The sequence below is a fragment of the Pongo pygmaeus genome, chromosome 2, assembly GCF_028885625.2.
Source record: "Pongo pygmaeus isolate AG05252 chromosome 2, NHGRI_mPonPyg2-v2.0_pri, whole genome shotgun sequence".
Taxonomy (NCBI): Eukaryota; Metazoa; Chordata; class Mammalia; order Primates; family Hominidae; genus Pongo; species Pongo pygmaeus.
This window is the reverse complement of record NC_085930.1, coordinates 156,732,341-156,876,519: the sequence shown is the minus strand read 5'-3', so window position 1 is coordinate 156,876,519 and position 144,179 is coordinate 156,732,341. Positions and strand designations below refer to the sequence as shown.

The following is a 144,179-nucleotide window of genomic DNA, read 5'->3' as shown; positions in this document are numbered from 1 at the left end:
AAACAAATAAAACGGTTTAATGCGTGAAGCCTGGGTAAGCATGTAGTTCTTTCATTATTATCATCGTAGTATCTGAACAATAGATTTTCAACCTATGAAAAGAATAAAAATTTATTAGCTGTCTTTTTATAAGCTTGAAGTTTCAATACTATTCATTTTTGTGACAAAATTGCAGTACACGCTATAAAAGGACAGCTTGTTTCTCTCTTAATACCAATACTTATGTTTTTGAATGTTTTAAGGATTTTATATCTTTGCAGATACAATTTTTAGTATAGCTTTGGCTAAAGTGAAATATTCATAGATATTTTTCAGTTCATTTTTAAGGTTTATTCTGTCAGTTCTGATGAAAAAAAGCAGATTAAAAAATACTTTCTGACACCTAATAATAAAATGATTATTTGATTATTGGAATAAAATGAATTCCACCATTGGAAGTTCAACAGAAAAAAATAACATGGAGTTAGTAATATCGGAGATATTCAATAAGCAAAACATAGTTCCCATAATATAATTATTCTATTGCTTTCAAATACTGGCAGTCATTAGGTGAAAAATTGTTAATTCTGGTATTAAGTTATCTTAAATAAAAATGTTATTGCTGATGCAACTCAGTATTAGAGTAGAATAAAATACCCAAGGAATGTGGTAACAGCAAAAGAAGAAATATCTGTTTTCACAAAATATGTGACTATCGTTCATCTGTATATGAACTTATATGTAATTTATAAAAGAACATGTTAATCTGAAATGGCAACATGTTCATTGGGTAGTAGCCATTTTGGAAACTCGAAAGGCATATCTTTACTTATTTGCCATTACCAGACTGAGTTTCTTTTTCTTTGATTTCCCTTTTTCTTCCTCCCCATCCATATGTAGTTTATGATATTTAGTACTCCTTTCTTCATTGCATTTTATCACTTAGTTCCCTCTTTTACCAAAATCTTGACAATTTGTTAAGAATTTTACTTCTTTAATAATAACCTTTAGTAACATTATCAATCATTTCACATTTTAGTCTCTCATTATTTAGATTTGATATTTAATGGTACTTTAAATAGCTTAGAAAAGTTAGTTTTAAAACAAATACTATTTTTTATTTAAATAATATTTTGCTTCCTGTAAATGCTTCCTGAAACAGGACTCAAGTCTCTTTATTAAAATGACTGAAGTCATATTATAATTTGGCTTCCTCTTCTTCAAAGCGTTTCTTAAAGTTAGAAAATACTTGCCTTTGCAGTTACAGAGTGCAGCGTGAGGGGAAGCCATTTTTTAGTGACATTCAAAAGCAGCAAAGGGGATAAAAGAATTTAAAAGAACTTTATAGTATTTAAACATAGGTAAGAATTGAAATCAAAATAAAAGTAGGCTCCCAAGCCTGATGCTAATATTAGAAAATTTATGTGTGGGTGTTATTTCTCCACCTACTTTTTTTTTATTTTAAATCACCCTTTGAAAGTTATTTGTGTGAATAGTATGAGTAGAGTTTTGGCTTCAGCCTCAGAGAGGTCTGAGTTCAAATCCTGACTCTGGAAAAAGAAAGTAAATTCTTAACGACATATTTCATTTGTATGTAAAATGAGGATAAAAGTTACAGTTATTCTGTGACAAGATAAGGTACCTTAAGTATTTATCAGAGAACCTGACACTCAGGAATAGCTCAATAAAGTTGACCTTTGTGATGTTGTTGGTATTTCTAGCCAAAAAAGCATCACAGAAAAAAATATTGGCATAGAGTCAGGGGAACATGTTGGTTGTAACCGTTATGAGATAAGTAGCATAGGACAATTCAATTAATTTCTCTGAGCTTAAATTTCCACTTCTATAAAATATTCTATATCTTTGAGTGGACTGTGAGATCTATGTTATGCCAGTAAATGCCTACAACTCTCTGATTTGTAGTATTTTCTGACATTTGTGGTAAATCCTCTCACCATGGCCAATTTCAAGCTGCCAACACCAGCTGGGCAGAGATGCATGGTTGCACATCTTTATATTATATACGATACAAATAAAATCCATTTTATTAAGATAAACCATAGTAGAAAAGTAAAAAGTATAAGTGAAATCTCTTTTATAAAGTTTGCTGGGGAGGTACAAAGTTTTAAATAGCCAAGATAAAATAATAAGAAGAAGAAGCTGAGAACAATGTTATATTCAACATCACCTAGTATCAATATCTGGAATATAGTTGGCACTCAACAAAGTTTGTAGATCAATTGAAAGAATACACATTAGTAATTAGAAAAAATATTTCTATTTTTTTAATATAGAATAAGTTGTTATAGTTTTACTATATTTGCATTCTGGGAGTTTCAAGGAAAATGATTGATTTCATATAATTTACTTTATCATATTATATCATATTATTTTATATATTATTTCTACCATACAGTTTTGATAATTGTAAAAAACTTCAAAAGCATAGATATTAGTGAAATATAGTATAATAATTAAGAATTAGTGAGTTTTGAGTATTATCTTTGTTTTTAGTAAAATTTATTTCATGATAAGTATTTATAATTTCTTTGCTTTTATAAAAACAATGGTTGTGTTCAGTAACTCAGCTTGCAACTTTCCTGAAAATTTAACATTCATCTTTTCTAGGCCAAGAGGCACCAACTCTAATTCACCAGTGCATATGAGACAAATTAAGTAATGTTTGTGAAAGACCCTATACCTTTTGTTTTTAAAGAAAACTCTTTAAACTATAAAACATATTTGTTGTCGCTATTGTTTTACCCAAGTTTCTTTGCACACAATATGATGAATTATTACTTTTGGCTGAGTCAAATGAAGAAAGTAGATAAGACTACCAACACAAACAAACAAGAAACCCATTATTAAACACAACCCAAACTGGAAAACATTACGTTTTAGTCAGTATAATCTGTCAGAACATGTTTCAATGTCAATAAACTGTGCTCAGTGTTGTCTTAATTAATAATTGAAACTATACCTTTAATGATTTTATGAGATAAAAAGGCTATCAGCAGTATACTAAAACTGTTTTTTAAGTGCCTAGTTTTAAATCAGCAATAAAAAGTCACAGCATTTAGATACCACTCTGAAGGAAATATTTAGATATTTTTCCTCCTAGACTCATGCATTTGCCTAAGCTAGTTGATTTTTAAAAAATTAAGCATAGCATGATTCAAAATTGGCACCCTGGGGAATCATTGCCACCATAAGGAATTCTCTGTAAAATCAATTAAACCAAAGTTAAGTAAATTAAATGAAGTAAATCTCCTTCATTGAAACTCTCAAAATGCAAACATGTTAAAATGATACCTACTTACTCTATATTCAAAATACATATGAATTTTTTTTCTAATTACTAATGTGTATTCTTCCAATTGTTTTACAAACTTTATTGAGTACTTACTATATTCCAGATATTTATGCTAGGTGATTTTGAATGTTATATTTGTTCTCAGCTTCTCCTTGTTGATATTTTATCTTGGCTATTTAAAACTTTGTACCTCCCCAAACAAACTTTGTAAAAGAGATTTCACTTATATTTTAACATTTCTGCTATGGTTTATGTTAATATGGAAGATTTTATATGCTTGTCCCTTTACTCACTACCTAGTCTTTGATTTTTCTAATATGTTTGTGCAAATGCTACATGAAAAATGATATAAATTTAGTCAGCAAAACCAAGTCAGCTTGGTTGTGTTATGCAACATAAAAAGAGAAATGATTATTTAAACTTGTTAAGCTGAAAATTTTATTTATAAATAACTCTGAAAAAATTACTTTTCATATTCCCCAAATTAAAAACAGTAGAAATTAATTTTCTTGTTAAAATAAAAAGTATATTATACTATTCATATCTTAAATGCAGACATATATACATATATATATTGTTATGTCTATTTGACTTACACTTGAGAGAGAAATTGGGTCTATGATTTTCTCTCCAAATTCTGAAAATAAAATTCAAACTTCCAGATAAATGACAATATTCTGGATCATTTAAGAAGCCAACTCAATTGAAAAGTAATTATGTTTAGCCTTAGGTAAAAAGACAGGTTATTTTTCAAGGTCATTATCATGTACAATAAAAATTATTAGTTTTTCTGACTGATATAAATACAGCAATACTTAACTAGTTATAAAAGAAAATGTGTATTATTGTAATTTCTCATAAATATTTTCAAAGTTTCAAGTGCATAATAGTAAAGCTATTAAGTGTTATATTTTTACTTTGATGAAATAATCTTTGGAAACTCTCTTGATAAACAAGTACTGTGTTTGTACTCTTAATATTACATCAACATTGCTCCATAGAGCAGATCCTTTATTTGTAGGTTTTATTATGATAGAACAGAGTGGCTTACAGAGAGGGAATGTGTAAATAAATCACAGCTTCTTAAAAAAATACAGACACCTTTAGAAAAATTCCACTGGCAACGGAACTTGTTTTGAACTATATTTTTATTTCAAAATAAATGTAACTTACTGAGATTCACATTCCTTAAAGTAACTGAGGAACAGGAAAGCAAAACAAAGAAGTGAGGTGAAGTCATAAATTGTAGTAGGCCTAAAACGTAAAATCATTCCTTAACCTGAAAGATTTAGTTTCACTTTAAAATGGCAGAAATGAAAACAAAGGATATTTTAAACACTTTCCTAATAATTTACAGTATATTTCAAACACATAATGTTTATCACTAAAGAAACAGCTTGTATCACACAACATTCAGTGATATCTATGCCTGTAACCAAAAAATGATGAATTATTTGAAATTCCAAAACAAGAAATAATTAAATGACCTGTTGCTATCAAAAGAGTAGTAGAATCAGGAATGTAATATAGATTTCATTCACATAGGAAGCATTGTTTATGAAGTCGGTATTTAGCCTATCATTTTAAATTTTAAAACAAAAAATACTTTTTTTTATTTGTTTTCTTTTTTCCTTTTTTCTTTCTTTTTGAGATGGAATTTCACTCTTGTCACCCAGGCTGGAGTGCAGTGGTACAATCTTGACTAACTGCAGCCTCCGCCTCCCGCGTTCAAACGATTCTCCTGCCTCAGCCTCCCAAGTAGCTGGGATTACAAAATGCTCACCACCACACCCAGCTAATTTTGTATTTTTAGTAGAGACGGGGTTTCACTGTGTTAGTCTGGCTGGTCTCAAACTCCTAACCTCAGGTGATCCACCCACCTTGGCCTCCCAAAATGCTGGGATTACAGGCATGAGCCACCTTACCCGGCCAAAAAAATGAACTATATTAAATTCAGTATTTGGTATGTTTCAGGAAACACTTATTTTCTATCAAATATGGGAAATATAAAATACTTTTTACTTCAGGAGTCATCAAAGTTGTGAAACAATGACAACAGCCTATGAGAAAAATTTTTAAAGTCCTAATTTTCACCTACTGTCTTATCTAAAGCAATATAAGTTTATGTCTCTTTTGTTTTAATTTTTAACATAAAATCACATTTATAATCACAATTGAAAATCTTGGTGTGAAGATTCAAAGAGGATCAGCTCAATATGGCAATCTAAGTGAACTCAAAACTCCAAAATAATCATACCTGTTTGGGCATGTTTTGTACCTCCCCATCCAACTTAGTGAAGGAGATAAGCTGAATTTGTCTTGTTTTTTTTTTTTTATTTTTTGAGAATAATCTTTGACATAATAATAATGATTCCCTTTTGTACAGAATCTGGATTTAACAAAAGCATCCTGAAATAAAAAACTTAACATCATGAGCCTTTCTTTTATGTGCTGTATATTAAAGGGCCATATTATTAATTACTATATATGCACAAACTACTCTAATGACTCAACAGGAGGGTTTATCTTTAGAGGGTCTGTCATTAATGAAATTGAAAAGTTAAAAAGTGATGATTAGAATTTGATGGGTAGAAAAGATTATTTATGGAATAATTTGCATTGTGATTTCAGATCTACAGTGTAATGCATGAATTTATTGTATTTGAAACTCAGTGAACCCCATGGTTAGTTGTGTTCTCAAAAGGAAGCCATACATTTTCATTTCAAAGTATACACAGATACCAGGTTACCAAATATGACAAAATCAAATTACTTAAAATTGCAATCCATGGAAATTTTAAATAATTTAATTCTTGAATAAAGTATCAAAATCTGAATGTGATGACAACTTTTCTTTGGGGATACTGTGCAACTTTGAAAAATGCTACTAGTTATAAGAGTGAGAAAAGCATGTAATTAGAAGCTTAGTAACCTAAATATGAATCCAGTTTCTATCATTTATTACCTTTATATCTCCAGTTAAAGTGATTAACCAGTTTCAATTTCCTGACTTGAAACAAAATAGGGATAATAAAATTTACCTAAAAAAGGATTTGTGAAGATTACATTGGAAAACACATGGAATAGCTGGCACAATATCTGCCATAGATTAGGAGCTCAATATCACTGTGTTCATATTCCCTTGAATTTACAAAATTACATCTCCTTTTGAACTTTGCTGTTATCATCATATGATTGAAAATCTGAAGGAAAGTTTTTCCCAAATCAGTGGTTCTAATTTGTAGATTATCTCGGTCTATTAGAATGCTCTGGGCCTTTTCAAAGTTGGACTCTGGTGTTAATATTTTTATAAGAACAACTGACATTCTACAATTTCTTCTGTAAATTATTTACTAATGAGAAATACAATAAAAAAATGTGTTTCCTGCAGGGTAAAATAAGAACTTCCAGAATGTTTCACAGAACATTATCAGTGTCAAATTGGCTGCCCTGCCACTTACGCGTGCCCCTCCTGCAGTGACAGTATTACTAGAAGCAGTTTTCATGGTCTGAAAGGTATCCTCACAAATACAAAGCAAAATTGAAAAAGAGACAAGTGGAAGAGAGAACCAAATAGAGAAGCAAACACTAGGTGGGAACCAGAAAAGAACCCAGGGAGGAAGAGTAGGAAGTGAGCTCTGGCACTAAAGAGAAATAATAACCAAGGAAGGAAGGGCAATCAACATCATCAACAGAGTTCAAGGAGAAAGAAGTCTAAAGATAGCAACAGTGGGTCATTGTTGACCCATATGAATATAATTTTTGTATAGTGATTTAAGCCCATCTACAGGAATTGAAGAAAAAGTGGATGTTCAGAAAGATTCTATTACTCTACCAAAATAATTATGGCTGAGATCCACAGGGACCTCCATGTTCCTAAATTCGATGAATATTTTTTACTTTACTTGAACTCTCAGCCAGATTTGGCACTGTTGACCAGTTTTTCTTTAGAAAATTATTTTCCCTAGGCTTGATTTACAATACAGTTTTATTTTCCTGTTTGGCTATTTATAAGTTTCTGTTACAGACTTATTCTCCCATATTGCCCTTCACTGTGTAATTATTCCAAGCTTGGTCTTAGGCCTTATTCTCATATTTTATAATATCTTCCCGTGCAATCTTATCCATGTCTGTACTTTAATTGATTAACTAATCCCAAATAAATCCCAAATGTTTGTTTCAACCCCAGGCTTTATCTTTTAGTCTCAGGCCCATAAACTCAGTTACCTGCTTGGCAGCTCCATCTAGCTGTCTCCAAAGTGCTTCTAACTCATGACATCTTCCAGAGTCCTCCCTCCAAAATATTTAGAGTACCCATTTCAGAAACAATTTCCTATACAGTTTCCTGAGCCAGAAACCTGAGTCACCTTAATCCATCACTAAGTCCTGTCACTTTTAGTTTATAAATATTTCTCAAACCACTATTCCTGCCACCAAATTCATTCTCTATACTATAGGAAGGAAGATTTGTTCAAAATTCAAGACTCATCATACAACTTCTTCCACTCTCAACGCCTCCTCATTCTTAATTTAAGTGCTTTAATTATTCTAAGAATAATGACTAAAATATTTAATATAGCATACAAGACTCAGAATGATTTATCTATTGCCTATCCATCTATATTCCCAAAGGAGACTAGGGCAATAGCATTCGGGGTAGTGAGTCAAGTGAAAGCTATAACTATATACAGGGTATAGCTATACATGCCTAAATATAGAAAAACAAGAGCCAGTTGAGAGAAACAGTTAAAAGGATCTTTAAATTAATGGTAGTAATGGAAGAATCAAGATCTCAGTAGTAGAAGTTAGTAGGTACAGCATAATTGTGCAGAAGAGAAAAGATATAATTTCTAGTAAACCAATCAAAAAAGTAAAAAGGAGTTAAATTTAAACATGAGTATGTATTCTTCGTAATTGTTTTTAGTTAAATTATATATTAAATGTGGCTGATTATAGTTACATGTTCAAAAGATATTAAAACTCACTATCATACAAAATACAAGTAAATATTCATTTTTTACTTTTTATTATTGGGCATCAATTTAAAATATTGTATCATGCTTTGGAAATCTATTTAAACACAAACAATTATTCATTCTATATTCTAAAATATCTACGGTTTCTTAATTTTCATTTTTAATAATGACATAAAGTCACCAAGTACACTTTGCTACAAAATAAATTTACTTTTGGTTACTAGAAGACTTTCTGTGAGTTTTGAAATGGATAAAATACCATTGGACAATTCTTAGTTGATTAGACCAAAAGCACCTCCACCCTAAAAACATGATTTGCCACTATTGAAGGGATTCAAAAGAAGTTGCTGCTGGATCTTAGGGCAATTCCAGTTATTAGCAGATGTATGCTCTTCTAGGTAGGTAAGTACCTCTTCATATCACTTTATCACTCATAAAGTGTCACTATGTAAACTACTTTCTGGGAGGAAGCCAAGCACTTTTAGAAGCTGAATAACTCTTTTGGGCAACTAGAGTTCTATTCATTTCGCTGAAACAGTGAATAGTGTATGAACTGGAATAATCTGATTCAATAAGTATTAAATAATTCATTCTCTGTATAATTTTACCTGTGGTGTGACTATAAAGTATGGAGGTTGGTTTTATCTGCACATTTGAACATAAAAACTCCCATAACTGCTATTTGTAAAGATAACCTTGAGCTAGTATATGTTTACTCCAATAATGATTTCAGCAATTTAAAAAACTTGGGAATCATCTTTTGGAATGAACTTCAAAATAAGGTTATTGGTCAAACAAGAAATTCTCCAGACATTTTAATCATAAACCCCTTTGTCTAGGCTAAAATGTGATTTCCTGGGTTCTGCACCAAGTTTTTTGGTTTCTTATTAAAATTGGATAACTTAGAGTTGTTCAGAAAAAAACTTTCTGGCCGGGCGTGGTGGCTCACGCCTGTAATCCCAGCACTTTGGAAGGCCAAGACGGGCGGATCACGAGGTCAGCAGATAGAAACCATCCTGACTAACACGGTGAAACCCCGTCTCTACTAAAAATACAAAATATTAGCCGGGCGTGGTGGCGGGCGCCTGTAGTCCCAGCTACTCGAGAGGCTGAGGCAGGAGAATGGCGTGAACCCGGGAGGCGGAGCTTGCAGTGAGCCAAGACAGAGCCACTGCACTCCAGCCTGGGGGACAGAGGGAGACTCCTTCTCAAAAAAAAAAAAACAAAACTTACTTGCATAGATCAACTATCATAACAGAAGGTTACTCTAAATTAGAAGTTACGTAAATGTTTTGAGGTTTAGCAGCCTCATTTGAATAAATTTATAGATATCAGGCACGATGACATTATGAACACAGGCGTTTAACTGACTCTTGCTCACTTCACCACCAATATAAGCAATAGACTCTAAAGACTGTTAAATCAGCGCAAGTTTTGGGGACTGGTGAAGAAATTTCGATAAAACTTTCATAAATTCAGCACTAATTGAACCCAAACTTCCATGAATTCAGCACTAATAGAATCATATTAAATGAAGTTACCATAAAATAGCAATGTCACCAGGAAAAAAAATAGGCTACATACAAATAAAAAAACTTTGAGTCTAACTAAGACATCTCTTTCATTATTTTGAGTGCAAGAAGTTAACAGAGATTGCCTTCTATCTTTTGAGAAGAAATTTTTGTTACTCAAGAAATCTACAGCAAGCCAAGTTTTTAGTAAAACCCATGTACACATTGCTAAGTATGCAGGGTCTCAGAGAACATGCATCTCCCTGAAGATACATTAACCAAACGGTGACCTGGCTGCCTGAGATGAACCTTGGCTAGAAAAGATTAGTGGTGAGTATTAAAGCTTATTCAATCATTTTTAAGTCAGTTATGTTTACATTAGCATATTAGTTTATTGCAATTCCAATAGTGATCTCAAGTCAATTTTGAAAATCTGAAAATGTGATTTTGAAAAGAAAAAAGGAAAGTTTCTCCATGATAGATTTTAAATGTTTTATAAAACTAAATAATTAATATGTTGTCACATAGGTAACAAAATGGGTTAATAAAGTAAGTTAAGTAAATAAATGTACCCAATTACATACCAAACTTTAATATTTGATGAACAGGACATTTCTGTTGTTGAAATAGCAAATTATTTATCGAAGGTTGCTGGCAACACTAGGTAGCTGTTTGCAAAAAATGTTACATCTTGTTTCACATAAATACTTGATGAATTAAAAATTTATATCAAAAAGTGATTCTAAAGATGTATCAGAAGAAAATATAGCTGAGTATAACGGGGAGATATAAAAATGTTTTCTAAACTTCTATATCCTAAGAATGAAAGCACAAATGAATCAACTAACAGATTTAACCTCATTTTTTTTTCTGTTTATGCAGCTCACTGTAAGGACTTTTTCTTACACTTATCCTAAAGCAACAGGGATAATGAAAGACTGAAACTCAAAAGCTGTAGAATATGGATGCAACCATAGTCTACATACTGCAAAGTAGACATATGACTGCCCAGAACCCTAATAAAAGAGCTTCATGGGAAGAAGAAGAAGAGAAGAAAAGCAGCAGAGAAAGCACTTGGCAAGAGGGCTCAGCCATAGCAGATTTCAGAAGCAGTAGCAAGTGTACCTTTCGGATGATGAGAGGCACAACGAAAGGTGAAATATCTATATATTTTCTTGAACAGCAGGAATAGGAACAGAGGTGAACTGCTAGCAGCAGGAATCCTGGACTGAGTTTGTTTTATAGAAACAGAAAGTGGGGTTATATGAAGAATCACAGAGACGTAGAATTTGGGGCAATCAAGAAAAATCTGGATTTGCAGTATGAAAATCAAGTAGCTGGAATACTACTAAAATGCCGTTCTGACCAAAGGAAACTCTTGCAAATAACTGGTCCAGGAAAACCCAACTAATTTAACAATGGATTTAAAAAAAAATCAGTATTAGAGCTTGGATTTAAAAATCACCATAAAAATAAAATAAAATAAATAAGTGGCATAAGTTTCCAGTAAATGAAGGATACTTATCAGAAAATGTTGCAACTCTGCTTTAAAAAATGTAAGAAATAATTGTCCAATATTATTTTTGTAATGAAGGAAGACCTCAAAGCAGAAATGCAAAAATTCAGGGACAAAATGGAAATAAAATAAAATAAAATGTGATCTGCTAGAACTCTCCAAAGAAAAATAAAAAAAAATGAACTCATAAATAATATTTTTTAAATATAGAAAAATAAAGGAGAATGAAAATCATTTTAAAAAGTAAAGTAATAGAGAAATTTTACAAAGCAACCAAATTTAAGGAAAAATTGAAAAGGAGCTAAAAAGAAAAAAAATAGTATTAGAAGAGAAGCAAAGGGAATTAACCTATACACAAAGATTGAAAATGATACACAATAATGGAACAGAATCTTTAAGTATATAATTTTTAGAAATTTCCTGGCTGGGCGCGGTGGCTCACACCTATAATCCCAGCACTTTGGGAAACCGAGGCAGGTGGCTCATGAGTTCAGGAAATTGAGACCATCCTGGCTAACACAGTGAAACCCCGTCTCAACTAAAAATACAAAAAATTAGCCAGGCGTGGTGGCACACACCTGTAGTCCCAGCTACTTGAGAGGCTGAATCAGGAGAATCGCTTGAACCCAGGAGGTGGAGGTTGCAGTGAGCGGAGATAGTGCCACTGCACTCCAGCCTAAGTGACAGAGCAAGACTCCATCTCAAAAAAAGAAAAAAAAATTTCTGAAATAAAAGACTTGAATTAACAGTAAAGTGTCAAAAAAATTTAATTTTTAGCATTAGAACTAGTTATGAAAGCACCCAATTTTTCTATATAAATGTTAATATGATTATAAAATTATTTTTAAATTTTAAAATATAAATAACAGCCCACAAACAAAATAATTCAGATGTAACTGCACCAAAGATTTTAATCATTATTAACATTTGATGTGTCTGTCTCAATTTTTCTATACTTAATTAAGCATATAATATGATATAAAATACAATATGTAATGAAATAATATTTAATATACAGCTTAAGAGAACTATACTTAAACATGGCTTAATAAATAAACAAGTATATTTTGTCATGTATTTATGTTATTGATAATAATATAAAACTTTATGTTAAAAATACATTCATACTCATAATAGAAAAATTACATAGAACAAAATTACATAGAATGAAGAGTTCATCATCTTTCCATCTTAGGGTCTTTTTTTGGTGTGTCTTCCAGAGGCTTCATGTCGTAACACAAATGCGAACGTACTGTAAACAAGGTTTTGGACTTTTTTTCCATTAATAATGCACTTATTTGCCCAGGCGCAGTGGCTCACGTCTGTAATCCCAGCACTTGGGGAGACTGAGGAGGGCGGATCATGAGGTCAAGAGATCGAGACCATCCTGGCAAACATGGTGAAACCCGGTCTCCATTAAAAATACAAAAAGTTAGCTGGGTGTGGTGGCGTGTGCCTGTAGTCCCAGCTACTCGGGAGGCTGAGGCAGGAGAATCGCTTGAACTTGGGAGGTGGAGGTTGCAGTGAGCCGAGATCACACCACTGCACTCCAGCCTGGTGACAGAGTAAGACTCCGTCTCAAAATAATAATAATAATAATAATAATAATAATAATAATAATGCACTTATTTAGATATCCTTCAACATAAACAATATAGATCTACCTCATTCCTTTTGATAACCATATAGCATCCCATTGAAAGGATGTACTACAATTTACCTAAGTATACCATGTGCTTATTTTCAATCTTTAGCTTTACCAACTGTGTTGAAGTGGATACTTGTATACACATGTATACAAATGTCAAATATGTCCTAGTATATCTGAAAGATAAATAACAGAAGTGCAATTGTGAGGTTAAAATATAAACGCATTAAATTTTTTTACAGCTATTTTCCCATAGATCTCCATATGTTACCATTTTTCATACCTGGAAAGATAGAATGTAACTATATTCTTTCACTCTCACCACACTGTAGACTACCACTTAAAAAAAAATCTCCACCAATGATAAGTGAACAAGATGATGTACTTCATTATTGTTTTAACTGGAATTTAAACACCGTGATTAACACCATGATTAAGATGGAGAATCCTTACTGTCCACTGGCATTTCTTTGAAAATTGCCTGTTGAGAACTTATCTCATTTTGCTGTTGGTTATTTATTGTTTTCTTGTTGATTTAAAAGAGCTCTTTACATAGCAATTAAAATAATCTTTTGCATGTCATATGTATTACAATTAGTCTTTCCCAGATTGTCATACTTTTCTTAACGTTCCTTTCTATTTCTGCAGGCAAAACTTTTACATTTTAATGTAGTGAAAATTACTTTGTGATGTAATTAGAAAGTTTTTCCCACACTATAATTTTATTTTTACTTTTTATAATTTTCTCTGTATTTAAACAACATTTGTTAAATGTAATTCATAGCATCCCTTTGTATCAATGCACATAATTTCTTTTGTTTAGCTTGCATTATTGGTTATTTAGTTTGGTTCTTTTTTAAAAAATTGTAGGCAGTATTATTTTTAAAAATCTATATATTTTATATACATTATTTTACTCATGTCTGTTTCCTTATGGTAGATTGTTTTGTACTGTAATTATAGGGTCAGTGAGCATTTTCATCTTTAACACTTTACATTTTCTAGCCTTGACAAATGGCCCTTCATGAACATAACAATTTACATGCTTACAAGCAGTATATGAGATATATCATTTCTTGACACCATTACCAATGCTCAATGTTGTTTGTTTTAAATATATTTCCAATTGTAAAATTTTATTTTCACATTTACCTCAGAACCAATATTAATTACGTTATTTATTCCCAGTCTTTTGTATTTTTTTCTTTCAACTTCATTTCCAGAACTTTCTCTAAAATTATTTTGTTTTCTGTGCCACTCAGAGAAACGATTGACTGTAAGGAGAAAAGTGACCTCGGGGCAAATGGTAGACAAATTGCACAAAGAGAAACTCATGTTGCTACTCCTAGAAAGAGGAAGAATACTGTTTTTGAGCAACATTTCTAGAGTTTCCCTTCTTCAGCCTAACAGTCCTATTTTTTCTAGTGAGATAACAACATCATCTCAATTACATTATGCCTATTTCTGCTACCCATTTCAACTTTTATGGTTTTCTATTCTCACTTGTCTGGGGAAAAGATGGACTATGTCTGCTAGGTTGAATGAAGCTCAGACTTCATATCATTTCTTTCCATATCCATCATCATGGGGTAGCAGCAAGAGGAGGGCAATTCAACCTTTCTCCACTGAAACCCTTCTATCACATTGTATGCAAAGCTCCAGGCAGACAGGCTGAAGACTTGCATGTTCTCCAAAGACTGCAGTCATAAAACCCTGCCTGCAAGATCAGACACTTGCTAATTACAATACTAACATTAACTTTTTCATTCATCATCAGCTTTCATTCATTTCTTAAGGTTAATATTAATTGCAACTTAAAAAAAATAATGCTAAATAGGATAAGCAATCTGGGAACCCAAATGGTATATTCCCCTCCTGATACACATTCTGTTATTAGACACATACACAGAGGAGGGAAAGAAAATCCCTCCAAAGAGCTGGCACTGCAAATTATTTTTTTATAAATTATATTTATGCTAGGGTTATTGAATATACTATTTTTTTATTTATAAAATGAGAGTTTGGGGAAAATCGACTTGGTAAGCAGTCTCAATGGAGAATTTAAAATGAGGGAAAACATGGTGAAGAGGAAATAATAAGGATAGTAAAGTAGTAGATCTCGAAAAGTAATCTAGGATAAACCAAAGGGACATTTAATAAGCATGATCTTTGTTAAATTTGCTTTGGAACTAGCTAGCAAAAATTCCAGAACTATTTTGCTAGTTAAGAAAATAACTGCTTTTCTGAAATGATTCCCCTGTCTAGTCTGTTATCTTCTAGCTGCAATTATCATATCAAAATGTTAGCTAAAATAAAATAAATTTATCTTAATTGGATAAAAAGAAGGATGTACTTTTATTCTGTATTTATTAATTTGGCAAGAATGTGTTGACATGTCCCTCTATATAAGCAGTCATTTCTTGGTTAGGAAAATCAGAATCCTCACTTGTCTGTATTAACCCCTGGGATTTCCTGCCACAGGATTTGTTTAAATTATAATTCAAAATTGAATTTTGGGCTTCTCCTTCCTAGCAATATTTTTCTGTCATTATCAGAAGGCACATTAGCAGTGCATTTTATCATATAATGGACTAAGTTTGAAGGGAATAAATAGAGTAGTATAGGTGTTAAATGCTGCTTGTATTCGAGTAAATGTTAACTAAATTGAGAAGGTAAGCATGTGTACTGCCCTTAACCCAAGGCCCGGTAGCATATGCTGCTGTGTATGTATGTCGCCTATATGTGGCACTTTGTCTTTTCTGGTTAACCAGTGTATTCAGATTTTGAGGACAGTATTTGGGGGCTTAGAGAACCCACAGTTTTCACATACGCAGAGGTGGGTTCCCTTAGCACTTACACTCACCCAGGGTAACCTCAGCCCTTAGGAGTTGATTCAAAATGTTTCTTTCCATTCAATATCTAGTCACTTTCAGGTTTTCCATACCTGGAGAAAAGCCTACTATGTGCTCAGTCTGATGATTACTCAGGGCTCAGATACCCAGAGATACTGATGTGGCAACTCTTAAAAGGCCTTGTGCTCCAAGTTGTCAGGTTTCTTTTACCAGTAATTAAAAAAAAATATGCATCAACAGAAAGGAGAGGGAAATAGAAGCAATAGTACTCACTCTTACTGTTAATACAGATCTTACAAGAATTGCAAACATAATTAAATCACTGCTTTTATATATAATAAGATAGACACCATGATTAAACCTACTCAGAAGCAAGTTGCTTGTCAAATTATAGGTTCTGAAAGATGACCAAATGCAGCAGAAGCCCTTAAAGACAAGCACTTATTTGGTGCCTAAGTGCTAGGATTGTGGAATGTCAAGTAAATTAAAGGAAAATAGACCTCAAAAGAATAAATATGTCAGTTAAAACGTGAATGTTCTTTTGCAATCAATCAATTTCAAGTCTGGCCTAACAATGCTACCTTTTACCACTAGTCCTAATTTGGGTTGTAGGGCCCTCCACTGGGGTGCTACCTGTTTTTTGTATTTCGTGCAATATTACTTTCTTTTTCCTTGCTGCCTCAGCTATTGCTATCAAATGAAAATACATGAACAGCAGTGAGATAACCTTCCCAAGAAGAGGAGACAGCAGATGGGACCTTCTTTTTGTGTTCTAAGGAAGAGGCACTTACTCATCCCTGTAGTGTCCTCATTCCTCAGGAGGAATACCATGAACACACTAAATACATGTGAGGATTGTGGTAAAGTGGACCATATTTGTAGCAAAATATAGGTACCCTAAATCTAATAAGAGATTAACAACAGCAACAACAACAAACAAGGCTTAATGGGAGAAATTTACTCGAAAAACCACTCACACTGAACTCAGATTTACAAGTTCGTTCTTCCCAATCTTCAAGAAACAGATGTTTTCATCTAGTTAAACTCTTTGAGATGTTATTTTATGAATTAAATCATCACTTCAAAGCTAAACTGATAAAATATAAGGAGTATAGTTCAAAAACACTATCGCACAATCTTACATATGAATTCTCGTAAAAAATGAAATAAAATATTAATGAGCATGAAGGCATTTCTACTAAAGTGAATGACAAAGAAACCAACACTATTATAGCTACTATTTTGTAACACTTCTAAAGGGTCACACTAATGGACATTATTTATGAAAATAAAGAATATAGAGAATGAAGAGCAATACTTTTTATTGATCGATAATTGTATTTTCTGTCTAGGAAAACAAAGTTAATCTACTAAAAAACTATTATTCAGTTCTTGACCAGGTACTAAAGAAATAATCTGAATTCATCAATGTATTAAAGTACCATTGCTTTAATATAATTAAGCTGAGTTTACTTAAAATATGCAAGAGTGATTCAATATTAAGAAATTAATATTATTGATAATTTTTTCAATATATTTTAACCTTGAAAAATGCACAAAAACACTTTATATAAGTGTTTTAGACTAGATTTTTTAAAAATAGAATTTTATTTGTTAAAGCAGTTTTAGTTTTACCATAAAATTGAGCAGAAGACAGAAAGAATTCCCATATATCTCCTGCCTCCCAACTCCATGCAAACCCCCTCATTATCAACATCTCCCACCAGAGGCGTACATTTGTTGCAACTGATGAACCTACATTGACACATCATTATCATATAGAGCCCATAGTTTACATTAGGGTTCATTCTTGGTGATGTACACTCTATGTGTTTAGACAAATTTATAATAACATGTATCCACCATTATGGTATCATACAGAGTAGTATTACTGCCCTAAAAATCCTCTGTGCTTTCCTATTCATCTCTCTCTCCCTTAAGCCTTAGGAACCACTGATATTTTTACTATTTCCATAGTTTTACCTTTTCCAGAATGTCACGTAGTTTTTATTATACACTATGGAGGCTTTTCAGATTGGGTCTTTTCACTCAGCACTATGCATTTAAGTTTCCTCTATTTCTTTTCATGGCTTGATAACACCTTTTTTTTTTTTAGCAGTGAATATTTCATTGTCTAGATGTACTGCAGTTTATTTATTTATCCACCTACTGAAGAACATCTTGTTGTTTCTAAGTTTTGGCAATTATGAATAAAGCTGCTATAAACATCCATGTGCAGGTTTTCATGTGGACATAAATTTTCAATCCTTTTGGGTAAATAGTAAACAGTGCAATTGCTGGACTGTATTATCAGAATGTTTAGTTTGGTAGGAAACTGCCAAATTAGCTTCCAAAGTGGTTATACCATTTTGCATTCTCACCAGCAGTGAATGACAGTTCTCTTTTCTGTTGCTCCACATCCTCTCAGCATTTGGTGGTGTTAGCATTTGGTTTTTGGCTGTTTTAATAAATGTGTAGTTATATCTCTTTGTTGTTTTAATTTGTGTTTCCCTGATGACAGGAAATGTGGAGCATTTCTTTGTGTTCTCTTTGCCATCTGTATGATTTTTTCAGGTGAGGCATTCATTAAGGTCTATGGTTCTTTTTTTTTTTTTTTTTTTTTTTTAACTGGCTTGTTTGTTTTCTTACTGTTGAGTTTTGAGTTCTTTGCATATTTTGAATAGCAATCCTTTATCAGATACGTCTTTCACAAATACTTTCTCCCAGCGTTGGGGTTTTCTTTTTACTTTCTTAGCAGTGCTTTTCACAGAGCAGAAATTTTTAATTTTAATAAAGCCCAGCTTACCAATTCTTTGTTTCATGGATTGCGCCTTGGGTTTTTGTCTAAACAGTAATCACTAAACTCAAGGTCATCTAGATTTCTCTTGTTATGTTCTAGGGATTTTATAATCTTGTATTTTACATTCAGGTCTATGGTCCATTTTGAGCTAATTTTTGTGAAGGGTATAAAGTCTGTGTTTAGATTTTTTTTTTTTTTTTGCATTATGAATGTCCAGTTGTGGCAGTACCATTTGTTGGAAAGACTATGTTTTTTAACCAGATAACTTTTACTCCTCTGTGAAAGATCAGTTGACTATATTTATGCGGGTTTGTTTCTGGGCTCTCTCTTCTGTTCCATCAATCTATTTGCCTATTCTTTTACCAATGCCACAGTGTCTTTATTATTGTGTCTCTACAGTATGTCTTAAAGTTGTGTAGTATCAGTCCTAGATCTTTGTTCTTTGTCAATATTGTATTAGTTATCTTGGATCTTTTACCCCCTCAATATTCACAAAAATCACTTGCTAGGATTTTGATTGGGATTGCAAGCAAGAAAGAACCTGCATCTTGACAATATTGAGCCACCCTATCCATAAACATAGAAAATCTTTCCATTTATTTAACTCTACTTTTTTTTTTTTAAATCAGAATTTTGTAGTTTTCCTCATACAGATTGTGGACATATTTTGTTACATTTATAGCTAAGTATTTCATCTTTTGCATGCTAATGCAAATAGTATGGCATTTTTTTTTCAAATTTCATTAGTTCATTCCTGTTATGTAGGAAAGCGATTACTTTTGTATATTAACCCTTTAAACTATAACCTTACAATAATTGCTTATTAGTTCCAGGAGGTTTGTTTTGTTTTGTCAATTCTTTGGATTTTCTATATACATGATGATGTCATCCAGGAAAAAGGACAGTTTTCTTTTTTCCTTCCTGAGCTGTATTCCTTTTCTTTCTTTTCTTATTGCATTAGCTAAGACTTTCAGTGTGGTGTTAAAAAAGCATTGGTCAGAAAAGACATCGTTGCCTTATTCCTGATCTTAGAGGGAAAGCTTCAAGTTTCTCTGATTTTTTTAAATCAGCCACATATATAAAACAAACTTGAAAAAGCATTACATATAAAGGTTTAAAAGTTTTTTGAGAGATATCTGGAAAAGACTGACAAAGGCTAAAATACCAACATTAAAATTATTCAAAATAGACTATGCAAAAAACATTAGATAGACATGAAGTATATGTAATATGATAAAGATTCATCCTAACAAAAACATGCAATTATCCTGAATCTTTATGTAAACTACTTCATTAAACATTTCAAATACTATATTAAACATCAAGTGTATGTTAATATCTAATCAAAAATATAAACTTTAACTGGTAATAGAAAAAAGTAAAAAATTAACAAATTGTCATCATAACACAACACCTAAATTCATTTTACTCAGCAATTGCCAGATAAACAAGAACATATAAGAACATTGAAAACTGGAATACAAATAATAAGCTTGATGTAATACAGAGTTTACATTATCTTCAAATACAAATAAAACCTCAAATTTCAAAAAGCATAATTCATAGAGACAACATTATTTAACCACAATGAAATTAACAGTAAAAGAATAACAATAAAATGAAATATCTGTACTTGGAATGATAATACAATGATAACATGGCCTTGTAACTGTGACATATGATAAATAATTGAAGGAATTATGACTGTTGAGAAGACCTAAAGGTCACATTGTAACAGTTTAAAAATATATGCCTACTGTATAGTAATACCATCCAAAGGAAGACTACCTATAGAAGGAAACACAGACAATAAGTAGCAAGATGTTACTATTGGGGAAAACATGTTAAAGGGTACACAGGATCTCTCTTTCTCTCCGTATTATTTCTTATAATTACATGTAAATATGCAATTATCTCAAAATTTAGAAGGTTTTAAAAAGAACTGTATAATGTCTAATTCCAAAAACCAAGTTTTTTCTCTATACCATGACATTTTCTCAGAAAAAAAAGTACTAAGGGTAGATTTGAATTAATAAAAGTGATATCTTTGAACTGTTAATGATGAAAACACAGAATATTTGTACTGAAATAAATTCTAACACCAATAAAGTCCAAACAGAATGTGTCTTAGCACTGGTACACTTTTGGATTTCCAAATTTGCTGAACTAGCTATATTCATAAAGTTCAGGATGGGAGAAATAAAGCAAAAATATATAATTACTGAAAATGGCATTAATTTATCCTTAATTTCCCTTATGGTGATGGTTATTGTGGTAGAGCTTGAAAGGTGTTGCAATTCAGTATGTTCACTGCTCATTTTCAGGTCTTTCTACTTTTGTGGCAATAAAATCATGATTGACAGAATTGATGTAGTATAGTATAAAACACTGGAAAGATACATTTATGACTTTTGCAATCTTGGGGGAAACAAACCACTTAATTTCTTATTGTTTTATTTATTAAAGATTAGAAATATTACCTTTTACCTCCAAATTGGTTTCATTTCCTTATACTAGGCAAAGTCAATTTTAAGGCAAGACATATTAGAACTAGAGATAGATGTTTTATATGATAAAAGTGTTAATCTACTGAGAAGCATAACAATCCTAAATATGTGTGTACCTACTAACATAGTCTCAAAGTATAAAAACAAAACCTGACAGTTTTGATTGAAGAAATTGATAAATCCATAATTGCTGGATATCTCAGCACACCACTCTCAGTATGTGGCAGAACCGTTAGTGGAGGGGGAAAAAAGTAAATTGCAAACTATGTGCATAAGCAGTCCTATTTTTTCTTTATGTACATATATGAAACCATATTATACATTAAAAAGGGCAGAGAAATAAAAAGCAGTCAGGGAGGATTAACTTTCTCTCTGTATCCTCCAAATTGCTAAATGTTCTAGTAACATGTTTTAATTTCATCAAAGGTTTAAATATGATTTTCTATGTTTTCCTATTTAATGCTTTCAGAATTTCAACATTTATAGTACAAATGATAAAAGAAAAAAACAGCAATGAAAACACTCATTCAGTTTTCTTCATTGTTACTCACAACCTTCTAATGTTTGTTTGCATCATGTCTTTGTCCAATTTGACAATATGCCAATTGAGTCACGACCATGTCTAATTTGGTAATTGGAGGGCTGTGCATACCATTATTGCTGCCTAGCAAATGTTGCTATATAATCAGAGTGATAAGATGGGTCGGGTTTCCACATCTGTTAAACAGATACAAGGGGATGTTGTGGATATGTCTTCTTGATACTGTTTAGCTTTAATCTACTATTGGATTAATAACTTACTAGCCTGGACATGCAATGAAAACAATTTTTCTAAATCGTGTACAAATCTGGTAAAAAGCTGAATTTGTAAAGAGTCCAGCACTAATGGATTGAAAAAGTGTAAAATAGTTGGGATGGAAAAATTATGCAGGAAGAAACTCCTGTGTAGATATGAAGCCAAACATTTCCCAAAGCAAAGATGGATGTTATGTCTATTATTACAAGGTTTCCTTTCTTTGTTTTTCTTACTGCTGTGTCCTCAACCCCTTGAATAGGGCCTGTAATATAATAGATGCCGATTATGAGTTCAACTGTGTCCCTGAAAAACATACGTTGAACATATTCCAGTAATTGTGAGTGTGAACTTATTTGAAAATAAAGTTTTTGCAGTTGTAACCAAGTTCATATGAGATTTATTATTGTGGGCCTTGAACCAAGATGATGATGTCCTCTTAAGAAAAGAAGACAGAAACACACAGAGAGAATGTCATGTGACAGAAATTGAAGAGATGCAGCTTGAAGCCAAGGAATGCCAAGGATTGACGGGCACCACTAGAAATAGGAATAGGTAAGAAAGGATTCTACCCAGGGTCTAGGGGATAAATGGCCCTGCTGATCCCTTGATTTCAGACTTCTAGTCCCCAGAACTGAGAGAATAAATTTCTCTGATTTTAAGCTCCCCAGTTTGTGGTAGAGTAGTCCCTCGGTATCTGTGGGGATTGGTTCCAGGACACACCATGGGTACTAAAATCCACAGATGCTTAAGTACTTCATATAAAATGGTGTATATGATATTTGCATACAACCTATGCTCATCCTACTGCACACTTTAAATCATCTCTACATTAAATCATCTCTACATTACTTGTAATGTAATGCACACTTTAAATCATCTCTACATTACTTGTAATACCTAATACAATGTAAATACTATGTGAACAGTTATTACACTGTACTATTTGGAGAATAATGACAAGAAAAAAAACTGCTCATGTTTAGTATTGATGCAACCATCCATTTTTCTTTCAAATATTTTCAATTCACAGTTGATTGAATCCATGGATTTGGAACCCACATGCTCAGAAGGAAAAACAGTTGTACTTTGCCATGACAGTCCTGGGAAACTAACACAGCACCCAATAAATAGTTGTTTTGCAAAGTATGAGGTAAATTACTTTTTCATGTTAAGCCTTCATTTAAAATTTATTAGAATGGTGTTATCAATAGACACAGAATAAATCTACTTTGGATGAAATGAAAGGATCTAAGAAAATATTTCATTTGTGTCTAGAGGAATTTTCATTTTCCTATAATGCGTCAGTAAATAATCTCAAGTTATTTGTATTTGGCTTCATAAATGAAATAACTTCATGGATACATATTTTGTAAGGGAGTCATAAAAATCTAAAGAGCAAAATAAAATAATTCTGAGTCATATTTGTGTATGTGTGCCCATTTAAAGGCAGTATCATTAAAACTTTCTTGACTTTACCAAGCACGATGAGATGGTCTTTTCACATAAGGCATTTCATTTGAGGGAAAGTATAAAGCCTTTCCCAAAAACTGTTATAAAGGGCAGCACCTGCATCCAAAATTAGGTGTTCTCAGCTCTAATCTGAGCCTTTTATTTTATTACATAAATACAGTTTTTTAATTAATTAATTCAAAAATTCATTAATATTTCATTAAATAAACATTGATTAGGCCTTCTGATAAGTACATGTATTTTTCTTTAAATCATATTTTAAACATTTTTCATGAATCATCTCCAAATCATTTTGAAAAGAGTTAAATTATTTAAAAATTCAATAAATTGCCAAATACATTTTCATTGGAAGATAATTTTAAAGGCAATGTGATGGTACAAAGAAGAGATAGATGCAGATCAAATCTGAAACAAAAACTTGGTAGAAACAATAGCTAAATACAAAAAAAATCACAATCCAATGTAGATGTTGATATGCCACTGGTAAATTACTATAGGAATGCTGAGATGAAATAACAATTTGTCTGTAGTGACATCTTGCTATACCCAAGGCACTGAGCTAATCCAGTTTATCCACTATCAGTTTATATGGCAGGTAATCATATTGTTTCCATTGCACAGATGACGCTACTTAGAGAAGTAAAGCAACTTGCCCAAGAAAACATTTCTAATGAAGGTAGAGTTAGAATTTGAACCCAGATCTGCCTGACTACAGCATTCATGCTTTGCTCCACATCTTTACTGCTCCTTTTTGAATAAAGCCTTCTCTGATTTCCCTGATTTTAGAATATGATTTCATGCACCATGATATTTCTACACATGGGTACAAATTGAAACTTGTAAATTAGTAGATAGTACAGGTTGAATACCCTAAAAATCTAAAATGCTCTGCAATGTGAAACTTTTTGAGTGCCACCATGACGCCACATTCCATACATGACCTCATGCAACAAATCACTGTCAAAACACAGTCAAAACGTTGATTCATGTATAAAATTACTAAAAACATTATATAACATTAACTTAAGGTTATGCATATAAGATATATATGAAACATAAATGGATTTTATGTTTAGACTTGGATCCCATCCTAAAGATTTCTCATTATGTATATGCAAATATTGCAAAATCAAAAAAAAAAAAAAATCCCCAAATCCAAAGCATCTCTGATCCTAAGCATTTAGGATGAGGGATAATCAACCTGTGCTTCAGATATAATTCTTTCATTTAGTTTCCAAGTGTACAGTAAATGCAATGAAACATTTTCACAATCTGGAATGATTTTTTCTACCAAAAGATCTTAATGTATTTGGAAAACTGCCTTATTTCTCCTAAGATGCAATAAATAATTTCCCCACAAGTTTATTCTCATGTTGCTATTGGCCCTGAGATTTCCCTTATGAAGACTGACCTCCAACATTTATACAGTCCCAAAACCCCTTTTTGATGAAATATCCTTTAGGTCACATTTTCTACAGTCTGCCTGAGCATCCAAAAAATACAACTGGTACGAAGCAAAGTAGGCTGTTAGGGACAATGATGGTGAGAATGTCCTTTTAGTGGTAGCCTGAAAGACTCCCAGCATTTTTCTTTCTAGTATTCAACTTTCCAGCTCTAGTTTTCTACCTTACTCTTAAAGCCATCACTGAGTCCATTCCTAAACCAGGTGCCTACGGCTGAAGCCAATGCCTGGTTCTCAGGAGAATAGATTCTGAAGAGCAGGTATTCTAAAACTCACTCTGCAGCTCTTCATCCACAACAGTGTCAGGAGAAAGAGATGGCTTCTCAGAGTTCTTTCTACTTTTTATTATTAGTTTATGCACAGTTTTGATCATGACTGACTAGAAGGACTGTAACCTGTTTCTCTCATGCTGTCTGCTGCTAGGATGTACAGTAATGGGTAGAAGGGTAAGGCATAAGTTGGAAAATCTTAGAGAAGAAACTAAGAGTTGTTTTCATTTCTGTTTTCTTAGAATACAGAGAACTTATGAAGTAAAGTATTTGCAAACTTATTCAAGAGGATAAAAAGGATATTTTAAAAAGAATTGTACAGCGAGTATCAAGGTGACTATAGTTTTACTATTGATCAATTTTTTTTAACACTGAAGTACTTTGTAACACTTGTGATATATAAAAAAAAACTTCCAACACAATGCCTTATACATAAAAGATGCTTAAAAAATCTTTGAGGAGAAAATTAGAAAGTAATATAAAGGGGAAATTAATCAATACAATACAAGGTTGTTTTCTATCAGCATGGCTCATCAGATCATTGTCTATCTATCTATCTATTTATCTATCTATCTATCTATATCTGTTTTGGAATTTCTCATTGGAATCAGTTTTATTTTTTAAATACAACACAGGTCCTTGAGGCTACTTTATATTTTTAGAGTATTTCAAGTGTCATCATGAATATTGTTGGTAGCATAAGAAAATAAGCAATTGTAAATAGTTCAAAAAATTTAGAGAAGAAACACATTTTCATTCCAAAACAAACACCTGTGTTACAACTGGGTATAACCAAAAGGCCTTCAGGTTCATCCCAACCTTTTATATGTCTAAAGATTAGAAAACTGTCAGATGTCTTATTATGTAAAACTAATACATGCTGTATGAATAAAAGCTAAAACATATGGAGAAAGTATTATGTTCCTTGTAACAGAGATCATCCAGGAAAGCAAACCAGCATTAATCAGGGATTAATTTGCAGTTGAATGCTATAAAACTTAGAGAATTTCTCCAAAACATGAGATGAGTAATTAAATTTATCCAAAAGATGAGTGAGTAAATCTTAATTTTTTTAACCAAAAATTAATTTACATTTGAGCTGGTAGAACTTTGCTTGTCTACTGTTACCCATTTGCAAAAACTAGTTGAATAGGTGTGCTGAAATTTTCTGGTATGTAATCATGACTCTAAAATATCTGGCAATGCCATGAAATATACAATACAAATTTTTTAATAAAAAGCTAGTTTCAGGATTTTAGGTGGTTACTTTTAAAGCCATCTATTGCTGAAGTCTTATGTGGGATTTACAAACAGTGAGTCTCTAAATTTCCTAATATTTCTCAACTCTTGAAAGACTTTCTTTAAATTCACGTAAAGATAATTAAAATTCTCTAACGAAAGTAACTTTACATTTTTGGCAGGCATTTCTGTGACACCAAAAATACATTTTTGGAATGAATGAATACCAACAGATGCAATATTTAAAACTTCCCAATTCCTAATATAACTAAGGCTAAAAAAGTAATTTTCTTACTGACACAATAATATAGACTTAATCCCCTTCTGGGGAAATAGACTTTACATGTAGATGTGTGAGACAATTGTACTGCCTTTTAAAATTTTTCCAAAATCTTTAATTGGCTGAAAATATTTCTAAGTAGGGCAAATCATTAGATCTTTTTTAACCATTTCAGCATTTTAGTATGTATGGGAGGGAAGAATGCCTAAAGAGTCTCAGGAGACATGCGCCTTCAGGGATGAAACACAAATTGGGTTTGGTAGCTTGAGCCTCCTCGACAACACATGACATGCTAGGAAGACAGAGATGGAGGACTGACAGCAAAGAGACACTGGCTGCTGAAAGATGACAGCTAATGGACAAAAACAAGCAACAAACAAATAAACAAAAACAGTCTGTATGAGGAAGGGAGCCCTGCGCACCACAAACTCTCTATTTGCATAATTGCTATCAGATATCTTATCTTATTTCCTTCATCCTGTTAGTCAACAAAGAGTCGCTATTATCTGTGATTACACTTTTCTGTAAAGTTCCTTTATACCACCTGTAGGAGACATGTACTAATCAATAAGCTTTCTTTAATAATATTTTTACAATTTTAAAATATCTTGTTTGAGTTGAAGTAATCAGAGATTCTAAATGAGGAATTAAATAACAAGAGAAGTCTGAAATTTGGGCTCTCGATTCAGAGTCTTGTTAAATAGCCAACACCACAGCCAATTTCAGGTACAGGCAACATCCCCCTCTTTAGTAAATATAAACTCCAGCCTAATCTCTGGTGTTGATATGCAACCCACGAAATTTTGCCAGCAGACTATGGGAACTCCCTCGTATCAAAGCCTGATGCCATGTTAAGGTTTTTTCCAAATAGAATGGAGAGAAAACAACTATAAATCAAGCTGTTCTTTCTGAATCCAATTCAAGATCCCCTTGTGTTGTGAGAAAATGAGGATATTTATATCTAAAGGAGGTTATAATGGTAACTGTAACCAGATGTAGACTAGCAGGAATTGCGGATATACTGTGTGTGGGAAAAAGATGCTAAAATTTTGCTTCTCAAATTTGTAAAAACAAAAACAAACAAACAAACAAAAAACTACTCCGAATCAAAACCAATAAACAAAACAATCCAGCAGGAATAATTAAATTATTTTAAGTAACAATGAAAATGCTTACTTTTTAAAATCTAAATTATATTGTTTGTTAAGAACTATTGAGAGAAATATATGTATCATGTGTCTGCACTGAAATACAAATAGGTCAGCATGATTTGGAGTCTCTTCAAAGCCTAAAATGCAAAATAATTCTTTTCTCTATCTCCTTATAACTCACAGTTCTTACCAGACTTAAAGAGAATTGAACTTGAGTAATAGCTCCATTAGAGCTCTTTTCCGGGAGCCAGTTCCCGTGGTCTCTCTGGGTCCAGCTGCTGATGACTCACAGAGGAAGTGATAGAGATTAGGGTGTATGGGGGAAAAATCAGAACAGCACAGAAATAAAGGAAATCAACCAACCATTACCTTTGTGCCAAACAGAACAATGGTTTAACTACTGTGGTTCAGAATGATCCTTCTGATTCCACTCATTTATGCTATTCCCGTTGGAAGGACCACCAGGAAACCTGTGAACCACTGTGGAACACACACCGGAATCTATGGCACATCTCAATTAATATTCCCTCCTGACTCAACTAGAACAATGAAGAACATCAAGCAGTTTAATCTCCGGCAATAATTCCTTTTGTTAAGTTGAGAGGTTTACCCCTTGAATTAGGTTCAAGATCGGATTTTCAAAATTAGTTAGTTATTCTATGTATTGTAAAGCAGAGAGCCCAGATTTTATAAACACATGCATACATCTAGGTGGAACATAATGAAGTCTGTGTGTTAGTTTGGGCTTTGCTACTCTCAGTAATTTTTACTTTCTCTGAAATAAAATTAGTATTTTATTAGCAAACAATTGTAACTAAACTGCACAGTTGTTAAAACTCTTTTTACAATTTTCTTTAATGGGTTGGGAATGTAAATAGATCCTTTATATCACCCAGTAAAATTAAATTTGATCAGGAAGATTTTAAACGACTACACTGCAGATTCTTAGCTTAGTTACTGATGAACTAAAATATTTCAGTAAGTTAAAAAGTCTGCATGTTCTCAAATTTGTATTATACATATTATATACTTTATGTTCTCAATGTTTATAAGATATACATTGTTTATAAGATATACATTTCTCTCTCTCCCTCTCTCTTTCTCTCTATATATGTATTCCTTAATTAGAATACTAATTAAGAGATAAGTGTTTTTTATATGATCATGTCCAGAAAGGGGAGTCACTGAGAAATTAACTTTAAATTATACACATATTAGAAACTTTGGTTTTAGTTTTTGATGGATGTTACTTCTCTGAGAAAAGTAATAGCAATTTCCCTATAATGTCGTATGTTTAGATTATTCAAAATAAACTTTGTAGGATATTTTTAAAAAATTAGTCTTAAAACAAACTTTCTTGTTTTATAATAATATGAAAATACATATTCTATTGAGGCCCCTGCATTAAATAAAACCCATCTAAATGTATGAAATGATTTATATATAAAGCATTCATGTTTACAGACATGTAGATAAAAGGTTTATGTTGTATTGACATAAAAATACTTAAAATAATATTTTATTTTGCCAATTCTGAAAATAAGATTTCCAAAGTAAAAATTCCTTGATCTGCTTGCTTTCAAGAGATTATTTTACCAAATTCACGAAGTTTTAACATTTAAAATTTTAATATTAGTTACTTTAAATAACTTTGATTTGTAAGTAAATCTGCATAGGTGATATCATCCACAAGGATCATTATTTTTTATTATTTTGCCAACATGATTTGTTAATTAATCTTTCTAAGACTACCTCTAAGTACATTGCAGAATCAGAAAACACGGAAAAATTAGATTTATCTAATATTGAACACAGTGTTTATTCACATTTCCTTGGGAAGTAAAAGTCTTTTGAGAAAATTTCTGAAACTAGAAAAACAACTCAATCAAATTTCTAGGTATTGTCTGATTTGGTTAGCCATGTAGAAATTTGTCCTTATAGTAGAACATAATTCACTGAAATTTAAAAATCAAATAGCCAGATTTATAATGTCTGTTCTCTGTCTCTGGACTTGCAGTTGTCCAGTGCAAACAGGAACCTAATGTCTGTGTGAATTGGTTTGCCCAGGTAACTATTCTTCAGAATGCATGTTTAGTCATCCTAATGCTCTGTATTTACCAAGTGCCTCACAGCTTTGGCCTGTTCTGGGTCTCAAGAAACCTTACCAACTTATTTAGATGTTTTGCCTCTGCCTACTCTGGATTTCCAGTTTCTCATTTTGAGGAGAGAGAATTAGATTGGCCCAACATAGTATTTGTCCATTAGCTGTGGACAGCAAGGAATAGATTCTTCGAGAAAGAAGTTGAGAGTGGGGAGATGGTTATTATCATGAGCGGGCAATAATGTGCGAGAAATGCTGTGCTAATAATAGTGTTTACTCAGCAAATATTTACTGCACAGCTACTACGGACCAGGCATTCCTTTAGGCATCTGCAGATTTAGAAAGTAATAGGAGCTGCATAAAATCAAGATTAATTTTTTCTGTGATGTTTGGTGGAGATAAATCACCAATATATGGCATCTTTTGACCCAAAAAGATGCCAATTGCATGGAATTCAACTGCATATGTGTTTATACTTTTATGTTTATGACATAAAAGTATTTTATAAATAATTACTTATAATTTACACAGAAAAATAAGTGTTTTGTTCCTACCATAGGATAATTATCAGGCTTTTTTCTAACACATAATTTTACCATGTATTCTACTGACTTCTCCATTATATGCTCCTTTTAAATCATTTTGGGGCAAACATATAGGAATTTTATACTATGATCCTTTGAAGGCAAAAATCCCCACATATATTTTATCCTGTACTTAGTATGCTATCTTAATGTTTAATTAAGTTGTTGCTTTGTATGGTTACAATAAGGAGATGATCAAATATGATTTCACAAATCACACAGTTTATTGTCATACAAATAATTTTTTCTTGCATTCACAATGCTTAAACAGGGGGAAAATAATGAGAACAAACCTCACAAGGAATACATTAGACAAATGAGGTACATTAACCACAAAGTGAGTGAGTTCTAAAATTATTAAAGTCTAGATGCTCAATTAGGATGGAAGCAGGCCTCTGTGGGAAGTAAAGTCTGATTAAAGTTTGAGGTGTACCTTTATAGAGCAGTTCTCCAACACAGTGGAGATCTGTGATACATAAGGTTCTCTCCATGCTGGAAACCAGTGCCTGGGTCAACGGGCAAAGTTTCTGAGAATGGCTCAAAGGCTGACAAGTGTAGCCTGCCACAGTTTAAAATCTCAAAGTGTCTGTCAAGATCTTGAATCTATATGTATTTTGAAGTCCAGTGGGTTGAGGCTAGTAAGTAACATATGGAATCTGACAAAATGTGATGTAACATTCCTGAGGAAAGAGGGAGTTCCCTCTAAGTTCTCACACATGGGCTCTAATGTCACCCTCTAGAAGAAAGCAAAAATAAACTCCAAATTTTTATTACAACAAAACATGTATCATTCATGTAGCAAATTATAGAAGTGTTTAGAATCATTTCCAAGCTATACAACAGGAATATTGAATGAATGTATATGTCTACATGTGCTTATATATTAGGAGTGTGCATTTTTACACCCACGTGTGTGTTTCAGCTTATAGTCACACTTACACACTCTTCATAAACTTCAGTATATTGAGTGCCAAAGAACTCATTGTCTACCACAGGGGTCTCAACACTTTTTGATCAGGTGATAACTTTGCTTGATTTAGCCAAATGCTTGAAAAAAAATGACTATTTTTAGTTTTAATACATATATTTCTAATTACACTAATATATTCTATTGGTGTGTATGTATATTAATTCTGTTAATATATATACTATACTCCAAAAGTTAGAATGAAATGAGTCAGAATAAACAAAATGTTAAAATATCTACTTTACTTATTAATGTTGCCAACTCTATTACTCAAACAATATTTGATGGAAGCCATGCCATTTGTTAGTATTTGCGATTTAAATGTGCTACTTTCATAATTTGAAATGTAGACATTTATTCAAAGTTGTAGTTTTAAGTTCAATTTGTGTTGATACCTGCTTACTGTCACCACTGAAACAGATGCTTCTCAAAGACAAGTAGTCCCAAATGGAAGAAGTGTATTATTGGTCTCTCTTACTAAATCAGAATGCTAATTTTTAAATCTCTTCTCCAATTATGCAAAGATTTTTGTTGAAATTCACTTGAATTTGCACGATGAGTATGTTCAGCTGCATTTTCTTTGCAGGAAACCTGTAAAGTCACTTGTAAATTTTGTGATGGTTAGTTTAATTAAAACTAAGTAACATAGTTAACAAAGCCACTTAACTATACACTATATGGAAATACATCCAAAGTAAAAAGATGTCTTGATGGTTCCTCCATTGATACCTTCATGCTGTGAACTTACTCTCTTGCCCTAGGGCACATTGCACAAAGGTTCTTGACACAGGACAGTGTGAGGACAGGGATGTCAATTATATATTAAATATTAATAAAGTATAATATACTTCTTTTTCAGGTAACATGTAAATATGTAACTTAAAGTTCAAATATTTTGTTTTCATACTTGAAGCAATTGTCTGCTTTACCTAGGTGCATACAACCCACTTGAAAGGCCGTGGGCCACCATCACTGACAATGGCAAACTCACAAAGCCTACCAAGCAAATAAATGTTAAATTCTTCTTTTATAAATACTAATTTTTCTCAAAGCATTTACTTTATTCATTTTAGCGAATGTGGATAGGCTTAAAAAAATTCATTCAATTTTAAAATAAGTGTCTATTCAGGGAGGGGAACATCACACACGGGGGCCTGTTGGGGGATGGGAGGCAAGGGGAGGGAGAGCATTAGGACAAATACCTAATACATGCAGGCTTAAAACCTAGATGACAGGTTGATGGGTGCAGCAAACCACCATGGCACACGTATACCTATGTAGCAGACCTGCACGTTCTGCACATGTATCCCAGAACTTAAAGTATAAGAATAAGAAAATAAAATGAAATAAGTGTCTATTTACTATGTCCAATAAATGTATGTATAAATCCACCATGGCATAAAACATATTGATTTCCCTATGAACTGTTAACTTCTTAAATTACTCTTGTTTACAATTTGTAAAAATAGGATTTTAATTGCTAAATTGATTATAAATTGAAGTGCTTAATAATTCTCAAATTTGGGGCATTTCTATACATCTTGGTTGGAAAGAAATAGTAAACTTGTTCTAATTTTATCACTATTACATAGCATATACATTACTGCTATAATTATTATTAGGAATATTATTCTTAATTTCCAAATCATGAAGTTGAGATAAAATAATAGCTTTCCCCAGGTCTTTTAGTTAAAAATTAAATATTTTACTCTTAACCTATTCATCTACACATTTTCTTTATGAAAAAAAGTACCCCACACATTAAATATTTTATTCCCTAAGTTATCTTCAATAGCTGCTGTGCTTATTCATGATTATTTCTAATTAATTTTAAATGCCATTTAATAGCCATTGTTCCAACAAGTACAGATGAATTAGGAGACATAATGATTTTATTGTACAGAGAGTAGCCTGTGTAAACTCTCAAATTAAACCCACACTGTAGTCAAAACTCATTTAATGTTTGCATTTCCCACTTTATAGATGAGATGGTCTCAAAAGGCAGAATAGGCTAAAGATGTGTTGGACAACTCTATAAGTGCAGTCTCAAGACTCTTGTCATCTTAGCTGTCTAAATTACTTCAACAGGACTCAAGGGAATTTAAAGGGGAGAAATGACATGACAAACAATTATATTCTAACACTCTATTTATAACAATGCCCTTTCAGATTATTGTTCCTCTAGACTGACACATCACTGTAATCCCAGGGATGAATCAAGGGACTTAGAGTTAGATCACGCACAGCTTGTAGGCAAAGAAAAAAAAATACGAATGAAGAGCTGACATTCAGGAAATATAGAGTGACTCAAGGATAAATTCAGCTGGGATGAGCTTAATTTATCAATGCCAATAACAACGGTGAACACATCACTAGCATACATGCATATTAATTGAAAATAATTCAGATTAAATCACTGCAGTTTGACATTTTGAGATAGGCACTTTATCTTTTCAAGAAAAAGAGCACTATAAAATCTTTAATCTGAAAACACATCTTAATTGCATGTTATCACCTCCTAATTGCTTCTATATTATATTAAACATTTTGCTAATTACTAGCCTGATCATGGTGTAAATAGCTTGAGGCAAGATCTCACATCCAGCTGAAGACTACCAGGCTCAGTAGGGCCAGGAGGAAGTTCAGCACTCAGTGGGTTCTATGGACTTGTATCTTCTTCAGGGGCCACTAACCTTTAATTCAGGCTTCTGGTGAGATAAAGAGATAAAGAGGTAATGGTAAAGATTAGAGATGTTTTATTCAGCTGTCAGATTCTAATATTATTCTTGGAAAAAGGTGGTCTTCTTTCTGATATTACAGATATGCTTTCAGATGTGGCATATGAGTTCTTGCCTTCCTGATAAAAATAGGCTCAGTGAAAGGCAAAGTTACATCTACTTTTAAAGTTTTATCTTTGAGTTATTTGTCAGGATAAGGTCTTGCTAAATATCAACTCCTTATTTGGAATTTTTGGCCAGTATGTGTGTAAAATATTTTATATATAATTAGAATTTAGAGTCCTTCTACAAAGTAGTAAATAATTCAGGATAGGTAAAATGTCTATTACTGAATGACAAATGTTTCTCTGAGAAAAAAATTAACCAAATAGTGACTAAATTTAAATAGTGACTAAATTTTTCATATCATCAAAAATATACACAAACAAAAAGATAAAAATAAGCCTGTATAGTAATAACATTTTTTAAAGTTTATTAAAGCAATTAAAAGGTGTTTTTTGACACAATGCTTGGCAAAGGCTTTCTCCTTTCTTCTTGTCCTCCTTCTCTTCTTCTTAAGTAATAATGCCTAATTTTTGCAAGAATTTAAGAAATTGGGATGATTCCACAATATTTTTTGGAGCAAAATTGTCAAGACATAGTAAAAGGCTAAAAATGTTCCAAATAGTTTAATATATCTATTCCACTTCTAAGAATTTTTGTGTGGAATTCATAATGGGAAAATAATCATCAGGGCATTATTGATTAGTTATAAAAAACAATAATGCAATAGAACATTATACATATTGTAATAGGCATTTGAGATATTGATCAATATTCCAGTTTTTCTCTTTTCAGGATCATGATAGACAGGATTGCATCTCTCCTTTGAAGGATCATGATAGGAAAAAAGGATCGTGATACATAGGATTGCATCTCTCCTTTGAAGTTACTTATGGTCATGTGACTTTCAAAGCAACTATTATGAACTGAATTATGTCTCCCCAAAATTCATGTGTTGAAGTCCTAACCCCCAAAGTTACTATATTTGAATATTAGGCATATAGAGAGGTAATAATAATTAAATTAGGTCATCAAGATGCTACTCTATCTGATTAGAAGTTTAGAAGAGGAAGAGTCACTAGATCGCTGTTTCTCTCTCTGTCTCTCTGTGCAGAATAAAGGCGGTGCATGTGAAGACGGGATGCAAAGTCACCTGTTTATAAATCCAAATGAGAGGTCTTCCCAGAAACCGACACTGAAAGCATCCTGGATTTTGAGCTTCCAGAACTGTGGGAAAATAAGTATCTGTTGCTTAAGCCACTCAGTGAGTGGTATTTTGCTCTGGTAGTCCAAGCAGAGTAATGCAATAACTCACAATTGGTAATACTGCATGAGTGAGAAAAATAAACCTTTTTTGTTTGTTTACTTTAAGCCCCTGAGATTTAGGGACTTTTTTGTTGCCATGGCACAATCTAGCCTAGTCTGATTAAAACATAGCCATTTTGCTTATCTGTTTTACACAATATTTGCCATAAAATAAATAAAAATCAATTTTATAATATATAAAAGAAAACAATAATTTTACTATCAGTAAAGAAATATTAAGAACAAACTAGATTGTTACTCTAATATAGTGTAATAAAATAAATTATCTAATTATCAGAAAAACTTTTGAGTTAAACCACTTCTTATTTTCTCCTCTATTTTCTTCTTTGTGTGTGTATGTGTGTGTGTGTGTGTGTAATATAAACACTATGTTCCATGTAAACTTTGCTGGGACTACATGTTTCTGCTTCCACTATTATTGATATAATTGCCTCTAAACATTTGCTGCATTAATATTGTTTAAAGATTTTTGAAGCAGTTCCTCAAATTTCTGATTTCTTTTTTAATTTTGTGACACTGCATCTGGTTTATCGGCTTCCATGTTGGCATTGATTTTCCCTTAATTATCCAGAGAACAAAAGATTATCTTTAATAAAGAAAGAGAAAATAATAAAAGAGAATATAAAACATTAAGAGGAAATTAATCCCCCTCTTTCCACTGAATGATATTTGCATGATGTTTTTCCAGATATTTTATTATATTCTCTCTTTAGTAATAGCTTAGTGCAGTTTCAAAAAATCTTTTTTAACATTGTCCTCTTTTGCTTGCTTTTAGTTGTCTATAATACTTCTGAATATTATGGGAGAAAAAATATCTTACCTAAGATTTTAATTTTTTTTCAATGATTTATAAGCAATTTGCTCTTAACTTAAGTCCACATGTATCTGTGTCTCTCCCTGTTCCTAAGGTGTGGTTCTCTGGAATTTTTATCCCATGTAATTTTCTATTGTGTTTCATTTTAAATGCAAATATAATACTGATGGCATTAGGTAATTGTGAGGGTTAAATAAACAGAGCCAAGTCCTTAGTGGATTTCATCAAATACTAGTACTCTTTTGCTTCCTTTTTTCCTTTACCTTAAAACGATAGGAAATCACTTTAAAATTATCTTCTTCATTTAATAAATGCTATCACCTATTTAAGCTGTTCTTACATTGTCTCTTTTATACCACCACTCTGTGACTTTTCTTCATAGCCACATCTTTCAAAATTGCTCGTCTTTTTTTCTTTCATTTTCCCTTTTCTCTCTTTCTTTCTTGTTAAAAAAAAATTATGCTCTGAGATTCTGTGCAATCCTCTGCTGTTTAGGTTTGGTTTTTTGTATTTGATGAAAGAATAATTATACATAAATATTTCAAATTAATATTTCTGTGTTCTGGATTTTTCATTGGTACATCTAAACTAAGAATGGAAGTCTTGTCAATATTTTAAAAACACAAATAATTGCACTTGGATGAAACTTAGACTAGTCTTTCAACTTTGTGCTGAATGTGGAACCTTGCAGAAGGTTCTACTCAACATGTTTGCTTCATATGCCCAGTACTACAGTACAGATACTATTGGCTGGAATATTTTATCTCATATATATTCAAATGTAATGTACAATAGCTAGTTATTCCTGATAGAAATGATACTAAGTAGTAAAATATAGTCCATTAGCTGTGTTCTACATATATAAATATAAATATGTTATGTACATATATTTATATAGTAATTTGAATGATACAAATTATGCTATTATGTGTAGCAGCAGAGGCTATGCCCTTCTGAATAGATGAATTTTCTTCAGAAGACACTATTATATTTTTCTTGGTGAAGCTTTCATGTAAGTGGAAGTTATTCCTCCTTATCCCCTTCCTGCTCCCTTTTCTAAGAGCTAAGGCTGGTGTCTGCCAATTTGATGGGAGAGTATAATTTTGCTTAGATTAAATTAAAATTCTGTCTTTTCAATTTTGTCCAAGAGAAATGTTAATGAAGATTTCGTCAACATGAGAAGATAAAGCTATTTTTGAGCAACTATATAGTTATTTCTATAGAATCACATAGTTTTAAGGTGGAAAAGGACAGAGCAATCATCCAGTTATTTTAATTTTACATATAATGAGCATGAGAAAATGAGAGCATTAGTAACTTATCTACAATAGTTTTACAGAAGTATTTAGGCCTGATAAATAATTTAGTCACCAATCGTTATATTTGTTCTGTACTATCCAAACAGAGGGGGCCAGTCCAATGTTTTTTGTTCTCTACTTATACAGCCCATAGAGAAGCCTTTTAAGTTTTATATAAACAGATTTAGAATCAACTCAGGGACCATGATGTTGAAAATATACATGAAAATAAGATGTTAACAATTATTCAAAGGTGTTAGGCAGCCCAGACTAAAAATCAAGTGATGTTAGCCTTGTTTCAAGCTAAAGAAATTTTGAGGACCATAAATAGCGGTAGTTTTGTAGACTTCTGTGAGTTACTCCAAAGTTTGAGGCATGTTTTTTCATTGAGGTATGTATGTAAATCAGCACGTTAAATGGCATAGCTTTGTTTAAAACCTACAGAAGAATTTTCTCAATTTTTAAAGCAATGAAACTAATGTTTTCCTACTGCTAAAGTCATTTCTCTTTCCCCATAAATTTGAATTTAATCTTTCTAAAGCATTACTTTCATTATGTCACTCCTCTTTTAAAAGTTAGCAGAAGCTCCCCATTACACACAATAGAACCAAAATTTCCTCAGGCCACACCAGCCTATGGAAGCAAATAAGATCACATTAACATTAATAACTGGAATCTCACTGCCTTGTGCCCTCACAAGCATTACACAGGACCTGACCCTCTTGCAAAGCACACACCCCACCCAAGTAGTTCCAGGAGTCCCCAGAGAGTGTTTCACTCTTGCTCAAAACAAGAAAACTCCCACTGGGTATGGTTGCTCCCCTGCTTCGATTTGTATTTCTCCCATTCTGCCACTCTTGTTTCCCCCAGGCTCTATAGGCAGGGCAAGCTCACGCTTCCTCTAGGCAATGCATGAAGCCAGATGCTGTAACTGTAAACCACAGTCCCGTTCTCAAATTAGCCCTGCTCTCTCATCTCTGCCCTGTCATCTTATTCTCATGCTGGGGCCGCTTCTGCTTTGAAGGACATGGAAGTTTCTGCTATGGAGGAAGACACTGCTGATGCTCATATGCCACCATTACTCTTTCAGACGCTGCCTTTTCTGGGTACCACCACCAATTTCCAACGGCTGCCATTAGCCCGAGGCTGTGGAGGGGTTTACAGTAAAGAACAGCACATGGTATTTAGCCTTGTATGGGCTATTGGCAATACTGCCTTTTTGCCAATGTTATACAAAGTTTTCTTTCTTTCTTTTTTGTTTCTTTTTATTTTTTAGGACAGGAACAATGGGAAGAGGGGAAAATATTTGTTTTATATTAATCAACTGCTATTTCCCATGATGCTGGCCTATGAGTTCTGAGACCTGCTCCAGGAGTGGCAACCCACTGCCTCTGTTAACTAAGATCCTCCTACTATCAAGGTTCACACTGCAAAATTAGTTCTTTGAAGAAGTTCTTCAGTTTATGTTGTCAACATCTAAAGCCAGAGTCTGAATCTCATCCAGAGAGCCCAAGTCTGAAACTTACCTCATTTCACAGTGAAGTCCACTTTTTGACTGACATCCACAATTTTGGTCAATCCCATCTGTTCAACCCAATGCCTCATTAAACTCCTATATAATCCCTTTCTCCTTCCCAGGTAATCCTGACCATGGAGGTCCAGTTGTTAGCCATTCCCTAGAGCACTCTGTTTTTGCCTGCATCAAACTTTCCAACTGGTTCAATACTTCTCTGTAGTCTCAAAAATAAACCCGCTCCCATCAAGGGAAGTACAGAAATGTCTTAGGACAAACGCTATGGGCAGTGTCAACTGCAAATCCTAGCAGTTGCCTCCCACCTCTCTTCCTCTCCTCTCACCACTGAGTTTTGTCTTTCTCACCCTCCTCCCTTTGGTCTATCTCTCCCAAGATACCTGGCTCTCTCCATTAAAATTTGTCTTCTGACCTCTCATAGCTCATTCCTTTCTTACAGAAAGCAATTTAGCTCCTACCTAACTTTTACCACCAAAGTTGTATATCTACTACTCATTATACATCCAGTATTAGAAGACACTAGAACTCATCCTTCTTAAAGGGCAGTGTTTGCCCTTAGAAAATTATCTGCCACTGTTCCACAAAAATCTTTGAGTAAATGTAGCTAGACAAAATCACTCCTGGGGTGTACCTGGCCTTATTAATCTTATGGATCAACCAATCTCCTTTTCTCCTAATGGGTTTAGTGAAACTCTACTCTAAGACCTTTTTGGGGTTCCTGCTGAATTAGTTTGCTTGGATTGCCATAACAAAGTACAATAGACTAGGAGTCTTAGCAACAGAAATTTGTTTTCCCCCAGTTCTAAAGGCTAGAAGTCCAAAATCAAGCTGTCAATAGGGTTAATTTCTTATACGGCCTCTTTCCTTGGCTTATTGATGGATGACTACCTTCTCTCTCTGTCTTCATATAGTCTTCCCTCTGTCTGTATGTTAGTCCTAATTTTCTCTTCTTATAAGGACACCAGTCATATTGGGTTAGGGTCCACCCTAATGACCTCATTTTAACCTCATTACCTCTTTAAATACCCTATTTTCAAATCCAGTTATCTTCTGAGCTACTAGGGGTTAGGACCTCAAAATATAAATTTTGTGGGGCACAATTCCCATCCCATAATACCGGCTTTCTTGCTTGCCTGTGATATGGTTTGGATGTTTGTCTTCTCCAAATCTCATGATGTAATGTGATCCCCAGTGTTGAAGGTGGGGCCGGGTATGAGGTATTTGGGTCATGGGGGCAGGTCCCTCAAGAACGGCTTGGTTCTTTCCTTGAAGGAATGAGTGAGCTCTCACTCTTAGTTTACGTGAAAGCTGATTGTTTAAGGAGCCTGATATCTCCCCCATTTCCCTCTTGCCCCGTCTCTCGCTGTGACACACTTGCTTCTGCCTTGCCTTCCACTATGAGTAATAGCTTCCCGAGATCCTGACCAGATGCAGACGCTGGCGTCATGCTCTTGTGCAGCCTGCAATGTCATGAGCCAAATAAAACTCTTTATAAATTACTCGGCCTCTAGTATTCCTTTATAGCAATGCAAAATGGACTAACACAGACTGGTTGTTTAGATATTTTGTGTTCTCCCTGCAGGGTACTTCTCTCTGCTCACTACACCCCAAGCATCAGCTGGAACCATCATTGATTCTTTGGGGCTCTAAAGAAGGAGTGGCCATCACCGATGTGAGACATTTTCATGGGCCCAACCCCTCCTCCATAACCCACACTCACTGGGGAAAGATTTTCATAAAGAGGACAACTTGCCTTCTTCATTCAACCACTCTAGTAAGTTTTCTTCCTACAAGGGGAAAGATTGAAGAAGCTGTCCATCTTTATTTTCCCCATTGGTCCAAATTGACTAGTCACGTTGTTTCCTCAGCTCATTTCTCAGCAAGGAAGGTCAGGGTAAGGTCTCCTCCTATGCAAAAACTCTTGATACATCCATTTTTGTCACAATGAAATCAAACAAGTGAATATTTCTAATTTACAGAGTTCTGAGGGATCCTTTATTTGTTCCGTTATGTCCTATTTTCTAAGCATACATTATGTATGTTACCTCTTTAGAACTTTTGCTCATTCACTCACCTGGAATGCTCTGCCAGTTCTGCAGTTTTATGTTATACATACCACTCTTTTAAGCCTCAGGTGTTCTCTTTGAAGTGTCCCCAGAACTCTAGTTTCCCTTCTTGCACTTCCAATAACTATTAACTAACTACACACATATCATATTACATAACAAGTAAAATAGTGCCGCTTCACTTTTGAACTTTACTTATATTCTACAATGGCCTCATGCAATATTTTTCAGCATTGGCCCAGTTTGTGTTTTAACGCATTAAGACATGGCAGTAATGAAAATGAAATTTTATCTCTTGATTTAGCTTTATTGTTTTAAACAATTTCCTTAAAGAAAGAGAAAGCATGACTGAAATACAGCATCAACTGAACATCTCGTTCAGTATGCACAGTCATTAATTTGTGGACTAGTAATATGTTTGGAAATCAATTCTTAACAAAAGAGAATGTGTTCAAGACAACTATCTAATATTTAATAATAGTTCCTTAATATGTTTTGGATAATAATCATGTCCCAGTCATTGTGTCAGGTGCTGGGATATAAAAATTATTTGGCATGGAGACTTTATCTGCCCATCATCACTTGTCCAGAATAGAGGATGAAAGTCATATACATGGAAAAGAATGAAAAAATTCAGATTTAAGAACCTATTATATTAAAACAATATAAACGAGTGTAACGATGAAAATATAGACACTTTGTAACACAGAATTTCTCATGATTCCCTGATCATTAGTACATATCCTGGGAGGCCGGTTTAACTTATGCCTCCCAGGAATTACAAAATGACATCCTGTCTGTAGAAGCACCCTCCCCACAGAACCCCGTAAGCTCTACCCACAGGCTCTGGTAACTCTGCACTCGTCTTTGTGTCTTGCTCTAACCCATATTATTGCCACACACACACACACACACACACACACACACACACACACACGGCAGGCTATTTCATGCTCAAAATAGGGACCTCAGTCTTCCCCAGAACTTTGTGGTAAATCTTTCCGTTGGTAGAGCTCATAATATTTTGCTTTATCTCTATTGACAATATAGCTATCACTAGCCTTTAAAAACGATGATATAACATACTGGGCATGCTTTGTGGGGTGCCTTTCTCCAAGGACATCCAGATTCTTTACAAACAAATATTAGGTTGGTGCAAAAGTAACTGCGGTTTTTGCCATTACTTTCAATGTGGTGTAATGACGTAAGTAACAAATGAAATAGGACAATATTTTCTCCTGAATCCTCTACTCAAGGAAACATAAAGCAAAGTCAAAAATTAAAGCAAACATATTGAAAGGTTCTAGAATGTCTAGATGATGAAATGACAAGAAAATAAAGAAGGAAAGGAGAAGAAAGCAATAAGAAGCATGTGGTAAAAAGACTAAAGACATCTCTTGACAAACCGGTAGGAATTTTGCTGGGATTCTTGGAAAGTCTGAAAATACTCCAACAGCCTACAAGAGCATACACACAGTTAATATCTGAGGATAATTCCTTGATTGACTCTTACAAATGTCAAAATTGCACTTACCAAATAATAGAAAGATGAAAATTTAAAGACATAGTGTTGAGTATCTGCCAAAGAAGGACTGCCAAAATTGTTCACCATAAACCAATGTATTTTGAACATTGGTTTATGTTTGCAGTTGCATACCTATTATTCAGATTGAATAATCTATGGTTCAGATTTTGCTCCATTTGGGAGTGGACCTACCAAGGTACATTCTGTTTGTTCTCATTCTCTGAAGGAAAAGATCTTGAACAGAATAATTCAAGGCCTGCAAATAATCTGTTAACCAGTAAAAATGAGAGCAGGCTGCTATTGTTGACAGAATAATTTGATATCCTTTCAATTGTCTGAATGTGTCATCAGTTCTGACAGTCTTAGATAATGTCTGATCCGTCATTATATGCAAGATTGAAATAACAGTAGCTGGCCAGGTGCGGTGACTCATGCCTGTAATCCTAGCTCTTTGGGAAGCTGAGGCAGGCGGATCACCTGAGGTCAGGGGTTCGAGACCAGCCTGGCCAAAAACGCAAAACCCTGTCTCTACTAAAAGACACAAAAATTAGCCAAGTGTGGTGGCACATGCCTGTAATCCCAGCTACTCAGGAGGCTGAGGTGGGAGAATCACTTGAACACAGGAGGTAGAGTTTGCAGTGAGCCGAGATCACGACACTGCACTCCAGACTGGGTGACAGAGTGAGACTCCATCTCAAAAGAAAAAAAAAAAGGAAAAGAAAACAAAAAAGAAATAACAGTGGCTAATATACGCTGAATATTATTATGTCAAGCATAAGACTCTCTTTTATAAGTGCTGTAAAAGTTATCATGCATTACTATTACTAACTTTACAGTGGAAAAAAATAAGGATGCTTAAAGGGGTATGTAAATTAGCCCAGGTCACACAGATTAAGTTAGTATGTTTGGACCTGGCTGGTTCCAAAGTTCTCTGCTAAATGATGATGTCATTCCCAGTGGGCATTTCATAGCCACTACTGGATTATTTGCAGTGATAAGACATTCCTATTGCATAAGATCCCGGATGTAAAGGTAATAATGAAATTCAGCTATTTTTATTTTCATATTAATTATATATTTCTTATTTGTTATTTTCACCAGTTTCTTTTTAAAAAATATTGATGTAAATACTTGTACATATTTCTGGGGTACATGTGATATTTTGTTACATGCACACACTGTGTAATGGACAGGTAAGGATATTTAAGATGTCCATTACTTCAAGTATTTATCATTTTCATGTGTTGGGTCATTTTAAGTCTTCTCTTCTAGCTATTTTGAAATATACAATACATTGCTGTTAACTATAGTTGTCCTACTGTGCTATTGAACATTAGAACTTATACCTTCTATCTAACTGTATGTTTGTACTCATTAAACAACCTCTCTTTATCCTAACCCTCAACTCACACACTCTTCCCAACCTCTGGTATTTATCATCTCTACCTCTACGGGATCAACTCTTTTAGCTTCCACATATGAGTGAAATATCCACATTTGCGATATCCACATACATAATCTTTGTCTTTCTACACCTAGCTTATTTTACTTAACATGATGACATCCAGTTCTATCCATGTTGCTGCAAATGACATGACTTTATTCTTTTTTGTGGTTGAATAGTATTCCATTGTGTTTATATACCACAGTTTCTTTATCCATTTATTTGCTGATGGACATGTAGGTTGATTTCACATCTTTGCTACTCTGAATAGTGCTGTAATAAAAATGGGAATGCAGGTTGTTGATATACTTATCTCCTTTCCTTTGGATAAATATCAGTAGTGGGAGTGCTGGATCATATGATAGTTCCATTTTTAAGTTTGTGAAGAAATATTCATATTGTTTTTCATAGTGACTGTACTAATTTACATTCCCATCGACAGTGTGTAAGAGTTGCTTTATCTCCCCATCCTTGCCAGCATCTGTTATTTTTTGTCTTTTTAATATAGCTATTCTAATTGGAGTAAAATGATATCTAGTTGTGATTTTGATTTGCATTGCCCTGATGATTATTAACATTGAGCATTTTTTCATGTACTTGTTGGCTATTCATATATCTTCTTTTAAGAAATGTTTGTTTATGTTCTTTCCCCACTTTTCAATGGAATTTCTTAGATTTTTTATTTAGTACTGGTTACTTGGATAGTCTGAATTATGAGTCCCTTCCTGGATGTATAGTTTTCAAATGTTTTCTCCCATCCAACAGGTTGTTTTTTCACTATGTTGATAGTTTCCTTTGCTGTACACAAGCTTTTTATAATAGTTTAATATCCTCTCATGTATCTACTCTTGTTTTTGTTGCCTATGCTTTTGAGGTCTTAGCCATAAAATCTTTGCCATGAGCATGTCTCAAAGGTTTCCTCTATGTTTTGTTCTAGCAGTTTTATAGAATTGGGCCCTATGTTTAAGTCTTTAATCCATTTGGAGTTGATTTTTGTATATGGTGAGAGGTAGGGGTCCAGTTTCATCCTTCCGCATATGGATATCCAATTTTTCCAGCACCTTTTGTTGGAGAGACTGGTGTTTCCCCAATGATTGTTCTTGGCATTTTTGTCAGAAAAACAGTTGACTGTAGATATGTGAATGAATTTCTGGGTTTGTGGATATGTGAATTAATTTATTGCTTTTCTATTCTGTTCCACTGGTCTATGTGCCTGTTTTTCTGCCAGTACCATGCTGTTTTGGTTACTATAGCTTTGTATTGTTTTTTGAGATCTAGTAATGTGATACCTCCAGCTCTGTTACTTTTGTCCAAGATTTCTCCAGCTATTCAGGCTTTTTTTTTTGTCATTCCACAAATATTTTAGGATTTTTTCCAATTACTATGAAAAATTGTATTTTTTTTTTCTTTTGAGACAGAGTCTTGCTCTGTTGCCCAGGCTGGAGGGCAATTGCACAATTTCGGCTAACCACAACCTCCACCTCCCAGGTTCAAGAGATTCTCATGCCTCAGCCTCCCGAGCAGTTGGGACTACAGGCACATGCCACCACACCCAACTAATTTTTACATGTTAATAGAGATGGGGTTTTGCCATGTTTGCCAGGCTGGTCTCGAACTCCTGACCTCAGGTGATCCACCTGCCTCGGCCTCCCAAAGTGCTGGGATTACAGGCATGAGCCACTGCACCAGGCTGAAAAGTGGTGTTTTGATAGGAATTGCATTGAATCTGTAGATTGCATTCAATCTGTAGGTTGCTTTAGGCAATATGTAATTTTAACAATGTTCATTCTTCCGATCCACGAGAATAAGATGTCTTTCCATTTGTTTGTGTCTGCCTCAACGTCTTTCATCAGTGTTTTGTAGTTTTTCTTGTAGAAGGTCTTTTAACTTCTTGTTTAAATTTATTTCTAGCGTTTTTTTTTGTAGCTCTTGTAAATAGAATTGTCTTCTTGATTTCTTTCTCAACTAGTTAATTGGTGTATAGAAATGGTACTAATATATGTTGATTTTGTATCCTGCAATATTACTAAATTTATTTTTCAGAGCTCAAAGTTTTGCAGTGGAATTTCTGGGTTTTTATAGATTTCAGATCATACTATCTTCAAAGAGGGCTAATTTGACTTTCTATTTTCCAATTTTGATGGCTTTTATTTCTTTCTCTTGCCTGATTGCTCTGGCTAGGACTTCTAGTACTATGCTGAATAAGAGTGATGAAAGTGAGTATTCTTGTCTTGTTTGAGTTCTTAGAGAAAAGGTTTTCAGCTTTTTTCATTCAATATAATGTTAGGAGTGAATCTGTCTTATATAGCCTTTATTGTGTTGAGGTATGTTTCCTCAATGCTTAGTTTGTTGAGAGTTTTTATTAGGAAGGAATGTTGAACTTTATCAAAAGCTTTTTTCTGCATCTATTGAGATGGTCATACGATTTTGTCCTTCATTCTGTCAATGTAATATATCATAAACATTGATTTGCATGTGTTGAACCATTCTTGCATCCCTGGGATAAATGCCACTTGATCATGATGTATTTTCTTTTTGACATGCTGCTGGAAACAGTTTTCTAGTAACTTTTTTGAAGATTTTCGCATCTATGTTTATTGTGGATATTGGCCTGCAGTTTTCTTCTTCTGTTGTGTCCTTGTCTGGCTTTGGTATCAGGATAATGCTGGCCTCATAGAATGAGTTAGGGAGAATTATTTTCTTTTCAATTTTTTGAACTAGTTTAAGGAGAATTGATGTTAGTTCTTTGAAAGTTAGGTAGAATTTGGCAGTGAAGACATCCAGTTCTTGACTTTTCATTGTTGGGAAATTCTTCGTTACTGATTCAATCTTATTACTTATTATTGGTCTGTTCAGGTTTTTTATTTCTTCCTAATTTAATCTTTATTGATTGTATGTGTCCATGAATTTATCCATTTATTCTAGGTTTTTTAGTTTGTTAGTGTATTGGTGTTCATCATAGTCTCTGATGATCTTTTGTATTTCTGTGTTGTAATGCCTTCTCTTTCTTTTCTGATTTTGTTTATCTAGGTCTTCTCTCTATTTCTTGTTGTTAGCCTAGGTAGTGGTTTATCGACTTTGTTTATTATTTAAAGATCAGCCTTCATTTTGTTGATCCATTGCAGTTTTTTTAAGTTTCCATTTCATTTAGTTCTTCTCTAATCTTTATTATTTCTTTCCTTCTACCAATCTTGGGTTTGGTTTGTTCTTGCTTTTCTGGTTCTTTGAGGTGCACAGTTATATTGTTTGCTTGAAATTTTTCTACTTTTTTGATGTAGACATTTATTCCTATAAACTTTCCTCTTAGCACTGCTTTTGCAGTTTCCCAAAGATTTTGGTATGTTGGGTTTCCATTTTCATTTGTTTCACTAAATTTTTTGATTTTCTCCTTAATTTCTTCCTTGACCCTATGGTCATTTAGAAGCATTTTTTTTTAATTTCCATGTATTTTTATAGTTTCCTGTTGCTCTTATTATTGATTTCTAGTTTTATTCTGTTATAGTCTGAGAATATACTTATTTCATTTTTTAAAAAATTTGTTGAGATGTATTTTACATTCTAACATATGGTCTATTCTGGAAAGTGTTCTATATGCTGAGAATATACTTATAGTCTGAGACTATACTTATATTATTTAATTTTTAAAAAATTTGTTGAGATGTGTTTTATTTTCTAACATATGGTCTATTCTGGAAAATGTTCTATATGCTGATGAGAAGAATGTGTATTATGCAGCTATTGGTTAAAATGTTCTGTAAATGTCTATTAAGTCCCTTTGGTCTAACATGGTTCAAATCCAATGTTTCTTTGTGAATTTTCTGTGTAGATGATCTGTCTAATGGTGAAAGTGGGGTGTTGAAGGCCTCAACTATTATTGTTTTGAAGTACATCTCTTCCTTTAGATCTAATCCTTTTTTTATATATCTGAATGTTCCAGTGTTGGGTACATATATGTTTAGAATTATTATATCCTCTTGCTGAATTGATCTCTTTATCATTATACAATAACCTTCTTTGTCTCTTTTTAATGTTTTTGACTTAAAGTTTGTTTTATCTGATATTAGTAAAGCTACTCCTGCCTATGTTTAGTTTCTATTTTCATAGAATATCTTTTAAAAAATACTTTTACTTTTAGCCTATATGTGTCTTTACAGTTGAAATGAGTTTCTTATAAGCATCGTATGGTTGGGACACATTTTTTAATCCATTAAGCCCGTCTATATCTTTAAGTGGAAAGTTTAATCCATTTGCACTCAAGATTGTTGTTGATATGCAAGGCTTATTTCTGTCATTTTATTAAATGATTGCTGATTATTTCAGGTATCTGTTGGTCATTTTTTTCTCTCTTAAGCTTATTGTGATTTGGTGGTTTTCTGTAGCGGTATAATTTGAGTTCTTTCTCTTTGTATTTTGTGTATTTGTTCTACAAGTGGGTTTTATACATTTGTGAGTTTTCATAATGGTAGATAGTGTCCCTTTGCTTCTAGGTGCAGGACTTCCCTAAGCAGTTTTCTTTTTTTTCTTTTTTCTTTTTTTTTTTACAGGCCAACCCTGAGCAAGGACCCTAAGCATTTATTGTAAGACGAGTCTAGTGCTGATGAATTTCCTCAACTTTTGCTTGTTCTGGAAAGCCTTTATTTCTCATTCACTTTTGGAAAATAACTTTGCTGGGCTGATTATCCTTACCTGGTAATGTTTTATTTTTTCTTTCAGCATTTCAAATATATAATTTCATTCTCTACTGATGGGGGTTGCCTTATAAGTGACTAGATACTTTTCTCTTGCTGTTTTCAGAATTTTCACTTTGTCTTTGACTTTCAACAGTTTGACTACAATGTGCTGTGCAGAAGAGGTTTTTTGCATTGTATCTGTTTGAAGATCTATCAGATTCCTGTATCTGGAAGCCTAAATCTCTTGCTAGACTTGGAAAGTTTTCAGCTATCATTTTGTTAAATAGATTTTCTAAACTTTTTGTTTCCTCTTCACTGAAAATTTCAGTGGACACTGAAAATTTGAATATTTGGTTGCTTACAGTGTCTCATGTGTAATGTAAGCTTTGTTCATTTTTTTTCATTATTTTTTCTTTATATGAGGCTGATCGAGTTATTTCAAAAGACCTGTCTTTAAGTTCTGAAATTCTTTCTTCTCCTTGATCTAGTCTATTGCTGAAGCTTCCAAATGTATTTTGTATTTCATTTAATGAATTCTCTAGTTCCAGAATTTCTTTTTGGTTGTGGTTTTTTTGTTTGTCTGTTTGTTTTTTTGTTTGTTTGTTTTTGAGACGGAGTCTCACACTGTCACCCAGAATGGAGTGCAGTGGTGCGATCTCAGCTAACTACAACTTTTGCCTCCCAAGTTCAAGCGATTCTCCTGCCTCAGCCTCCTGAGTAGCTGGGATTACAGGTGCCTGCCACCATGCCCAGCTAATTTTTTGTATTTTTAGTAGCTATGGGGTTTCACCATGTTGGCCACGCTGGTCTCGAACTCCTGACCTCATGATTCACCCGCCGTGGCCTCCCAAAGTGCTGGTATTACAGGTGTGAGCCACTGAACTTGGCCTGATTGTTTTTTATAGTATCTTTTTGCTAAGTTTCTCATTCGTATCTTGAATTATTTTTCTGATTTCTTTTTATTTTTTATCTTTGTTGTCTTGTGTCAGAGACTTTTACATTTCACTATTTTGAATGATTTATTCAGGATTTCATGACTCTCTTTTTGATTGAAATTTGTTGCTGAAGAATTATTGTGTCCCTTTTGAAGTGTTATATTTCTTTGTCTTGTCATGTTTCTTGTATTCTGATGATAATATGTGCACGTCTGGTGTAATAGTTATTTTTTCCAATTTTTTGAATTTGCTTTTGTAGGGGAGAACTTTTTCCTGAAGATATATCTGTGATGTTGGGTAAGTAGAGCACTTTGGCTGTGATTCTGAATGTGTGCAGTAGTGTAGTCTCCATATGAATTATTTGGCTGTAAACTGTGTCAGTGGTCTCTATGATTTCCCCAATGGATTTGAGTGTGATTGTTAGTGGAGGGTGTAGTGAAGTTTTTCTTAGGATGGAGATGCCAGGTCTGCTTGTCCTCATGTCTCAATGGTGGGAGTAGTGGACCAAGTGTGCCTGTTGTTGGGCCCCAGGAAACTGTACACTGTCATTGGTGTTAGCAGGTTCAGATGGGTCAATTCATGGCTTCCAGGTGGCTTTCTCAGGTGCTGGAAGTGGCAGCAGTGGGGCGGGTGAGTGGGCAAGTTCTTAATGTCCTGGGTAGTGGGCATGGTGTGGTTGACAGCAGTAGCAGCAGTGGGACTAGCCTCTGGGTTTCAAGTCGTTCATGTTGGTGTTGGTAGTTGCTGTAATGGGCTAGGTGGACAAGTCAGCAGGCCCACAGGCAACACATCTAGGTGGGTGCCCATTGTGGTGGTAGCAGCAGATCAAATGGACCCAACCTTTGGCTCCTGAGAGGAGTGCTTGGGTGCCAATAGTTGTGCACTGGGCACCGTGGTTCCCAGGCCGTGAGATAGTGTGCTCTAGCACTGGAGTAAGGAGGGGAAACATCCAGTTAGGTGGATCTGTCCTCAGGGCCCCTGGTGGTATGTTTGGGGGCTGGCCATGGTAGGCAGGGAATGGGTGATCTCCAGATCCAAGGCAGGATGCTGCAGTCCTGCTACTGAGTAGGGCAAGGTTGGATATTATTATTTTTATTTTGTAGGTGATCTGGCCAGATCTTCCAGCACAATGTTTAATAGTGGTAACAAAAATCAGGCATCCTTTTCTTGTTTTTGATTTTAGAGGAAAAGCTTTTTGCCTCTCACTATTGAGTATAATGCTAGCTGTTAGTTTTTCACAATGTTGAAAAATTCCCTTCTATGCCTAGTTTGTTGAATACTTTTATCATAAAAGTGTATTACAATTTTTCAAATGTTTTTCTGTGTCTATTGAGATGATCATGTGTTTTTTGTTGTTATTGTTCTATCTGTATGATGTGTTAATTTGTTTTCTTATGTTGAACCATGTTTGTATTTCTACAATAAGTCCCATTTGGTCATGGTGTATAATCCTTTTAATATGCTGTTGGGTTTGGTTTGCTAGCATTTTATTGAGGACTTTTGCATGAATATTGCCAATCAATATTGGTTTGTAGTTTTCTTTTATTTTGGTACATTTGTCTATCTTTGGTAACAGGGTAATGTTGGTCTCATGGAATATACTAGGAAATGTCTCTTCCTCTTCTATTGTATGCAAGAATTTGAAAAGGGTTGGTGTAAATTCTTCATTAAATGTTTGTTAGAAGTCACCAGTGTAGTCCTGGTTAAGAAGTTAAGAAGTTTTTGGTTACTGCTTTAATCTCTTTAGGTGTTATATGTCTGTTAAATTTTCTATTTGTTCTTGAGTTAGTTTGGTAATTTATGTGTTTCTAGAAATTTGTCCATTTTATTAAATTGTTAAATTTGTCAGTGTACAATTAATATTATTTTAGTTTATGTAATATTTGAAGTAAAGTGCCACTTTCATTTCTGAATTTAATAATTTTCATCTTCTCTCTTTTTTTCTTAGTTTACAGGCTCATCAAGTTTGTTGATCTTTGAATTTTGGTTTTGTTGAGTCGATTAAACAATTATCTCTGGGATGCTGGTGGTATTATATATTTTCCACAGAAAGATAAGAAAAACTCAAGAGGAACTTTTGTACAACTGTTACATAAATTAATCTAACACTTGGAAACTATCAATTTTGCAGCTGTAGAGACCAAATCAATTGCTTCAATAACTGGTCTAACATCTTGGTGCTTGTAAGTAGTAATTTTCTTTTTCTATATAAGTACCCGTCAGACTCTTTACAACTGTATCAATAGGTTAGAGGATAGTTAAAAATGTTAATGAAGCTTAGATATTATAATTAGATGTACATTATCACTGAGAAGAGGACTTAGAGTCTCTCTGGTGTTAGATATAAAAACTGGTGATTTTTGTCAGCTCTCTGGTGATTTGGCCAAAATGGTCTTGCTCTTTCGGATTCCATTCCTTTGCCAGAGGTAGACAAAATTATTATAAATATGCACAAAGCTCATAAAAATGCAAAGGAGAAAAACCACTCAAACACTTAAAAAAGGACATAAACAAGAAACCAAGGCAGCTGGTAAAGCAAAATGGAAATTTTGCTGGTGCAGATCCTTGGTTTTCTTTCAATTGTAGTTCCTTTAGCAGCCTTAAGTCTGTGTTAAATGCTTTCCTGCTGCCAATGTGAAATGGAGGTGAACAATCCAGTAAACTAATTCCCAAATTACTCCAAATGTAAATCAAATTAGAATAAAACATTTTTGGAAACTGAGAGAGGAAAAGTGAAGGGTTATACTGAAATATATAGTTTTCATTTCTGTGGAACTCTATTTTTCTAATTCCTACTGGGGGTAGATGTGTTGAAATTCTAAAAGGAAGTGTGTTCTTATGACACATTATTGACATAATTTTCCAAGCCAAAATGCAACTTTGGAAGATGTCAAAATCATACACCCTCTTAAAAAACTCCCAGTCTCCATCTTTTATGACAAAATGCAACTGGTTTTAAGTATTACTTACTGTTGGTTATAATGTTACAAATTTTTAGAAGTTAAATATTTAGAATTTAAGTTCACTAAAGTGCCATAAGCATACCTTTTCAGAAGAAAAGTAGGAAAAGCAGATAAATCTATGTTCATTTATTCCTGTGTGGTTTTTATATTTAATTTTTTGCCTCCCTTAATCCATTGTTATAATCAGTAAAATGAGACAAAACAAAAAATAGTGCATCTAAAATATAAAGACTTCAAAAAACATTCTAGGAAATAAATTTTACAGTTGGAAGGAGGCTTACTGATTAGTAAGTCAAATTTATTTATTTTATCAGTGAGACAACTGAAGTACCAAAAGGTAAATACTTAGTCAAGTTCAGCTAAATTGTCAATGACATAGTCAGGGTAAGAAGTGGATTTTAGGTTTCCCAGACCAGGGAGATTCTTGCTAACCTTAATCAATATTATTAATTTTTATTTTACGTCCTATACAGTCTAGAACATTTCAAGTTAGTAGTTTATTCTATTGTCCTCTTTTTGTTTATTGATCATTTTAATAGTGATAAAAATTCCATCAATAAAGCTGATTTTCAACATTTAGGATATTTAAACACATACTTTTGCGTTAAGGCAAGTTGATTCTTTTTCAATTTATCTTACTATTTTTCCTAAAATGCATTTATTTATTGACCTTTCATGGGATTTGATAATGACATAACTTATTATTTATTATCTGTGTTCTGCCTACTTCCAAAAAAAAATCATAAGAAAATTGATGGCATTAAAAACACTATCATGGAATGTAAAACCAATAAGTTCCAAGAAACAACAGAAAGTCCAAGTACTAAAGATAAATATAAAAATAATTATTCCAGAAGAAAATGCTTTATTTAAAGTTATTTGAGCAAAATATTAATTTGAGCTTCCTGAGAGCCAAGAAGAAACAAGAAATATGATGGTTCATCGAACTCTCATTTGACAAAAAGAGAGTATGTCTCTTTTTATTTTGTCTAAGGAAAGTCAAATCTAAAACATACAAGTTTTACCAATGTTTTTGTGATTTTACTTTTTCCTTTTATCTGTTTCTTTTTTTCAGCATGACCCTCATAAAAATAATTAATCACATAAATATAAGAAAACAAATAACATAAGGCATGCCATCCTTTTATAGTCATTTTTGTTCATTTACATTTTAATATTTAATGTGGATATTTAGTTCATATTTTCTACATAGCTCCTAGATAAAAGTAACGGCATAATTTTAAAATTATCCTAAATTGTTGTATATCATCCTATAAAGGCAATTTTGTGGGGAGCCATGATAATACCATGTAGGTTTGTAGCTTTCTGCTGCCATACAATAATGATTAAAGTGCATATAACAAGGAATAATTATATTTTATAAAAAGGAATACAAAAGCATAAGTAAAATTCACTTAAACTTTTCCCATGAAGAAAAGACATTTTTCTGTCTAAATGTATTATACAAACTTTTTGATTTTTGAAAGTAGAAAGAAACTTTTTCATTAAGAGCTGAATACTTGCAACTTTTTGTGTGTTAGCACATTTAAGTCAATTATAAAATGGAGAAACTAATTTTTGTAATGTTTGTACAACTCAAAATGTTCACATAATTTTTTTCCAAAGTTTAAAAGCAATTATCGTAATATAACAAAACAAAGGATTTTAAAGATATTATTTTAAATTGTTAAGCCAAAAAAAAGTTTATGCTTCCAGTATCTGTATTCTCCAGAAGCTACCAAGGTAACAATAAAGCTTCTTCCACTCTCCTAAAACTTCATACAAGTCTCTCACATGCTTTTGGAGGGTCAGCTCTTTATTTGGAGCAGAGCTAAAAGTTTTCATTCACACTACTTCTGCTAAGCATTCTCTATTTTCTCTCCTTCCCTTTATTACCCAACTCCTGAAATGCAAGCTCTTCACCACCTCAGCACTACCAGAACTACTCACCAGAGCATTTTTATATGAAGGTCTTTCCAGAATCACCACCTTACACTTTGTTGAGTTCCTGAATTCCAAAGCAGTCTACCATAACTTTCTTCATATTTCACTTTCTTAACTATCTTCTCTCTCTTCTTGTTTTTCTTTTCTTAGACTGCTGCCTTCCCGTTATGGAAGCTCACGTTTTTGTCCTTGATACCTACAATTTTAGCTTAGCAGTTTTATTAAATCATCCAATTTAATAGATTTTACTTCTTTTTCTGATTATTTCTAAATGTAGAACACCATTTATGACCCACTGGCTTTGTCTCTGTGCCTGTTCTCAGCAGCTTACAAAACAAGTCTATGTAAAGGAAGCTCATACTCAGTGTATCCCTCAGATACTACTTTCCTTCCAAAAATGCTACTTTCCTTCCAAAACATACACTTGTTTCAGACAGCTTCATTTCAGCCAAAGGTATTGGCATTATCAATCTCTTAAAAATAGAAAGCTCAACTCATTTTTTAAAATCTCTCATTTAAAACTAAATTTAATATTGACATCTATTCAAATATATCAGAAATAAGAAAATTCACACAATCTAATTTAAACCAAATCACCACAGTTGAGCACAGAACTTCCTAAATGTAATAAAGACTAGTTTGCTAACTTCCAAGTTACTCCTTTATTTCATTTTATAGGAGTTATATTCATATTCCCATATAGGTTATGCAGAATTTTTTCTCTCCATACAATTTCATAATCTTCATTTTACCCTATTTTTTAGTGAATGATCTCAGATACCCATATAGGAAGAAGATTAAAACATGGAACCATAAAAGAAATAATGATCTTGATTGTCTCAGGCACCCATCATGATTTATTGGTCAAAGACTGAATTTTGGTATCAGACTAAATTATATTTAAGTATTACCAGTTATGGAAGCTTAAACTTTCTTACTCCCAAGACGAGTGCATTTTCTGTTGTATTCCTCTTACTTGCAATATTGTATGTTTTTCCATATCTATTAGGAAATTTCTTTCCATATGTAATAAACTACCCAGCTACGGAGTCTTAAACAAATAAGGGTTTGTTTTTGTTGTATAATAAGTCTGGAGAAGAGCAGTTGCTGGCGCTGGTTGAGTGACATAGTGAAGTGACCCCCAGGCTTCAGATGTTCTCTTGGCAGGCTCCAGTTATCACATCTGCATTCCAACAAGAAGAAGCAAAAACAGTGGGTGGGGGTGCTGTATTGGGAAAGCAACAGGCTTCCCAGGAATCACACAGCTGACTTTCACTTCCATGTCATCATTCAGAACTCTTCTGTGAAGTTTCTCCAACTGAAAGTTGTCTGGGAATGAAGATTAAGTCAACCAAACATACCCATATTGTTCTTTCTGTATATCTGAATATTACTGATTGTTCAAAGCTTACCTAAAATCTCACCTTCTCTATGAAAACTTCTTCAATGCAGCTGACCACATATATCTCTAATCTTTGTAGATTTTCATTTCAACAACAAAAGTCCCATACAATATACCACGAATATTTTTGTGCTCTAATTTTTTTTCATTATTTAAAAAAAATTTTTGGAGATAGCGTCATTCTGTTGCCCAGGTTGGAGTGCAATGGCATGATATTGGCTCATTACAACCTCTCCCTCCCCAGTTCAAGTGATTCTCCTGCCTCAGCCACCCTAGTATCTTGGACTACAGGCATGTGCTGCCATGCCCGCCTATTTTTTTTTTTTTTTTTTTGTATTTTCAGTAGAGATGGGGTTTCAACATGCTGGCCAGGCTGGTCTCCAACTCCTGACTGCAAATGATCTGCCCACCTTGGCCTCCCAAAGTGCTGGGATTACAGGTATGAGCCACAGTGCCCAGTCAATGTTTCTCATTTAATGTTATATTTTCTCAAAATTTAAATGTGTATTGAGGGTAGAGGCTGTGTTGTAATCCTTTTTTCTGTCTACACACAACACGGCACTGTGCTAAGCACACAGTGGTGCTCCATATGATTTGGGGAACTAGATTCAGGCAAATTCAAATCTGAAATCAGGAACCACTAATTTCTTATTGTGTAATTCTAAACAAGAAAATTTGCCTCTCTAAATTTTTCTTTCTCTATAAATGTGTAAGAAAATAAAAGAATGCATCATGGGAAAATAGGAGAACTCAATATATGCATGGAACATATGTGCCTAATATACATTATTTTCCTTTATCAATGTTTAATTATAATTGATAGCAAAAGTATTTACATATGCTCTCTATAAAATATGATATGCAGAATTTGCATTTTCAGGAACCAAAGACTCACAGTTTTAAAAATTAATTTCTTTGGAATTCACTCTATGAGAAAATTAAAAAACAAAAGCTTCGTTTTCCTTAAGAATAAAATGTATTTCAATTTCATTTAGTACTTAGTTCAAGACTACTAAATAAATATTTATAGCTAATATTTTTTCATATTTATAGTTTTTGTTTGTTTCTTTTTTGCTACAGTGAGCTCAAGGATTTTATCTGGAAGCTGTGCTTGCCAAGAAAACAGTCTTACTTACAGAATATGTTTATTTGTGGGAGAACGATAAATATTATGATGTGGGGAGGTAACAAAATCACTTCTCCAAGTTCCTTTTTAGGGTCATCTATTTTATAATCCTACATGTTTTTATTAGTGTGACCTTTCTATTAAGATTTTTTTTTTAGAAAGTTGCTGAATGATGGTGAGGAAAATTCAAATGTATGTAAATATTACTGGGGAAAAATTGTAAAGGGGCTTAAAATGACTCTTTTTAAAGAAAATAAATTTTAACTAAATTATTAATAGTTATTATCTAAATTAAATCCTTAGAAAAATAAAGAAAAATACAAGTGAATTTTAAAAAGTTTTATTATGGAATTATTCAAATATACATGAAGGCAGGTAAAATATAGTACTCCTGATATTTTCATAGAGAAAGAAAGAAAGAAAGAGAAAGAAAGTAAGATAGAAAGAAGGAAGAAGAGGAAGGGGAAGGGGAAGAGGAAGAAGAGAAAGAGGAAGAAGAAGAAGAAGGAGGAGGAGGAGAGGGAGGGAGGAAGGAAAGAAGGAGAAGAGAAAATAAAGGAAGGAAGGAAGGAAGGAAGGAAACCTAGTAGCTTAAAGCAATAAACATTTATTCTCTCAGTATCTGTGGGTCGGAAATATCTCAGCTGTGTGGTTTTGACTGAGTCACTCATGAGGCTCCACTCAAGCAAGATGTTGGCTTGGGCTGCAGTCATCTGAAGTATGATCAGGACTGGAGGATCCACTTCCAAGGTGTTCCTCTCACATGGCTGTCAGCAGGAGGGCTCAGTTTTTCAGTGGTTGTTGGCAGGCTGATTCGGTTCCTTACCACATAGGGTTATTGGAATGTCCTCATGACATACATGGCCACTGCTTTCCTACAGAGCAAGAGAGATAAGAAAGAAGACAAAGAGGAAGGCACCATGCTTTTTAATGACTTAGTGTTGGAAATCGCACATTGTCACTTGTCACATTCTATTTATCAGGAGTAAGTCACTAAACATTGCTCACATTAAAGAAGAGAGGAATCAGTCTCCACTTGTTGAAAAGAGGATTATCAAAGAATTTTTAGACAAATTTTTAAATCAACACAATACTTTCATCCACTACCCTCTCACCATTCCAACTATTTTGAAGAGTATTCTGGTAAGCACACTATTTCACCCATGAATACTTCACCATGTGTGTCTCAAAATCATGAAAGAAGTAATTATTCCTCAGTGTCATCAAAAATCTAACCAGTATTCAAATTTCTCTGATTTTTTTTCATAAAATTTTTAACAATTGGTTTGGTTTGTTAGAATGCAAAATAGACCACCAATTGCATTTAGCACCTTTTGAAGTAGTGTCAAATCCTCCTTTGATTAGCCAATTTGAAATATACTTACAATCTGACAAAGATAAAAGATATTCATACACTGCTTTGTTTCTACACTGTTTATTGTTCTTTTTATAAGAAACACTCAAGGAGTAAGAAAGCAGATTTTCCTAGATTACCTTTGAACCTGGAATTTGTGTTACCACTTTGGTGATATTCCTAATACGCCACAGGTGTACACTACAGGAGCAAGTAGAAACAGAGACAGGGATATGATGACAGTTAATTGTCCATAACCTATTTATCCCAAGGAACACTTATACATCTGTTACATATTTAGGTATTTGCTACTTGTCTTTTTTTTGTGATTTTTGAGCAGAGAAACATCTATAACTAAAGCACCGTAAAAAGGAATAATGCTATCAAGGGGCTTTAGAGAAGCACGACAAAGGAAGTGCAGCTTTTTGTGTGTTGGAAATGAATGGCTCCATTCATTTCAAAAGGGATTTTGTTTTATATGTACTGTATTGGGTTTGGGCACTAAACACTTGACTCCCATTTCAGAATGAATTAGTTTGTTAAATGCAGGTATTTAAATAGAATAGAAACTCTAACAATGAATTTCTTCAGTAAGTACTTTCATCTTATTGTATAAAATATTTTACAGTGTTATCCTTTTCTTTCATTAATATGTGTATATATGTATGCATTTCAACTTCTATTTTAAGTCAAATATTTTTTATTTTTATTGTATTTATAAATTTGTTACACTTTTAAATCACTATTAACAACAGTGATATTTTTATAAGTACAATTATAGGTAATCTTGCATAAATGATATTCTATTATAAATGTTCAAAATAAAAAAAACTGAAAAGTTTGTTGCTGACTATATGCTAGCTGCATATGAGAAATGTGGATTTAATCATATACTGAAATTAATATTTAACAATTTATCTAGAAAACATTTTGAAATATTTAAAATATTCATTGTAGATGGTTGTTTCTCCAATAACATTCCCACTTTTCCATTTAAATGCCAAATGTGTGTTCTGATATTGCATTTTCAGTGTATACATTTTACATTAAGTATCTAACTAATAAATTGCTTCATTATTCATTACTATATGGATTTGCAAGTTTCCTATGACAAACGTTCTGTAGCTGATTTTTGCCTGTTAGTCAACAAAATGTCAAGAATATAATTACTAGTAAATTTAAACTACTGTTCAACTTTAATTCACAAAGCACAACTCTTAATACTAAGAAATGTACACAAACAAGACTCCTGTTCATAGCTGGCATTAAACATCGAGAGCTGTTGACTTTGTTATCTTGGTCCAATTTTTAATGCTTGCTGTTAAGTCTCTCTTTCTTTCTTTCTTTCTTTCTCTTTCTTTCTTCATTTCTTTCTTTCTCCTTTCCTTTTTCTTTTCTTTCTCTTCCTTTTTTTCTTTTCTTTCCTTTTCTCTTCTTATTTTTTCTTCCTTTCTTTTTTTAAATTTCCAAACCACCAGAGGATGATTTCTTTAAGAATGTTCTCTCAGGTATGTTCAGAATATTAATTAGGCCCATCTATTCCTGTCGGGTAATAACAATGTCCATGGGCTGAATGGATGCTGTGACCTGTGAAAGAACTATTCACATGCTTTAGTCTGCCCTAGCACATTCTTTAACAAGTGAACATAGACCTTTTTCACAGTCATCCTAAATGTTTCAACTGTGTGCTTTATGTTTGCTTCTTGCATCTCCAATCATACAGCTTTTCTTCCCCTCTTTCGGGGAAGACTTCCTTGCACTACTCATTTAAATGTATCTGCCTTTATGACTACATTACTGCCATACCTATGGGGCTTCTTACTGTATTTGCCTATAACTGGAGGAGAGTTTAAAGAAATTAAATTTATTTAGACTAAATCTTCTGGGGGATGTAAAAATATCTTAAATAATTAGCAGTAATTAAAAAGGATCTATTCAGACTAGATAAAAGGTAAACAGAGTGGTTGCTTAAATATAGTCATTTAAATATAGTGGTTAGTTGGCTTAGTTTTTCCATTTGCATGTGTTATTTAACCTCCTGTTGGCAAATAGCTTCAAAAGAAGAAAAAGCGTTGACTTTTGTTTATTCAGTTGGTGCAAAAGTAATTGCTGTTTTTGTCATTACTTTCAATGACAATTACTTTTGCACCAACCTAATGGCATAACTTTTTGACTCATAAGTGCTATTAACAAATTGGTATTGTTAAAAAATTAATTATTTTTAATGTAGATGTTGCAACTAACACTGGATATAATATCAAGAAAACAATGCCTGAATAAAATCTAGGGTTGTTTTTTTTTTTAATTTTTAGTGTGGACCTGGCTGAAAGATATCATGGTTATATTTTCCTATAAGTTTTATTCTGACATTTCTCTACCTCAATTAGCTATTTTTATGTATTGAAAGGATTAAATATTTAACTATTCTCAAAGTCCTTCTTAATTGTTTCAAATTAGAACTTGTCTTATGAGTGGTCAGAGGAGATAGATTATATTTTTATGCAGAAACATTTATCAGCACCTGTTAGTGTGTGTGTATATATATATATATATACTATATATACTATATATACTTTATACATATATATGTATGCATAAAGGTAGTTTTCTGAGTATTTATTCATGCATATGTGAGTACACACACAGAGATTTGTACAAAACAAATACACATAATTTTCTTTTTTTTTTTTTTTACAATTTACAGTTTAATAGATTGGGCAACCACATATGCTGTGCTTTGAGGAGGACATAAAGGAAGACATCTAAAACAGCAACTCTATCATTTGGTATTTTAGTGTTATAGTTCCATTCTTCAGAACTTTATGTGAAACCATATTTTATTTTAAATATGATCAATTAACATATTTTAAAAATGATAACCAGCCTATGAAAAAATACAAAATGAAATAAAATGGACTGGGAAAAAGAGTGAAAAAGACAGAAAGGAGTATAGAAAATACTGAAAAAATACATGGCAGTCCAAAGATACATTTTTGCAAGGGCCGTTCAAACTCAGTCATCCTATGATAGTCAAAAATGCGTATAATGATTTTTGGTGCAAAAATATCATCACGAAGATCAGAGCATGATATTATTGATGTTAAGCTTACAGATTTGATCTCTTATAAGACATACAATTTCACTCATATGTAACTGCCTACTCAGCCATTTTGCAAATGCATAAGAAATACAAAATTAAAAACAAAAACAAAATTGCAGATGAATTCATTTTATAATGATGGTGGGTTTGTTACACAACCTTTATATACAGAAGAGAATATATTACTTGAAAGTGTACATAGTCTTGGTTTTTGGGAAACAAAGTAATTTTTGCATCATTCTGGACTGCAGAAAGCATTAAGGTTTAGCCAGAAAAATCTGGGTTTAGAAAATGGTTCTGCTAATACATTGACTGAGAGAACTTCACCTCACCAAATAGGAGTCTTTACAAGAAGAATAATAATACATTCCTTGAGGAACAGTTGTGAGAAGATAACCTAAGTGTAATAACATTATAAAATAACTATCTCAGGGAAAGAAAGCCTTAACATTTTCATGTAATTAGTTTTGTGTAATATTGCTAAATAGAAAAATTGCTACCTTCAAAATACAGAAAAATACCTCTCTTAGCAAGATGTAATAAAGACATAATAAAAAACTTTAATGAATGTGAAACACAATATAGCACAAAAAGCAAATATATAGTGTTTGGACTATATTTAGAAAGTGAGAATTCTAGGCTATGTCAGCATGTAAAGTCCCTGTATTTTATGCTCATACCTGCAGGTTGCATTCCCCTCCCAGCTGGCAAGGACATTGTATACTATTTTGTTCCTCTTCCTCTGGGATCTATTGCTTGTGCTGACTTCCATCCTGCACCTATCCATACCAGATACACCCACCAAAATGCACCAAGCCTGCCAGGAGAACCTTCTGGTGAAGTACCATCTCATCCTTTCATAATAATTGGTCTTCATTTCTAGCAGTTCTTTAATTTAATAATAATAAAAATAACCTCATTAATAATATTTAAATTAATATGTTATTATCAAAGTACTAGATTCAGTAGTTTAGTTTTACATCCTTAACTGTCTAGGCGTATTTTGTTATTTACATTGAAAAAAGTACTTACATCTAATTATACCCTGCCATTCTATAATTTATACTTGCAAACTCTGAGAATAGATTTCATGAGTATAAATATCCAATAAAGAGTCCCACTGTGCTGTAAATAAAATAATAATTTTAATATATCATAATATTCTATTAGCATGAGAGACCTTAAAATATGAATAAAGATATGCTAAAGTTAAATTATTATAATTTGATACCATGACAAAAGAAAGCATCTGACTTGGAAACTTTTTTAGAAAGTTTTGTGTGTATAATTTCATGGAGGGAACTAAAACAAATCAGGTTACCATGCTCAGGATTTTGAGTAGGTGATTTTCAGACATCAGTTTACAAATGGGATGCCACATAAATAAGGTGACACATGAATTATTGACATTATTGCTCAGTTATAGGTAATCAATTTTTACCTCATCATAAATGTAGAAAAAAATATGTGAAATAAAAAGAATACTAAGCTACTGGATAAGGTGGCTTTCAAAGAATGTTTGGGAGTTAGGCATAAAGAAAACTAGCTTTCAAGTATACCTCAAATTCTTATAAGTTTTGCCAGAGGGTATTAGTTTGGATTTGAGGATTTCTAACACTATTGACAAGCTATGTAATTCCTGTGACTTTTGAAAGGCTTACTCTCAGCTAAAATAATAAAATTGTATTTTTAATCTAGAAATTTCTCTAAAGCAACCTGTTCTAGTATAGATAAGCCTGGTCTTATTGATGAGCTTCTAATGACTTATATTAACTAATCAATGGTAATATTTTGTTCCATATCACTACTGGATCCTATTCTCTTGATGTCCAGAAATATGATGTCCAGCTCCATTCTGGAATATACATATTTTATACTATTTTATTTTTTGTCATCTTTTTAAAACATTATAATTGTTTTAAGGTAGCTATACCCCAATACAGATTACAATCTTGAAGATGTAGTGACAAAATGAACACACAACCAAAAATTGGCTTTCTTGCTGACCTTAAGAGAGTGATATAAATTATTTTGCAATTTTTATCACTCTCTTAAGGTCAGCAAAGAAAGCCAATTTTCTGTCATAACTTTTCCTTATGAATTTCATAAAAATGAGCAGTTTTCAAATATAAAGATATAATGTGGTACAGAAGAAAGACTGAAATCAAAGTGGAAATCCTGGTTTGTCACTTACTGATCCTATATTTTTAAGAACATTATTTAAACTCTTCAAGCCTATTTTTTCCTCCAAAGTGAGATCAGTATTACTCATATTTCTCCGACTCCAGGAAAATAAATAGGCAAGTTATTTAAAATTTGTATACTCTGATAATTATAATATTTATCTTGCAAAGTTGTTATGAATATGCAATAAAATGGGATCTATAACAGTGTCTGGAAAAAACAAATTTCTCTGTAAATGGTTATGTTTTTTAAATGTTGAGTGGTACTTTTCCTTGTTGATAGGGCTCCAAGGCAAAACAAGTGTTTTGAGCAGAGACCCAATGCATAAAAATGTTTGGAGTTTATTCAATCCAGAGCATGCCTCTGAAAAGTCTATCTATTAGCTCCTACTTCTAAAATCCTCAGAACTACTCAAGGCTCTTGACAATCATAGTTCGTTTCTGTTGTGTGTTACCAAAGAACCTTGAACTTTAATTTTAAAATATAATTTACTAAGAAAAAATTCTGTAAATAATTTTACTCTGTACCTAACTAATGATTTACATACAAGAAAGACCAGATTATTGCACATGAAAGTTGTGTCCATCTGAATGTAATCTGTGTCTTTGGGATCTGGACACAAAGCCTGTGGACAATCAGGTAAAAATAACATTTTTTTAATGAAAAACAAAGTTATATATGTAGTTTACAAAAACGAATACATACATATATATATATATATATATATATATACATGAATGAAAAAATTTTGAGTGGTGATCTATCCACATTTTGGATTTTCTTTAAATTTTCGTAAGATCACAAGGAAATATGGATGCCAAACTTCTGCTTCTGATAATATTAGAGTAAGCATTTTGAACGAAACTTCGCACTGAGAACCACAAGAAAGACTAGATAAAACACTTTTAAAAAATCTGCTGAAATATCTCAGAGAAGTAAGAAGACAGTGAAGGTTCACAAAACTTAAATTCAGGAAAAGAAGGATTCCCAGACTGATAAGCATTGTGTTGAGGAGATGTCACTTTTCCATTAGAGGCATCTGCTGATGACTGAGAAGTTAATAACCTAATGAATACTTTGACTAGCTTCCAAACTAGGAAGATGAATTCCAGCATCTACCAAGAGAGAATATTTTGGTAAACATTCTCATAAATACACTCTGAAATAGGACCCTGAAAGGCTATTATCTAAGAATGAAGAGAAACTCAAAGTAGGCTCCCTATTGGAGCTGCTAAAGCCTAGCTTGAAAGCATCAAAAACTCTGAATGTAATTAAGTTATCTGGAATTGTAAATGTCCTAACCACCCACCAGTATCAAGAGTAAATTATTTTTAGAAGATTCAATTAGCACTACAGTGTTTCATATAAATGACTGACTCTCAGTGAGAACTAAATTATATACTCTGAGATAAAACAAATCAATGAAAACCAAGAGAAAAAAGAGTCAATAGAAACAGCTTTATAGGATGTCAAGATAATGGAATACAGGGAAAAAAGAAAATTGAAATCAACTAAACTTAAGAAGATAAATAAGAAAATTGAAAAGCTTGTTAGGGAACTTAAAACCACAACAAAGAACAAAACTGAAATTTTAGATGTAAAAATTATAGTAAGTAAATTATACTTGGAACTCAATGAAAGTTTTATTAGTGGCTACAACAAAACTGGAGAGAGTGTTTATAAACTGGAAGATAAATCAAAAGAAAATATCTGGAATGAAGTCCTAACAAAAAGAGAACAAAAAAATGAAAGAGGTAGATGTAAATATAGGTATGAATAGATACAGAGAAAGAGAAAAGGAAAAGAGAGAGAGAGAGAGACATACCTAGATGGGAGGAAAGATAGAAGCAATACTTTAAAAGATGATTACAGGTATTGGGAATTTTCAAAAAATTGACCAAAAAACATCAAGTCACAGATTAAAAAAGCTTCACAAACACAAAATCCAAAAAGCTAGAACAGCATGCGAGCATACACACACACACACACATACACACACACACACAGAGATTTGGATAATTCTATTAAAAGTTCTGAAAACCAATGACAGAAAGAAAATATTCAAATTATCTGGGGGAAAGGAGGAGGGATGACATAATATCTAAAAAGGAGCAACAATTAGACTGACATCTGACTTCTCAATAAAGCCAGACGATAATAAAATATTTTTAAAGTACTGATGAAAATACCTATGTGCCAAGAATTCTATTTCCGTGGAAAATATCCTTCAAAAATATATACGAATTATAGACATTGTCACAGAGAAAATATGAAAAAATTCATCACCAATAGATCTTCACTAAAGGTAATCATTTCATTCCAGGTGCAACTTAGATATGCAGAAAGGAATAAAGAACAAAGAAAGAGGTAAAAGTATGGACAAATAATATATAAAATAATAGAAACAGTGTCTAAAACATATATAGCATATAGAGAATGCCAAAATAAATGACAAAAATAGCATGCAAGTTAGGAGAAAAATAAATGGAGTGAAAAGATTATAAGGTTTTCGCACTGTCCAGAAAGAGATTTATTATGTTCAATCAAGCTGCTGTTGTTAAAAAACTACAGAAGAAAGAAAACTAAAACTAAAAGAAATACAACTAAATATGAACAGTAATAGGAATAGTTAACCCTCTTTTTATTTTTCTACTTCTTTTTAAACTTATGTGAAGTAAATGGAGTGAAAGTGATATAAGGTTTTTGCATTGTCCATAAAGAGAGTAGATAGTTTTACTAGACTTTGATAAGTCAAGAATGAATGCTTTAATTCTAGTGTAAACACTAGCATTGTCTAAGTAGTGTATTTCTTACAAATGAATGAGACTTAGAATAACAAGGATTTAATCAGATGAAAATAACATAAGAAATTAAAGAAACAAAATAAGTTGAACAAATACAAAATAAATATTTAAATAGTAGATTTAAATCCAAATTTAATTTGGATTTAAATAACAAACTAAATTTTCCATTTCCAAGCCAAAGATTGTCACACAAATTAAAAATAAAATGAACAAAAGAGTAGCAAAGAGCACACTCAGCACTTGTTCTAAATATCATTTTCCAATAATAGGAACTAAAGCTTCTTAGAGAAATGTCTGATTCCATGACTGAGCCAGGGAATATTGAGTGTGGAGCACCTTGCTTTGCCAGAAAGTAAGAAAGTGTTCAAAAACCAGAGAAAGACAGCATTTAAAGGGAACATAGGGGCTGATTGAAAAGAGATCCTAGTGGTCAAAACTGAGGCAATTTGAGCTACAAAATAAATAATGCACTGTTGTATTAATGATTACAAATACAAAAAATTACCAGATTTAATCAATGTTTTCTTATACCAATTTGTTTTTATTTGGCCAATTATTGTAGCTATTACAATTTTTAATATTACCTCACTGTCCATTGCCAAATGGCTTCCATGGTCAAAGAACAATGTAATACAACTCAAGAAAAAAAATACAACAAATGTAATATGATTACTGGCTTAAGTACAGGCACATACAAAGATGTGCAAAGATTTTTAAACAGACAATACCGAGAACTGAGACCAAGTCAGAATATCACAGCTAAATGAAATACCTGCTAGATAAACCTAAGAATTGTGTGAGAAACAGAACCTGTAAGATATGTTAAAAAAACAAAAATTTCAAATAAGAAGGTAGCTCTGATATGTTATTTGTAATGATGTCTTTTACACAAGAAATAAAGCGAGACAATTGCACTTTTAGATTAAAACTATTGGTTCTTTGTAAGTCTATGAACCAGAGGCCTAAGTATATACTTTTAATTTCAAGCAAATATCTTGAACACATCACGGGCACAAATCTTTTTGTAAATGTTGTGCGAGAGAAAAGAAAAGAAGGAAGTATTAAATGTTAAAAGTATTTTTAAAATTCTTACAGAAAGCAACATGACTTAGGTACAATATTTTGCATTCATTCAACTACTGTTTATTGAGATCTACTATGTGCTAGGTAATGTCCTAAGTGTTTGGGATAATTTAAAGATCTCACCTTTATAGAACTCACATTCCAGCAGGGAAAGACATGAAATAATCCATATACACAATGAATTAGTAATCTCATATGTTAGAAGCTGATGACTGCAATTGAAAAAGAAATAGTATAGGTAAAAGTAATTGGGAGTGTATCAGGAAAATGGTGGTGGGTGCAGATGAATAATTATGAACCCAGAATTTAGGAGATAGTGTTAAGCACAGAAAGAACTACAAAATTCAAGAGACAGAGGGTGATTGTGCCTGGGAGTTAGAAAATGATTTTATATAAGAAGGAAATATTAAAGAAAGCTTTGAAGTTTTTAAGTCTACGAGATTGGGGACTTAGTGCCACTTTCACTAAAAGAAAGAAATCATTATGAGCATTTAATTTAAAGCTAAAATTGATGAAATTGATTAGGACAACCTAAAAGTGTGGTACCATCTAGAGATATCCAGATGAATTTTTAAATATTTAGAGAAAACAGTGGGAGTCACAAGGACAACTGGCAATGAAAGAAACTAAAATAGAGAATAAGGTACAATATTTTATAAAATGATTTTTAGGATTTTAAAAAGTCAATTTGCAAATTAGAAATGATTAGCAAAACTACTATCTTTTGGTATCTGTATTTTTGGATGAGTAAAATTAAGCTAAAATCTAGATCCAAACTGAAGGTCAAGCCTTATAAAAGGTGTGATATTATTCATTAATCAACTAAGCATATATGAACATATGCATACATAAATATTACATGCCTGTATATGCATATGTGCATTTTAGAGGCAAATATACATACATGCCAAAGTGTCTGTTTTTAAGAATGAATTGTCTTCACAACTCAACCGATATGGAATATTTTTTCCAAAATTATATTCTCCACAGATATGAGAGAATTACCTAGAATTTCTAACATGCTGTAGAATTAGACATCTTGAAGGAGATTTATGTTGACTTTCTGCTTGTTTGTTTATTTACCTTCATTTTCCAGCTCCACCACTAGATTGCAATCTTCTTGAGGAAAAAGGCTTCTTTTGTCTTCATTCTTTGTCTTCTTTCTGCCCTCTGCACCATGCCTAATGGATAATAAGTATCCATTGTTTAAAAGAATCAGTTAGTAAAATTAATTAGTCAGGACAATATATTCTCCAGTAGTTATTCTCTTTTTTTCTTGTTCTTGTATGATTTCGAATCTGTTACTGAGACTACTTGCCATCATGTTTAGTACTGACCTCTACAAAAGAAGTAATTAGTACAATATTTGTTCACATATAAGACATGATTTTTGTCTCCTTGCTTCGTGTAACCTGTCAGACAGAGCAGGGGAAGTTTTACATTCAATTGCTCTGTATTCCCCAATACATACTAGGAGAAGGAAAAAAGCCATATTTAATAGCAGACGTCTACTCTTAACATAAACCTATATAAAATCATATTAATTGAAAACAGTAGAACATACTGAAATCTCCAGATGCCATATAGAAACAGAAAATAATTATAATTAAGGTATTTAATTAATATCAGTTTAATATTGAATATAATCTTGATATTAAATGTAATTAAATATTAAATGAAACTTCCTTAGTTACACCTACACTTATAACCTATGCTCGTGAAAACCTGCTGATCTATTGTACCTCTATGTACTACTGGGCCTGAGAAGCATGGCATGAGTGTATTCTGATTAATGGTAATTGAAACTTCCTTAAACTATCTCTTTACTACTCATCCTTCCCATTTCAAGTTCCAGCAGAAGGTTTCCAAGCTTGAGCATGACTATTCGTGTATTCGGTTTAATTCATTATGTTTTAATTCAGAAGATTGTTTTACAATCATCTGGAGTTCTTTCTAATAAATGATAATCCATGAATATGGTTGAACTCCACTATACTCTGATGATTTTATAAGAAATTATTCAAGTTTCTGTTGCTATGTAACAATCCACCCCAGAACTAATTCTATGAATTGACTGAGTTCAGTATGTGGATCTTGCTCGAGGTCTCTCATGTGGTTACAGTCAGATGGCAGCACAGGAGTCATCTGAAAGCTTGACTGGGCTGCATATCTGAGATGGTTTCTTCTCTTACATGTCTGGTGCTTCAGCTGAGAAGGCTAGAATACTAGGAGACAGACTGGGCATCTCTGTCTCCCCAAGTAGCTTTTTCATGTGGCTAGCTTGGACTTATTTACAGCATGGCAGTCTCAGATAGTGAGTCTTCTTGCCTGGTGGCTGGTTCCCCAAGAGTGCTCCTTCTAAGAGAGCAAGAAGGAAACTGCTAGGCTTCTCATGATCCACCCTTAAAGTCACATCGAGTTACTTTTACTGCCTTTTATTTATTCTATTTGGTCTGCCTGGATGCAATGTAGGAGGAGACTACACAAATATATTAATACCAGGAGCCATAGTTCTCTGGGGGCCACCTTTGAAAAGTTTATGCCATCTTTCACACCCTCTCAAGCCAAGAAAAGCAAACACAATCTACAAGACATGTATTTTGCTTTTGCCTCTTTTTTGTTTGTTTGTTTGTTTGTTTTTGGAGACAGGTTCTCACTCTGTTACCCAGGCTGGAGTGCAGTGGTGTAATCATAGCCCACTATAGGAGTGCAGTGGTGTAATCATAGCTCACTATAGCCTCGAACTCCTGGACGCAAGGGATCCTCCTGCCTCGGCCTCCTGAGTAGCTAGGACTACAAGTGTACACCACCATGCCCATCTAATTTTTTATTTTTTTTTTGTGGAGATGGCATCTTGCTATGTTGCCAGGCTGATCTTGAACTTCTGGCCTCAAGTGATCCTCTCAGCTTGGCCTCCCAAAGCAGTGGGATTACAGGCATAAACCACTGCACTCTGCCTGCCTTTGCCTTTGACTCTTTGCTTAACACTTTTAATTTTTGAACCAGCTTCAACAACATTCTCTATTACATATCACAAAGAGTAACTTTCACACCAGGCACAAAAATGAGTGGTATGCAATAGACACTCTCTCTTTATGCCTAATTTATGCTGATTATTCTTTTTGTTCAGCACATTAATATTTGGAAGAATTCATGGTGTCTTAATTAAAATGTCATTTGAAACTCAAAGTATTTCAAGGTATACTTACTGAATACTTATTATGTGCCAGAAACCATGCTAAGTGCTAGGGATATGCCAATTAACATAAGACTATTCTATCTTCAGAGAGCTTAGAATGAGGACAGGCAGAGCACGCAGCTTCCACATTTCAATATCCTCTTGCACAGATTCTCATATAGTTATCCAAAACTCTTTCTCTCAAATCCTCACATTTTATCTGAAATCTCCTTCAGGCTGAAAAGAAACCATCTTTCAGGTTCCAAGAAGAGTTTAGCAAATGAAACAGTACAAGTGATAAATGTTAACTGTTGTTCCTTCTTTCCTTCCCCTACATGATTTCAGGTGGGATTTATTAAAAGAAGATGTATTTCTTCTTCTAGGTCATGAAGAACATTTTTTCTTTATCTGTATCCTCCAAGGAAGCTCGTGGTGAAATAGATAAAATGTCAGAAATAATTAAGAAAAATGCAGGGGTATCCAACAATCTAAAATTACACCTTTTGGTGATGCCTAGTTTTTATCTCCTTGGTCCCTTGACAGGTATAAACACCAACTTATCACATCCTTTAGATGGTGGTGTGTTAAATCAATGTTGATGAACACCTGGTGCAGTGAACCGGGAGGATGAAAAGGAAATTCTCTCAGAAAGCAGAGGTCATGGGTTCTAGAAGGTCAATATACACTATGTGATCAATACAGAATCTAGAATCCCTCAGAACTACTGCATTAAAAGACTCCTAAATCTCTTTAATCATTTAACTAGGTTCAATCACACCTCTATTTTATCACTTTTTTAACCTACTATTTTCTGTAACTACAAAAATTGCTGTTTTAAACATTTGTTTCAGTATTTTTTTTCAGTAGTAGGTGTTTAAATCGGTATGGTAGTAAACTCAACACACAGACAACGTGGACCCCCTGTATCAGAAATGTTATATCTCACAGTTATGAGCCTCTCTTTTGTAAAGACCTTGAACATATTTTTCTACCTCAGCTAAAATCCTCCTACTCTAGATATACAAACTAGTTTTAATGAAGTGCACTTAAGAATCAGTTTTTTCCCAATGGGCCATAATAAATAGATATGGACCATTTATTACTGTACTATTAATTATTTAAAATACATGCTACTAAAGTCTTTGAACAAGTAGATAAAAATATCTGTAACTACATTAATTCGCCTAATGCTTTTAATTACTCATTAGTAGTGGTAGCTATAATAAAACAGATAAAAACTTTTAAATATACCAGTGTCAAGTAATGCTAAACATTTTTATATAACCTTAATTAATTGTTCTAATAACATTTGGAACTGTTCTTATTTCTACAATATGGATGTAAAAATAAGGCATAGAGCGAAAAATAATTTTTCCATGTTCTCTCAGGAGGAAGTAGAAAAACTGGGTTTAAAAAACCTCATTCTGTGAGACTCATATTATGCGGTGTTAGGGAGGGTAACTTGTTTCCCACTCCTGGTGTTTTCATCCATGGGGAAGAGGACCTACTAAAGTGACAGCACTGGCCCATCTCCCCTACTCCCTGCCATTCACTTCCCCTTCTTATAAAGGAGTGACTTACCAAATTAACAAGTTCGGAAAGGTGAGAAAGTTTCCTACAGTAAGAATAAATTTAACTTGGCTCTTCTAAGCCATATAGTTTAAATAGGGCAGAGTTATCCTTGAACTAATTATGTCTTTGGATGGATAAATATGTGTAATTCTGGAGTATGACATTATGTATTTCATTTGCCTACAGATAGAAACTACATTCTCTAATATTATGTATATAAATACTAAAGGTCTCTAATTGGCCTTAGCTTTCCCTTTCCGGTAAAGTTGGATTAAGGAAGAATTACTGACTTCCTAAAGATACCAGCAATCGTGAGGCCTTTTCTGAATCACAATTCCAATAAATGGAACCCAAAATAACATTTTATTGATCTCACATCAAAGTTGCAGTATTTATTCACAAATACATTTTTCTTTTTTTTTTGAGACGGAGTTTCACTGTTGGTGCCTAAGCTGGAGTGCAGTGGCGCTGTCTTGGCTCACTGCAAGCTGCGCCTCCCGGATTCAAGTGATTCTCCTGCCTCAGCTTCCCGTGTAGTTGGGATTACAGGTGCCACCACCACACCCCGCTAATTTTTTGTATGTTTATTTGAGACGGGCTTCACCATGTTGGGTAGGCTGGTCTCGAACTTCTGACCTCAGATGATCTGCCCACCTCCCAAAGTGCTGAGATTACAGGCATGAGCCACCGTGCCCGGCCTGCAAATACATTTTTCTATACATTCTGTAATATCTTGGATACCTCACACACAAAAATTTCATAAGTGAGAAAGTAAAAACTACAGCTTTGTGCCTAGACAGATATAGATTAGATATGTAACTAAGACTATGTGCAATTGTAAAATGCATTTTGAGGTAATCCAGACCACATTAATGTGTTCACCTTCAAATTTCTAAAAAGTTTAATTTCAGGTTTTTATTTGGTGACCATGAGATGAAAAACTCTATGGAACATTTTTAATGAAATGCATTTACCATTTTAAATGAAATATCTTCTAAAAGATATTTTGGAAATTCAAAATACATGTGCTTTAAATAACAATTTGATTTAAAATATATTTTTGAAATTTGATTTTGCATATATATAGGTAAATATTAAAGTTTCTATTTTATATACATAAAATCTAACGTACTACTATTTAATATGGATTTGATGATACATGTCAATATTCTGCCATATTATAATTTGAGGTTACAGTTAAATATACATAGCTGTATTTGCCATTTTTGTTCCTCTTATTTTGTCCATTCCTCTGTCCATGGGGTGTTAGAAGGTGGGAGTGGAGTCCAGGCATTCTAAAAGGCATGTTCTACATGAGCCATCATCTGAGCATATAGTGAAAAGAAAAGGTTGTCGTAGCAACTGGAACAAAATTAGTGCTCTCAAACTCTGACTTCCACTCAGGAAACCATTTAGTTCTGCGGTTTTCAGATATACTTTGATAATAAAAGTCAGGTCTCTCTCTTATTGCCAGCAGAAACTTATCAGCTGATGCCCCTTTTATTTTTTATTTAAGAATTGGGTTCCTCAATTTGTAATTTTACTTGTGGTACTTGGACTATACAACAAAACTTTCAATTATCACAGCTGAGAATTTTCAATACACTTAAATTACAATTTAATCTGTAAATCAAAGTGTTTGAAAATGCGCAATGGAGTATTATTTACCATAAAAAAGAATGAGTTTCTGTCATTTGCTACAACATGGATGGAACTGGAGTCATTACGTTAAGTGAAATAAGCCAGGCCCAGAAAGACAAACATCACATGTTCTCACTTATTTGTGGAATCTAAAAATCAAAACAGTTGAACTCATGGAGATACAGAATAGAAGGATAGTTTGAAACAGAAAATTTAAAATTTTTATCTCCTGTGTTCTAATCCAACATGTTTATTAATTCTAATATTTAAATCTTTTTCTGACTTGATGAATATGTTATTTGTAAAAAGTTTGTCAACTATAAAAAAGTTAAAAAAGAAAATAAAAAATGATCTAAAAATCCATCGCTCAATTATTTTGTAATATTTTGTTTCAGTCTCTTTCTTCTTGCATATTTTGGGATGGCGACCTATTTTTCCTTCTTTTACTCTTTATGCTGTCTCTCAGAAATCTGCTGCTTAATAATTTATTATATCATTATACTATTTTGTAAAGGCAATGTAATGTTACATCAGTATTACTGATGTACTTGTGATATATTTGAATTAATGTACTATTGTTAATATGTACTATTGTACTATTTTTAATTTAAAATCACTGTGAGAGGTGACAGCGTGCTGGTAGCCCTCACAGCCCTCGCTCGCTCTCGGCGCCTCCTCTGCCTGGGCTCCCACTTTGGCGGCACTTGAGGAGCCCTTCAGCCCGCTGCTGCACTGTGGGAGCCCCTTTCTTGGCTGGCCAAGTCCGGAGCCGGCTCCCTCAGCTTGCAGGGAGGTGTGGAGGGAGAGGCGCGGGCAGGAACCGGGGCTGCGTGCGGTGCTTGTGGGCCAGCGCCAGTTCCGGGTGGGTGTGGGCTCTGCAGGCCCACACTCGGAGTGGCCGGCTGGCTCTGCCGGCCCGGGAAATGAGGGGCTTAGCACCCGGGCCAGCGGCTGTGGAGGGTGTGCTGGGTCCCCCAGCAGTGCCGGCCCACCAGCGCTGCACTGGATTTCTCACAGGGCCTTAGCTGCCTCCCTGGGGGGCACAGCTCGGGACCTGCATCCCACCATGCCTGAGCCTCCCTGCCACTGCCTCCGTGGGCTCCTGTGCGGCTGGAGCCTCCTCGAGGAGTGCTGCCCCCTGCTCTAAGGCGCCCAGTCCCATCCACCACCCAAGGGATGAGGAGTGCAGGTGCACGGCGGGACTGGCAGGTAGCTCCACCTGTAGTCCCAGTGCGGGATCCACTGGGTGAAGCCAGCTGGGCTCCTGAGTCTAGTGGGGACTTGGAGAATCTTTATGTCCAGCTAAGGGATTGTAAATACACCAATCGGCACTCTATATCTAGGTTTGTAAACACACCAATCAGCACCCTGTGTCTAGCTCAGGGTTTGTGAAGGCACCAATCCATACTCTGTATCTAGCTACTCTGGTGGGGACTTGGAGAACCTTTGTGTCCACACTCTGTATCTAGCTAATCTAGTGGGGACGTGGAGAACCTTTGTGTCTAGCTCAGGGATTGTAAACACACCAATCAGTGCCCTGTCAAAACAGACCACTCCGCTCTCTGTAAAAATGAACCAATCAGCAGGGTGTGGGTGGGGCCAGATAAGAGAATAAAAGCAGGCTGCCCGAGCCAGCAGTGGCAACCCGGTGGGGTCACCTTTCACACTGTGGGAGGTTTGCTCTTTCGCTCTTTGCAATAAATCTTGCTGCTGCTCACTCTTGGGGTCCACACTGCTTTTATGAGTTGCAGCACTCACCGTGAAGGTCTGCAGCTTCACTGCTGAAGCCAGGGAGACCACGAACCCACTGGGAGGAACCAACAACTCCAGAAGGGCCGCCTTAAGAGCTGTAACACTCACCGCGAAGGTCTGCAGCTTCACTCCTGAGCCAGCGAGACTACGAACCCCACCAGAAGGAAGAAACTCCAAACACATCGGAGCATCAGAAGGAAGAAACTCCGGAGACGCCACCTTTAAGAACTGTAACACTCACGGCGAGGGTGCGCGGCTTCATTCTTGAAGTCAGTGAGACCAAGAACCCACCAATTCCGGACACAATTGTGTATAAATCATTTTCTGTCTCTGATTATTCCATAAAAGTACATTCTTTCAAGTGGAATACTGGATCAATCATGTGGTATGTTTCAGTTTTGCTTTCAAATTATTCTTTAGATTCTGGAATATCTTCAGAGTCTGGAAAGTTTTCACCAATTTGTGCTTATTCCATGAAAATAAGAAAGCTTCAGTATCTTCAAACTCTATTCAACATTGGAATTTTACAATACAATAGTTTCAGTGAGAGCATTTTGATATTCACTTCTTTATTAGTGAGGTTAAACTTTTTTATACTTTATTAAATATTTATATTGATGTTTATGTTAATTGTATATACCTAGCCCTTATCCACTTTTTTGTTAATATGTTTTCTATTTTAATATTATTTTTTCAATTTCTAACATTAAACTTTTTTTTAGTCTGGTGGAAGTCGAATTAATCTTTCCCCCTTGCTGGTGTCATGTCATCTTTGCACTTTGAGAATTCTTTTAAAACCTAATAATAGAAAAAGGATTAAAAAGGGGTAAAAAGGATTAAAAATGGACTTTTGGGCCAGGCACAGTGGCTTATACCTATAATCCCAAACTTTGTGGGGCTGAGGCAGTAGGACTGCTTGAAGCCAGGAGTTCAAGACCAGCCTAGGCAACATGGAGAGACTGTGTCTCTACAAAAAATTTAAAAATTAGCCAGGCATAGTGGCATGCATCTGTGGTCTCAGCTACTTGGGAAGCCGAGGCAGGAGGATCACTTGAGCTCAGGAGGTCAAGGTTGCAGTAAACCGTGTTTGCACCACTGCATTCCAACCTGTGTGGCAGAGTGAGGTTGGAATGCAGTGGTTCCAGCACAGTTCACTGCAGCCTTGTCTCAAAAAAAAAAAAAGAACTTTTATTTATTATTTTATTAACTTCTTAATATTTAGAGTGTTTACAATGAGCATGCATTTGTGAAATAATTGTGTAATTACAATAATATAAATTTGTGTCATAATTTGGAAAGAGGTTATATGAAGAAAGCATCAGAAAAAAATAAGATTGATATTTTGTTAAAACACAAAGGTTTCACATCAACATGATGAATAACACATATTCATAAATGATGAAAAAATCTAAAAACATAAAACCTGCTTATAGTTTCTATTAATTTAAAAATTAATAGACTATAAGAGAAAAGCAAATAACTATGGTGGTCATGGCTTTTTTTTTTAGTTTTATACTATCCTAGGTTTTATTAAAAGAAATAAATTAACAAAAATATTTTGTGGAGTATAATGCAAGCTACCTAGAACCCTTGATTATGAAGTTCTTAGTTGGTTCATTTTCAGAACAGCAGAAAATTCACCATAAAGGTAACAGTCTAAAATTTAATTAATTCAAATGAAAATATTTTTAAAATAAAAACCATCTCTTGACTTTCTAAACATAGTCTTGCTCAGTTAAGATTATTTGTTTTATTTTACTTGGTTAAATAAAAAGTATTATTCTACAAGAATTGTAAGGGCAGACACAGTGGCTTAGGCTTATAATCCCAGCACTTCGGGAAGCTGAGACAAGAAGATCTCTTGAGCCCAGGAGTTCGAGACCAGCCTGGGCAACACAGGGAGACCTCAACTCTACAAAAAAAAAATATATAAAATAAAAGTAACTGTGGTTCCAGCTACTCAGAAGGCTGAGCTGGAATAATCACTTGAGCCTGGGAGATCGAGGCTGCAGTGAGCCGTGATCATGCCACTGCACTGCAGCCTGCGTGACAGAGAACAACTGTCTCAGAAAAATAATAATAATAATAGTGATACACTCAGAATGTGTCAAAGTATGAAATTCAACTTTGCTTTTTATCTATGCCTATGAAATAACACTATTCTTATTGAATGGTTAAGTATACTGAGGAACAGACTGATAATCTACATGGATATTTGAAACTTGTGTGTATAACATACCTAAACCTACATGACAATTCCAACTCTGTATTTGTAAAACTAATACACAAACATAAGAAAAAAACAAACTATGGTGGTCAACATTATTTTACTTTATAAAATAAAATAAAATCTGAAATGTACTGATGGCAAAAGAAATAAAATTTTAAAGGCGGCTGTGGTTTTTGAAATTTTGAAAGCTGTGATTTTTCACTAATATTCATAGGCTTAGTGCTGGCAGCCCTTGTTGTCATCTGCTCTTTCTAAATTTTACTCAGGGGTAACTGAGTCCAGGGCACAGAGAATTAAGTAAAAATAAATTATTTTTTAAAATAACTTAAATAAATCATCCCTGAGCAGTAGCTCCAGAGGCTTTTTGATAAAAAATAGTCAATTTGAACTTTTCCTAATTGGTTTTCTTTGGAGGAGTCTTATTTGCTTGATTCATATGTTGTACCATGTTCCAAACAGGTATTATTGTGAAGTGGCTGAGGTTAGAATTAATGACATATGGTTGTGTGATTGCATTTTTTTTTTGTGTGTAAAATATCTGTGGCAGAGTTTTTAAAGCACCTTTATGTGGTGAGAGTAGAGACACTATGAAATAAAACTATGCTTATTTTTTGAAATTCAGTTTCCCAAATGTTTAGTTCTAGAAGAGAATTGAAGCCTGAATTTTGTTTTTGAGGTTTCCAAATTCTCCTCTGGTAATTTACCATCCCAACCACACACTGGAAAGTAATGGCCAGTACATCCTATTGCAAAGGTGCATTACTCAACCCTTTGGTGACCACTGAATATCTTCTAGACTGGCTTTATAGTACACCAAAAGAGAGAAATGGCCCCACCTGCATAATCCTGGGAAATTCTAAAAACAACTATAGGAAAGACAGTAATTTATGTACTGAATACTCCTCTGTCCTATTCAGCACATTTTTTAGAGTATGTCATTTTCTAAAGCACTTTGACAGGTCACTTTTAATGAAATCAAAGCTTTTAAGGGGAAAGGACTGATGACATTGCAGCCCTAATATTCTCTTTCTTCCAGATGGGCATAGTGTTAGCTGCTTAACTTAGCACAGTATTAGCTGCAAGACGCATGAGTTCCAAAATGATTCTAAGTGTTCATTTAACATGAGGCTTCCTTTGAGAAAAGGCTGCCAGTGGTGCATAATTGTGCCAAATGTGCAGCAGTTTCATAATGTGGGCTGTAATCCACTAGGAACTAAATCCTGCTATTACTCTCTTTAGGGACACTTCTAAAATCCTACTCTTCTTATTGTCAATAGTAACCTGGAGTAGTTAGAGGTTACTGGAAATCTCCTTTAAAAATTGCTGCACATATGTTGAAGCTTTCTTAATGTAAGTCCCAGTAACGTGTTTATCAATTGGGCTACTGCTAAAGCCACAAGATGGGGCATCCAACACATTTCTTCTCTCCTAATAAGTTATTCTTTTATTTTGTGTATTATGACTTTAGTTATAATTTAATCTTAAAATTAAAAAAAATTGACTTCAATAACTGGAATATTTTTGCATACTAACAAAAAAAGATCCTTTTCCGTGGTATCAGTGACAACAATGGGATCTAGTTTTATGAAAATGTAAAAGTGTGCAGAAGCATGTCTTTCATATGGAGATTTCAATTCACCACTCATATATTTGTGTGTGTGTGTGTGTGTGTCTGTGTGTGTGTTGCAGTGTTGACATTCACTCATCTAAAGAACAAACCCAGCAACCATTTCCCAGAGCACAGCCACATTCTATAACTGTTCAGGCAGGAAGCGAAGACCTCCTCATTGAACTGAACCAACCAGGGGCCTTTAAAGGAAGCAGAATGCAATTACCCAAATTGAAATTTGTCCAAGACACTGGAGCTGGCACCTTCACCCTTCCAGAAAGTACCAGGACTCTGGTTTTATGTCTTATCTGAAAGTTGATGCCTGCTGTCAAAAAGTGCCTTGCATTCATATACCATCAGGCAACCCAGAACTGAAGCAGCCATTTTTTGGAAAAAAAAAAAATCTGTACAGTGAATTGGTGCAACCAAGATTCATTGGGGCAGTTGTTTTATTTATTTATTTATTTATTTATTTTAGTTTTAAAATTTCTGTGGGTACATAGCAGGTGTGTGTATTTACGGGGTACATGAGATGTTTTAATACAGGCATGCAATGTGAAATAAGCACATCATGGTGAATGGAGAATCCATCCCCTCAAGCATTTATCCCTTGAATTACAAACAATGCAATTACAGTCTTTAACTTACTTTCAAATGTAAAATTAAGTTATTATTGACAATAGTCACCCTATTGTGCTATCAAATTCGTAAGTCCTATTCATTCTTTCTAACTATATTTTGTACCCATTAACCATCTCCACCACCCCCATATTGTTTTTTTTTAAATTTTTTTATTTAATTTAATTTAATTTTTTTTTTTTTTTTTGAGATGGCGTTTCACTCTTGTTGCCCAGGCTGGAGTGCAATGTCCCAACCTTGGCTCACTGCAACCTCCGCCTCCTGGGTTCAAGCTATTCTCCTGCCTCAGCCTCCATAGTAGCTGGGACTACAGGCACACACCACCACACCTGGCTAATTTTGTATTTTTAGTAGAGACAGGGTTTCACCGTGTTGCCCAGGCTGGTCTTGAACTCCTGACCTCAGGTGACCTACCCACCTCAACCTCCCAAAGTCCTGGGATTACAGGCGTGAACCACCGTGACTGGCCTGTTTTATTTTTTAAAAGAGAAAAATACAGATCATGATTTTTTCCCTCAGACCAACTCACAAATCTCTTTCTTGTCTTGATGGCCAAAAAATATGTTGCATGTAACTGCCTATGATTTATCATGAAAATTAACCCTACCTCTTACCGAAGTAAAAACAAACCTGAGCAATAACTTTATTCTGTATGTTTTCACATAATTTGTATCTAGGTATAGCACATTTTCAATTTCTCCTATTAATACTCCTTCCATACACTATCAAATAATTAATGTATTAATGAATTTATTATGCAAGCATTGTAGTAATACAAATTCAAGATATAAATTCAGAATTACCAGCATTAACAGAGAAGCTGCATGGTAGGTGTCTAATTACAGATTGAAGAGGGTCTTCTTCATAACACGTAGTGAAAAGAATTCTTTGATTCTACTCAGTTATAATCTAAATATACATCAATTGATAAAAATGATATTTCAAAATTTCTAAAGAGAGTACAAGTTCAGTATATTCTTCAGATAGACCTAATAAATGCATCTTTGAAAAAGAAAAAGGCTTAAAGCATTTTCTAGTAGCTTTAATTATTATAATAAGATTTGGTTCTTATTAACTAAGGAAACATTAAAGGAAAGGTAATTCTGATGTTAGTTAAAAGGAATGATAATGTAATTCAATTTACCAGTGTAATAGTTTTCAGTTTAAGTTTTATGTTTCAAATATTACACAATTACCTAAGTCTTTCTACTTGTGAGTAGAATTTATTTTCTCATTTATCTTTATACTCATAGAACTAATCCCAAAGTTACTCTTAAATGTACTGCCCAGGCTTTTCTAATTTTTGTTTGGGTCAGAGGGTCAGAACACTATTCTCCCGAGGTCAGGGTCATCCTCATTAGCGTTGCTCTGTTCTGAGGTCACCAATTACGCTTTTCGTCCTGAGAAGCCCGGGGTGCCTGGAAGGAAAGGCAGATGGACCCAAAAAAATCTATCACAGCCATAAGTGCCCCGACTAATGGCAGGTCAGGACGGCCATTTTCATATACAAAGAATAGCATATTATGACTCTTCAGCTTTTATATTCTTCTTAAAATTCCTCATTGAAAAAAAATGCCTGTAAGTCAACAAGAAGCCAAAAATTAATCACTATATTGTAATTTAAAAAGTAATGCTTCTTCAATATAAAAGGAAGAGTCTTTAAACAATTAAATTTAAAAGGCAATAATTTATAAAAGTTGAATTTTAAAATTTTTACAGAATATTTAGTGATATGAAGAAATTCTCATAATGTAATTTTAACTAAATTGTGCTCACAATATAAGGTTAGATTGAGTAGAAATTTCATATATATATTAGGATTCCAAGACAATACTACATATTACTATATACCTAAAGGAAACACTTGGTAGGAGAAGCAAGACCAACATACAAAAGGCTGAGGAACAAGGAATAGGATGAGAGGAGAAAAAGAGAGAGAGAAAAGATGGGTTGGCAGGGTGGTGAGAAGTGATTGTAAATGATACAATTTGACACCCTGGATCCAAGTGTGTCTGAAGTATGCCTGATTTACTCCTAGAATTTTAATTACATGAAACTATAAATCTTTTTTTGTTGTTGTTTTCTTAAGTTGATTTAAGGACCCCAAAGAGTCCTTACTAATACATCTGATATTACCTCAATGAATAGGTAATTAACTAAAGAAATAAACTATGCAATACTTCAAAATTTAAAGCATGGGGATTCATGCTTGCATAATGTCTTGAGATTCCAGTGTGTATGTACATCTTATAGAGGAAAAAAGGAATTTATATCATTTAACAAAATGAAAAAAGATATAGTCAATACTTTTAGGAGTATAATATTAAAGAACATGTTTAATGATTAATCAAAAATATAATAGAAGCATTTTATGTGGTAGTGTTGTTCATTAGATATTAAAAAAGTTTAGAAATAATCAATTTGGCCTGGCACAGTGGCTCACACTTGTAATCCCAGCACTTTGGGAGGCCAAGGTGGGTGGATCACGAGGTCAAGAGATCGAGACCATCCTGGACAACATGGTGAAACCTCGTCTCTACTAAAAATATAAAAATTAGCTGGGTATGGTGGCGTGTGCCCGTAGTCCCAGCTACTTGGGAGGCTGAGGCAGGAGAATCACTTGAACCCAGGAGGCAGAGGTTGCAGTGAGTCGAGATTGCACCACTGCACTCCAGCCTAGCAACAGAGCAAGACCCCGTCTCAAAAAAAAAGAAAAAAATCAATTTACTAAGTCAATGTACTGAATATTTACTGTATGACAGACACTGTAGACACTGAAGGTACAAGGATAAATTAAAGACTTGACAGCACAGGAAGAGGCACAGCCTAGAGGGGTAGAAACAGGGAAGGAAAAGTCAAAGAACAAGAAAGTCTCACCCAAAATCTGACACCATGACACTAACAGGCATCTTGCTTATGATAGGTAGGAAGATAGAATGATAGATAGATTAAATCAAAAGATAGATTATAGATAAATAGATTTAAAAAATAGTTATGCCCATTTGGTACATACATTTTTAAATACATTGCTGTTTGCCCTCCTAGAGAGTCTAGTAATAATTCTTTCCACTTCAAAAGTATTTTTTAAAATATATAGTACTTTACGTGGAGCTTTCAGTTATTTTCAAATATTGTAACATTCCAAAGTGAAGTTCCCATGAAAAACACTGTTTATGTGCTCCTTCTTTTTGACTGGATAAAGGAAAGGTCTCAGATGAATAAGGAATAGAGAAAGGGAAGCTGTAGAGAGGTAGGTGAACCTGGAAGGTTTCCTGGGCCATTCCTGGCTGCTGCTTTGCATGGAAGAACTGTTGCAATTCTGAGAGGCACCTGGAGATAGACGTAGTATTCCTCTGTGATGTCTGAAGTGTCTGGAAATATATGTTGTCTCCTGTATAAAGGGCTAAAGGACTTGCTAACATTACTCTGCAGATTGTTGATCTCAGTTCTCAGTATAAGAGTATCAGATTTACAAATAAAATAGTAGATGTCAATGATAAAGCAGATCTCTTTGCTGCCATCTCACTTTGAAAACATCAGCTAGCATTTTGGATTGGACTTACAGGTTCCTTCTCCCTATGTGATGAACCCATCCAGTGTTCTTTCTCTTTCCATTCCTCCTACTGCTCAGGTACCAGCAAATTATTACACTATATGGATGCCTTGCTTCTGAAACTACTGAACTGGGGCCCAAGATCTTTCACTTTCAAAGCTCTGGCTGAGCTTACAGACTTGTCAATGTATGTTAAAGAAAACTTCCAGGAAAACTGTTCTCTGGAGGATTCCTGTAAAATACTGTACTTAGTTCTACTTAAAGGGAAGGTAACCCAAGCAAAAATAACAGACCATTAGAATAAGGAAAGTAGATTCTAGAAATCAAAGCAGAGGAAACACATTCAGACTGTAAACTCTGCTATTTTAGTAAGTTCTGTGGAAAAGCATGATTAAGGCAATCAAAAATGGAGTTGCCAAAAGGGGTGGATCCGGCATATGTGTGGTCTAATGATTATATAATTAGGGAGGTCCTCTTTAAGAATAATCACACAAACTTATGAATACAAAATTTAAAATTACTGTATGTTTATGAATAATAATAAATGAAATCACAACAACAAGTTTAAAATTTTCAAAAGCTGGCCAAAAACATACCTGCATGCAAGCTTCAATAGCATCTCAGTAATCTACTTCTGATTCCAAAAGATCCTCCAGGAGCATCCTAAGTAATTCTCTATTCTCAGTGACATTCTTTTTGTATTCTAGCTTTTCCTTGCAAGTAAGTCTTTTCTATTCATATTTAAATGTACTCAAGCCTCTTTTAACCTAACTTATTATTATTATTATTATTATACTTTAAGTTCTGGGGTACCTGTGCAAAATGTGCAGGTTTGTTACATGTGCCGTGGTGGTTTGCTGCACCCTTCAACCTGTCATCTACATTAGGTATTTCTTCTAATGTTATCCCTCCCCTAGCTCCCCACCACACGATAGGCCCTGGTGTGTGATGTTCTCCTCCCTGTGCCCATGTGTTCTCATTGTTCAACTCCTACTTATGAGTGAGAACATGCAGTGTTTGGTTTTCTGTTTTTGTGTTAGTTTGCTGAAAATGATGGTTTCCAGCTTCATCCATGTCCCTGCAAAGGACATGAACTCATCCTTTTTTATGGCTGCATAGTATTCCATGGTGTATATGTACCACATTTTCTTTATCCAGTCTATTGCTGATGGGCATTTAGATTGGTTCCAAGTTTTTGCTATTATGAATAGTGCCTCAATAAACATATGTGTGCATGTGTCTTTATAGTAGAATGATTTATAATCCTTTGGGTATCTACCCAGTAATGGGATTGCTGGGTCAAATGGTATTTCTGGTTCTAGATCCTTGAGGAATTGCCGCACTGTCTTTAGCCTAATTTTTAATAAATTTCTTATGACCCACATCCCCCTCCTAGTAGGACCCTAACACTCTTTACAACCAAACTCCTGACTGAAACTGTTTCTGGCCCCCTTTCACTCAAAAACCCTCAGAAACCTGACCTCTCCCTTCAGCAAAATAGTTCTTTTTAAGATCTCCCTGAGGATAACAATAGCCTTAATATCAAAATAAATATTTTTGTCTCCACCTAACTTTTCAGCATAGTTTGTTCTGGCAACATTCTCTCTTCATCCAAAATACTTTTTTCTTTTGTGGTGGCAAACGTTGCTTGTCTTTCTCTTATCTCTCTGGCTACCCATTTTCATTCTCTTTTCTTAGCTTTGTATCTTCTGCTCAGTTATTAAATTTAGGAATTCCTCAAATCTCAGTCTTAGTCCTCTTTTTTTTTTATTCTGTTGTCTCTCTCTAAAAATCTCATTTAAGTCCATAGTTTCAATGGACATCTGTAAAGATTCACAAGTTTATATGTCCAGGCCAGACCTATTTTTTAGACACCTTCATTTGGTATCTCAATACCTCAAACTGTGCTGCGATCTTCTCCATTAGACCTAACCAGTGATACCCATCCTTTCAGGTCCCAATGTGAGCATCCCATGAGCCAACTCTGACACCTTCCTTTCTATCACACCCAAGTCTAATTCATCATTAAATCCTGTCAATTACACCTTTTAACTGTCTCCTCAATTCATACATTTCTCTTCATATAAACTCTATCATTCTAATCCACGTCATCATCATCTCATAAATGAAGTCCTATAAGAGTCTACTAAGAATTTTCCTATATCCTGTCTTTGTGCCTGTTTTAGTCTGGGTTCTCTAGAGAAATAGAAAGGAGATATATTTATATTCATTATATATATATAAATATGAATATGAATATGTCTATATTCATATTTATACTTATATGAATAAAGAAATTTACTATAAGGAATTGGCTCCCGTGATTTCGGAGACTGAGAATCCAAGATCTGCAACCTGCAAGCTGCAAACCCAAAAAAGCCAATGGTATAGCTCCAATCTGAGTCAGAAGGCCTGAGAACCAGGGCAGCAGATGGAGTAAGTTCCAGTGTGAGTGCAGACCCACGTATGAGCTCAGATAGTCAGAGAGAGCAAATTCTACCTTACTCAGCCTTTTGTTCCATACAGGCCATCAAGAGATTGGATGAGGGACATCCACATGAGGGAGGGCAGTCTGCTTTACTCATTCTACTGATTTCAGTGTTAATCTCATCCAACAAGGCCTTCATGGAACACTCAGAATAATGTTTCACCAAATATCTGGATATGCCCTGGCCTAATCACGCTGACTTATAAAATTAACTGTCATATCACCTACAGTCTAATCACCATAGAGTTGTAAAACAGATGCCTCTACACTACAAATCTGATCACTCACTCTCTGCTTAAATAATTTCAATAATTATTTCATAAGCTTCAGGTTCTGACTCTGGTCCTTCCAGTGACCTGTGACTTCCTGCATGGACTGGCCTCTGCTTACTTTGACATATCACAAATCTGTTCTCCTGGATCTCCTTGTTCTAGACTTACTGGCCATCTTTCACATACTGAGCAATTTTCATTCCTCCTCCACTCAGCCTTTGTGCTCTTAAATTCTCTTTGGAATGCTGCTCATTCCCACACATTAACGGAATCTCAGAAAAAAATATTACTTCCTTGGGCAAGCCTCCCTAATTTCTGCCCCTACATCACCACCATCATCACTACAATTTAGGTGAGGTTTCTTTATAATCCACTGTAATCGAATAATTTTATTTTCATAATGAGCAGCTAACTTTATTAATATATGGTATTGTTAATCAAGAAAAGCGACCAAGGGAAGCCTCAATCATCTTAGGAGGTCTATTTGCTAAAGTTAAGGATGTGTGCCCAGGATACAGGTCTATGCCTTTCTCTGAAGATGATGTTGAGGGCTTCAGTATTTAAAGGTGAAAGGGCAGGATATTGAGAAATACACAATTTTCATGTGAGGTGGGGTTAGAGAAAACAGTCATTCATGTCTTTGTCTTGTGGCAGACAATACAGCAGAAGAAACCATCAGATATGCATTTGTCTCAGACAGGCACAGGGATGACTTTGAGTTCTGTCCCATGTCCCTGCACCTGTGAAGATAAGCTATCAATTTACATTGCCACGGTGAACTTTAACAGAAACACTTTAGTGTAAAGATCTTGGGACCCACAGGAAATTCCTGTGGGCAAAATGTGAGGGAAGTATGTAGCTCTTTATCTTTGTAACTATCTTCTTTAGGAACCAAAATGGGAAGCAGGTTTGCATGACCCAGTTCCAGCTTGACTTTTCCCTTTGGCTTAGTGAGTTTGGGGTCTTGAGATTTATTTTCTTTTCACAGTATTGATCTGACAATATCTGACAATATCTTTTACTCACTTGAGAGCTTTATGAGGGCAGGAACCAATTTTAAATGCACTTTCCATTATGTCACTATCACCTAACAAATTGCCGTACTGATATTAACCTAGTCAATAACATATGTTGAATGTTGAATAAAGTAGACCCTCAACCCTTATTTCCACCAGGAAGCATGGCTCTCCATTTTTTAAAAAAGCGAATACCCCAACTCTTGCGAGAATTGCTCCAGGTCACAGCTTCCATCCTCCTCCACACTAACCTCTTTGGATTCTGAAATTCTTGATATCTCCACTTAGCTGGTCCTTCATTGTTTTCTTTGTTTGATTTTGGAAATTTCTTTTTATATCATTTACTTTTAATATTAACCTAAAAATTCTTATGAAATACTACTTCTTACAAATGTCTCCTTTTCTCCCAGAATCTATCTACAATTCGAGGCTCCAGAGGTTGTGCCCACCAGCCAGCTTGGGTTCTAGTACCCCAGGGAATAGGGCACCGCCAGGCTTCCCACCATGCCCAGAGGAAATATCAGACAGACATAACTGGAAACAAGTTTCCAGTTGGTCCTACTTGAATTGCTGAGATCTGCCCTTCCTAGCCTAGAGATAAATACAATAAAAATACAATAAAAATGTATTTATCTCTCCTTTGGGCTCCATCATCACCAATCTGCCAGAACTTGTACTCCTTACTAGGCTAATGTATTAATATATACTAATGGAAAAATATGTTTTAATTTAAACAGATGCTCTGGAAGCAGCATTTGAAATGAAAAGATCTTACAGCATTCTTTATTTCATATGTTCTTTCTTTTATGTGTGTTGAGATTTTATTTTTTTTAGATACCTAAGGTAACTTAAATAATAAATTAGACTCTTCAAGAGCTAATGTCAATTCTAAAAGATTCTCCCAGAAGATGATATACTACCAGAATTGAGCTCATGAAAAGGCAAAGTGTTCTGTATACTGTATAGAAAATAAATAGGACACAGCATCTGCTCTACAGAACTTGCATCTACTATTAGGGAAGCCTATGTAACTATGGGGAAATAGGCAATGGTGTCTTGGTCATTTAGCAGTTCACAAGAGTTATTTTAGTGATGACCCTGCACATAAAATTAAAGCATCCTATATATTAGACTACAGACCTTAAGTAGTCTTTGGAAAACATTATGACTTTATGGACTTTAATGAATTAAGTCAATAAAATAATTGAAGTAGGCCTTCTAGGGAAACAACTACTTTTGTTTAATTAGTCCTTCTAAATAGCTTTTGGTGGAGTAACACTGTGTTTCAAAGTAGCATGCAAATGTTTATTTTGTTTATTACTTATTCCTTTAAGTAGCTACAATCAATAATAAAATAATAAGAGTTTTCATTTATTTAAGCATTATGTCAAAGATGTTGGACTCTGAGCTTGAAATGTATTAGCTCATTTATCTACTTAATAATTATTTGAATTAGGAGCAATATTATGACCATTTTACAGTTGAGGATACTGAGGTTAAGTATCCTGCTCCAGCTTACTTAGTTACCGGTGGCAACTGATTTGAAACAAACTATTTGACCAGTGGTTCTCCACTGGGGACAAATTTGGCAATGTCCAGAAATGGTTTTAGTTGTCACTGCTTGGGGAGTACTACTGGTATCTAGTGGGTAGAAGATTCACATTAAATTGACCTTGAAAGGGATACTTGGTTCAGTTTGAGAGCTGAAACAAGAGAGCACAGTGTTGCCTTATTTGACCTCAGTTGGGAATGTCCATGTCCACAGCTAATAATTTTGGGGTTACAAATAAATTCTTTCAAGTATGCAAATTCACAAATATAGAATCAATGAATAATGAGAATCTGCTGTACCTCAGTGACTGCCCATAATACATTTTTATGCTCAAAGAAACTTTAGTACAAAGTCTTATAAAATAGTTCAGTTAATTTTTTCTATACTTTTTGTAGCCTTGTTGGTCTGCCTAAAGATATTACTTAATAGCGTAGTGTTATAGGTCATAATTTTAGAAATTATGGTTTACTAGGCCACAATCTTGCTTTTTTCATTTCCATCTATCTTCAAGAAAAGTGGTTCTCAATTGATGATACAAGGTAGACTTACCCATGGAGTTTTGTAAAGATATAGATGTTTAGGCCTTACTCTTTACTTACTGAATCTATTTACTTCATATTCTAAGTATATTTTTTGTATATTATGTATATAATGTTTCAGAATTATTCATTGTGAAAATCATGTTCATTTATTTTTATAAATCAGGTGTAACATATCGACTTTTTGAAAATGGGCTTATCAGTTATCTCTAGAGATAGTTTGTCTAAAATTTTTTTGGAATGGCTTTCTTTTTATACTTTGTAGGCTGTAGAAACAACCAACATTTGTTGTCATTTACAGATTCTCTTTATGAACTCTCATAAGTCCTTTCACATTTGAAAAATTTCAGTAATAGTTTAGCAAGAGCCATTAAGTCTCTATAATCTACAAATAGTCTTTATTTTACTCAGATGCTTATCTGATTTTGTATTCGACAAAAAAAGACTTTGACATGGACAGGAAAGTCTTTTTCCATGGTGTTGAAACACCATGAAAAAGGGCTATTGCAAGTTCTTCACATTATTGGCAATTCAAAGAAAAGACTCTTGGGTAAAGGCTTCTGATGACATCACTTATGCAACTATTCAGACTGGGTTGAGTCAAGAACAAAACAGCTTCGCAAGACTTATAACCCAAAATCTAAGGAAACATAACAATTTAATCAATTCTGTTTTTGTTATCTGAAATGAAACATTTTAAAATAATATCTATTTCCCTTGGGCCCTCCAGAAATTCTTCAGCTTCTAACTTTTCATGTTAATTCAGTTACTTACATATGTTCAGTTAAGAATCTGTTCTCATTTCTACCAAGATGTAATTTTTAGTATTGACTATGCAACCAAGCTTCACCTGGAGTGTTATAATTGAGAATAATGCTCATTTAATCAGGTTGACAAACAACTTTTACAGAACTATGATTGACTTTACCTGTGAAACTGATGCTTACAAAGTCCTCCCAGGGAAACTGCCTGGCACCTGGCTATAGAATCACAGTTACAGATGGTAAGAAAGGTCACTATCAGGCATGCGGAAAAAAAATAAAAATAAAAATATTTTGGGGACTTGAAGAGGAAGAGGAGAGAAAATTCTTCCAAATGTACATGTACTACAGGTGAAATCTGGTATAGATAGTCTTTTGAGGCTTGTTTCCTACCTTCAGGGTAGTAAGTAAGAGAGGATTTTAAAATTAAAATCCAACCTGATATTCTTTATGACAACGTCTAGAAATAAGTTAACCTTCTGATTGCTCAATACTTTATGGCTGTGGACTTTACTCTTGCTGCATATATGCAAATAATCAGGCTAAATATAATGAGACAATTCTTATTTTGTGATAAAGAATAATCTTTCTTTGAGTTTATTAAGATCACAATGAAGAGAAAAATTATTGAAGACTTTGAGGCTGGGTGTAGTGGCTGACACCTGTAATCCTAGCACTTTGGTAGGATGAGGTGGAGGATTCTGTGAGCCTAGGAGTTCAAGACCAGCTTGGGCAACATAGATAGACCCTTTCTCTACAAAAAAATTTAAAAGTTAGTGAGGCATGGTGGCTCATGCCTGTAGTCCCAGCTACTCTGGAGGCTGAGGTGGGACGATTGCTTGAGCCCATTAGATTGAGGCTGTGGTGAGCTGTGATCACGCTTCTGCACTCCAGCCTGGGTGACAGAGCAAGATCCTGTCTCGAAGAGAAGAAAAAAAGACTTTGAAGTAGAGGAAAGAGACTACTACTACATATCTTTTCAATGGAGAACACCGTAGCATCTGGGGATTAACTCATCCAGTAGGAGTGTGCACTTTACTCTGTCTTCCACTAGGCTATTTTACAACTTTGTAGAAATAGGCATTAACTTGTCTAAAACTAATAGTATTAAAACTAATTTCTGTCTATAAATATATAAACTGTACCTGGTGAAATGCATGTGACCAGTGTGTATTAACTTGTGCATATTGACCAATTTTGCCAGTTCTGAATTCATTCATAAATGTATTTCAATATTTCTTATCTGATTATAAACTTAGAAAAATTTAATTATTTTTGCACCTGTGTTATTCTCTCATTGATTAATAAGTTAAAATCTTTGACATATGCTAAATTTATATTATATGAGAGTCATGATATTATCTTTTAGTTAGAAAGTTATCTTCTAACATTTCCTACTCAAGAAAATGATCTATTGAGTTTTTGGAAACTGGAAACAGTAAACAATCTATTGCTAAAGCAATATAATGAATGAAAGTTAAGAAAACTAGCTTCACATTATTGTCATGATTCTGAATTACTTATTATTTTCACTATTTATATGAATGTGCAGGATTTTACAGTTTCAGGTGTGCATCATCATGAGTACAGAGAAGGCTTTTCAAATCTATTTGATAATAAGAAAACAGATATTCTTAAAATACCATTGATATGACGTCAGAATTTGAGTATAGAAAATATTTATCAAGTGGTTAATGAAAAAAATAGTGGTAAACATGCTTAATGAATAGAGAATGTGCATTAGACAAAATAAAAGTTACATGCTTAAAAGGAAGCCATGAAAATATACTGCTAGTTACAGATGTTTACGATAGCATAGATATGTCTATTTGGGCATAAATCTGAACTATATCTTCTGGTCTGGGGGAATAAGATAATAGTCCTAGAGATTATCAATAATTTCAAGGACAACATATTACAATGGCATGGAAACAATAAACAGCCTGATATGAAGAAGCTTGTGTTGATAAAGTAGGCGGTCCTGTGAGGCTGAAGGACAATTAAACTCAAGGTCTTAAATTTCAAGGTCTTTTTCCTGTATTTTAAGGACACTGAGACACTATGCTTTCCCATGGTCGCTCATGCTATAGTTCTGTCCTTTTTGTCATTAATGAGCAAAGGCCAACTATACTAGAAGCAGAAATTTGCATATATGCATTTTTAATTCACTGACACTGACAAAAAAGACATAGTTGAACCTCCAATAGTCACTGATAGTGAACTATGCAAAATATCTTTGCTATTCATTCATACTTTGTTATAAATAAGCTAGATATCTGTGCCACCATTCTAATAATCACAGTCTTATCCATCCCTTCCCTCTACACTGACAGTTTACATTAAATATAATCACTGTCATGTAGTTCCATGGTGTCAGGTAGGGGAAACCTGGAGGATGGAGATCTTGTTTCTACCAGGAGGAAGTGACAAACAGACTGAGCAGAATTCAAAGATAAATAATAAAATTAAGAGAAATACATAAGCAAGAACTTTTTGCTCCACTGTTGAAGGATAAAACTGCTGAAATGAAGAAAAAGCAAATATTTAAATGATCACAAAAGACAAAAATGTGTACATTATGGGGTCAGGGTTCTACTGAAGGAATAAAGCTTTCTTTTACAGGGGATAATCAAGAAAGTTCACCTGGCAAAATTTAAGTTATATGGATATAATTATTAAGTTAGAGAAAACACAATAGTCTAATAAATAGAGTAAGATACATACTGTACTACAGGTATTTCCTCAGCTCATTTGCTGCTTTTCAGGGGAAAATGAGTCATTGCTAACAAGACACTTTTTTTTTTTTTTTGAGATGGAGTCTTACTGTATTGCACAGGCTGGAGTGCAGCGGCACAATCTCGGCTCACTGCAACCTTCGCCTCCCAGGTTCAAACAATTCTCCTGCCTCAGCCTCCTAAGTAGCTGGGACTACAGGCACGTGCCACCATGTATAGCTAATTTTTGTATTTTTATTAAAGATGGGGTTTCACCATATTGGCCAGGCTGGTCTCGAACTCCTGATCTCGTGATCCTCCTGCCTTGGCCTCCCAAAGTGCTGGGATTACAGGCTTGAGCCACTGTGCCCAGCCACATTGTCTATTTTCCACTTCCCCAGGATTGAAAAGAACTTGCCTGAAAAGTATCTCCAATACTATGGGATCTGGCTAATGAGCCATAGGAAGTTTAAATGAGGCACCCTGTCTTTTTTTTTTCTTTTATACTTTGTTTTAGGGTACATGTGCACAATGTGAAGGTTAGTTACATATGTATACATGTGCCATGCTGGTGTGCTGCACCCATTAACTCGTCATTTAGCATTAGGTACATCTCCTAATGCTATCCCTCCCCCCTCCCCCCACCTCACAACAGTCCCCAGAGTGTGATGTTCCCCTTCCTGTGTCCATGTGTTCTCATTGTTCAATTCCCATCTATGAGTGAGAACATGCGGTGTTTGGTTTTTTGTCCTTGTGATAGTTTACTGAGAATGATGATTTCCAATTTCAACCATGTCCCTACAAAGGACATGAACTCATCATTTTTTATGGCTGCATAGTATTCCATGGTGTATATGTGCCACATTTTCTTAATCCAGTCTATCATTGTTGGACATTTGGGTTGGTTCCAAGTCTTTGCTATTGTGAATAGTGCTGCAATAAACATACGTGTGCATGTGTCTTTATAGCAGCATGATTTATAGTCTTTTGGGTATATAACCAGTAATGGGATGGCTGGGTCAAATGGTATTTCTAGTTCTAGATCCTTGAGGAATCGCCACACTGTCTTCCACAATGGTTGAACTAGTTTACAGTCCCACCAACAGTGTAAAAGTGTTCCTATTTCTCTGCATCCTCTCCAGTACCTGTTGTTTCCTCACTTTTTAATGATTGCCATTCTAACTGGTGTGAGATGGTATCTCATTGTGGTTTGGATTTGCATTTCTCTGATGGCCAGTGATGATGAGCATTTTTTCATGTGTCTTTTGGCTGCATAAATGTCTTCTTTTGAGAAGTGTCTGTTCATGTCCTTCGCCCACTTTTTGATGGGGTTGTTTGTTTTTTTCCTGTAAATTTGTTTGAGTTCATTGTAGATTCTGGATATTAGCCCCTTATCAGATGAGTAGGTTGCTAAAATGTTCTCCCATTTTGTAGGTTGCCTGTTCACTCTGATGGTAGTTTCTTTTGCTGTGCAGAAGCTCTTGAGTTTAATTAGATCCCATTTGTGAATTTTGGCTTTTGTTGCCATTGCTTTTGGTGTTTTAGACATGATCTTTTAGTTAAATTTAACACAATTTACATATAAAGATAAATAAGAAAATAGTCCAATAGATTAAGAGGACACACAATTTTGATGGCTTGGAACCTGTTTCAGAATAATGGGTGAAAGTTTTAAACATTCCTTAAGGGATAGTTTTCTAGCAATGAAGATATGGAGAAGATATGGATAGACTCTTTCTGAGTCTCTGGGGACCAAGTAAAGAAACTTCCTCCAAAATTCCAATTGGAAAAAAAAATAGAGAGTACTGGTGTACCTACAATGCAGCATGGGGTTTATATGAAGTAGTATGGATAGAATTTCTGCTAATGCAGTTCTACTACAGCATAAACTCTGAGAACAGCATTAAAAGGCTTGGCTTATTTTACATATCTCATAATTCAATTCTTCAAATAGTGGGCACTATAATATGATAGACATTTTGCTATGCTTTAGGGATATAATACAGAATAAGACAAGGTCTTTTCTTCTGAAGAGGTCAGAATAGATCGTGTTGCAAAGCTTTAGCATTTTATGGAATTCTTTAAATTGAGAGTTTCTCAACAGAGTACTGCTTTGTCATGACTAGGAGACGCAAAATAAGACTTCCTACCATAAGAATTATTTCATTAAAACAGGACAAAAATTACAGAATAAATTACAGTTCTGCAAACTGAATCAATTTGGCTTCATCAAAATGCACTATAATGTCTTTATTTTTCTAATTTTGTCACAGACCAGTAAAAAATTCAAGAACTCCACTAATTTAAGAATCACCAACTTTGACGTATAAAAAGAGTTTGCAGTGTTATGTGCCCTCTTCTTTCAAAATGAAGCGTATGTTTTATCACTGAGTGGACAAGGAGAAGGAATGGAACACACAGACACAGACATGCCCATATATCATCTACCAAAAAGATAAGTACGATAACAAAATCCAATTTTAAAATGCAACATACTTCCTGTGGATTTTCTATCCACTTTTAATATCTACATGTGAATTTTTAATCAAATAATTCTGTAACATCTTGATAAGATCTGATACACTTGTGGAATTTATATTTTTATTGGGGGAACAGGGAAAGGTTATTTTGGATTGCTTGGAATATAGCTATTGAAAGCTGAGTCTGAATGTGTTTTAGGATCTGAGAACAGCATGTGGTTGTAGGCATCTGGAAGGCAGGTCATAAGAAGAATTGAAAATGAGGAAAGATTGAGGAAAATATTGGGAGAAAGCCAAAGATAAACTCATAAATTCTGACTGCTTTTGTTTTTCTTCTGAAGATGTTGTTCCAACTTAAAAAAAAAAACAAAAAAAAACCAAACAAACAAAAAACACCCCTCTTTTCTTTTCTTGAGACAGGATCTTACCCTGTTGCCCAGGCTGGAGTGCAGTGGTGTGATCTCGGCTCACTGCAACCTCTGCCTCTGGGGTACAAGAGAGCCTCCCATCTCAGCCTCCTGAGTAACAGAGATTACAGGCATGCACCACCATGACTGGCTAATTTTTGTATTTTTAGTAGAGACGGGGTTTCACCATGTTGGCCAGGCTGGTCTTGAACTCCTGGGCTCAAGCAATTCACTGCCTCGATCTCCCAAAGTGCTGGGATTACAGACCTGAGCCACCTTGTCCAACCCCATGCCTTTTATTGATAGGACTTTAAACAAATAAAATATAAAATTGGTAAAAATTAAATGGGTCTGGTAGAAACGAGAATAAGTAACCCAATGCCCTAGCTGTAGAAGTTGTGCCTTCAGCAATCGTGTCTGCTTATGTTCAAAACCAATGGTTTTAAAAGAGAAATAAAAACTGGAAAGGAAAGATGGCAATAGGCTGAAACTCAGAGGACTAGAATAAATGTTCTGAACTCAGGAAATGTAAGGGGTCATTTGTGTTCTAAAAACATTTAGTTTTGTAAGTACTTACACTTAGCCTGATTACCCTTCAAAGCTGATATGGAAATTCCAAGGTGGTAGAATAGGAGAGGAGGCTGGATAAAGATGATGAACTGAGCATACAGGAGTCTCCCTTATCCATGGTTTCAATTACCTGTGGTCAACAATGGTCTGAAAATATTAAATGGAAAATTCCAGAAAAAAGCAATTCATAAATTTTAAATTGTAAGCCATCTTAGTAGCATGACAGAATCTTGCCTTGTCTTGCCCCCACCCAGGTTTTGAATCATCCCTTTGTCTAGCATAACTACACTGCCTATGCTACTGGCCCCTTAATCACGTAGTGGCCCTCTTGGTTATTAGATTGACTGTCCTGATATCACAGTGCTTGTATTTAAGGTCAATAGTAGCCAAACCCTATGTCATTTACCTGACTTCGTTTCATTATGCAAGCATTTTATCATCTCACATTATCACAAGAAGGGTAGGTACACCTACAATTCCCCAGCACAAAATTCTAAGAGACTTTATTTAGGTTCTTTATAAACAAATATAGGACACGGAGGGGGATAAATGATTAGGAGAACTTTTGAGGAAATATCTTGAAAGACAACAGAAGAAACTACAGCCAAAAATATCTGTACAAGAGCTGTGGAGGTGGAAGTGGCTCAGGGTTTAGAACCCATACTCAACACAGCAATGAACAGGAATCAGCACTAGTGGAGTCTCTAATAACAACTGAAAATAATTACTCAGAATTCCGCATAGCCAAGCCTCTTGATTCTGATTACCAGTTCATAGGTGTGTTCGATAAAGAACTGCTAGAGAAATGATGGGGAGGAAATAATCAAAGAAATAAGAGTATTTCTCATTGCCAAAGAAATGAATCTCAAATTTGAAATGAGCTTCATACTAAAAATATTCAAAAAATAATTTTAAAAGCTTGTTTGAAGATTTTTCCCCCAGGCTCTAAAATCAAAATATGCTTGCTGTTATGAACCAAAATATAGACATCTACAAAGCAAAAGTAAACTGCCTATACTTTCCCAGTCCAATACTAGCACATGCATTAACTAGTGTTAAAGTGATGTGTATTCTTCCACACTTTCTCTATATTCACTTAAAAAATATGCATACCTTCCTGAAGAGTGATTCTTTTTCCTCTTTTATAACAAAAGTGGGATTACAGTATACCATATTTTTCTAGACTTTTTCTTTTTACATATACTCTGTGCATTCCTCTGGAGCCATTGATAGGGCTGTAAATTAGTTGTTCTTTCTGCTTAAAATAATCTTTTTCATTATCTTTGGGAAGCTGTCTTTCTCTTTTTCTTCAGGTTCCAGCTTATATCGTATCTGTAATTTTCTATTACATAACTTTGCTTTATTTTATTCTTAGTAGATAATCACTCCGAAATTATTTTTATTTGTTTATCTGTTTATTTCCTACCCTCACTAGAATATAACAGTCATGAAGGATACACTTTCCTTCAGTACTTGCTCTAATGTTCACACTTAAAACAGGACATGAACATTGTAGAGATAAGTTAAATGTTTCCTGAATGAAAAATTAATAAGCTCATTCTTTTTTTTTAGTTGCAAAGCATTTCACAGCATGAATATACCTTAATTTATTCAACCCTGTCTCCTATTAATTGACAACATAGTTTGCTGATTTATTTTTGCCACTTATATAATGCTACAATAACATTCTTGTACATATTTCCTTATTTATTCGTGATTTCATTTCTATTTGATAGATACCCTAAACACAGAAATTGCTTGATTAAAGAATGTGTGCATGTGTGTGTGTATGTATGCGTGTGTGTGTATATATATGTATATACACAAATATCTATGTGTATATATATGTATATACACAAATATCTGTGTGTATATATATGTATATACACAAATATCTGTGTGTATATATATGTATATACACAAATATCTATGTGTATATATATATTTTTTATTTTAATAGATACTACCAAATATTTTCCAAAGAGGTCATAGCACTTTACACTTCTTCTAGAATGCATGAGTTCCCATTTCCCTACATCCTCATTGGCACCCAGCATTATCTATCGCGCATGCTCACACACACACATATTTTTGCCAACCTCATGGGTTAAAAAAGTAGTCTGTTATCATTGTTTTCATTTCCATTTTCCTACTAGTGAAATTAACATATTTTCATATATTAATATGTATTTTCCAAAAAAAGGGCTCTCATAAGGAACTTAATTGGCCAGGACCTTGATTTTGGACTTCGCTGTTCCCAGAATTGTGAGAAACATATTTTTGTTGTTTAAGCCACACAATATATGGTATTTTTATTATATCAGCCCAAATTGACTAAGACACTAGGTATTCAATTTTGATTACTGTAGCTTTGCTGTAAATTTAAAATTTTGTTGAGTGAGTCTTTCCTCATAAATCATCTACTTTTTAAAGTTTTTGGTAATTTTCTCCTGAAATCTTCAAATAGATTTAACCTATTTAGTAGGGATTTTGATAGACTTTTAAAATTAATTTTATATAATCATTTGGTAATGTTGACATTTTAATGATATTGAGTTGACACTGTGGTTTGGTTCCCATTATCTATTCTTTCTCATGGTATGAACTCTTATTTTAATTCAACCATTCATATGTCCCCCTTGCATCTCATCAGCTTGGAGAGATGTTGAATCCTCTGTATCTCCAGGGGTAGGGGAATATGGCACATAGTAATCAGCATTATCCCATCTCCTGGCCCATGCTTACAGACAGTCCTATGACCCAATTTGGGCAATGAGACACTACAAGAAAGTGATTGTGGGATTTTGAGAAAGAAATTTCCTTAGTTCCATAAGGAAGCGCCCATATGTAACCTAGTCTTTCTTCCTCTAGTCGTTAGGAAATCTAGAGTCCTGACAGTGTTGGCAGTGCCTAGAGATCCCTAAAGGAAGCAGAATAAGGATGGAACTGACAAGTGGAAGGCAGAATAGAAAAAGCAAAAAGATACATTAAACACTGAATCTAACCTTAAACTTCCAGTTTGTCAACAGATAAATCTCTTTCACTTATGCTTCTTAAACGTCAGTGTGAATAAGGCATGTTAAAATACAGATTCTTAGGCTGCACCTCCAGAGATTCTGAGTATCTGCACCTCCAGAGATTCCAGTATTTCTGGGATAGGGCCTGAAATTTGCGTCTCTATCAAGATCCCAAATGGTGTTTCCTACTGACCACATTGTGAGAAGCAGAGCCCAGCATTATTTCAGCTAGTTTGAGTTTCATTTTCCCTTCCTTGCAACCAAATGCATCCTAACTGATGTACCATTCAGGAGTATGTGTGTGTGTGTGTGTGTGTGTGTGTGTGTGTGTTCAAGGTCATGATTCTTATCCACCAATAAAATTCATTTATTTGTTTATTTATGGAATTTTATACTTTTCTTCATCTAGGTTTTTTTCTTTTCATGGTTAATTTATTTCTCAGGAAAGTTACAGATTTTGTTAATTATCATAAGTACTAACAAGTTATTGCATGTTTTGGGGCTTTTTTAGCCTGTGTGTAAAACATGTATTTCAGTATATTTCATATATATATATATATATATATAATTTGTGTGTATATATGTGTGTATATATATGTGTATATACACATAGCCTTTTTTACATTTATTAAAATGATAATGGGAGATGGTTTGCATTGTAGCTTCTTTGGTTTTCAAGGTATAAAATCTGTCACATTCAGGATCTTGACAGAAAACATTCAACACACTTTTTCACTAAAGAAAGTTTAGCAGGTTATTTACAGAATAGTTAGCAGGTTTAAAGAAACATGGTTGAGAAGGGGAAGCCTTCAAGTGAGAGATTAAAATAAATATTTTCATATATGCAACGGTTTATTTCCATTACCACTTTCTGAAAAAAGTGGAGTATGTACACTAGCAAAGCAATAGTCTCAAAAAGGAAAAATGTAAGAAACAAGACAGAGTAGAGAAAAATAATTCTATAAAATGAATAACTGAATCTAAATAATTGATGACACTCTAAAAATAATATGCTCATAATATTACTTATAATTTTCCCTTATTACAACAGGGTAGTGGTGACAGGTAAGAAAAATGAAGAGAGTTGGGCAAGGTTCCCATCTATTGTAGGGAGTAAATTGATATGGCTAAACCTTCATAACAACTGAAAAATAAGTTGGAATATGTATGTTAAGATTTGAAGGATTTACACTAGTCAGGGAGAAACACAATTTGTAACTTCAAACCATAAATGGAAAAAGAAAACCAGTAACAAGTAATCTTGATGAATCAAATTAAAAGCAGATAAGAAAAGCACAGTAACAGAGCAGAAGAGTATCAGTGATAAACAAAGTAATAGGGAAAGGAAATATTCATGCATTTTAGAATTCACAAAACATAAATGGATTAAATTTCCCAAGTCAAAGGTTTGAAAAAAAATACAGTTATCTTTTATTTAAAGGTAAGTACCATAAAAGTGATGTTACAGAAAGACTGAAAATTAAGTAATGATGATTAAGTACTAGGTAAATGGTAACTCCAAGAAAGCAGATATATCAATACTGAGAACGGACAAAAGAGAATTCAAGGTGAAGTACATCAAAAGAGGAGAAGGGTTAATGGATGCTGATAACATTATAGGCCAATAAGAAGATACAGCAGTCGTGAAACTGCCACATGGCTTTAGAAACTTTTGAAGTAAAAGCTGATATAAATACCAGGTGAGTGTTCAATTCACCAGTTGAGAATTTCACAGTGGTAGACATTTATGCAACCGTTTTAGAACGTGATTAAGTGAGTAAAAGTTAAGAAAGATGTAAGACAAAGGTAGCAAACATTTTCTGCAAAGAGCCAGATAAGAAATATTTTAGACTTGAAGGCCATGTGTCTCTGTCACACAAGTGAACCCTGCTATTGTAATGTGAAAGCAACCATTAACAATATGATGTAGGCCCAGCACTTTGGGAGGCCCAGGAGGGTGGATCACCTGAGGTCAGGAGTTTGATACCAGCCTGGGCAACATGGCGAAACCCCGTCTCTACTAAAAATACAAAAATTAGCCAGGCGCGGTGGCAGGCGCCTGTAGTCCCAGCCACTTGGGTGGCTGAGGCAGGAGAATCGCTTGAACCCAGGAGGCAGAGGTTGCAGTGAGCTGAGATTGCGCCACTGCACTCCAGCCTGGGTGACATAGTGAGACTCTGTCTCAAAAAAAAAAAAAAAAAAAAAAAAAAAAAAAAAATATATATATATATATGATTTAGCTGTGTTTCAATAAAACTTAGTTTATAGCCACAAGTGATAGATGATATTTGGCCTGTCACTGTACTTTGCTAACCTCTGATACAGATAATTTAAATAACAAAACAAAAAAACCTGATCATATACAAGGCAATCATTAAACAAATGAGACTTACAGGTTACAATTCGAAATCAACTACTTCCACCCCAAATCAATACACTGTGGAGCAACTCTTTCCCTCTCCTTGGGTGAAATCTATGATTTTTATAATCACTTTAAAAAACTAAAAAAATTCTTCAATCACATTGACTCACAATGCACACCTAATTCAGTAGCTAAAATATCCAGCTCCATGCGATAGTTGAAACTCTGAGCCTTATTCTACATTAGAACTTCAGCCTCACTCCAGACAGCCTATTTCCCATCTTGATAGGAAGCCTTCAGCGGGAAGGAAAGGAGGGGAGCATAGGTGACTTCTGCAATACTTTCCCTGCTTATGAGTCTATTGCTTCTCCCTCCTACTCACTGGGCTCTTCCAATGCCACAGCAGGGAAGGAAGGGAAAGTGAGGGACAAAAAGACTTTCTTGATTGATGCTGATATAATTAAAGCTATGGCAGATGTTAAAACTTACTCTTTCTTTGAAGAGTATATAGGTTCCTTTGGAGACAGCTAAAAATTGGTTCCCTTGAGGCATTTAAAAAAATATCCTGTTGTTGGTAACTCAGGTCCAGATATGCCTTTTTCCTCTTTTCACAGAAGTCGCCTTCCCCTCACCCCATATAGCCATCTTGAGCTGTTTCTAAAATGACCCCTGCTGATCTCTTCCTATGGGTAACACCTAGTCACTGAGCTTAAAGAGTATAAGTACATGAATTGTGATGCTACACCCCAATTATGGCCACAGTATTTCGTTTGCATCAATGAATGAGGCTTGTTTACTTTGCAAATCTATGAAACCTTTGATAATATGAGTGGGACAGCAGAATGAACATCTGTGTGCTAATATTATCTGGGATTAAAACTTTAGGATTAGTTAATTTACACATAGCCAATCATAGTAAATGTTCAAAAAGGAATCACACACCCAGAGGATCAATTACAGAAAAGGGGTTTCTTGCTATCGATAAAGAAAGCCTTAAGATTCATAGTTCAAAGGCATTTTCTCCCACTGCAGGGTCCCAGCTTTTCTTCTGTTCTCCTAACACTTGAGGAATCTGACTAGACACTACAGACCTGGTTCTGACAATAGTCATTGTACTGGACTCCATCTACAATGAAGATTTATACTGCTGCTGGGAAGAGAAGCATCCCTTTAAAGGAACTTTATCACTGCTACCCCAAATAATATGTATGTAGTAGGTATATTAATAAGAACATGTAGTTGGGACTGACTGGATAATTTTACATGTAATCTCTTTTTCAGTTTATAATCCTATACAAAGTGTAAGTAGTTTGGAAAGCTTGCCTTTGATCAGCTTTCACATGTGACAGAATCAGTGGAGTGAATGTCAAGCTTAGACCACTCCCCACCAATGTAGCCTTAACATTGGGAAATGCACATCTTTGGCCCACTGTCAGTGGAAATGCTCTCACTATAGCCCTCTACTCTGATGCCACACGAGCTTCGTACAGTTTACATTCTTTAAATTTCTCAAGAGTGTGTCTGATACTCTAGGGGACACGTATCAATCTCTCTGACTGTTCTCAGTAAAGTCTTTTCCATAAGATACTTGAAGTGAATTTAATGGATATCTCATTCTGACACAGAGGGGTGTGTAGTATTTAATGTCCATCAGTAATTCTTTCCAGAAAAGGCCTCTTTCTCTTGGTTTATTAATTTATCTCTGGCTGAAGTCTAGGTCTGCAGTTTACATGTGCAAGGTGTTTGCAAAAGTGATTTTTTAGGATTTTCTTTGCAAAAGTTGTCTAACTTGGTGTAGCTCCTTACAGTGGAATGTGAAAATACTTGCCATTAATTTTTTGTGACCTCAGCCAAACCTGACATAGAAAGAGTTTCAATGTAACATCCTGTTACATAAAAGTTTTTAGTATCCATGGGCATTCCATAAAAAGGATCATGTTATTTTTTGTACAATGAATATCTCAATGAAAACTCCAGATTCAGAAATCACTCAGGCCACATTTTCAGGCAATAAACTTTTGAAATAAAGACAAATGTTCACTCCGATATTAAGAAGACTTTTTAAAGCAACCCTTGGGCAAATTTGGGAGACCAAGGCTAAAATTAAATTCTAATTAGAAATCAACAGTGAGAACACTAGCTCATCATGCTACACAGAGGGAAATGTATAGTCCTTAAAGCATTTATTAAAAAAAAATAGAACAAATATAAATGTAAAGACACCCTGGGACAGAAGATAAAAGATATGGCTGAGGCAATGTGCTGTTAGGCTACACCTGCACGTGGTTGCCATAGCAACAGTGAGTTTTATTTTATTTTTACAGGTGAACCAAGGGAATGCAACATTAGGGACACAAGGAGCTCAAGACATATCTCACTAATCAAGATGACAATGGAATATTGATTTTCTTAAACATCTGATGGGATAAAATGCCAGTGAAAACACCAAATTTGGTCAGTATTTTCTCATATTGCCTACTCAAAGCCACTCTACAGTTGAAAATTAGGTAAAACAGAACAGACAAAAGTGAATTTGCGATTGTTTAAAGTGGAATTAAATTGGTTTAACTAAAAGGCCAAACAGATTGCAGTTAAATGAAATGGGGTATCTAAAGTTAAGTAATTCAATTCTAATTCACTTGGTTGTAATAAAACATTTAAACATACACATTATAGATATAAGGTCACCCACTGTTTTGAGTCTCCCAAAAAGAAGCTCACAGTTAACTTATAAATTAATTTGAAAGGTTTTATAAAATTGTAAATGTTTTCCTGAGCCTTTAGAAATGCTTTCAAGGGAAATTACCAAGAATGCAATAAAAATATTTTTAGCAGGCTTAAACTGGCAATTTAAACTTTTCTAATATGAAAGATGATGAGTTTTCATAATCATCTCAGCATCAGAATTTTTTAAAGATTTAAATATGTTTAAAGAAATAATTTCTCAAGAATATTTTTTCTTCTTCCTATTTTTCTCTGAGTAGAAGATTTAGAATCATTTCAAGAAAATGAAACCAATGTATACTTTTTTGAGATTTATATCAAGCTAATTTTGAGTTATTAAAAGAGGTTCAGGTCTATTTTATTTTTATTTCAATTCTGTCTTATTCACAAGTTTAAAATATAAGGTCAGACTGTATTCGGGTTTTGATTATTGAGTTTTTTATGTCCTTCCAAATACAACATTGATTAGTATTCATTGCAATGCAAACAAGTGAGTCTTATCCTGCCAAAGAGTAAAAATACAAATATTTTTAAATCATGCATACATATAACAAATAATTGAATTAAGAATAAATAGAGTAGTTTGCATTTATTCTATTTCCTCTCCCCAGATTAGAAGTACAAGAGAGAGATATATATTAGTTTTACTGGGGAGAAGTAGGTTCAGAAAGACCACATAGAATGCATGAGACTTGAATCTTAAATGATGGGGCGGTATTTACCAGGTAGACAATAAGACTGTATGTACTTTGTGCTCCTTCTCACTAACTTTACCCCTACAAGTTACAGAGGGAGTAATTAAATTACAGAAATTGAAAAACTACATATTATATGGAGTAAATTACTTTGAGCGTGTACTTTGGACTCCCAGACATGACCCTTATGTAGAGTGCAGTATCACTTGAAGAAATAGTTTTCTTTAGAGCATGTAAAATGTTGGTTCACCAAGATAGATTCTGTGGACATGGTACTTGTAGTTGTACAGTTGTTTACTTATTTACTGTGATTATTACCATACCGCATCCAGTGAAACTAGTGTTAATTAATAATGCTTTTAACCTTGTCAGGAAAGAGTAAATAACATCACACTAATAATAGTCTTGAAATCAATGATGAGGTAAAAGGGAGGATAAAAACTAGAAACACTATGACAATATACTTTTTATTTGAAAAATTAATAAAATATATGCTATCTGCTCAAAAGATTCTGAATAACTTATCATACTTAAAACTTATTCTCCTAAATTTAACACATGTTCTATTTTTTAAAAAAGGATATTAAAGTTTTTATATGACTAAAGAAATTTTTTAAATAATCAACATAAATTCTAATAGAAGACTGATGCTTTTGTGCTCTGTAGCTTTATCCATACTCACTTCCTTGCAGTTTTCCTTCTTGGACATTATCTTGGTCAATCTGGGTTTTCTTTTGATATTTTCTTGCTAAAATCTGCATCTTTCTCTCTTTTAAAAAAATCAACTGACATCAAAGCATTTTTACTCATATTGAAAACCCTGTTTTTAAACAACTGCTGTTTGTTTCTCTTTAGTAACATCACCAATCCCTTTGGATCTAGGCAACCTTAGCAGGATATGTTCCTTTCTCATGTTCTCCTATCCTATTTCCTGCAGAGTCTGATGTAAAACAGATTTTAAAGTTCATAATAGAACAGAGGTCAACATGAAAGACTCTAGGATCCTGGCCTTTGGTTTTTGCTTCTGGTCTTTATTATTACAGCAAATAGTTAGTTGAACTATTATTTTCCGTGTCATATAAAAACATTGGAATGACAGTCCCTTCTTTTTAATCATAAATTGCAATTTTAAAGGATTTTCTAATATATAAGAAGGGATATAAGGGAAAAAAATAATAGGGGCACAGTAATCAAAATGAATTGTAATATACCTAAATTTCTAAAATCTGGGAAACTGAAAGCACATCGTCTTTGTACATGCTCCTCTCTTTCTTTCTTAAATATTTTGATCCAGAATGTGTCTAAGGCAGTCTCTTCTCCTGTGTTTTAGATTCTATTCCCTGCTGTTTCATCTGGAAACATGCTCTGAGGATTTTCTCCTATTTTTTTTTTTTTGAGATGGAGTCTCGCTCTGTTGCCAGACTGGAGTGCAGTGGCGCAATCTCGGCTCACTGCAACCTCCTGCTACCCGGTTCAAGCGATTCTCCTGCCTCAGCCTCCGGAATAGCTGGGACTACAGGCACGTGCCACCACTCCCAGCTAATTTTTGTATTTTTAGTAGAGACGGAGTTTCACCATGTTGGCCAGGATGGTGTCAATCTCTTGACCTCAGGTGATGCACCCACCTCGACCTCCCAAAGTGCTGGAATTACAGGCATGAGCCACTGCACCCAGCTGATTTTCTCCTTTTTTCTTCTGCATAGTCAAAGTAGATTCTTTTCAGCTTTTAAAGTCTCACCCATTTCAAAACAATCACCAATCTTGTCCTATCTCCAAGGCACCCACAGCTCTGGCCTGACTCTCTTCTTTCCCACAAAGCTAAACTTCTCTAGTGGGTGACCTATTCTTCTCACTCCATTTCCTCACCTTCCTTTTATAGCCCACACAGTCTGCTCCTATCAGCATCGTGCTACCGAAATAGCTCTTGCGGAAGTCATCAAATCAGAAGTCCATTTTTCAATGCCCCTCTCAGCAGCAGTCAACTGAGAAGGACCCACCTTCTTTCTTTAAAACATTCTGATCCTAGGCATCATAATTCTACATGAAGGTGCAAAAAAATGACTAACATCATCATCATCCCTGAAGATCTCACCCTCCCAACCTCTCCCATGTTCTTCCCCTTCTCTCTCATTTTTCTCTCCCCAACTGGAGAAATCCTAGACTCTTCTACTATACCGTTCTTTAGGATTTTGAGATGTAGAATTGGTAGACGGGGAAGAAAAACAACAAAGAGGACAAAGAAAGTAGGGAGACTATTACAGAAGAAAAGAGTGGCAATTACATAATAATGCTAGTACGGTATTAAGTAGGTAGATAAGAAGGAGAATAAAATCAAAAACGTTCTTTGTGAACAGCACAGTTTTATCCTTTGGAGTAAACATTTTTTTTCTTTAAGTAAGGTAGAAAACCACTGATATGTTTTAAGAAAAAGACATTGGGGCAAATGGACTCTGATGAAAATGGAACAGAGTGAGAAATTTTATAAAATGGTTAATATTAGCTGGATAATTGTGTATCTTCAAAGTTGTTGACACACTTGGAAGTAAAGAATAGAGGCATTTTGAAAATATTCTCAGTGGCTTGACTTTCTCTTCAGATAAATGCATCCATTCCCACATCAATATGTATCCACTATATGCAAATTACTTCTAAATATATGTCTTCAACTCTGATACCACCTCTGAATAGTAGACTCAGATATCTGCTTCCTATGTGATATTCCCACTTAGATGTGTAAACAGTATTACCAAGTCAAAAGAGAACTCATAGTTCTCTTTCGCACATCTTTCTCCTCCACCTAAAACATATCCTCTCCTAGGGCCTCTTATCACCCTGAATGCTACCCCTATCTATTGAGTTTCTCCACAAGCTGTGAACTTACCTTGGATCAACCATTAAGAGAAAATAGTTTATTACCCTCTCTCCAGTTAGAATAATTACAGCTAGAACTAACAGAACAACTAACCAAAGTAGCTTAACAATAAGGAAGTTATCACATATAACAAGAAGTAAAAATGTGCAATTTCAAGAATGGCTTACTCATCATTATATAAGTGATTTCCATACTTCAGCATTTGGCAGTGCATCCCCTTAAAAGTTCGAGGTGGTTGGTGCAGTTCTAAAAATGTGTGATCACAGTGACATTGTTCCAAAGTCACACAGAAAATTAAAAAATGAAAGAATAAATATCATTGACATGCTATTCAAAAGAAACCTTTTGTAGCAATATTACTATCAAGTATACTGGCACAGATGCTGAAATAAGACTTCCTCAGTTTGAACCTCAGCCCTGCTAGATGTTAGTTGTGTCATCTTGAACACATTACTTAATCTCTTTGTGCTTCCATTGTCTTTTTTTTTTTTTGAGACCGAGTCTCACTCTGTCGTCTAGACTGGAGTGCAGTGGTATGATCTCCACTCACTGCAACCTCTGCCTCCCAGGTTCAGGTTCAAGCAATTTTCCTGCCTCAGCCTACTGAGTAGCTGGGATTACAGGCACTGCCACCCTGCCTAGCTAATTTTGGTACTTTTCCTAGAGACGAGGTTTCACCATGTTGGCCAGGCTGGTCAAGAACTCCTGACCTCAGGTGATACACCTGCCTTGGCCTCCCAAAGTGTTCGGATTACAGGCGTGAGCCAATGCACCCAGCCCCATTGGTTTTTTTTTTTAATAAGCGTAGGATAATAATAGTATTTCTCTAATGGGTCTGTGTGAGAATTAAGTGGTTTTGTACATTTGTAGAACTTAGAACAATGTCTGATAAGAAGTTAGTATATGATAGTTGTTGTCTGATTATAAACTCAGAAACAATGAATAAGGATGAAAAGGAAACTTCATAACAACAAAATTAAAAATATACCGAGAAGATATAAAATAATAAGATTATATGCTTATAATTAAAGCTTCAAGATAATATTAAAATAATCCTTCATAATAAACAAACTATGAAAGATTTACGCCACTCTCCCTACTTGGAAACTACTTAATTGCCTACCAAGATAACTCTAGAGAGCATACATTCTATTAATGCTAATAAACTAATCATCAAATTTTCTAGATGCAAGCCTCATGTACAAAAATCAATATTATTCCTATACTAATAATTGCCAGTTAGAAAAGGCATAGATTTCAAGTTCTATAGGAACAAAAACAAAACAAATCTTACCTACAAATAAATCTAAACAAATGTGCAATTCTCTTGTGAAGAAACTCCAAGACATTATTGAAAGACATAAACGAAGCAGTAAATATTTGCAAGTATATAACATGTTCATGGATGAGAAGACTCAATATCAGAAAGATGCTATGGAAACAATAGTACAAGTCCCCTCGTTGAAAAAGGAAACATTAAATCTAAAATATAAATCTTCCTATAATAAAAGATTCATCTTTGATTAAAGAAAACTTAGGAAGCAAATTATTTCAACTAAGGTGAATCACCCAAATAAGCTTTAATAACTATTTCTCACTCTTTCTCATAAATAACAGATATAGTCTGAAGTATCTTCTGATTTTCTTAAGGAGTTCAAACCCCTTTCATCAAATTGTTTTATTGCAGAGCTGACTTTTAATCATTTAAATGTATTTACATTTATAGGTGTGTTAGAAGATATTAATTGTCAGTAGATTGCATTTATCTTAAATTATCTGTGATGTAAATAGAATTACATAAAAATTACTAAATTTTCAAAATTATTGTTGTATTTTAATCTGATCTATGGTATTTGTACACCAACACTACAAAATCAGCACTATCTGTATTAGTTCGTTATCACGCTGCTAATAAAGAGGTACTTGAGACTGGGTAGTTCATAAAAGAAAAAGGTTTCATTGACTCACAGTTCAACATGGCTGGGGAGGCCACAGGAAACTTGCAATTATGGCAAAAGGTGAAGCAAACATCCTTCTTAAATGGTGGCAGAAAGGAGAAGAATGAGCAAAAGCGGGGAAAGCCCCTTATAAAATCATCAGATCTCATGAGAACTCACTCACTATCATGAGAACAGCACGGAAGTAACACCCCCATGATTCAATTACCTCACACCAGGTCCCTCCCACTACATGTAGGGATTATGGGAACTACAATTCAAGATGAGATTTAGGTGGGGACACAGCCAAACATTATTACTATCTTTTATGATATTTTATATGCATCTTAGTGTATTACTACTTTTATAATTATTTAGAAATAAAATTTGCTAACATTTCCTAATAGCAAAATAAAATGCAGAAGTTTATTTCTTTCATGATGGCAAATTATTACAAAAAGTAATCTGTAAATATGATACAAGTCCAATCAAAACTCTAACACGGATTAAGAAATTTGACAAACATATAGTAATATTGTCAAAGCAGAGGATAAAAAAGAGACAAAAGAAATCTGAAAATAAATAGTGGAGGACTTGCCTACTTAGCTACCAATATGCAGCTAATATAGCGTGATATTCATGCACAGGGATGATAACCAAGTCAAGTGAAAAGAACAGAGAATATAGTAATGCGCATCTCAACATGCAAAGATTTACATGTGATAAAGGACTTTATAGATGACAAATCAAAGGAGAAAATATGTACTAGTAAAAAAAGAGTTGCTGGGACAACTGGATGAATGATAGACATAGTTAGATATATAAATCTAAATCACAATCACAGCATACACAAATAATTAACCACCTACAATAAAGAACCAAAATAAACACAATGAATTTTAGAAACATATTCATATTAACAGAAACAGGTAAAAATGATAAACTTACTTACATGAAAATAAACTCACATTCAAAAAGTATAAAATGATTTTTAAAACACCACCACAGAAGGGAAAATATATTTTTACCACATAAAAACAAAAAAAAGAGGCCAGGCACGGTGGCTCACACCTGTAATTCCAGCACTTTGGGAGGCCGAGGTGGGTGGATCACCTGAGGTCAGGAGTTTGAGACCAGCCTGGCCAACATGGTGAAACCTCATCTGTACTATTAATCCAAAAATTAGCCAGGTGTGGTTGCACTCGCCTGTAATCCTAGGTACTCAGGAGGCTGAGGCAGGAGAATTGCTTGAACCTGGGAGGAGGAGGTTGCAGTGAGCCAAGATCGTGCCACTGCACTCCAGCTTGGGCAACAGAGTGAGACTCTATCTCAAAAAATAAATAAATAAATAATAAAAAAAAAGACTAGTACACATCAATAAGAAAAAGCAAATAATCCATTACACAATTGGTCAAAGGGCATGAAAATTAATTAGGAATTAAGATGGCTAATAAACATGTGAAAATATGATCATACTCAGTAGCACTTAAGAAAACACGAGTAAAACAATAGTGAAATATAATCAAATACCTTCCAGATTGCCAGAAATTAAAAAAGTTTAACAAGGCTAAGTTTTGACAAGAATTTGTGGGAACACAATTTGTCAGTCATTGCTGATGGTAGTATAAAATGATGTGGCTACTTTGGAGAATTTGTAAACCTGACCAAACAATTCCTCTTCTATATATTTGCTCTGGAGAAACTCTCATATATCATCACAAGAACACTCAACATGTTATTTTTTAAGCTTTTTTATTTTGAAATAATTATAGACTCACAGAAAATTGCAGAGATAGTACAGAGAAATTCCCTATAACCTTCACCAAGTTTCCCCCAAATGACTACATTTTACAAACTGTAGTACAATATCAAAACCAGGAAATTGACATTAATGTAATGTGTGTTCAGTTCTATGCTATTTTATCACATGTGTAGGTTTGTATAACCACCACTGCAATGAAGACACAGAGCTATTCCACCATCACAAAGATCTCCTGTGATCCTATATTCACACTCACACCTTGCCTCCTACCTACCATCTCTAATCCCTGGAAATTTGTAATCGATTTTTTGTCTCTATAATTCTGTCATTTTGATAACATTATATACATAAAATGATGTGTATGTGACCTTTTGAGATTGGCTTTTTTCACTCAGCACAATGTCCTTGAAATTCATTCACGTTGTTGCATGTGCCAATAGTTTGTTACTTTTTATTGCTGAATAGTATTCTATAGCATGGATATTTTATTACAGTTTGTGTAACCATTTACCTACAGAGAGACATTTTGGTTGTTTCCAAGTTTTGACTATTACAAACATTCATCTACAGGCTTTTGTATGGATATAAATTTTCAATTCTCTGGAATAAATGCCTAGGAGTGCAATTGTTGCTTTTTAAAATAAATGTATCTTTAGTTTTTATTTTTAATTGCTGAACTATTTTCTAGAAAATTTGCAAAGTTCACTAAGAAATTCCTCTTCTACATATTTACTCTAGAAAAACTCTCATATAAAAGCACAAAAACTCACTGCCAGGTTTATATAATAGTAAAAACTGGAAACAATCTGAATATGCATCAGAAAAATAAAATGAATTTTTTAAAATTATATTTTTGTTTACTTATACAATAAAATATTATAAAGTTCTAAATAAATTAGCTAGAGACACATGGTGAATATAAGAAACCGTAATTTCAAACAAAAGCAAATGTCAAAATGGCATGCATTATGATTATATATTTATTTTGTAATGTCATTATGATCTCTTTTTAGTAATTGTAGAAAAACATAAATGGGAATGATAAACATCAGACTCAAACAAGTGGTTATCTCTAGAGAGGGAGGGAGTTTAGAGTAGAAATTCAATTGGGGGTTCAGCAAGATATACACTATTTTATTTTTTAAAATAATTTGAAAGATATTTTTCAAATATTTGAATTTGGTAGCATTGGGTGGACGATACATGGGTGTTTGTTTTATTATTCTCTGTTGTTGCCTGTATGTTTACCACATTTCATAGTAAAAAATTAATTAAGTGAAAAATATGTGCTTAAAACATAATTGTATTCTTAGATTTAAGTCACAAATACAAAGTAATAATTATCTTCCAAAAATCACAAGATAATAATAGTTGCATTAAAGCCATGTAAATTGTATACATGATTGTTTTCAACATTTTAAAATTTATGCTTTAAACATTTGAAAATATTCTTCTTTAGGAACTTATTTGTGAGACTCTAATTATGTTAAAAACAATACAAATAAGAGTGAGGAATTAAACAAACAACAATGGCATATAAGAAAAGGGCGTATAAGAACCTTTAATTAATTGTTGGAAAATGGACAGTTGGTGGGTTGTTTACCAATTAATTAGCCAGATCAGAGCAAAACCCAGTGCAAAATACATGTGTCGGGGCTATTACCAAGAATGAGCACATCAGCCTGATAGAATTCCAAAGGGGGATCAGGCTCAAATAAATCTAGCACCTAGTGAGGGTGTGAGAAACAAGGCTGAAAGCAGGGAAGTCTGCATACCTAGTAATCTTTCCCCTTCAACAATAAGATGCGTACCACATAAAAAGGAAATTTCAGGCTCCTTTGTAAAGGAATTGAATAAAATATCTGAGGTGAACTAAGAGATTTAGGAGTCCTACAGCATAATTGCTAGGTCCTCAGCCCACTCACCCAAAAATAAATAGCACTCATTGCAAAGTCCCACCCATGTACTCAACGTGCTTTCAGTTAAACTTTCTCTTGTCTTGTATTTAAATATGAATCAGCAACCATGGATTACCTGCCACCTAAAGGAGAGCTTGCAACATAAAATAAACAAAGCAATAGATAATAGCAGCTATAGAGCAAGTAAATAATTTGGAGCAAATAGTATGCTAACTAGTATCTTCAGCAAAATTTGAGATAATTTTATATGCACAAAGCAAGACCAGGATGCTATGAAAAGGGAATGTAGGACGAGAAAGTTCTTGGATATTGAAACTGTGACTTTACAAAACTGCACCTGAATGATTACAAAACAAAACTGAAGAATTTTCTCAAAATTGTAGACTCCAGTAACAATGAGGCCCAAAGGAAAAAGGACAAAGATGATCATATGACTAAAAGTCTTCCCAGAAAAAAAGAGAGAAAATTGAGGGCAAGAATGCAAAGAGAATATTCATGGTGGTAAGTGGCATGATGGTGATGAGGTATGGCTGGTGGTGCTGTCAATGGCACATGGAGAGCAGTAATGTTCTAATCAGACTGATGTGACACTGAGACATTGGCTGCATTCTTAGAAGTGTGGATTTGCTTGTTTTCCACTCATTGCCAGAGTCTGTTTCCTGAGCCTTTTTGTCCATTCAATGACACTATATTCCCTTTCTGTTGAAATTATCCAGTGTTATTTTCTATTCATTGTAGAGCCTAAGAAAGATCTCAAAGAGCTAGCATACATGCGATTCCAAAGGTACTTGAGTAAGGATGAGAAGTTGACTCATTGTGTTTTAGAAAGAATTTTTTTAATGATCAAGACTATGACACAATGTTCCTACTCTAACTTCAGAAAACTAGATTTTAAAAAAATCTAGTATGTGAATGGAGAAAACTGCTCTTTATCTTTCATAGCAAGAAGCGGGTTTTTGCCCCTTGTTAATCTACACAGTAGGTGTTTCCCCTAACATAAGAAAAGGGTATAAATACTAGATAGTCAACAACAGCAACAACAAAGCACCTTACTCCACCACGCACACACGCTGCAGAATTAAATATATGTTTCTTAATAAATGAATAAATTGCAAAAAATAATAGAGAATAAATCTCAAAATTAAATGTGAAAATGTTAAAAATAAAATGATGAAAACCTTGTTATGGACAGATAAAATATAATTTTATTTCAATTTCCTTAAATCTCCAATTTATTGGAAAATTTTGTTAAATGTATTCCAATATTTGAGAAATTTTAATTGTTTTATTTTTAAATATAGAAAATACATAGAACAGATGATATATATACATACACACATATATGTATATACAGTATACATATATGTGTGTATGAATGTGCATCATATATATGAGGTCACATCAAGTAATAGAACATTCACTCAGAGGTCAGAACTGTAGAACAAATTGTAGTATTAGTCCTTGGGGTTCTTCTCATATGTAAATGGGAAATTTCAATGAGATAAAATAGTCTGTTTTAAATTTATTTATTTTATTTATTTTAGAGACATGGTCTTATTATGTTGCCCAGGCTGGAGTGCAGTAGATATTCACAGGTGTGATCATAGTGCACTGTAGCTCCAACTCCTGAGCTCAAGTCATTCTCCTGCCTCAGCCTCCTGAGTAGCTGGGACTACAGATGTATGCCACTGCAACTGGCTCAATTTTTAACTTTAAAAGTCTATGATTCTTAGTAACTTTAAAAGTCTATGGTTCTTAGTAACTGAATGTGTGTGTATATGTGTGGGTGTATGAATACAAGGTAAGGTTGGAGAGACTACCCCAAAATACCTTGGACTTTTTATTTTTTAAATTTATTATTTATTTTTGAGATAGGATCTTGATCTGTCACTCAGACTGGACTTCAGTGGTACAATCACGGCTCACTGCAGCTTTGACTTCCTGGCCTCCAGCAATACTGTCACCTTAGCCTTCCAAGTAGCTGGGACCACAGGCACGCACCACCACACCCTGCTAATTTTTCTATGTTTTGTAGAGATGGGGTTTCTCTGTGTTGCCCTGGCTGGTCTTGAACTCCTGGGCTCAAGCCATCTGCCCTCGTTGGTCTCCCAAAGTGCTGTGATTACAGGCCTGAGTCACCGCACACAGCCTACCTAGTAATTAATAATGGACCTTTTTGATTTTCATCTACTTAGAAGCTTTTCTTCCTTTTTAAACTAATGTATCTTCTTTCCTTGAGAAACTGATTTTTCTTTATCCCAATCAACTGATTCTTGTAAGTTTCAATCATAGTACATAGCAGTGTGCAGGCAACCCTGGCCTGACCATAAGTATGTCTTAGTCCCTGGCCATTGTGCTTGGTCCAGAAGTAAGTCATGTTACTTGGGACAGGGTAATCAGAACTTTTACTAGCATCTTTTATATTAAAGCCAGAGGGAAGATCCGTGCTAACCATGCTATGACCACATCTCCACTCTCTACCCCTGAAGGGGAATGTGGCCATAATTCAGAGAAGGACTAAAATGAGACATGAAGAGAAAAATGAAGAGTCTTGATCACATTGTTAGAGTCTAGCTCTACCTCCCCAGTTAGAAGAGCCAGGATATCTTCTTTTTGGCTTGAGCTAGATTTAAATGGATTTTATTTGTTTACAGGGAATAGTACTCTTTAGCCCTATATCTCATGGTATAAGCTAACTGCAAACTATAGTTTTTAGCCTCTAATTGACATTATAATGAAGTTCTTTGATCAGTGTATGGGTCTTGAACACCTCTTCTCCAAACTTTAAACAGCATGTATAGCTTAAAGGACATCAACCAAGTAGAAGGAATTGAACATTTGAAATTAAGCCATATGAAAATAGTTAGTTGACATTATCCATGGACACATAAGATTACATATGAATCAACTAGCTTTGTGCTCGTCACATAGTAGGGGTTCCATAAAGATTTATTCTCCCTGGTAAAAAGTTTTGAAAATAACATAAAAGAGAAATAGTCTCCCTCTCCAACATATAAACAGATATGTTATTATCATTAGTCTCTACCTCCGTTGGAAACGTTAATATTTATGTTTAACGATAGGGAAAATTGACATCTTTTCTGGCATTTTAAAAGTTTAGATGCTACTTAAACTGTTTCTTCATAATTTCAGAATTTGTCAGTGTATGTATCTGGTTTGAGGATATATTATGTAACTACTTGTCTATTATTGTTTTATTTCACTATTTTTTAATACTCAGTCTATTTTAATTATTTAGGATCCTGTTGTACCACATGATGAAGTTTGAGTAATCTACAGAATATATTTACCCCGCTATAATGCCATTTCTATGTATAAATTCATAGATATAATGAAGACAGAAATTGAGAGAGACAGAAATAAAATGAAATAAAATTCAAATTGAGTGCTTTGAAATTGCAATGTTTATTTAAAAGCACATAGTGCAAAACTTTTCATGAATGTGTTCTTCACAAACTAACCATTCTATCCCCCACCCCAATCAACATCTGCCATTTCAAAGACGGTATCCCAAGATTAAAATTTGACTGGCGTTGGGGCCAGGCGCAGGGGCTCATGCCTGTAATCCCAGCACTTTGGGAGGCCAAGGCAGGTGGAACACAAGGTCAGGAGATCTACACCATCCTGGCTAACACGGTGAAATTCCGTCTCTACTAAAAACACAAAAAAATTAGCCGGGTGTGGTTGGGGGCGCCTGCAGTCCCAGCTACTCAGGAAGCTGAGGCAGGAGAATGGCGTGAACCCGGGAGGCGGAGCTTGCAGTGAGCCGAGATTGGGCCACTGCACTCCACCCTGGGCGACAGAGCGAGACTCCGTCTCAAAAAAAAAAAAAAAAAAAAAAAAGCTTTGACTGGAGTCAAGAATTTTAATTTTACTCCTAAATCTGACATTGACCAGTACAATGAATGATATTGGATAAATCACATTTTGGACTTCGGTTATTCATGTGATTTGGACTATTATAGTGCCTGTGCATTAAAAATAATTTAAATTGTATGTGAGAATCCAGTGAGTCTCATCAGGGCAAAACCATGCAAAGAAGTTAAGAATTTATTTTGTGTCTTTTCAACTCCCTCTTCAGTCACATAGGTTTCTCTTTGATGTCTTCATCCAGGATAGCTCTTAGTAGAGACTCAGTACGTGTTAGGTCTTTTCTTCACTTCCATGTTCTAGTGTCTCTATCCCTTTGCTACACCGAGCTTCTCATTGTAAACTCCACCGTTGTAAACTCCACCAAGGCCAAAGAAATTACCTTGGGCAGGATCCTAAAATTCAAATATCTCTTTCTCAGCTGCTCTATTTACTAGGTGTTAGGGTAATTTGTTTTACCATGTGGGACTTGTGCCTCTATTAATATTAATAGTAAACAACAGGCTTACAGTTGTCACCCTTCCAAAGGATATTTTTTTATTTCAATAGAAGTGTCTTACCATTATTCAAAGGAATTGGTATCTAAAAATGAGACTGAGGGCCCTACCACAGAGAGGCTTCAGGCTAGTTAGGGGAATATTTGGGAAACATGGGAAAAAATAATAATTTAGGTTTTCTAGAGCCTATCTAACTGTAATCAAACATGAGTTTTTAGTCAATGATAAATTATTTTGATACTTAAAACCTGGAGTGAGCATTTGATTAATATCTCCTAACTGTTAACTTTTTCATTGTTTTTATTGTCATTTTATAAACTGGGATTTGAACTTGTTTGGACTGGTTTTCTCCCTTGTTTTAAGGGGAAGGGAGGGTGAGTAATTGAAGAGGGAAAAAGTTGTGCTTCTAGCAAGCATGACTAGATTTCAGAATTGTTTCTGTAACTAGAGAGAGAATATGCTTGCAGGTATTCCAGGCTATAGCTCTCTCAAAGATCTTCCCACATGGCTTGCTTAGCTTTTACTTTCATTTTGTATTAAACAAAAAGTCATTTGAGGGCTATTTAATGCTCTGGTTTGCGTTTTCCAATACCAGATAAAAGTTAAACAGATGAACCATTTGGGGGGTAAGGATTGGGAAATCCACGGCTGCTAAAATGCTTTAAAGTTTCAAAATGGTTTGGTTTTTTTAAACCCATTTTCCATGTTCCAGCAGCTGTGGGTTTTCCCAGGGCTCCCCCTGTGGCTCAAAAGGGAGCTGCTTAATGCTTAACAGATGAGCCAATTGAGTTTTTAAATGCAAAATTAAACTTAAAGTGCACAAAGAGCACAGGGGAATCCACAGCCAAGAATAGAGTGGAGGAGGACAGTGAGCTGCGAGCACAGGGCTGTGGGGAGACACTGCCTCATCTACTGCAACCAGCAGCGACTGGGGGGATGGTACAGGCACGTTTATCTTTTTACCATTCCTCCAACAGGCTGCCGTTATACTCCATAGTACCAAAAGTTTTCTTTGTAACTACTGGCTTTATATATATTTATATGTGTCTATTTTTCTTTAAGAGCGAAAAAGGAAAGGAAGGAAGGAAGGAAGGAAAGAGAAAAGAAAGATAGATCAGCTCTGTAAAATAGGAGGAGAAACATGTTTTGCTCTCCACCAGGTTTGTTCTGCCAGTGATAGTGAGAGAATTTGGTCCCCTCAGCATTATTTTTCCGCTCAGGTTCCTAGGTGCCTTGCTTCCTATGTCTCAGACACCCTTAGCAGATTTGGATTCTCAGAACCTTCTACTTTGAACATGAGGAGCTGAGATGATTGTAAACTTTGGTTGAAACACCATTTGCCAAATCACTGGATAAACTGTTTTGTCATTCGTCTGAATATTTGAACATAAAAAAAAACAAAATTGGATTTTTACTTTTATTTTTTTGAGACAGAGTCTAGCTCTGTCGCTAGGCTGGAGTGCAGTGGCGCGATCTCGGTTCACTGCAACCTCCGCCTCCTAGGTTCAAGAGATTCTCCTGCCTTAGCTTCCTGAGCAGCTGCCCACCTTGGCCTCCAAAAGTGCTGGGATTACAGGCGTAAGCCACTGCGCCCTGCCTAAAGGACCAGATTTTGATGCCTAAAAAAAAAGTTTCAGAATAACATTTTGGCCAACTTCATGAGAAGTCTCTGATTAAAAACCAATCATTTTAACACCTTTAAAAATAAAACCTCCCGCCGGGCGCGGTGGCTTATGCCTCTAATCCCAGCACTTTGGGAGGCCGAGGAGGGTAGATTACTTGAGGTCAGGAGTTCGAGACCAGCTTGGCCAACATGGGGAAAACCCACCTCTACTGAAAATATAAAAATTAGCCGGGCGTGGTGGCACATGCCTGTAATCTCAGCTACTTGGCAGGCTGAGACAGGAGAATCGCTTGAACCCGGAAGGCGGAGGTTGCAGTGAGCAAAGATCGTGCCATTGCACTCCAGCCTGGGCAATAAGAGCGAGACACTGTCTCAAAAAAAAAATAATAAATAAAAATAAAGCTTCCATTTTAATTGTGCAAGTGCTTTATTTATACAGGGGCTCCCAACATCGTCAAGACTAAAATATCATTGATGCAATTTCTTTCATTGAAGATGACTAAAGTAACTGTTGAATTCCAAATCATGGAAATCTGTTTGAAAGCCAATTTCATTATTTAAATAAGTTTTTCATAGCAATATGTACATTGACATTCCAGAATGGGATACAGCCCAGCTCATCAGACTCACACAGTCTCTCAGATTTTTAGACAATATGTTCTGGAAACATAAATATTTTAGCATTTGAAGGGATACGTCAGTTGTTACCTATTGCTTTCAAGAAAGTGCTGAGAAATGATAATTCCCATGCAAAGTTTCTATTACCTAGATTTTGCACTCATACTAGGCTTTTCAACTTTGCAAACATTGAAAATTCTTTAATTGCTCACTTTTGGGGAAATATATATATTTTTGAACAGAGTTTTTCTTGGTCCCCCAGTCTGGAGGGCAGTGGTGTGATCATGGCTCACTGCAACCTCCACCTTTCTGGCTGAAGCCATCCTCCCACCTCAGCCTTTCCAGTAGCTAGGACTACAGGTGTTCATCACCATGCCCAGCTAATTTTTGTGTGTGTCATTTTTGGTAAAGATGGGGTTTCTCCATGTTGCCCAGGCTGGTCTCTAGCTTTTGGGCTAAAGTGAACTGCCCACCTCGGCCTTCAGTGTGTTGGGATTACAGGTGTGAGCCACTGCTGCTGGCCTGGAGAAATAATTTTAATAGATAGTAACCAAAAATTATATCAATATGCCAGTAGAAACGTCTTTATTAGGATTCATTAAGAAGAAGATGCTAGAAAGCTTCTAGTTCACATTTGATTTTGTGGGGGTTCAGAAAAAGATAACCCAAAGTACAGCACTTTGACATACCAACTACTTAGAACTAAAGAACATTGGAAGGCCTCAGAAGCAGCATCTGGACTAATGTATGCCTCTGACCTTCTCCTGCCCTCCTATTTCTTGCCCCTCATTCTTCCCTGAAGTGAGTCACAGAAACCAGAATTCTTCTTCCAAGTGAGTCATAGAAACTAGAACTCTTTTTCCCCAAACCAAGCCGTAAAACCTAGAATTATTACCCTAACTTTCCTCTGCCTTTTTGTGTAAAAGCTTTTCCATAAGAAATTATATGACCTAATTTGTCTCAAAGTAGATGAGAAGAACCTTATTCTGGACGGAGTCCTGCCGTATATCCAGGAGGAAAAAATGCCACAACAGACAGGCCAAGTAGAATCCAAACAGACAGGCCTTGCTGGCTTTTCCCACTCAGTCTATTGCTATTAGATCATTTCTCTCTTTGTTCAATCATATTTTTATATGGCTGTTCACTCATCATTGAATCTAAGCATAAAAATGGACAGTTTTCCCTTGGGAGATTGAGCTTCATTTCTGAAGGCTCTCATGACACATAAAACTTTGATTAAATAAATGTGTTATGCTTTTCTCTTGTTAACCTGTGTTTTGTGATAGGAGGGTCAGCTGTGATTCATATGATGGGGAGGAAAGCTATCATACCCTTTCTGCCCCTACAATATGTTATCAAGTCCAGCAATGATTTGTAAAGTCGCAAGGTCAAATAAGGTTAAAAAAGTACACACACATATATACATAGGTGTATCTGTATGTACACACACACACACACATATCTAAAGTTACCTATTCAACTACAAATTATATTCCTTAGGCATTTGTACCTCTTTCAGTTCTCCAAGTAAATCTTTTTTTCTTTCTTTCTTTTTTTTTTTTTTTTTGAGACTGAGTTTTGCTCTTCTTGCCCAGGCTGGAGTGCATTGGTGTGATGTCAGCTCACTGCAACCTTCGCCTCCCGGGTTCAAGTTATTGTCCTGCTTCAGTCTCCAGAGTAGCTAGGATTACAGGCACCCACCACCATGCCTGGCTAATTTTTTGTATTTTTAATAGAGACAGGGTCTCATTATGTTGGCCAGGCTGGTCTCGAACTCCTTACATCAGGAGATCCAACTGCCTTGGCCTCTCAAAGTGCAGGGATTACAAGTGTGAGCCACTGCACCTGGCCAGTTCTCCAGGTAAATCGTATTTTTAGTTTTAACTATCATGGCCCTCTCCCATCCTCCCTCAAACAAAACAAAACAAACACACAACCCAATAAATAAACAAACAAACAAACAAACTATGAAGCAGATCATTTTCATTTGGATGTAGTCTTCACCTTCATCCTGATAATTGTCAACTCTTAATTATTTCATGGAACAATTATTTTACCTTAATTGCTTAAATTTATAGTTGATTGTGAAATGATAACTACTCGAAAATAGGTTGGAGATGAACATTCCTACTGTGCATTTGTGACTGCATATGCAGAGCCTTGTACCTCTTAGCTAATCAAATTCTCTTGTGTCATTGACTAGATCCAGCATTGTCAGTTTGCCTAAAGGAAAGATACTGATGAGGTTAGTCTCCTTCGAAAGCAATCATATGGTTAATTGCATTAGTGTGAACCTAGCCTTTGTGATTAAAGCCTAGGACTTTCGTTTAGGTAGAGCAGGGCTTCCACGCTTCAAGGCACTCCTTGGCGTATCTAGTACTCTCTAGGCCTTGAGGAAATGTGCTGAGGCATCAGTATATTTCCCTGAGGAGTTGCCATGTTTGGGAGATCATTCAATCATTAGACCATATTCAAAGAAACAGGTTAATTTGAATATGTAAACACTAGACCACATATTCATATATATATGCAATCTCTTTAAAAAGATCATCATCAGAATGCAGATTTAAACAAACAAGAACACACTCAAAACTTGACATATTATGTGCTTGAATTTAATGTGAATCAGTGCTTGCCCAAAGGATTTTATACCTGTCATCTAATGACGCCTGTATACTGCTACTGGTATGCTTTTCATAGACGTACATGAAAAAGACTCTCTGCTCTGTTTTTGAATAAAATCCTATGGCTCATATTTTCAAAATTCCAAATATAGTTATTTCTCATAAAATTTGGTTAGCAACATTTAGGCCACATTTATATACACACACACATCACACATACACACACACATGTGTAGGCCCACATATACACATGTATATATGTGTGTGTAAATATGTACATAGATTAAATTTAGTACATAAAACATTTCAAAACTTGTTTTTAAGCTTTAAAAAAATTACATAGAATTAAAATCATTATTCTTTCCCTCTCCAGTGAAATGCTGACTTCAGAGTTCACTTTTTATAAAGAAATTCTAAATCATTAAGCAAGTAGAGTACTATCCTTATTTTTTAAAATTACCCAACATACTTTTGGAGTTTTCGCAAGTGGAGGCTAGAATGCATTGATGCATAAAGAAACAGCTATCTATGTCCCAGTAATTCAACTCCAACACCATTTTGACTGGATACATACTCATGGGAGTAACCAAGGGTAATTGATGATAAGTTCAAATTACTTGCATCTTATTCATCTTAAAATCAATCCCATAAGCTGTTATTACCCTATAGGCAATAATATAATTCTGTCAATTGTGAAAACAATGAAGTTTTATTAATCTTACTGTATTTACTGCTCCTCTATAACCTCATAAAAACTGGCTCCTGTGTATATAAAGCATTTAAGAAACCCTACTTCCTTAGAAACAGATGCAATCAATAAGATTTACCATTTTAAGAAATATTAATATAAAAAGGGGGCCATAGGATGGTCTATTCTCATCATTTTGCATTGTTCTCCAAACAGTTGCCTTCATTTTCAGGGTGAATCTCTGAATGTTAATAGCAGATGCATCACGTGCAGAAGCTGGGAGCATGCAAGCCATGTTAGGCACATAGATTCTTTACAAGGAAAAATGTTACACAGAGCATATTGCATCGGGGCTTGATTTCAGAAATGGAGTCTTTCCTTTCTATTTTAGACCTGCCTGACTCAGTATTACATACCACTATAAAAATTTGCTCATAAAAAGATTAAATATTAAAATTGAATGCAAAGTAATAGAAAAACAAAACCTCTATTCCCCAATGCAAAAATCAAATATGCAAATATGAAAATGAGGGGACTCTGCTTTTTTCCCCCTTACACAACTGATTAAATTGTCACTGCTGGAGATTACATGGGGTTTTATTCCCTTTACAGCCATATTCAATTGGACAGATAGAAAATTATATTGCCACAGACGAGACCCACCACTTGGGTACACTGTGCTTCCAGTTGTTGCAGAGGTCTTTTCCAAAACTTTGCAGCTACCCTTTAAAAAAAGAAAAGTATTAGATGTGGTCATTCATGACACACTAGATTTTTTTCTAAAGTCCTTTCCAACTTGGAGATTTCAGGACAAAAACTACTCTTCTTACTTCTACATATTAGCCTACAGCTTACTTCCCATGTAACAAAACCTTCACCAACACATCCCCTTTTTATATATATATCCTATAAATGTATGTATGTGCGAATATATGTATGTGCATATATGTATCAGAGGCTTTTTTCTTTTTGTGTTTACACTCTATTTCCTAATTTGTGACTTTATTTCCTGGCTCAGCAGTTCTAACACAGAACCTCCCCCACCCCAACTCCTTTTTTTGCCCGGTTGTCTCTTCCAGATGAATATATTTGATTCTTGCAAAAACTGAATACAGAAACAGGATTACCTGTGCTTCTCTCATGCCTTGCCGTGGTTCTGAAGTGGTTTTCGCTGTCTGCCTCCGTGAAATAGAAGTCAGTGCTCAGCGACGCTGTCGCCTGTCTGTGTCACTCTGCACTGGGGCTGAACAGAGAGCTGCCTCCAGCTGCAGGCGAGGGGCCTCAGTGTTAAGGACGCACAGAACTAGTTTGTTAATGAGATCATTTCTCCAGTGCAAAGAAATGTAGCCACAAGCACAGGGATATTTAACAACTAAAAGAGGTGGTAGGATGATGTTTTTGAATTGGAGTAATCAGGAAAAAAAATAACAAAAAACAGTGAGCAGCAGATGCTTCATTGCAATGACAAGTGAATAGGAACAGGACTATTTGCCTTAAGATTTGTAGTAGATATGCACATGTTACTTTGCTATAGAAATGAAGAAATTGATTCCCAAAGAATTTGTAGGTGGCTAGATATGTGGCTGGAAATATTTTTGTTGTTGTCAGCAAAATAATGCTTAAGGATGTTTTTACTAGCTGAGATCTCTACTGTATCTGTTGATATAACTGTAATTTGAAAATTTTCTTTCTCTGATTGGGTAGTTGAGTAAACAATCAAGGTTTTCATTTCTAGCACCCAAATGGGTAAATTTATCATGAAATCAAGTGATTTCTTCATGCAAAAACTTCCAACATTTTTGCATTTGAAAACACAAACGCATACATCATGCTTAAACAAAGCATTCTGTTTAAATTTGAGAATTTTAAAAATCATTGCTTTCTAACATCGTGAATGCCCTTTCTTGATTCAGATATCTTTTCGCTGTCAAAATTAAAAGCAGAGTTGTGTTCATTCTACTGGCTTGAACATTTAGATGTATCCTTTAGTCTCTGCTTGTGTTTGCTTTTTTTCTGTCTTTCCCATGTTTCTTTGTTTTCCTTTTGTCTTCTTCTCAAGACTTCCCATGGTTTTTGTTTTACCATATTGTTCTCTTTGCATTGCTCAACTGCTCTTTGACAAAAATTCCATATTTAATCTAATTTTCTTGTTTTTGTTTCTTTTCCCTTACAGTTTTATATGATTACTTTTTTTGTTGTTGTTGTTAGGGCGTTGTGTTTATTTGTGAAAACACAATTCCAAAAGTCAGAATAGTATTATTACATGAACAAACTTTTCTATGGAGTGCCCTTATCTTTTAATATTTTGTTTTTTTTGACTTGTTTATTCTCTTTCCCAGTTCTGGCCATTTTAAATTATCTTTTCATCTATTGCATTGACTTTTCCATTACTAATAGCTTTCTCTTTTAATTCTTCCCTTGATGTCTTGATTTACTAGGCATCTCTTCATTACTAAAACATGACCACCATTTTTTCAACACGTGGTATAAGCACTATGCTCAATGCTTCGTATCTATTCTCTTGAACTCTTACCGCAAACCGGAAAGGCAGACATTCTCATTCTCATTTGACACAAGAGGAGACAGAGGCCCAATGATTAAGGTACTGTCTGAAGACCACACAATAACTACGATAGCAATGATTTGTCCCCAGAGCTATCTGACACCAAATCACCCCCTCTTTCAACTAAACCATATTGAGGCTCAAAATCAGAATTAGGTTTTAAAATTTTGTTATGTATTGGGGAAAATATACTCACTTGTTAAACTTCACAGATATATACTCATTTCAGTCTTAGTATGCATGTGTACCTGAAATGATTCAATATAAATTACTCCTTATACCTTCCTTTTGATAACATTTACCAACTTTAGTTTTATTTGTGATAAAATAAACCTCTAAACTCAAGTTATTATCTTCAACAAAATTTTTGAGACTAAGAGTACGTCCAATTTTCCTTTGCGTACATACCAATCTGCTAATATATGGTTGTAAATGTACATGAATTGTAATAATAAGTTCCTACTAGTACAATAAACAAGAAAAGACAACATTAGAATAATAACTAGCCCGTGTTGTCTGCAAACCTCACAACACTGTATCAGCCTTTCCAGTAATGACATCAGTAATCAAATATGTTTTTACAGTTGTCAATGTAGCGGATCAGACATCTAATCCCAGTCTGCTTGCAGCTGCTTTTCCTCATCCTTCCCTCACTGTATTAAATTTGCCTTTTGGGAAAAGAAGAAAATTATGTGTTCCCTTATATTCCTTGCTCAGGTTTAAAAACTCTTATTCTCCTTGCTATGATGATGACATGCAGGTGTCATTCTCTAAACAGGACACTTTGCAAGTTTTATAAACCCACTGTTTAATCATTACCATTTTCTTCACCTTATTATTGCAATGATAATACATATATATGTGTGTGTATATGTGTACATATATAAACACACATACAGACATATTTACTTTTGAGAAGCAGATGTATATTTGATATTCTATTAGAAGTCTCTAAAATTTCTGCAGCTATTTCTGTGAAGAAAGTTGTATTTCTAGACTTTGGAAAAGAGCTTAACAAAATTCTCTTTGAAGGATTGCAGTCCTGAAAGTTGCCCTTGTATTAAGCTGTAATTAATGCTTGTACGCAGCAGTCTCCTAAGGAATTACAGAGGAACAAAGTTAGCAACTAGCAGGCCTAAAATAACTAGACAGCTTTGACCACAAGGATAGGATAACAGTAACGCAGTGACTAAGAGGAGAGACTGAGGAGTAAGGAAATCTTGACTTCAAATTTCAGCTCTTATAATTTGCTACCGTTGTGACCTGGGCAAGTTACCTAATTCTTCTCATAAGAAATATTCTTCTAGTATTTCTTTGTTTAAATGGAGATAATGCCCACCTCAAAGGGTTTGGGGAAAATTTGCCAGTTAATAAATATAAATCATCCAAGACAGAATGGTATTTACTAAGTCCAGTAAAAAAGACAATGGTTATCATTGTCACTATTATCATCTATGCAATAACTAAAAATGAATTTCTCTTTCTTTCCTTCTTTTGTCATGATGCACTGAGCTATAGAGTCTTTTATGCATGTTATGAGTAGCATTTATGCTTCTAGTATTTTCCTGTTTTGGTTGTTCTCATCACACTATAATGACTATTATATACAACTCCTGTAATAATTTTAAGATCAACATAAATCTGTACCAAGTGAAATATACATGAATCAACTCTTCAGCACATGTAGCAGAAAGTTTCTAGGACTAAGTTCAATGCCTACACAATGCCACATAAAAGATGTTCAATAAATTACTGTTCAACTAGCTGAATTGAACCCATATATTGTATTTGCCCAATGCAAACCATAAATTCATTAAATGTATGCTTCATTAGTGTTCCTGTACATACATATATGCTTTTATTCATGTATCACATGTCTACTGTATGATAGGGACTGCCCCCAAATTAAGCTACGATGGGCAGGAACAATTTGTTTCATGTATGTGTGTGTGCGTGTATGTATATACAGTATACATACATAGATATATGTATCTGTATATGTAAGCTTTACTTTTTCATCTGTAAAAATTAGAGAGACAGTCTGATTTCTAATGTTTCTAAGCAATGGCGTTCTATGATTCTTATCTAAATACACTATTTCTTTCTTAGAGAACTCCCAGTAAAGCTGGTATACCAGTACCACCTCTACTCCTAATAATCAGATTTCCCAAACTTTGTATAATTGCAAGGGCTGTATATTTATTACAGTTGACTATAATCTTCACTATTTTTTCACCTGCCATTCACTCTTTTAAATTTTATTGCAAGGAAAAACTGTTGATTTGAAAAACTGTTGTTAGGAAAACTCTGACACATCCAATTGAAAACATACTGGCTCACAGTAGTGAGACTTTGAAATAAACTTTCAAGATCTGATTACTCACAGCCTGACAAGTAATTGAAAAGATGGATCTTATTAGCATTGGATTGTTTGTTGTTTTTGTTTTTATCATGCATTTCTTCAGGCTGTTCCTATGTATCCTGAAAAGCAATCCATCTAAAGATATAATTTAATTGATTGATTCAGCAAACATTTCTTGAGTACCTATCATATGCTAGGCACTGTATTAAGTATTGAGGATACAGATATATAATCTATATTCTCACCACTATATCACAAAACCTATTAAATAGAAATGCTAACATAGATAAATCCATGAATAGCTACATTTAAGATTATCTGTACGACATTCAAAAATACTAACCAAAAGCAGAAAATGTGCAATAAAATACTCAACATGCTGTTTGTGTTGTTGTCTATTAAAAAAGGTTTCAAAATAATAGAAATTTCAGTTGTTCAAGCATAATGTACTTCTATTCAATTGAGCCCCTAAATCCAGATTAAGACCAGAGTTGTTTCCAATGGGCAAGTTCCCCCCAGCACCCTCCCGCCGCCAGCCATTCATATTGAATTTTAAATTCATGTTAGCAACTGCCTATACAATCCAGGGAGGAAAAGGAGAGAATACAGAGAGGGGTGGTGTTGAAAAAGTTTCTGAATGAAAATTTGCAAGTTAATCTCAGAAGATGAGATTTTTTAGGAGTTCCTGTATCTACAACACCAGAGTTGTTTGCAAATAACAATTTGGGGACTTTTTAAAAAATTCACTATTAAAAAATTGCAACTGACTCTTTGCAAGTAACCATTCAAACAGTAATAAAAGAAAGCAATGCTCAGTTCTATAGTTTGTTCATCTGGATGTGAAAGGCACAGGTTTAGAGAGGGGCATGTGTTTATAATATTGCCATGTGAAAGAAACAGGGGCAATTACATATTTCACAGAAAGTTAACACTTGGGATAGGCTATATTAAACATGTTTAACTGGATAGCATAAATATTCTTGAGAAGTGAATTTATCTATGTAATCTTCTATAGACCTAACAGGAAGGGTGACCCTGTAGAACCAGGATCAAGGCTTTAGCGTGAATGATTGTAAACACGTGTAATTATTTCTTTCAGATTTATAACAACATTCTTGCTGTTAACAAATATAAATGTAACATTTACTAGGAAATAAGAGACTGCAGATGGAAATAAACAAACCTAGGATGTAGTTCATCTAAGTAAACACTGAGGTTATAAACCTTCCAACTCAAATATCAAGAGCCCTGCAAATTAATGCTACACACAATAGGCTCTTTGGAAGCTAACTTAATCCACCCCCCTGAATCTACATGAGGGCCATGCATAACAATGCAGGAGCTGGGTTTCCATTAAGAGTTTCCTCTGCAGGCTGTCAGCTGTTTGAAGAAATAACAATTTCCTAGGCATGAAAGCTTTTTCAGAAGGTTCCCACTGATGTGTAATAAAAGTGACTTTCCTTTTTTTTCTTCTGCTTCTTACTTTCTCCCCAACCTCAGATGTAACATTGTGGGGGAAAAAAAGAGTGGACTAAGGCCATAGGCCCCCTACTAGTTTACCTTACGTGGATTATCAGTGCAGGTGTTAATATAATTGAAGGTGTGGTAGCAGATACAACCCCCTAATAGCTTTTCCTATATGGAGATTACCTAGGTAGAGAATGCCAGAGTACCTGAAGAATAGGCAAGTGAGTACCTTATTAACATATCACCATTCAGCGGCAGCTGCATATCTGGAAGAAGAAGAAGAAGAAAAAAAAAAACCTCTAAAGAGCCTATTCATCTATGTTAATGGGCCCATTGCACAGTACATTGTGTGAGAAATTAAGTCTCTGGCTGTGAACTTCCTGTGCTGTGCAAGCTGCCTTGACTCTTTTTTATTGCTTCAGTGTTATTATCTCCTCCTGGAAATAAAAACAATCATGTTCTCACATTTGAGAAGCCAAAACATTCCAATATAACAAACTGGAGATGCTGGTTGAAAGTTTCTTTTGTCTCCTTTATTAACGGAAAAAATATGTTTTGAAATTAAAACAACCCATAAATTTACATCAAAGCACATCAAATTAACTGAGCTGCCCCGTGAATGACAAAGTTTTTTTTTACTCTTCTTATAAAATACGCAATTTAAATTGTTTTTCTAGTTATCATTCCTTTTTAGAATTAATTTTTGTAGACAAAATATGTAAATTTATTCAAATCAGGCTTTTTTAAAAAAAAAGTCCAACTGGCAAAAGAACTGCTTTCCTCCTGAATGATAAGTAAAATAGACACTTTTTTAAAAAAAATGATATTTATTGTGAGCAAATAATTTCAATTTCAGAACAAGGTTGGCTAGCATTTCAAAAATAAAAATAAGAAAGGTAATTTAAGATTAAAGAAAATCCCTCTTTTAGGTGTTAAAAGTCCAGAATGTTTGCTCTTACTTTTTTCGTGGTTGTTGCAAAGCAATCATGTAAACCCATGTACATCTTTTGGTATAAAAATGAATTCTGTTCAGATTAATAGAACACATTTTCATCACTTTGTGTGCACATTACCTAATCATTACCACCATCATCATTAAGATCCTTATCATAAAATAAAAAGCTAATGACCAATAATGATTACAACTCAATTAACAATGACTCTCCCAGTGCGATTTTAAAAATTCAGTTTCCTTCCAACTTGAAGCATTTTCAAGTTAACCTAATATGTTTTACTATTTAATAGGTTACTGAATATGAGAGACGATAAAAAGAATACCATGATTCAATCTGCTACTTTACTTTGCTAAGGTACATTCTGTCTTCACTGACAAAATTTGTCTAAGGAGAATAATGATTATTGTCTGATGTACCTAAGTTTTCAGCAATCATCAGTCTTTATTTTAAGAATATGGCAAATCAGCCAATGGTAAAACAAGGTTGAATACATCCAGGATGGATATATAAACACCACAGAGTTTGTCAAGAAAATTCTTACAGTGTTAAAACTTTAGATTTTTTCATTGATTTTTGTTGTTATCTTTAAAATATAAGTAAGAGTTTGTAAAAGTAGGATGTAGTCAAACAGAGTCTTCTCTAAATGATATCATGGCATGGATGTTTCTTTAATTTGCACAGTAAAATCAGCATCAATTATTTGAAATAATATTCACTGTCAAGCCTTTTTCAAGGATGAGTGCAAGTGTTCCAAACTACTACTTACTAATATATCTATATTACATTTATTTATTTATTTACATACACTTATTCATGTGAAGTACTGAAAGAGATGAATCTGTTTGCTTTGGAGTCAGTGCTTTAGTCGGTGGGATATGACTATAAATTGTACACTTTCATAGACTTTGGAAGGCGTTGCTAACTTTGGTTTCTTAAAGAGAAGACAAGTTATTAATCTACAGTAGGAAGGGAACTTGACTTTCCATTCTTTCCTTAACTAGTTTATATTTCATGTTGCTTTATATAGACTACTAAATAAACAAGGTTTTCTAGAATGAGTTCATATTTTGTTATTTAAAAACCTCCTCTTTACATGGGATTCCTTTCATAAAATACTTTCTTTTTTCAGACAAAATGCCTTCTAGTTTTTTTGGCTAACATTTTATGGTCACAAGCTGCTGCTGGGGGCACTTGGACAAAAAGAACCGAACACCAATGTTTTCTACAGCAAGGGGGCAGTTGATATTTCAAAAATAATGGAGACCAATAATTTAAAGAAGAGTAAAATTGAACTAGTTCCTTTAAAATAATTCGGATTAATGGGCCATTCACAGTCCTGTGAACACTTAACAACTCTATGCTCCAGGTAATCAGGGTAACATTGTTGCCAGCACAAAAGTGACACCAGAACTTGTCTTCATTGGCATCAGAAATTCCAGCCATATCACCTCTGACTGCGTGGCCCCATGTCTATTAACCTTATTGATTTGGAGTCCTGCTGGGCCTCCCTGGAAAACTACTCCCTGCTGAAAGGTTGAAGTGGATCAATCCTGAACCATGGACAAGAATTCAATAAAACAACATAGTAAAGACCTTTAACCATTAAGTATTCCTTAAAGTAAATCAAATTAAGAACTTTGCCATAATGAAGCTCTTTTAAGATTTTTGAGATGCCAAGTTGATTCCAAGTCCCCAAAAGTAAACTATTGTCTAGAAGGGGCATCAGACTATTTCAAGAGACACCTTTTTAACTGTTGTGAGGTAGTTAATGGAATATAATAAGGAGTGCTGGGTTTGTGTATTCAAGATGGCTGTTATGTAAATAAGTGGTTTTAAAGTCAAGTTTTAAAATGTTATTATTTTCATAACAAAATTGAACATTATGCAGATTCCCAGTAGAAAATGTCCTAACAGAAAGAAAAATGTTTTCCTCACTAGCTACTAACATAAACTTATTGTACTTACTACTTGTTTTCCATAACATGCTACCAAATTTTCTGAAGTTGTTAGTAAACTTACAATCTTTTTCAAATTCATAGTTAATAAAGAAGACAAGTGCAGAGGTTCAGAGCTCCATATTTCTCTACAAAGGCAGAAGTGATCTACATATATAACAGGACTGCAACAAACCCATTCATATTTAAATGCAACTGGATTTCTTAGGAATTCAGTTTCCATCTTTCCAGATTTTATATTCTTTGGGCTTTGTTTATTCACAAGTCCCTGATCTGGGCTTCAAAAAAAAAATCTCATCCCCTGAAAACTGAACACTTTTGAAAACTTTTAACACTTGCAAAATTGAAGGATCTTATCACTACTTATCTTTAAGCCTCAAAAGTCCTAAATTCACAATAGAGATTATATACGAATATATATAATATTTTATGTAAATATATAATATAACAATATATAAACATTTATATATATTTACTTTATATATTATATATAAATATATGTATATGTGTGTATACATTATATATATTTATTTACTTCTGAATGTTTCTACTTTCTCCTAATTACTTTTAAAATGACTGGCTGTTTTTAAATTATCTATAATACCATGTTAGTGAATATATATAACTAAAAGTTTTAAATAAAACACTTTTGCAATTAAGAATGCAGACACAGTTTGATTTTTAAAAAAATACTGGTTGACATTTTTGTTTCCTAAAATATTTTCTCTGTAGTATTTTAGAAAATGTAGTATTGGGATTTTTTTTCTTGCTGGAAAATAAATACTATATTGTGTTGTTCATTGAAAAATGGCCCAATTAGTTATTACGCTGAAATAATGCCATACAACTAGAATAACAAAAATTAATGATTGCTGGGCTATAATAGGTATTCATCTTTGATCAATAACGCATTATAGCCTATGTGAAACACCTAACATAGAACATAACATATATTATCTCTATTTAGCACCTCTAGGCAAGAATATTGTAAAAAGAAAAGAATCAAAATTACAGTTTTTCTTTATTGACTGCTCTCTAAGGAATACACTGGAATGAGTTCTGTCTGCCCAACTAATTGATAATTATTTAATTAGCAATTTATAATGACAATGGGATTTTACCCTCCACTAGTCCACTGCTTCTTTAAGACAGAAGTAGACAACTTTATGCATCTTTGTACTAACTTCTGGCAGCCAACACTGGCCAAAGTGTGCCCTCACTAAGATTTCCAAAGTTAAACTCTAAAAGCAGTGTGTGCCACCACCTCCTTTAAATCACAGCATTTCCTTTTCCCATTACCAGGGATGACTGGCATTTTAACAATGTGTGTGGGTGTACACCCTTGTGTCACTGTGGACAGTTCTAACAGCAGCTTCATTAGTTCTTTTTACAACAAAAGATAGGGTTTCCCCCCCTGCCTTTTTCTTTCTTTCCCTTAGTTGGCATGCGGGCTGAATTTTCCTCGGACCCCCTGCTTGACTTTTTTTTTTTTTTATTCCAGAACTTCTTTAGAATGGTGCTGCTATTCGAACACTACGAATTGTAACTGATAGACTGTTTGCAGAGGAACTCATGAAAGTTCTCTTTGTTCTCCCTTCTTTAACCAGGTTTACCAGCCCCTCCCTCCCACCATCCAAAAAGGAAAAGGAAATCCACTTTTAATTATACATTGATGGAAATCACTGTGTAGGAAGGATGCATTCACTGTAGAATACCCATTATATACTTTATTACAAACAAAAAGAGGTGCTTGCATCAGAACAATCAGGACAGTAATTCTCTATACTGAGCAAAAGCTCAAGTTAAAATGTATTTTTCCCCATAACATTTCTGTTCAGTTTAATATTTCTCCCCTAATGACAGAGTTCTTTTAAGACATAAAACTGGGTAGTAGCTTTAAATATATATGTGTGTGTGTGTGTGTGTCTGTGTGTGGGTGTGTAATCTTCAAGTAACTATATAGAGAAGCTTTGTGTAGATAAAAACAAGATTGAATCCCATCTGACTGAAGTTTTGACAATTCATTATTTTTGTATCTTTCATGCAAAGAAATAGGCTTGGAGTCAAAAAGATTTGAAATGGAAGGAGGTGAAGTTGTGAGATCTCCTCGGTAATAATAATGAGGGAAAAGCTATATTTTAAGGTGAATCAGTGATTAATGATGAAACTTCAATATTCTCTCTAGGAATGAAAAGAAGAAAGAAAATTAAAGGATCAAGAAATAGGCACATTCTTGAAATAAAATTTCAACTGAACTTGCCTTTTAGTTTTTTACTTCTAAAGCATATGTATACTCATTTTCTTTAGGTTAGAAACCCTTTTTTTACTTTTGAGGGTTTACTTATAAGAAAAAAAAAAGTAGTAATGTCCTGCATGCTGAAGCAAAGGCATTTGCTCTAGAGGACCAACATTCAGGCTCCAAAAAGTCACCCACTTACTCTTTACACACCAGACCCATTATCACCGGATTCTCATTACAGCTGTGTGGATCAAGCAGGACAACTCATTTTTTATAGGCAAGGAGGATAGGACTTAAGAGAGTAAATAACTGGTCTTATTAGTTGAGGTCCATAAAGAAAACAAAACTAATGCAAGTACTTTGGCAATAAGAAATTTAGTATAAGAATTAGATCTTCTATGAATATTGGTGGGAGCTGTTTAAGTGAAAGCCTGGAAGAAGGGAGTAGAGAATCAGAGATATAATCAATGCCAGACTTACATGAAGCAGTGGCCCAGGAGAACAAGTGAGTGCTTGTAGGAAAATATGAGAAACTGTGCTCATCTGATAGCAAAGTTGCACTATGATGTATGGAGGTGTCTGTGGAAACTATCCTCTCTGGAGAACATGTTGCTTCTGCAGGGGAGAAAAAGTAATACCTTTTCTTCACCCATTACTAGGGTCATGGCTGACACCCCTATAACAAAAGACAGATTAACAAGAGGAAAAAACAATAAAAATTTATTTATCAAAGTTTTATTTGACATATGAACCTTTTTGAAGTTTTATGTGACATGGAATCCTTCAGAAATGAAGACACAAAGACCAGAGGAAAACTGTATCTTTATGCTTAGGTTCAATGAAGAATAGACCTTCATTGTAAAAGCATGATTGGACAAAAAGTGTATGATCTAATGGTAATAAACTGGCGTGTGTAGGGGGTGCCCAGCAAGGTCTATCTGTTTAGATCCTTTTTGGCCTCTGGGACAGGACAGGACACCTCTGGAATGAGGGTCTTATTACCTACTTTCAGGTGAGGTAAGTCAGATAATTTCAGCATTTTGTTATAAGCCCTGACATACCTATAATCTCACAGCCAAGCCTGTAATGGTGCACCTGAGGGCCTGAAATCAGAAAGACATGCTGGACATGGAGCAACAGTAGAGCAATGATGAACTGGGGCTCAGTGGGGACTTTTGTATCTGTCCCTTAAAGTATCTGACTACCATGGCCTTCCAAGAGTAATGGCTTCCTCACTTCTATCTCCCAAATCTCACGTAAATTCCTTTCTTGGGCAACTGTAACTCAGAACCACGCAGGGAAAGGGATTCTGGAAAATGTAATTACCATCCTTGCATAGGAATAGAAGTGCCAAGTTGACAATAGACACTTCAATGTGTTGGTCTAAAGCCACATACCAATAAAGCAGAAGGACGAAAGCTACAGTAGGTTTTCAACTCTGAGGACAATATTATTTTCATTCTGTCAGGGTATGTTAAACCATAAATTGTCAAATGGGAATTAGTTGTCAAAAGGAAATTTATTGCTTCATTGAAATATTCAGACTTCGGGGATGACTAGATCCTGGGATTCAAATAGTATTGTTAGGATTTATTTTTTTTCTTTTTCTTTCTTGTTTCTACACTTTGGAATGGCTTCATTCTTATCTGCTAAGAATGGTAAAGAAAAAGAAAAATCAAAATTGCTAAAAGAGTAGCTTTTTGCCAGGCGCAGTGGCTCACATGTGTAATCCCAGCTACTCTGGAGGCTGAGCCCAGGATTCTGAGACTGCGGTGGGCATGACTGTGCCATTGTACTCCAGCCTGGGCAACAGAGTGGGAGACCCCCATCTTTAAAATAATACATGAATAACTAATAAATATTTTAAAGTACATAAGGGGATGGATGTTTTAATTAGCTTGATATTATCATTCGACAATGTATAATATATTAAAACATCACATTATATCACCCAAATATATACAATATTATTTTAAATTAAAAATAAAAAAGAAATAATTGAGGTCAAGAGATGATTGTCCATGAACACAAATATATACAATATTATTTTAAATTAAAAATTAAAATTAAAGAAATAATTGAGTCAAAAGATGATTGTCCATGATTTGGATCTATCTATGTCATTTCCAGGAATCAGGTAGGGGGAGAAAATACCATCCAAACATGGGTAAGAGAAAGATGGCTTTCCTGTGATTAAGAATATGAAATGGGCAGTAAATGTCCACCACATCAATAAAAGCTCCTTTTTTTCAATGAACTTTGTTATTATATAAGGGAAGTGGAAAAAGGATGGGTTTATCAACTCTCATCACCTTTTAAGAATCTAGGCTGGGTGTGTTGGCTCAAGCCTGTAATCCCAGCACTTTGGGAGGCTGAAGTGGGAGGATCATCTGAGGTCAGGAGCTTGAGACCAGCCTGGCCAACATGGCGAAACCCTGTCTCTACTAAAAATACAAAAATTAGCGTGGAGTGGTGGTGCATGCCTGTAATCCCAGCTACTCGGGAGGCTGAGTTAGGAGAATCGCTTGAACTCAGGAGGTAGAGGTTGCAGTGAGCCGAGATTGTGCCACTGCATTCCAGCCTGGGCGACAGAGCAAGACTCCATCTCAAAAAAAAAAAAACAAAAATAAAAAAACTGAACTATTATTTATGAAGCAAAATTGAAATGGAATAATATAACTGAAGTAGCAATTTTTTTTGATCAATTGGCCATATATTATATGTGCCCAGTAGTATTCTGAGCATTAAAGGAAATATAAAAGTATAATTTATAGTTTCTCTTCACAAGACTTACAGTTTTGTCAAGGACAGAAATTTTATGCACACAACAATTAGCAAACAGCTTAAGACAGAAGGTAATTAATGGCTACTTTAAGTGATATGGCTTATAAAGAATAACAGTCTATTAGGAAGGACTATACAGGAAGTCCTCCCAAAAGAGTTGGTACATTGGTCAGTCTTTAAAAAGTGATGGAGAAAAGGAAAGATATTCCATTCTAGAGAAATAACATAGAAATAGATATAGAGACAGAACCAAGCATATGATAGGATATATCACAAAAGTTACTTCCCCTTCTTCACTAATAGAATCTTTTTGCTGCTGTTGAGCACAGCAATTTTCCAAGCTTAGGGGATGAGTAACCATTGTTTCAAGCCAAACATCAAAATTTTGTTATCTAATTTCCCGGCTTTCTGTATGGGGAGAAGAGTCCATGTGACCCAAATAGCTAATGAGATAAATGAAATCTTTTGGCAAAGTTTTGGGCAAGCTATTGCTTTCCTAATGTAAAGGAACAAATGTGGCTAGCTTCAGCTTTCTCTTTTTTTCTGCCTTAAATATAAACAGTCTCTGAAGGTATAGCAGCTACCTGCAACCATGAGACAACAAGCTTGGAAAGAAAAAGTCAAAAAAAAAAAAAATATATATATATATAATTTTTTTTTTTTTCTCTCTGTCACCCAGGCTGGAGTCCAGTGGTGTGATCTCAGCTCACAGCAACCTCTGCCACCCAGTTTCAAGCGATTCTCCTGCCTCAGCCTCTGGAGTAGCTGGGACTACACGTGCGTGCCACCACACCCAGCTGATTTTTTTTTTTTTTGTATTTTTAGTAGAGACAGAGTTTCACCATGTTGGCCAGGCTGTGCTCGAACTCCTAACCTCAAGTGATCTGCCCGTCTCAGCATCCCAAAGCGCTGGGATTACAGGCGTGAGCCACCCTATCTGGCTGAAAATGTCAGTATTCTAAAAGTGGTGAAGCAGAAAGAAAAAATCCAAAACCAAACTCCTTCCAGATATTTAGGGGTTAAAGAAGTGTCTTTTTGTTTAAGCCACTGTAATTATTTCCTTACTTGCAGCCAGATCTATTTTTAACTAATACAGATAAGAAAGAAATCAACCTGGTGAAGGTTTGAAAAATAGTGGGAAATTATGATTTCAATAATCACCATATACCATTCACACATCTCTGATTTTGTATGTTGAATATCTGCTGTCTTAAATGCCTTTTCTTTACTTCCTTAGCAAAAATGTCATCTATTTAGGCCTAGTAATTTGTTACTTCTTACACAAAATTTTCTTTAATTACCACAGTCAGAATAAATGAGGCTTTGGGCTCCCACAAAATATAGCTTGTACTTAGATGTAGCACTAAATAATTTTTCAGTCTCATGGTATGATTAAGTGTTTAGAAATGCACCTCTTTTCCTAGCCTGCAGATTTCCTGAGGACAAAGATGTCTTATTCAGTTTTTTTGTTTTGTATAGAAGTGTCTTACACATATCCTGCTTTCAATCCAGTTTTGCTTAAATGAAGTTTTGTGTTGTAAACTGAAAAATAAAATAAAAAAATAAAAAGGTAGCATTATTTTCCAGCTCCCAGCTCCTTCTCCAGTAGGTGAAATCTATCTCTCCATTCTTAAATCTGTACTTGGGGGAGTCTCTCTGAATCTGCTGTGATTCTGGGGGCTGCCACCCAAAAAGATATATATATACACACACACACACACACACACATATATACACACTCACATACATATATATAAATTTAAAAAATTAAATCTGTACTTGGCTTTGTGACTTGCCTTGCCAATGGGATGTAGCAAATAAGATACAAGTAGAGACTTGAAAGTTATGGTGCATTGGAGCTTGCACTTCTTACTGCATTTTAGAACCATGAGACTCTATGTGGAGAGCTCAAGTTTGTCTGCCAGATGATCAGAGACCACAGGAGCAGCTGACCCAGCTAAACACATCTTCTATCCACCAGCAGACCCATTAATTGGCCTCAGTTGCTTGAGAGCAGCCAAGACCAGCAAAAGAATTGAACAACTGAGCCCAGCTAAATTAATGACACATAGAAATATGAAGTACATAAAATGATTGTTTTAAGCTACTTAATCTGGGGGTAGATTATTATATAGCAACAACAAATGCACCATCAAATTTTCAGGGTTGCTTTTTAGAACTTTCCACTTCATAGGTTCAGTTTAAAATATACAGATGATTGGAGCAAATGTATCTTTTGGTTAAGAAGAAATTTATTTTCATTATTTTTGCTTGACTTGCAAAAATTACTCAAATTACTCGTTTGTATTATAGGCCTACCCTGACTCATAAAATAAATTGGTTGCTGTTGATTTTCAAAACGGTATCATGGGACCAACAAAAGTAAAATAAAAATTCTCTGCTTTTTAAGATTTTTATCAAGTGGTACAAAGTTTCAAGCTGTTAAAAAACCTTGAGTATCCTTTATAAAACTCATGAGATCTGTGACCTACCCCAGCTATGTTGTTCTTTGTGAAACTTTTATGAATATTTTAATATTTTAAGCTAGGGTATTAATAGAATTTTCTGTTTGGTCTTAGCTTGATTCACATGAACTTGGTTCTCCTTGGGCAATAAGAAATTCCTCAGCATCATACCTTACTAAAAATCTACCCATTTTACACATGCATTAGGTATGAATTTCAAAGCCTTAATTGAGGTTTCTTAGTTTTAATCTTTAGTAAATTGCTTTAACTCGAGGGCAGTTAGAAAAATCTAAGTTATCTCTAAGCCACTTTCTGTGTCTATTTCTCTTGTCCCTTTCCACATAGATAACAAACAAGAGACAGCAAGCAGAGGAAAAAGTAAGGAGTATGGCCGGGCACGGTGGCTCATGCCTGTAACACCAGCACTTTGGAAGGCCGAGGCAGGTGGATCACATGAGGTCAGGAGTTTGAGATCAGCCTAGCCAATATGGTGAAACCCTGTCTGTACTAAAAATACAAAAATTAGCCAGGCATGGTGGCAGGCGCCTGTAATCCCAGCTACTTGAGAGGATGAGGCAAGAGAATCACTTGAATCCAGCAAGTAGAGTTTATAGTTAGCCAAGATCCGGCCACTACACTCCAGCCTGAGCAACTGAGTGAGACTCTGTATCAAAAAATAAATAAAGTAAAGAGTATGGTTGGCTGGTTCATTCTGTCTCCCTCCAAAAGTTTCTGCCTTAATTTTTGTGGAGGAAGGTGTATGTAGGATAGAGAACAGGTACTGGATATTCTGAAATGTTGGGCAAATCAGCCAGGAGTAAATGGTGCCATTCTCACAGAACTTTCATGTAAAAGCTGTTTGTGCAGCTCTGCCTCTTGGGGTGCCTCGCTGTGACATGAGAAGTCACAGCTTCTCTCATGTCAGCCTCCCAAAAAGAGCATCTTCTTTGTGAATGGGGTCCCCTGCCCATCCTAGCCCTAACTTGACAGGCATTTTCTTCTTAATATGGAAGATGAATTTCTGAGATATGCTCTCAGCTGCCCCAACATAGTCTTTAAAATCTGTTTTAATACACTCTTTCCTACATCTTAGATGGTCTACAGAAAATAACATATAAATATATATGTACGTATTTCTTATGTAAATAACTTCAACTTTATGATCTCTACAAAGAACAGTCCATAGTTACAAGCAAAATTTCCATAGCATTCTTGAAGCAAAGTTGGAATTAACCTGCTATGGCTACTAAAGGTTGAAGTTTGCAGTGAGTGTTTCTCCCAAATCCCCTGTGCTGTGGACCTAATGTCTGTGTCCTCCGAAAAGTCATATGCTGAAATCCTAACTCCAAGGTGACAGTTTTAGGAGGTGGGGACTTTGGGAGGTAGGAGGTCATAAGGATGGACTCCTCTTGATGGGATTAATGCACTTAGAAGAAGAGGCATGAGGAAAATGATTTTTCTCTCAGCCATGTAATGGTACAAGAAGACAGTAGTCTGCAAACCAGGAAGTATGTCCTCAGTAGACACCAGATCTGCTGGCACCTTCAGAACTATTAGAGATATATTTCTGCTTTTTAAGCCATCTCAGGTATTCTGTGATAGTAGCTTGAACTAAGATACACTAAAACACTAACAATTAGGAAGCAGAAACTACAATCTACAAAATCATAATCCTAATATTATTTCCTACTTTTAAAACATTTATCTGAATTTTTTACTATATTGTACATTATCATTTCCAGTAGAGTATGCTAGGGAGAAGCTACTTCTGAGGAATTAACCTTCAAGTCACATGTAAACATGTGTTTACAATGAGATGTACTGGAGATATTAATGACTACTTCCAAACTTTGAAAAAGGAGATGGATAGTCAGAATCTCTAAATCAGCTGGGAAAGATTCAGATGGGGGAAACCTCTGATGGGGGAAAATCGTGAATTAAACATCGTAAAAATTTGTTTTAGTGGCCTCAGACAGTGGCTCATACCTGTAATCCCAGCACTTTGTGAGGCTGAGGGGGGGCAGATCACCTGAGGTCAGCCTGGCCAACATGGTGAAATTCCCTCTGAACTAAAAACACAAAAAGCAACCGGACATGGTGATGGGCACCTGTGATTCCAGCTACTTGGGAGGCTGAGGTAGGAGAATTGCCCGAACCCGGGAGACAGAGGTTGCAGTGAGCCAAGATCACGTCATTGCACTCCAGCCTGGGTGACAAGAGCACGACTCCATCTAAAAAAAAAAAAAATTGTTTTGGTGCCACATAGAGATAGGAAAGTCAGGCTTGGTATGATGATTCCAAAATCATAAGTCTTCCTTTTTTTAATTGAAAAAAAGTCTCTGACTTTCGGACCGCAACTCAAAAGAGCCACACTAAATGTATTTCTTTAACCTACCTATTGAGTTTTCTTTATCTTCATAACTGGTAGAGAGACCAGTTTAAATATCAAAAGACAACATAAAATGTATGGTTAATTGCCTAATACAGCAAAAGGAAATGGCTATAATTGACTATTTTACTGCCTATCTTTTGTTGTCCGATTGCTACGGAATACTGGAATTATATGGGGACACTGAGGCAGCTGGGACATTTTGTGAAGTTGAACAAATCCAACTTTAAGGTTCTTAGATTTAAGCTTACAGTCTTAAAATATAATTGCTCTCAAGTCATTCTGTTTTGTCTAACTGGGCCTAGAGTCTCTTTCTCTATCGGTTACTAAAAGTCAGTTTTTTATTGTGAGGTTTTCTGTTGTCATGTTATGTGTTGGTTTTTTTGTTTCATTTTTAATGAAGTGGAGAGAACATGCTTTAGAAAAAAACACACATGGTAAATTTTAAGTGCTCGATACAATATTCTAATTGAGTGTTCATGTTCAAGCACTTTCTTTAGAAATATTTTAATGTGAAACACTTCACAAACTGTAAATCCCAGGTTAGTTATTAGTAAGTGAGCCATATACGTTATCAAAAGCTTTAATTAGATAAACTAGTTTACTTCTCTTTACTTCTTCAGATATTGACTGTCACCTCTGAGTAAAAATCTTCAGCCAGATCTATATTTTCATTCAGCCTCTCACTTACTGCAAACTACAACCACAGACTTTTTGAAAAAAATATGGCTGCCATCCCAGCTCCATAGTTTCTGTGACTGTTTTTGTCTGATAGAGGAAGAACTGGCACATGTCTGTTAAACAACAGTAGGAATCCTTCTCTCACTGTTTTCCAGTCATTTGCTTTTCTGTTGGCATCTGTAACTAAAACAATTTCACATAAAACTGAAATGATTCACTACTCTTGCCTTCTGTTAAAGATTACTGATTTTCAACCCATCTTGGTATTTACATGACTTCTTTCTTTTGAACATTTTTTTTTTGCATCAGGATCTATTTGAACATTCACATTAGTACAAAATAAAC

At 34.5% G+C, this 144,179-nt stretch overlaps 1 long non-coding RNA gene across 1 annotated transcript; it reads right to left on the bottom strand.

Moving 5' to 3' along the window:
- Positions 1-57,626: 57,626 nt before the first annotated feature.
- On the bottom strand, positions 57,627-125,214 carry LOC134739130 (uncharacterized). Its single transcript, XR_010125641.1, has 4 exons — positions 125,101-125,214; positions 124,637-124,697; positions 68,854-68,951; positions 57,627-58,120 (listed from the first exon to the last, which is right to left on the bottom strand). It is a non-coding gene; the product is annotated as an uncharacterized LOC134739130 (long non-coding RNA).
- Between the last annotated feature and the right edge of the window lie 18,965 nt (positions 125,215-144,179).